Source organism: Phodopus roborovskii, unplaced genomic scaffold (assembly GCF_943737965.1).
Source record: "Phodopus roborovskii unplaced genomic scaffold, PHOROB, whole genome shotgun sequence".
NCBI lineage: Eukaryota > Metazoa > Chordata > Mammalia > Rodentia > Cricetidae > Phodopus > Phodopus roborovskii.
Window position 1 is genome coordinate 26,378 of NW_026125952.1, and position 144,179 is coordinate 170,556.

Genomic DNA, 144,179 nt, shown 5'->3' on the forward strand with positions numbered 1-144,179 from the left:
GAGGAAAGTAAACATCAACCTAACTAAATCATTTTATTTACAATGGTGACCTACAATAGTGGCTTGTAGGAGTAACCAACCACTATGTGATTGGATTTAAGTCCCATTCCATGAGATAGGAATCTTGATGGCATATAAGAAGACATGGTGCTGGAGATGAGAATCCTATATCCAGATCATCAGACAGCAGGAAGAGGAAGAGAGAAAGCCAACTGGGATTAACATGAGCTTCTAAAATCTCTAAGCCTACCCCAGTGACACACTTCCTCCAACAAGGCCACCCCTACTCTAACAAGGCCACAAATCCTAATCCTTTCAAATAATTCCACTCCCTGTGAGGCCATGAGGGCCATTTTCAAACCAACACAGAATCAATGCTTGACATTGCTTGGGTAAGAACTTGAGATTAGGTAGACCAGGGTCCAAGGGGAAAGCCAAATACTATTTTTCTGTTAAAGGAACACAGTAATAATGCGACTCCAGTGACATTTTGGTATACTCATATCTTACTCAGCTATCATTATACAAACTTCTTCCTGCAAGATACACAGAGACCCCACAGCTGAACAATGTGCAGAGAGTGAGAGGCTTTGGAATACTCAGTCCTAAATGGGATATCGCCATCAAGACTCTCCCCTCAGGGCTCAGGGAACTCTGAGGAAGCTAAAGAAGAAAGACTATAAGAGCCCATAAGTATGGAAAACACCAAGGAAACAATGTCTTCCTGACACAACAGGACTTATGCACCCATGAACTCACAGGGACTGTGTTAGCATACACAGAGTCTGCACAGGTTCATGGGTGAAATGGGTACAAGCCCCCATCCCTAACTAAGAAGCTACCTGCAATTGATACCCACATTCACTGGGTAGACAAACCACACTTAATAGCATGCCTCATGCCCAGCAGTAGATGGCCAACACAAAACTAACTCAATGGTATTTTAGGAGATTATTTTTTGTCTCATAATGTTTTGTTTATACATCTTTTATCTTATTTGTCTTTTATATATATGTTATGGCTTCTGATTTGTGTTTTAATGGGTTTTGTTTTTGTATCTGTATGTATATGGTTTTTTATTGTTTTTTACTCCTTTTCTCTTTTGTTTTGTTTTTTTGTTTTTTGAGACAGGGTTTCTCTGTATTGCTTTGGGCCCTGTCCTGGAACTAGCTCTGTAGACCAGGCTGGCCTCAAACTCACAGAGATCCTCCTGCCTTTGCCTCTCAAGTGCTGGGATTAAAATCATGCACCACAAATACCCGGCTATTTTCATTCTTTTTAATCTTGTTTGTTTTCTAAAGAGAAAAAGATGTGGAATCAGACAGATGGAAGAGGTGGGGAGGAGATGGGATAGAAGAACCATGGTCAGAATATGTTGTACGAATTTTCAATTAAAAAAAAAAGAATTTCAGAGCTGCATTTCATTTTCTACTTTCATTCATTTCTTTTCATTATTAAACAGAGAGGAATTATTAGTACCACGTAAGTATGATTTTTTTCAGATCTCAAAATTAAACTAAGGAATCATCTAATCACAAACATGTTTTTGCATGAAAATAAATTGAGAACCTTGAATGGAAGAAAAATGGTGACAGGACACCTGGCCCTCTTCTGATTGTCAATGTGTTTCTACTGCTGCCATCTAGTGTTTTATCTGTCTTGCTTATTTTTAGGATTAACTTGCATTACTCTATCTTTGAATGCTACTCTAGGAATAAATGTGGATATTCTAATTTTTTTTGTCCAATGTTCTTCCTATCTCCCCGTATTTATGACCAAAGTGGAGATAATCATAACTGTAACTCCCATTTGTTAACTACTTTTATACATTTGTTAACTACTTCTACACATTTGCCACGCCCAATGATCTTATGACTAAAATTCTCTAAGTCAAATAATCACAGAACATGAGCACCAGAAAAGTTATTAAAGCACATGGAACAAAGTAGCACAAGTAAATCGATGGAAATAGAAGTGATCATTCTGCCTGAGGCAATCCAGGTCAAGAAAGACAAATGTCTCATATTTTCTATGTTTTATGAATGTTAGCTTTGAATGTTGAGGTGTTTGTGTTTTGTTAGGAATACCCATAGAGGTCAGGGCATTAGTAAGAAGTAATAGAGGTGGCCTTCAAGGGAGGGGAAATAGACTGTGGTGATATAAAGCTTTAAAGGGGAAGAATAATAGAATAGCAAGGGTCAAATATGGGGATGGATAACTAACACTAAAGACCTTTCAAAAATCTTGTGTGGAAAACTACTACTGTGGAAGCTTGCTAAAATATATACATATATAAAATAATCTAATTAATTAACCTATAATGGGACAACAATGCTTCTACTAGACACTACAGACTAACAAATAAAAAGCCCAGAGTTAAAAATGGGTTACCTCTTTTAGATCTCTCCAAATTATACAGGCTATTTATTGTAGATCTTGCCAAATATTGCAGGCTATTGCCAATGTTCTTGGTTGCCCTATCGTACTTTATACTAAGGCCATTTTTGCCAAAGGCATCGCATACTTAAGTCAAAGATCAATAAGAAATAAAGCTGTTACTCATCTGGAAGCTTCTCTCTTAATAACTGTGGTAGTTTGAATACGAATGGCTCCCATGAACTCTTGTGCTTTAGTGCTTGACCTATTGGGAGTGGCACTACTAGGATGTATGGCTGTATTGGAGGAAGTGTGTCACTATAGGGATGGGCTTTAAGGCCTCATATGCTCAAACTATACCCAGTGTGGTAGACAGTTCACTTCCTGTATCCTGAAGATCAAGTTTTAGAACTCCCAGCTCCTTCTCCAGCACCATGTCTGCCTTTTTTCTTCCATGTTTCCTGCCATAATGATAATGAACTAAACCTGTGAAACTATAAGCCAGCCTCAAATAAATGTTTTCTTTATAAAGTTCTCATATCATGGTGTTTATTTATTTTCATTTTCACAACAATAGAAACCCTAGCTAATGCAATGGCTAGCTTTCATAGTGCTGGGAGTTATTAATGCATGTTGTCAGAAAAGAAAAGTAATCATCAGTCTTACCAAGCTGTGAGCTCCACAAGCTACAGTAATGAACAGCCTAGCAAGATACAGCCATTGGTGAGAAAAAAAATAACACCAATATTATGGTAGTAACCAATCACTTTCTAATCAAATTTAAGGCCTGTTTCATGAGATGAAACTCATGCCTGGCATCATTCATGGGTCAAGAACCTGAAGTGTGGTAAGTAATAGGCCCTAGGAAAGAACCTACTACTATTATTCTGCTAAATTGACATAATGTTAAGCCAACTTGTAAAAACAAAAAAAAATAGCATTATACCCATAGATAAACACATTATCTCAGCACTAATAAAAGAAGCTTCTTTATGCAGTAGATGGTAATTAACAAAGAATGGAGGAACTATGGGAAATTAATAGCTACTGGGAGAGAGTCGGTTTTCTTTCAGAATGTGACCCTGGTAAGTTGGTCACACTCCAATGGAAGACCACACATCCAAGAGTAAGTTGGCAGCACAAATTGAATTTGGTTTTATTTTTTTTAAAGAGGACACAAAATATTGGGTGTTGGAACCTTAGAAAAGCTTTGGATTTTTTTTTTTCAGAATCCATGTGACTACTGCTGGAATGGCAGGATAAAAGCCCTTTCTACACACATGAACCTTCCTCTGCTTCCCTGTGTCCTTGTTTTGAGTGGCCCACAAAGCTCTCTGTGGGCCTTGCAAAAAGAAACTGGATTCTGAAGCTACTCAAGCTCATGGGAGAGCAAGGAAGAAAATGATGAAAGTGCTGGCTGGGGGAGGGGGGCCGCAGGTGATGCTATGCAGTAGAAGGGTCATCTAAACACATAAGGTCCTGGGTTCCATCCTCTAAGCTGCAACAGCAGCCATTGAGAAAAAACAAAAACAAAAACAAAACAAAAGAGCATAGTCTGCCTCAGCATTGTAATTTTCAAGATGCTAGACAAGTTGCTTCCAGTAACTGATAGAGGAAAAGAAGTATCAGCCTTCACAGGTGGGAGAAGAAGCTTGACAGTTCTTTTGAATGTCATTGCCAGGTAATAATACCTACCATTTCTGCCTGGCATCTCTCTCCTTTGCCCTGCCTTCATGTCTGCTTTTGTTTCTGGCCCATCATGCCCTAGGAGCCCCTGCTTTTGTTTTCACTTTCTAGTTGTTGTGACCAAAGCTGGTTAAGGGAAAAGAGCATCCCGTGTTCTCTAGATTATGGGTACAAGTGGTAAATTATTCACCCTGAGTGCTTATTATGCTTACTTACAGATTATGAACTTGAGAATGAAGGGTCAATGGGAATTCTTATTTGAGAGGTTTCTTTGAATGGTGGATCTTGCAGTCACAAGTTAAGATTAGAAATTCATTAAGGTCACAGGGTATTAAAGAGTCATAATGGTAAGAGTAAATACTCCAAACAGGCTCTCCCTTCTTCAAGGTCCCAATTGGGAAGGAAAGGATACAGGGACCCATGCTTGCAGCGGTAAAGAAGCAGATAAATCTGTAGAAGCTCTCGAGAGGGGGTCAAAGAGACCCAGATGATGATCTTCTCTTGTCTTACATGTGGGTATTCCTCAGCATAGGTTCCCTTAAATTGTCCTTTCCTGTTGATATTTCTTTGATTCGTGGGCCTTAAGAAGGAAGGCCTGGCATCTTACCACAGGGAATGGGCTCCAACAAGCTAGCTCATGGACTGGGATTAATTATATCATGGTCTTACTGCCTCTGAGAATGGCATTTCATCCTAAGGAATGGGCTCCAAGAAGCTAGCTCATGTAACAGGTTTGTGTTGTGGTCCTACTTCCAGGGGACCCTCTGACAGTCCAAGCTCACAACTATCTTCCACATATGGAGGAGGGCCTAGTTCAGTTCCCTGGAGTCTTCACAGTTGTAGGTCTAGAGACCATGAGTTTCCACAAGCTTGGTTCAGATGTTTCTGTAGATTTCTCCATCATGATCTTGACCTCCCTTGTTCATACGTTCCCTCCTCCCTCTCTTAGCCTGGATTCCTGGAACTCCACCTGGTGCTTGGTTGTGGATCTCTGTGTCTGGTACCATCAGTTACTGGATAAGGGCTCTATGATGATAGTTGGGGTATTCATCAATCTGATTACAGGGGAAGGCCAGTTCAGGCATCCAGTCTACTGTTACTCATAGTCTTAGTTGAGGTCCTCCTTGTGGATTCTTGGGAGTTACCCTAACAACAGGTTTCTCCCTAAGCCTGCAGTGTCTCTCTCTATTAAGATATCTCTTTCATTGCTCCTGCACTGCATCCCTCCCCGACTAGGCCATCTTATTTCCTCCTGCCCCAACCTATTATATAAGACTACATTGAATCCTTATGGGGACCCTTACACATGAGAAGGAGTGAGTGGACTGTGCATGTGAGGGGAGGTGAGGGAGGATGGGAGGAGGCAAGAGGTGTGGAAATAAGGATGGAGGGAAGAACTATGGTTGGAATGTAAAATGAATTTTTTTTAAATGGGAAAAAAAGAAGGAACGTCTGATTGATTTTTTTGCACATGAACCTTGCCTAAATAAAAAAATAAAAAAATGGCCTCTAGTATGAAATGTGTAAAACAAAACAAAACAACCAACCAACAAAAAAAAATGGTAGAGTAAGAAGTCTCCACAGCTGTGAACAGACTCTGGAACGGTCTGAGAGCTTGAAGGACTAGTTTTGTGATGGGGGAAGCTTATGAGGCTGTTGCAGGTCCCTGTATTTCCTAAGCACTTCACAGTTTCTACCAAGTGCGTTAATGAAGAAAACACTTTCAGAGCTTGACAGATGATTCAGCCATTAAAAGCTAGCCTCACAATCAAAACATCAATATAACACATTCAGAGAAGCCCAAGAATGTTAGATGTAGAAGACTGACATGTTCTGATCATCTGGGGTGTTTTTTTCTTTTCATAAATCTCATTTCCCATTTAAAGAGGGGAGGTAGCATCTAGTTTCACTGCTCCCTATTCATAACCCCATTATCCTGCCTCTGTCCTAGTCACTATGGCCAGAAGACCCTTGATGCTCAGAAGATACTTATCCTGGGGGCCAAGAGTGACCTTGTAGATAGCCTCCAATTGCATAATGGACCCTGATGGTTCTTAAGATGATGACCACACTACAGGCTATTGCCATTGCTCTTGGTTACCAACCAGAACTTGATGGTAAGACACTATTGCCAAAGACACAAAACATGTGCACCATAGAGCATGAAGAAAGCTTCATTCCCACTGGCTAGGTTTCATAATGACCGAAGTTGCTATGCATACCACCAGGAAAGAAAGGTTATCATCAATCTTACCCAGCTGGGAATGCTACAAGCTATAGTCATGAAAGCCTGGAAAGATATGTTCACTGGTATAATAGTGACAGCATACCATTATTATGAGAGTAACCAACAACTTTATGATTGGAATTAAGGTCTGCTCCACAAGATGGAACTCATCCCTGGCACCCTTAATGGGACCAAGAACCTAAGCCTATGTAAGTAATAAGCCCTAGGCGAGAACTCAATACTATTATTCTGATAAATGGATATTGTATTAGCCTAAGGAATTGTGTTTATATCCATAGATGAACGCATTTCCCAACCACAATCAGAAAATCTTATTATTGCAGCAGATGACAATTAACACAAAGACCCACAATTGGTTAATATGCAGAGAACAGTATAGCATAGCACTTAGCACTAAATAGGATACCATCTCTTCCCAAAGCTCAGGGATCATTTTAGAATAGGTATCGTGGTAAAATAAGGATCAGGATAAACAAATAGGCCAAATAGATGTTTATTCAGGGAGAAATAACTTACAACCTAGACAGATGAACACCAGGAAATTCCACCCGATGCTCTCCTGTCAGAGTCCCGCCAAGAAGAGAGCTTTTCCGGGCTCTTCCTCAGACTTCCTTCCACAGGTCGCATCCGCCCATGGCTCCACCCCCAATGGGCGTGGTCAGTGCCACAGAATGACTATCTCACTACAAATAGGGAACAGAAATTTTTCTTATTTTTTTTTAATTTAAATTAGAAACAATCTTATTTTACATATCAACCCCAGTTTTCTCTCCCTCCTCTCCTTCCATGCCCCCCACCAACCCTCCATCCTGCCCCCCATCCACTCCTATTTGTTTTTTTTCTTTTTCTTTTTTCTTTTTCTTTTTTCTTTTCTTTTTTTTTTTCTTTTCTTTTTTCTTTTATTTTTAATAAGACATGTTTCCTCTGTGTAGCCCTGGCTGTCCTAGAACTTACTCTGCAGACCAGACTGGCCTCAAATTCAAAGATTCACCTGCTTCTGCCTTCAAGTGTTGGAATTAAAGGCATGTGCTACCACTGCCTGGCTTTGGAACAGAAAATGTAAGAGCCAGAGGCAGTGGATGAATACAGAGAAACACTGTTTTTGGATACAACAAGGCAATTGCACATATGAATTCAGAACAGTTGTTACAACATGCACAAGACCTCCACAAAATCAAAGCAGACAAAATCCTAATATGGAAGGGGTGGTGGTCAGGGAGTCCCAACTCCTGCTACAGAACTTTTATAATTGATGGCCCCTGGGAAGAGGGAGAGTCAGTCTTCTGCAAAGATGCAGCCCCTGAGAAGCTACTCATGCTTCAGTAAGTAGTTGGCTGTATATATTCATGTACATTTTGGCAGTAATAAGTAGACTTCATGAGTTTGAGAAAAACATGAGAAATTTCAGGAGAATAATTGTGATGAAAATAGAGGAGGAGTTGGAGGGGAGGGATTTGTGGGATGAACTTGATGGAATACATTATACATATGTATATGATTATTAGACTTATAAAATAACAAGATTGGGCATATTAGTATATATGGGGGACACTTCTTTATCTAGTCATCCAATATCTACAACCCACTTTCCATAAAAAATCCTAGGTAATCACCCAACCCTGGACTACTGTGCCCTTGAGACCACAATAGATTTTGTCACCAATAATGGTCTCACTGGGGCTAACTTGCATTGCTCATCCATTCTCAGTTCCAAAATGTAGTAGGACTATATTCTAGGCTTATGCTTGTAATTCTAAAGTCAGATCCCTGGTTCTGACAGGTTCTCATCCAGCATTGTGGCTATTGGCTTTCCATCTGTCACATCTAGCCATTGAAAGGACCCAACACAGGGAGATAATCTGTTCTCAACATACTGCTTTCAAGGGGAAAATGGACATGGAATAAACTGGGGGACATTGGACACCCATACAGCAGGCTTTCAAAACATTTTCATCTGCTCTGTCTTATCATTTATGTCTTCTTTGAACTATTGGTCAGGCTTCAAAGTTTTCCAGACTCTTGCTAGCATGGCATTTGGCTTTCTGATTGTTTTTTCCCCTTGGAATAGCAGACTGGCATGAATCTTGCTACATTTCTCTTTGGGTGACCCAGATGTTCTTCCCTTCTTGATCAGTTTTACGTTTTATGACCCATACTTACATGCTCATCTAAATCATCTAGATCCACAAATCATCTCTTACATCATAAAGATGTCATCCAACCTTGGGGTTCATCAAAGTGACTATAGACCAACACCAGTCCTGAGATTCATACTGAATTTGTTTCTTATCTGGTTTGTGAACAGGACCCTATGTGACCCAGTAAATTGAGCATCATAGCCTGTTTATGATTCCCATCCCTCACATCCATCAGAAATTATAATATGTTCTTTAGTCCATCAGCCATTTGGAAAGCATCTACATACTTGCATGGCAGCCCCCATTTATCAGAGAGTCATTTCACCCCATACCATGAGGAATACAGCCACCCTGAGATTCCTTTGAATGACATTGCATTTTTAGATGGCAATGGCATATTGCACTTTAAGATTGCTTAGCCTCTGTTGCAAATTTTATCATTAATCACAGGAAGCATTAACAACTTCCTGTGATGTTGTTAACCCTCCAGAGGTTACATCAGCAGTAGCAACTGTTGAGACAAGAGTCTCCATTCAGCTGGGCTTCTTGAAAGTTGTGCAAGGAGGAATAGTTTTATGGTCCCTGTCATTGGTGATGAGACAGAATATGAACTGTCATCTGTGAGAGGTTGGAGTGTCTCTATGACAATCCTGATATTGTTATCTTCCTTGCTGATATTCCTCCTTGCTGTAGTGACAGCTGATACTCCCTGTGACAAATGATAAAACATGCAACCACTCTTCCCCTATTAATCTTTGGTTTGCTTGGTCCCTGTTCATGCGCTTAACTTTCTATGTGACTTCTCTCAGAGAAATATGAACAAATATGTTTTCACCCTAGATGGCACACCAATAGACTAAAGAAGCAATTTCATCTAAGTTTAGCTTAGTTACCAGCGTTTTATTGAGGTTACTTGCCAGGGCATGAGTGACTCAAATGCACGTGGATCACTGAAAAGCCCACCCCAGCATGAATGAAGCTTCATGGGAGCTGCATCCCTGGAGCTTCTTGCATAATTTGCAGGCAGCTCAACTGATTGGAGCATTTTGTCTCCTCACCAGTTGTTACTGCTGATGTAGTCTTCTGGCTGTTGTTAATCAAGGGTCAGAAGCATCCTGAGCCTTATTTCATTTACTTCCTGGAGGGAGGAAGGTTTCAATTAAGAGAAAAGAGCTCCACAACAAAGAACACAATAGTCACATAGACGGATGTTTTTGTTTTTCTTTCCACATTGGTATCTTTTCCTTTTTTAAAACTAATTTTCCATGTTAAAAATCTCTGGTGCAATGTTAAATAGAAATAGTGAGCATTGAAATCGTACTTTAGGGACTGCCTGCTTGTAAATCACTCAACATTTCACAGCTAAGTATGATGTTAGCTATGGGGTTTTCAAGTGCCAGCTACCAGCTTGAGGGATTTTCCTTTTATTTGTTGCAAGCTTTTAGTGTACATGGGATTGCATTTCATTAAATGTTTTTCTTGGATCTATTGGTATGAACATGTCATTTTCATTAAATTTTATTAATATGTTATGTTGATTTTTAGACTTACATAAACTTTCTTTTGATGGAAGTAGAGGAAATTTGTCAGGCAGTTAGACCTCTATAACCAGCAGCTCTGCTTCTTGTCTTTGACAAGCGGTTCTAATCTGGCCAGAAGTGTCATTGGTCCTGTGTGTAGTTCTGTCCTGGCCAGAAGCCAGAAGTGCATCTGCTACATGCATTTTTTTCCTTCCTTAGCATAGCAACCTAATGAGGACAGCTGCTGGAAGCTATGCATGATATCAAATACTTCATTGGTCCTCAGAGGTATGCATGAGAACCACACTCCAGTCGAAGCCCCTCACAGGCAACCCTCTCTTGGGATGCCTGTCATACAGTAGCTTGCTTGCTTTCTTTCTGCAATTAATCCTTCCTCTAAAAGCCTTTACTCTATAGTAAAATTCCTTTTAATACTGCTGTCAAAAAATTCATTTCTCAAGTTCACAAGATAAAGAACGCAGAGTCACTCAGTGGCAGTTTTGATGACCATGGACATCTGGCACTTAAGCCTGAGTTCCGGACACCTGAGATGAGGAAGTCTATTGTTCTCAAAGGCAACCACTTTGCCCACATCACTCTGAGGACAAGTCTTATTTGTATATAGCTTTTTACATTATTAGATCTGGATTGTCTGTACTTTGGGGGACTTTTGTACCTATATTTAGAAAGAATATTATTTTGTAGTTTTCTTGTGATGTTTTATCAGATTCAGTGTAATACAGGCTTCACAGAATTAGTTGGATTTTTTAAATTTTCTGCAACAGTTTGCCAAAGATCAGTGTTGAATTTCCTTGAAAAATTCACCAATGATAATGATATATTGGACTGGAATTTTGTTTCTGGAAAACAAATTAAGGTGTGCATTTAATCTTTTTTACTTGTATAGGTCTATACAGTTTCTCTATTTTTAGTTTTGGCAGTTTGAGACTGCTTATGAACATGCCGTTCATGAATGTTATCTAACTGCATGCTGATTGTTTTACTCTGAATCTTGTCTGTCCCTAAATTTAAACTCAATGTCTAGCTTATATTCTCCTATCTGTATCAGAAGCTATAGCCTTTAGGAAGCAAAATTTAAGTGATATCAAAAGGATAGGTGATGGTGTTGGTTTCCTTACAAGAGACATCTCATCTTTGTCTTTGTGTCTCTCTCCAACTAGACACACATACGTCCAAGACAAGATTTAGGAGAAAGCAATCTAGTCAGTATTTTGATTTTTGATATCAAGTCTGTGCACAGTGAAAAAAAAAACTTATTTCAAATGTTCAAATTACCCAGTCTGTTCATTCCCTTTTGATATCTGTGAGATAGGTAAAGATATTTTGTTTTACATTGTTGATTTTAATAATTTTATTTTTCTCTTATTTTTCTCACTTATGTAGTGAAGATTGACTTAATTTTGTTGATATTTTTAGACTACTTTTTTATTTCAATGTATCCTTAGCAGTTTCCTAGTTTTCATTTCATTTTAGCTTGTCTCTTTAACTGTCCTTTTACTTGGACTTGCTTTATCTCTTAATTTTTGGAACATTTTCTTCTTATATATTTATAGTTTTAGACTTCTCTACTAATAGTTTTGAATCTTTAAGCCTACTTTTGCTTATTTAACTGTTCCCCTTTCTCCTTTGGTTGATGTTTGCATTCGCTTGCCATCTTTTTGTTTATATATTTGTATCTTTGGATTAAAAATTACCTCACATGCATGGCATATAATTGATTTTAAAAAGTCTTTTTAGATTCATTTTGTGCATGAGTGTTTTGCTTACTTGAATGTATCACCACATGTGTGCTTAATGCACTTGGAGGTCCCAGAACTGGAGTTACAGCTCGTTTTGATCCCACCATGTGGGTGTTGGGAACCAAACCGGGGTCATCTGAAAGAGCAACAAGTGCTCTTAACTGCTGAACCATCTCTCGAGTCCTTGTTTGTTTTGTAAGATTTTGTTTATTGATTGGGTTATCCATTCAAATTTGATGTTATTATTTACATGGATTAATTTCCCTCTGCCATGTTTATTTTCATTTTCATAACTTGTATAAATTTGTTCAAAGGTGACTGGCCTTTTAGATGATATGGGACAGCAACTCTATGCAGCAACACCTCCTTTCTAACCCTGAGACTAGATATTTTGTATTGTTATTTGCTTGGTTATATTTTTAGTAACTGGTTGGATTATTTTATTAAACGTTTTTCTCTAGCAGTTGTTAAAATAGGCTCATTTTTCTCCTGCACACAGTTCAGTCTGTGGTATGCCCACAATCCCCCCACCAACTCAGTTCTTCAACAGAGGTCTCTTCTACCTCTGGCTACACTTTAAAACCCATTCATTGCAGGAATAAGTTACACTTAAAATGAATCGGTAAAAACTGTGTTTTTATATGCCCTCCCCTATCCCAGCCTAGAAATCTACTCACTTTTCTCCACCCTCTCTTTGAGACGCCGTATATAAGTCAGCCTTTGTCTATAGTACAGACACAGGCCCAAAGTTCCACCATCCTTAAGATCACTTTTACTTCATGCACATACTATACTGCCTCTAGGATGAGGTTAGAGTCTTTTACAGACAGTTTCTCTGTGGTTTCTCCCCACCCGCAGGCAAAATCTGTGAGTCAAGGTTCTGGAATGTGAAACTTCTGAGTGAAAGACCCCACACACATACTTTCTGGGAGCTGAGCATTTAGCAGGGGCTGGGCAGTAGCTGAGGTTTTCTCATGGTATTTAAATATGTCAGGAGCTGGGGCAAGGGTTATCGGGGTCTGGCATCTGAGGCTGCAACAGGAAGACAGAATTTCAGTTTTTAAGCAGAGCACAAGGCCCAGGGGTATTGATATATCCGCCAATCAGGAAGGAACCTTCGTGTGTATAGGAGCTTAAATACCAGGTTTTCACTTCTGGTAATGAATTTTCATAGACTTTCTTGAATAGTTTTGCCTACTTTCTGTTTGTCCTTTGGACCATTTCTAGCATTTCTTAATGACTTCAAAAGTATTTCCCACAAGTTTTCTTGAGAAGGAAGTCATTGGCGCTCATGTTGCCATGTCAGTAGTCAATTTCTAATACCTTACATGTCTGAAACTGTATTTGATAAATTCCACAAAATGTGGAAGTCTCCCAAACTGTTCAGGGAGATTTACCTTCAAATCAGTTACTTTTACCAGGATATGGGGCTTAGCAAGCACCTGAGAATGAGGAACCTTTAAAAGCAGTTCACTTTAGAGATTAAGAAGATACATAAAGAACGAGTAAGGGAGTTCAAAGAACAGAACAGGGAGCCCCTAAGAAGTTAATCTTCAATTTCAACCTTGAACAGATAACAACAACCAGAACCAAGGAAAACAAGACTTGGCCAAAGCAACTAAGCAAATTTCTGAGTAGACAAGTCCATAGCCTTTGGTAAGATCCAAGTGGAAATCTTGGCATTTATTACCAGCAAGAACTTAGCAACTTTGCTTTCTTATGCAAGTTCTTCCATCTATAAATGGGGCTAATGATAATGGTTTCCTAATAAGATTTGACACTTTGGCAAGCCTATTACAAATAATACAATAATTCAGACATTAAAATACTACAGGTTACCACTAATAAATGTAAATACCCCATTTCCCATCCATTCCAGAGCAAAAATACAGAGACACTCAGGAGTGCCCCTGTTATCTCCAGTGATTTGGATCTGAGACTGCTGTTTGGGAACAAATTACATCCACTCAACACTGAAGATTTTAACTCTTTATTGCCCCCCCCAAACCTGCCAGCCTCTGTTCTGAGATAAATCTTAGCGAGAGAGACCTTAAGGTTTCTCCTTACTTTCCCTTTCCCCTTGCTTCTCCTAAGGTTAGGGGCACTAAGGGTTAGAAACTCTCCAAGAAATTCCACGCCTAGGGATGAGGATAGGCTGGGTACTCAAGGGAGAGGAACTTGTCACTCAGACAAATCTAAATATTCCTATATCCTAGCTTAATATTTTCTGTATCACTAAGAGCAAAGCAGAGGGAAATGAGAATTTCTTTTTACCAAGTTCTGGCAAAAATTGAAAAATAGCCATCTGATTCCACCTAATTGTTGAGAGGAAATCTAGGAACAAGCGTAGATGTTGCTAACATGGGCACTTCCATGTAAAGACACACTATGAGACATACAGGACAGAGCACAGGATGGTATCTAATTGCACTACAATGAGCAAATTTCTTAACTCCATTCTATTAATGCAAGCAAAGTTAAGTAATTAGTATAAATAGGCACAATAGAAATTGCTGTGGTCGAATATGAAAAGCTGTGGATTCCTTCCAGACTAATGTGGTTTGATCAAGCCAGACTGCCTGAAACAGCTGGACAAAGCAGCCTTACAAACTACAGCCAGGATTTCTGCATCTTCTTAGAATCCCCCATGACAGCGCCCCTTACCAGCAGCAAGTAGTTTGGAAAGAACGACGCCTAAATTCCCAAATATTGTCTATGTTTGTTTTCATTCAAATGGACTTGGTTATATAAAATAACCTACTTTGAGGGTGACAACAGACTGGAAATTACTTTCTATAAAGGAGTTAGAGAAAATTAATATGCTATTTTCTATTCTCCCCATATTTTTACTATCAAAATTTCATAAGCTGTCTGTTGGAAACAATACTTAACCTCCTTGGATGGGATAAGGACAAGTAGGTATTTAGAAGGGAAACTTTGGCACCATAAAATAACATATATTCTAACCAAATGCAACTGAAGCAGTCCTGTAGGATTTTCATACTCCATTGTTAAGTGGTGGCACACAATTTTAATCCCAGCAGAGGGGAAGGCAGAGGCAGGAGGACCTCCGAGAGTTTTAGGCAGCCTTGTCTACAGAGAGAATTTCACGATAGCCAGGGCTATGTGGAGAAATTCTATCTAAAAAACAAAACAAAAAACAATAAAAAAAATACATGGCAAAACCTCATGAGATTGAATTCAGCAAACATGAGTCCTAATCATAATTATTTGACAATTTCCCATGTAATCATACATATCAAGCCAAAATTGTTATGGGATTTGGTGGGCTGATTTACTTTATGTACATGCATAATCAAACCCTTACCAATTATCATATCACTGTGTTAAGTAGAAAAAGAAAACCAAATAAAGTACAGTATATAAAAAAGGAATAGTAATGTTTTCTTAATGAAAATAACCTTATTTGTCTTGGACAGTTTGGATTCTGCAACAAATTGTAAAATATGACACTATAAAGATAGGGGAGGCATTAAATAATGAGAAAAATCTGAGGTGGTCCAAGGCAGGGGAGGGGATCCTAATTAAGCCGAGAGGGTAGTAAATCATTTTGGCATTTTCTAAGAACTTTTATATGAAACACATATGACCTATTAGAAAATATGGGAGTCAACAGATAGTCTTTCTGATGATTTAGACTATATTTGAAGGACAAATTTTGTAAACTCTAGTGCTCTAATGCTCTTCTTAAAAATTACAGTGTTAAAAACACAGGCGGTAGAGATGAACAACAATCCTAGGATGGAACAGTGCAGTCTTTCTGCTGCCATTTCTTGTTACTAATACAAAGACTATAGGCTTCAAACTCCTCCTGGTAAATACTACATAGGGAAGATCACCACACAACTCCAGAGAAAGAATGTGACTTAGTCCCTGACAATTTTTCAGTTAACAATTAGAACTATGTGATAAAAGATTTAGTAACTAAAACTGTCAAGGGCAAGATATGAAATCAGACTAGATCAAATGACAGTTATGCTTTTTGTATACAAGGGTGGCTCTAGTTTATAACTTAACATATGGAAACAGTCCAGCACTACCAACACTTCATTACTGACATTTTAAATGAACAATACTCAAGGGTAACAAAATCTGTTAAAATGTCATTCTACAATTTGGGGGGTATATTTCATTCAAAATGGCATTTTGTAAAATGACAAACTAGAAATACCTTATGACAAATTTGCTTCCATGAGCTACTTAACAGAGTTCACAAAAGTCCTAGTACAAATTAACACACTACTCTACAAATTCTAGTTAGAATTTCAACAGGACAAAAGGAACCACACAACACCTCTAAGAATGAATAAAACTCATCATCAATTAATATTAGTAACCTGTATTAAATGATTTGAAATGTTTTTTATTTAAAATGTAAGAAAATTTATAAAATTGGAGACTCTAAGGGCACTGAGCAGGCAAGTCATTAAGTAGAACTTTACAAATTAATAAAAGCACATTAGCATCACAGAGAATTGAAAGTCCTTAGGATATGTTGAAAGACTAGTAAGATTAGTATGCTAACATCTAGTATGGTACTAGATGTTTATACTGTGCAGGTGAGAAGTAAATTTATTCAGTCAGTTACTACAGATGGCAAAGGAAAAGTTATTAAAAAGTTACAAAACGAGAAAAAATGTTACTCCAAAATGTTTTGGGACAATGACACCATGAAAATTTTATTTTATTTAATATATTTGGTCTACCAGCATTATGCATCATAAAAATGCCTTAAGTACGTATATAAAAAAAACTCGAGACAGTAAATGAAGTACATGAGCTTAAATATAGCACCAAAAGTTCCACGTAAAAATTAACTCACAAGCTCAATGTATTAGTTTCAATTTATTGTGTGCATTTCTGGAAAGAAGCTTTAAATAAGTGGTAAATAATATAGAGAGGGTAAAGAGCACTTCTCTCGATCTTCTCAATGAGGCAAACAATCTTTGAATACTTCAGTAAAGTTCTATCATAAAAATTCTTTAATTTTTCTATTTAAGAAATCTAGCAAGTGAAGTAAGAAAATACCGAGGCCTGCTAACAAAGAATTTTTAATGTAACATATTTACATTGTTTATAAAAGAGGTCTATTTTTAAGCAATCAAACAGCTAGACAAAAATAACAAGTATCCCCAGACCTCAATCAGGGTATTGTGAAAATGGGCTGTCAGTAAATGGACACACTGCCAGAAAAGAGGTGACTTATATTGAGTCATCTCATTTAATTCTAAAAACACGAAACAGACAGCCTACAAATGAACGATGCAGAGCAGCCTTTAGCCAGCTTATTTATCTTAAACTTGGTAGAATTCTTGACATTGGGAGAATACTTGTGGAGATAAATTAAAAGCCAAAGATGAGTGTTCCTGGTAAAAAGGTTCAGATCTTGGCTCACTTCCTTTCTCTCCCTCCTAGATTTACATCGAATCAAAGCACCATTTATAATAAATTCAAAGTTGATAGGCAATGTAACCCCAAAGAAAAAGCACTAGCTACCCATAGCTCAGCTGTGAAAATTTAACAATTTTTTTTTATTAGAAATCTATCCATCTCAGGAAGCCCTGCCAATCAATGAGCTTTGGAGGCTGCTGTGTAAGGCACCAAGCAGCCCACATTTTAAAGTGTTAACATCATACTGATTGCCTAAAGGTGGTCCAAAGAATATCAGCAAGAACTAGGAACATCTTTTCTTTCATAGGAAGGACATCAGTTTCTAAGATTAAAAAAACGATAGTAATAAAATATCGTATGACAACGACCCAATGATCACATGGTACAATCTCTAAAGCTGGGTAGTAGAAAGGTTAACTTCATATTTCTTATATTTCTTTGTCTTGTTAATTTATCTCTAATATGAGTTAAGGCATAAAGCAGCGAGAGTGCAACTGATTCCAAACAACTTGGAATTTTATTGTAAACATCCCATAAAGAATGGCAACAAATTAGTTCAGTATTTTTTCTTATTTTTTTTTTTTTTTTTTTTTTTTTTTTTTTTTTTTTTGTCTTTGAAGGTAATTGCTTATAATGACCGACAACTGCCAAACAAAACATCTTTTATAAACCAAGCCAGTTTTGTTCACCTTTTCCCCCACTGGATTTTAGTTTAATGGACATTCTGCCCACATACAGCATCATATCAACTATTAAATGAATGTTTTTCCATTGTAAAATTTATGGACACTAAGAACAAACATAAAGTACAGTTTTGTTAATACTGTGTAAAAGATTACAAAAGATAGGGATGATAAGTTACAGAACAAAGAAATAAATTACTGATTGCCATCACCACAGTATTGTTTAAAGAATTAACATTTGTAGAACTGCCTAATGTATATTTGGTGACATATGCAAAAACCATATTTTCCAACTGGATTTCTAGGTATTTCGATATGGGATTTTAAAATTACTAATGATGATCTCAATATGTATCAATAATTTTAATTTTTTTAGAAAATAATTACCATGCTTTTATATGTCTAAGTCCCATACTCTAGATGTAATTAAGATAGGTATAAGAATAAGAAAGGAGTATACATATAAATAAACACACCTTAACTCTAAACTGCAGGGCCTTTCTAGTGTACTTCTCTCATAAATGAATCAGAAATTTCCAGTCTGGTTGAAATATGCTACATTAAGTGCAGTCTTCATTGCAGAAAGAGAAGTGGAGATAAGAGCAAGCACGAGAGCAAAGATGACAAAAGAAATACTCAAGGATTAAGAGACTATATTAAGGAACAAATATCAAGAAACCTGAGTGCTATCCATGTTCCACAAAATACAGCACCATGAAAATATTTAACTTTATACTGGATTTTAACCGAAACTTTGTAAATGGGATAAATTAACACTTGGTGAAGAAACTTTGCTAAGAGGTGTAAAGTAAAATATTTCAGCATTAATTTTTAAAAAGATTTAAAACGATCTTACAATGTTTTCAGTAAAGCATTCATAAAGCCTTTTGCACCACAAAGATGTTGTGGAATTGTGGTTAGCATTTAAAATAAAGGACTTTAAATATCAAAAAGTCTTATTCCTTTCCCCAGAACTATTAATTTCAGATTTTCAAATGTTATTGTAATTGCTTAAATGACTGGGCATCAAAATGTAGTGAAAGTCACATGTTTTAAGACTCCTGTTTCAGGTAATGAAAACTGAACTGTAAAGGTAAGTACCAGTTGGCAAATGTGCATATAATGTGTATCATTACCACAAATTTACTAATTTCAAAAAATGCTCAAAATCGGTTTAGTAAAAAGAAGTGGTATTCACATCTTTCCTTTTCATCACTGTATTGTCTGATGACAATCTACCTTAAAATATCTGAAATCTAATAAAGATATATGAGAACTGAATGTGTGGAATAAAACTTGTGAATTTTACTCAATTGCTTTGCCTCTGGGTGAAACAAAACACTATATGGAAGAATTCTAGAATAAGCCTGATTTTGGGGGAGGGAAAGAGGAAAAAGGTAAAAGGCCAAATTAAGAGTAGAGGGGCAGAATCAGTTATCTAAAAGACATAATGACATGGAAGATTAAGCATTAATAAATGCACAAGCTGAGCTCTAAAGAGGCAAATAATTGGTAGACATGGTCCTCCATATAAAATACTCTCTTTTTTAATGTCTGGGATAAAGAAGGTCAAACTGGAAAAAAAACTACATAATACAAGTACACAAACACTTATACAAGAACAAATTTAGTTATTAGGCTAGTAGGTTTGTGAGTGTTTTGGAGAGCATCCTATGGCTAAATGAGATACATACAGCAAGCCAAGGAAGAAACAAGATTCAATTTTATAAACATATACACATGCTAAGATCATAAAGTTCGGAATCCGAACATTAGCATTTATGAGAAATATTATAGCTTACTGATTATTCAGATATAGCATAGGATTAACATTATACATGTGTCTGCTCTCATGGGCCTAAATAGAACAGTGATCTTCATTTGCAGAATTCTTAACTCAATCCCTACTTTCTTTGCTATTGCTGAACCCAGATCTTATTTAGGTTTAAAAGATCTCTAGAAACCTGAAATGACATAGTATTCAATATGATACAAATTATGATGCATTTTGCAGGAAGTGGTGTTAAAAAAAAAACTAAAATATAAACTGAGCAAACGGGGAAGTCCAGATTAAAAAAGTAAAAATTTCCCAGACTTTTATTTTCACACTTATGAAAATAATTTGCATGCAAACAGAAAATTATCTGTTTGTTTTATAATAAAGGATAACTATGTTCACCTAACATACCCTGGTGACTAACTCTTTAAATTCTAAGAACTGAAGTCAACATCACAGCAAAGTGCTGTTACTAGTATTTCACAGTATTTCACTACATATAAAATATGCGTAAAAATGTCTTTAGCCTTATAATGCTAATTATGTAAGCCTAGAAAATCTTGACATCTGGGGAATAAATGTGGCATTCTTATTTTTCAAAATAAATTATAAATAAAGCTCCAGACAGCTAACATCACACAAATGGTAATTCTCCTACATTTCAAGAGGTCAGCTCTTCATAGAAGAATGTCAACAAAAATTTCACACTAAAATGGTACACATGATACATATTTGGGTATATCCAGGAATTTAAGCAACTATATTATGTTGGTTGTTGGAGGACAAAATGTTCCTGACTCCAGGAAAACATAGGCACAATTAGTCTAAATGCCCAAGAGATGAATAACTGAAAAAGTATGTTTTAGCAAAAATCAAAAGTAGACTCTCAAAATGAGTTGTAACCAGAAATAGTTTTGGTATAGTGAAGATAAACAACAACAACAATAACAACAAAACATCAGCCTGGTCTGCTCTCTAGCAACAGACATTAGTGCCATTAACAGGTCATTATACTTTCTTAAAGCCTGAACATCATTTCTACTGCAAGTGAAAATTGCTTAAGGGTATTGTTCAAGAATAGCCCTCCAACCCACCAAAAAACCAAGTTATGTGTGCACTCCTTCCTCAGCACTTAACAGATTTTCAGATGCATGAAATGATTGAAAGCATAAGACAAACATGTCAGCTTAAGAAGTATCCTGGACTAGCAGGTGTACATTAAGAAAATGTTTTGTCACACAAATCTGATCTAAGTGCAACAGAATTGCTGTTACAAAATCAGAGATCAATTGTTATCCCTTCCAGTTCAAGAATTTAAATATCTAACCAAGGAGCGCAACTGAGATGTCAAAGTTGAGGAAAACAATTGATCTTGGAACTGAAGCTCTTATGGAACCATGTGCACTCTATTGCTGTAAACAGGACTATAAATGATTTTACAGATTTCTTCTCAACTATAAAATAAATGACTCAAAATGTCTGTTTGCAGTGCAACGAGGCTCTTTTCTGAAAGTCTAGAACAGAAGAACCCTTTGGAATGAGAACAAAAGAACCCATTAAAGTTGATTCCAAGCATTAGCTAGCAAAAACAGTCCAACTCAAGTTAGGTGCTTTGTTATCCTTTAAGGTTCAAATGAAAACCAGTCACTCACAGCTGTTAAATAATAAGTGGTTGCAGAGATAGATGAGTAGTAGAGCAAGTCTACTTATATAAATATGTTCTACAAAAGCCCAGAGCATATAATACTTAGGAAATTTTGTTACATCTATGGATTTGAGAGCCAATATGATTATTGAAAATTCTCAGCTTATAACTTAGGAGTATTCATCCCTACCAAGCTTGTTCTATTTCTCCTTAGTAACAAGTAACAACATCTATTTTCCTTAGCATTTCCAGTAGTTGTAGTTAATAGAGGTAGCTGAGCTACTGTTCAAAGAAGTTATTCTTTGTGGATGAGGATTTTTTTCAAATGCTTAAGTTACTATTAAGCTATACAAGTTTCTATTAATGCAATAAAATACAACAGGAAAAGAAAAATGGATGCAAGAAACTTTTGCATTTGGCACCTTGTCTAGATTGATACCTCAAGTATTCTCTTTTAATAAAGTTAATGCACACATCAGGACACACCACAAAGATTTGCTACATATTTACAAGGCACCAACCCTTTCTCACCTTAAACGTGAATTTAAGCAAATCAATGAAAAGCATATCAAGATACCCCCCCACCCTACCCCAAAACTGCAGTATAAATATATACTTCAGTTCAGTACAGTTCGTGAAAGTTTGGCCTGGGAAGAGTAAAATAATCCAGATCGTTCTTACAATATAGAAACTGTAAACATTTAATAGCTGCCTTTAGGATTGGTGTATTGTGCAAAAGTTATTATTACTGGGTATAGGAATCAAAATGGCAAAAACAAACTATATAAAACTCTGTAAGAAGGTGCTATACTTCTGTGATACAAAAGCAAAGAGGGATATCTTATTGAGATAAAAATGTCATGCTACTCTTAAGAAGCAGAATGCTCCTTTAATGTAGTAAATCTGTAGTGTGTCTGTGGTGTGTCTGTGATGTGTGTGTGTGTGTGTGTGTGTGTGTGTATGTGTGTGTGTGTGCACTTGTGTGCGCATCTCCACGCATGTGTTGTGCACAAATGTATATGTGTGGGCAGAATTTCTTTTAATTTAAGGCCTAATGAATAAGGCTTGTTTGAACAAATGAAGTGTGGAGATTAAAAGTCTTGAAACAAATGTATACTGGCATAATGGAAAAGCACCAATGTGAAAGGAAGCAGAAGTCCCCACACAACTTGCTTTGTAGATTTTCTGGTAAATTCCCTGCAGTAGAAGGCCATTGATTTTATTTTTAAAAATTATTCTAAATTCATTAACTGTTAATAATTCCATCCCATGAGATGGCTAACCCTGGCTTTTTCGGTCATTTTACGTACTCTGCCTGATCTGGATGTACCAAGATTCAGAGGATCCTCAGTGGACACAAAATTGTCATTATCTGAATCATCATTATATAAAACAGTCCTCCTGCCTTGGTTTCTTGTTTTAATCCGAGGAAGTCTACTGAAACGTCCTGAAAACATCGTATCAAATTCATCATCTGCAACACGTGCTCTTTTGGCTCTGGTGGCTCCTCTAGAGGCACCTCTTCCTCCTCTCCCTCGGCCTCTCCCTCTACCTCCACCTCCACCTCTTCCTCTACCCCCTCGTCCCCTGCCACCTCTTCCTCTGCCTCCTCTACTCCATCTACCCCATCTTCCCCATCTGCCTCTTCCTCCTGTGCCTCTCGTCTTCCAGTTTCTTTTTCCATTGGCATGCTGTTTTCTGAGTTTTCTTTTAGGTCTGGTTTGTATGAATTTGCTATAGTCATGATCTCCATCTACATAATCTTGATCTGTTCTGGAAGTAGATTCAGAGTCAGAGTCAGAGCCACAGGTACTTTCTGAACTTAAACTGGATCCTAACTCTCCACTCTCTGAGGAGGATAAATGTGCTTTTTCTTTTGTTTCTTTCATCTCTTTTTCTTCTCCTCCCATGCTTTCGTCCTCTTCTGATGCACTGAGTAGCTTTCTTTTGGCTCCTGTTCGGGGCTCTCTCCCATCACCATTTGTAAGAGGCCCATCAACAGAGTGATCTAAAGTAAAATAAATGATTTTTAAAAGTTATGTCTTGACATTGTTAAGATACATCCAGACTCAAAAATCAAAATAATCTATTAAAATATTAGTGCCCAAAACTGATCGGATAAAATCAAAGGTGTTGGAATAGATACTTAGATCTAATTGAAGTGAAATCTAAAGTTTTGATTTTTGTTCCATGGCTTCTTTTGAAGTAAAAAACAAACAAAAACAAAAACCTGAAGGATTGTTAGGCTAACTAAACAGAAATTTTATCATAAACTTAAGGAGAATTATAAGGAATCAAATACTTAGCAATTATCAGGAGATTGGAACTTGATGATGAATGAGACAATAATATACCATAATTCATATACTACTCTGGACAGTTTGGATGAAAACAATGTGAATAAATAATGAATGTACTTTTAAGTAGAGATGAATGCTAAAGAATGAAAACAAGAACAAAAAAATATTTGACTGTTTTGGGGTACTATTTAGAACAATGACATGTCACTTAGCATGTAATATTGAAATAAATACTTAATGAAGTTAAATGGGTGAAAATTTGAGCACCAGAGAAAGAACTAAGAAAATCCAGTTTAGCCAGGATGGATGGTAGAAGATGATTAGAGAAAGACAACATCCGATTTACATTTAAAAAAAACTTTACTGGTATTATATAGAGTACAGATTGTAGAGGTGGTTAGGACAGCAGTGGAGATCAGCTGAAAGACCTCTGCAGTCAGTAGTCTAGGTAAGACATAATGAAGTGTCAGGAAGTGATACCTAATCTATTAGAATATTTCCCCCTAGAAGGTCCACCAGAATCAATCTTTTATTTCAAAGGCGGAAACAATGAGATCTGCTGAGGGGGTTTCAATGTCAAATACTAAGAACAAAATTGTATCTCCTAAACTTTATTGTCTGGGAAATAGGCAAAAATATTGGCTAACTTGAAAAAACACTGAATATTGACCAAGTTTGGGCAGTGTTCTGAGAAAAAGTCAAGTTTTCTAGTTTTAGATGCCAGAAATCTTAGAAAAGACATGAAAAGGCAAACAGGGATTAAGAGGATATTTCATTGGAAATATGCTTAGCATGATGCATGAAAACCTGGGTTAAGCTCCTGATACGCACTTGCATGTGTATTACATAAGCATACCAAAAAAGATAAAATCATGTAGTCATACAAGCTGGATCTCATAAGATTATGGCACTAGAGAGAGAATTCTAGAAATTGTTGGTTTATGGAGAGAAAATAAAGGGAAAGAGACTGCATGAGGAAAGCAAGCTATGTTATCCTAACATTTAAAGATAAAATTCCTACATTGAGATCCTAACTCCCAAAGTGACTTCAGTTGGAGATAGAGTCTTTTATGAAGTAATGAAAGTTAATCAATACCTAAGTGTTACTGAAAAAGGAAGAGACTCAGAAGTTTCTAAGTTTCTCTCTATCTCTCCACATCCCCCCACCCCCCAAACACACACAGCTGGGGGTGGGGGCAGCAACAGAGAAACACACAGAAAGACAGAAATATAGAGACAGACAAATGGGCTACAAGGGACACAACTTAAATGTGGTATTTTATAAGCCTAAGGAAAATAAAGTTCTTGTTAAATAACAAACTCTATGAACCTTGATTGATTTCTTGGACTTGGAGCCTCCAGAATCATGGGAGAATGAAAGTCTGTTGTTTAAGCTGCTCACACTGGGATCTTGTTATGGCTGTCTAAAGTGACTAATACACTCAGCTAGAGACTAAGCTGGTGTCACAAAAACAGGAGATAAGATATCTCAGTAGTATTAAAGAGTTACAGAGGAACTGGAAAGATGGTAAACAGGGCTTGCTGGTCTTGCAGAGTTCAGTTCCCAACACCCACATGGGTAGCTTAAAACTGCCTGTCTCCAGCTCCAGGGAATCTGATCCTGTCTTCTGGCCTCTGTGGCACTGCACTAATATGCACAAACCCACAATCAGACACAAACATAGACAAACACAAAATTTAAAAGATGTACAGAATTAACAAGGCTTTACAACTATGTGAATGTGGAAGGTAAATGGAGAGTTAAAAATTACTGAGTAGGACATGGTGCATGCCAGAATGCTAAAGAAACTGAGGTGAGCTTAGACTACATAGTAAGAACACACCTTCAAAAACAAGAGATTTAAGTCAAATGCAAAGGATGACCTTGAGACAAAGATAATGAATATGAATGAAACTTATTTTTAGGAAGCACCTGGAAATGAGACTGGGGGAATGAATGGATGTTTACATTTATATATTTACAGAGCCACTAGCATCAAGAAGACTGGTTTAAACTGAAAATGCTTTTAATGCCTTTAATCCCAGCACTCAGCAGGCAGAAACAGGCAACCTGGTCTACACAGTGACTTCCACGTCATCTAAGAACTACACAGTGAGACTATGGCCTGCAAAAAAAAAAAAAAAAAAAAAAACAAAAACAAACAAACAAAAAACAAACAAACAAAAAAACCCACAATGACTGGCTTAGTCAACATATTTATTAGAATTCTTTATTTGCAAAAGACAAACATCAAGTGAGCTAAAGAAAAAATATCATAGAAAACTGCAAATAAAACTCAGAACAATCAGAGCAAAGCAAAAGTACTATATAAGAATATCAGTAAAGTCTGTAAGTAAGCCAGAAAATAGGGCTTAGAGAGGAGGCAGAAACAGTGTTTAGTGACACAGAGATCAAGAAGTCGGGGACTAAGGAAAGGAACACTGATTGGGCAGTCTACGCTACTGGTGATTTAGGGAGAAGAGCTTTTTTGAGAGTGCCTTTGAGATTGCCTGGCACAGAAACTAGGCTAAAAAGGATAAAGGGTCCTGGATGGAAGAGGCAGGAAATATGAGTTACTCTGTCTATAATCTTTTCCCATGAAGAACTGTGAGGAAGTCTGCAGCATAAGTATGAACAATGCAACAGAATCAGAGAGAAGAAAATTACAAAGCGGGAAATATAAAAGCACATATTAAATTAATAAGCTTCAATTAGCTCAGATCAACTACAACATGTTTCAATATTTTTCATATAACCAATAATATACTTATGGTCTAGTTTAGATCATCTAGTGATAATAAAACAATACATAAGAAAATTAGTATTAACTAAAATGTGTATGAATTCAAATGGTATTCCAGTAACACATTTGTAAAAACAAATCAGATATATGAACCTGGAATTTTCTTTGAGCATGCTCAATGTGCATACAGGACTCTGTATAAGAGCTTCTGGATAACAGTAAACTTCAAGTGGCATACAAGACAGGTAAATATGAACATGAATTTGGTCAATGATTTATGTAAGCACAATTTTTTCTTCAAATATAGTTACTAGAATAGCCTGTAAAAAGACCTTTTAAAACATGACTTTTGAATCTTTTTCTTATTGACATGGCTTAGTATATGAAAAATTCTAAATGTTTCTAACAGTCTGGTTCTTATGCACTTGGGAGAATTTGTCATTATTTTTTCCTCTTATTTATTTCCTTTTATATTTTGTTCAAAAGTAGTTACTAGACATCTGTTTCTAATTGTGGTTATAAAATTCCATTTGACTTAATTTGGCTATACTACAATTCTTATTAAGTACTAAGACATACAATTCTTATTAAGTACTAAGACATACTAGTTGTTTTATCCTAATACATCAGATTTTAAAATATCTCATCATCCATCATAAGAAAACAGAGAATAAGATACCTCTCCAATATTCAATTCCCTACCTTGTTTAGCTGGTAAAACTTTATTACGAAATGATTTGGTTTTCCCTGGGTCATGGCTATTTCCACTTCGGCTATTTCCACTGAAACTTGATGGAGAAAATGGTCCATCTCCTTCATCATCAAGTAGATATAGTGAAACACCTTCAGCAGCATCTGAAACTTGCATTTAAAAAAGATTGTAATGTCAGTATAATTTCACTTTTTATATACTGCTTTTAAAACTGTACCTGCACTACTTTATATAAAATTAAAAGTTGCTTTACAACTGGTAGCACACGTATATTCCCAACTTTCTGGGGACTCAGCTAGGAGGACAGTGACTTTGAGATCTATCATGGTTACTTAGCAAGACCCTAAAGCCCACCTCCCAAAGTAAATGTGAATATTTTACAAGAAAATAAATTATTTATCATCACGAAACTTTCGATCACAAAATGTAAACAAAACAAACAAAAATACCCAAGGAAATACCCCTATCAGTTTTAATCTGCAACTCATACACTGACTGCTATATTGAACAAATTCTTGTAATATTGTAGATAGTAAAAATCTTATAGAACTTTCAAAGGAACAATTAGATTTATCTAGTTAGGTGGTGTTAAAAAGAGATGGCTCAGCATTTAAGAAAATTGTTAATCCTTCCATAGGATCTAGGGTAGATTCCCAGCACCCACATGGCAGCTCACAACCATCTGTAATTCCAGTTTTAGGGGATCAGATACTCTCTTTCTGGTCTCTGCGTGTATCAAGCATATACATGGTGCTCAAACACACATGTAGGCAAACTACTTATAAAAAACACAAACTGAAATTTTAAATAATGATCTTGAAAAATCACATAGTTAAACAAAGAAACCAAGTAACATTATCTCTTAGGAGGGCCATATAGCTATCAAGTAGAATAGTGCTTAAAATGCAATTTTTCTAAATCGAAATTTATTGCTGTTTGCTCTATAAACAGTGATACCACCTCGATATCCTTTAATCACCATCCAACTGTAGAACACAAAACTGCAGATATACTTACCAGGAGAAGAAAAAGGAGAACTAGTCCTGGCATAAGACACTGAGGTATTCTGGTCATTTTTAGGCTGTAGCTTCATTTGCTTCTGTTTCCCTTTTGGACTATAAACCAAAAAAATATAGAATTATGCTCACTTTTTCTCAGTCATTCAAAATGATAAATAACATTACATAAAATTCATACGGTAACCAAAAAGAAAACTGCCTAAAATTCAAGGGCAATGTCTAAAATAGGTGATATGACAATGTTAAACTTCAACCATTTAATAAAAGAAAAAAAAAGATAAAAATTTAAAGGCATAGTAAGATGGACATAAACAGTGCTTTGGGTTAGAAACTACTCCTTTCTATGGGAATAAGAATTCTTGAGTCTTTTGAGAGAGCCAGAATTTATTCATAAACTCTTGCACACACAGAACGCTTTAAGACATAAAGTGCTATGTCGATGTAATATACCTAGGAGCCCTGCTGCTAGATAATGAGCTGCTGCTGCTCCGCAGGCGCTTTCTGTACCGTGGCCTTCTCCTCTTCTGACTTTGGATTGCTGACTTATATTCAGAGATGATATTTTTAATGTGATTTTCAAATAAGGCAGACAATCTCAGCGTCATGCTATAGACCTGTAAAGGTAAAAAGCACAGCTGGGTTTTAGCAATTACTTTAGTTAGAGGCAAAGTATGAACATATTTGGACCATTATAAAAATCATTCCAGATGAAAAACACACACTATCTATTTGAAAACTTCTTGAGGAATTACGATGTCATTTTCATTTATTAAAAAATAATGAAACGTAAAAAGATAATGTGTAGTGCTGTGAAAAACAGGAACAATTCCTCATATATTTTAAGAGAGAATTTTCACTGAACCAATATTCTAAAAGACAATTTAAAATATGTATCATAAAACTTTAAAGAAATACCTATCCTTTGTCTAATGATTTTACCTCTGGGAATCTGTTGTAAGAAACCATCAGGGGACTGTACACACATGATAAACAAGCTCTGTGATATTAAAGGCATTAGCTATAGTCATTGTTCATATAAAGTGGAAAATTATTTTTTAAAACTTCAAATTTTCTAGCAACATTATACTAGTAAAACACAAAACCAATACAACCCTAATAAACCATGAAATGATCAGATCAAAGAATATCATAAAAAAAACTTATTTTAAACAAACAAAATATAGATCAGATCATCTCTTAAGCCTCATTAGAGAAAATTCCTCTTTGCAGCAATGACATTTAACATCAAGCCCCACAATTGGTCAATGTGCAGAAAACAAAAGGTAAAGTGTTCAGCCCAATCAGACTTTCATATCTCACCCCAAGGCTCAGGGATCTTCACAGAAGAGAGAGTAGAAAGAATATAAGAGCCAGAGGCTATGAATGACTTCAAGGAAACAGTGTTTTTTAGACAAGCAGGACAGATGCAAATATGAACCCACAGAGAATGTGAAAGCATGCACAAGACCTGAACAAGGTCCAGACAGACAAAATCCCAGCTTACAGGGCAGGAAGGTTGATATGTAATCCTAACCACTAGCTGAGGACCTATAGCATTTAATGGATGCTGGGAGTGGGAAAGTCATTTTCTTTAATGATGTGACCCCCCCACTGGTTGGCTGACCAGAACAAGGTCTCACACACTCCAGAACAAACCCTAATTGCAAGACCGTCTGGGTAACACAAACTGGCTTGATGAGAAATGAATTAGAAGAAAAAAGTAATGTCAAATTTGGGTGTGAAGGGATGGGAGTTTGACAGGGTAATAAGTGACTATGTATGAAATTCAAGTAATTAATAAAAATTACTTTAAAGTCATAATACATATGTAACAAAGACTTGAAATATGAAACCTAATGTTTTAAAAGCATATGAATCATAAGTACTAGTGTAGATAGGCCTAGAAGTAAACACATTAATATTAAGTATAAATAAAATGTAATAAAGTCTGATTTTTAAAATATTTTTCTATATTTTTTCAAACTTTTTATAGAGACTGCATTACTCTAAAAATTATGATGAAAAGGAAAAAGCAAATGTAAAAAAAAATTATGCCTAGAGAAATTGGTAAATATTTACTGTATATAAAGAAGTTGAAGCAGGTAGATGTACACCTATCATGTAACTAATCTGACAGTTAATTGGACACTAGTGACTCAAAAAGGTAAATATTACTGTTACTATTTCTTGTTCTCAGGATATTTTCACTTTTGACAATACATAGGGAAATATTTAATGTAAGTATGAATAAAATTGTAACTTCCAGACAGGATTCAATATTTGTGATAGTAATGGGAATCTGCATATTAAGAGCTAATTAAAACACTTACTATAAATTAATATTGTGAGCTACCTTTATATTTATCAGTTCATTTACTGGAGATTTGAGTATTTAAATTATTAACTTTCCATTCTTTGTCTTTTCTTTGGCAGATGTAATTATCATTAAAGAATAAAGAAGAGTTAGATAAGAGAAAGAAAAAGCTGGTTAATTTTAGAATGATTATTCTAAAAGTATATTTACATATGCCTTGAAAAAAATCCAGAATTCAGAAAAGATACTGAGAGTGAATCCTCAGTAACTGTGTCAAAATAATAGAATGTACTTGTTTACAAATCTTAAAAGCTGTGCAAGGAAAACTGCCTGAAATACATAACTGCCCATTTAATATTAGTTTCATACCCTTGACTTTTTATTAGAAGTATAAGCTTTGGAGTTGCTGAATATTTGGCGAACATCTTTATAAAATTCCAGAGGACTATCATAATTTCCTGATTCCAAAGTTTCTTTCACAGTGCTGAAGTCCATAGGTGTGTCTATAACATCTTGATAATCCTACAAATGATAATGTGTTACATTTAAATACTCAAATTGCAAAACAATTCTAAATAAAATAGCACTGAGAATTACATTACCCACTGATGCAAGTTATCTTGACACAAACACTACTTTTATGTCTACCAACTACTTATTCCCACTCCCAAACCAATTTCTTTTTAGATTTCTGAAAAGAATGAGTTTAAAGAGTTAGAAGAGAAAAGTCAAAGTCGCTGGCTAGAGCTGCTGATACCTTGCCAAGTTATCTAATGACAGCGAAGAGATTATTCGGGTATAATTGAATAGTTCCACTCCACAAACTAACTACATTATTTCCAAGATTCTGAGTTATGACATTTCACATAAGCTGTCTTTAGTTGAAGTCAAAGTTAAGTGGTCCATGCTCTTCTCTGTCTCTATATGCAGTGGAAGCTGGCTTGAAATACCTTATTCTCCCCCCTCAGCCTCCCGGATACTAGGGTTATGCCTCTGCATAATCACATTTGCCTCCCTTTTGATTCTTTAATCAATGTGATTTTTCATTTCATCTAAAGTTTTCAGTCTCACCGATTCAAAGCTTAGTTTGATTTTAATTAGGAGAAAGAAAAAAAAAATACATTTTTAACTTAAATCGTTCAGGCTAGTTAAGTTTTTCTTAGGGAATCATATTGGATAGTATCTGAAATAGATTTGTCTTTCCTACTACCCTGAACACACAAGTTTGAGTAAAATACACAAATATTTAGTAACTCACTCTACTTAGAATATTAAGAAATAAAACCACCATATTGTTCATCTAATAATAAAGTAAAAAGAGGAAAAAGTGGCAGAAAAAAGGTATAGGAGAAAATGTCTTTCCAAAGTGTAAAAGAAAAAAAAACATAATTGCTTTAAATAGATTTTCTTAAATTATAAAAACACCAAAAGTATATTCCAACAGATTATGCCTTAAAAAGCACTAATAGCTTCATAAGGAATAATGTTGGAACATGGATAAAAAGACAAAATGTCAAATTACTCAGCTGACTATTTAAGGAAACCAAAGTGGGGGAATTATCATCTGTGATACAGACATAACAGTACATTGAGTGTCCTCAGCTTTGCTGCATGGCTTTCTTTCTATATCTCCAAATAAACAACTATATGATGTCATGAAGAACAACTATGCAACACATGCTGATTCAAAAACAAAAATTAAAAAATTAAAATGATCAAAAAAAATTAAACAAAGGTATAAAAAGAAACTAAGTTGAATTGAAAGGCAAATTGAGCAAATTGCACAAAATTTGCATACAGCATGAAAACTTTCAAATGAGACACCACAAAAACAGCCTAAGCCTACCTCAGAATGAGATGGATCTTGTCTATCTGGAAGAGCAGATGCTGAGGGTTCTGGGTCTTCTTCTTGCTGTTGTTGAGCCTATTTGAATAAAGAACACAGACAATTACCACATCACCACTCCACAGTATCAAGACTTGCAATGAAACTGTGATTTAAGGCTCAAAAATCCACAAATAAAATGATATTTTACTTGAAAGAAGTCTATATTCACCATATTCTGTTTTGAAAAAGACAAGCCTAATATGTCCTCCTCAAAGTTCCTACAATAAATCAAACTTACTTGAAAGTAATATTGTTACTTATTTTTCTTTTAAGAAATACACACTATATTCTCAAGTGTCTAAAGTTTATGGAGTTGTTATGTATGTATAAAAAGAATCCTAACTACAGGGTAGAGTAGTGTATGTCTTTAATCCTAGCATTTGGGAAGCTAAAGCTGGAAGAAAAGAAACACAATGTCAGATTATGACACAGTAGTCCCATTCCAGCCTGGAGTATATAGTTAGACCCTGTTTTAAAAGTAAAAATTAATTCTATAATCAAAACTGTCATATTGTTATCATGGTTGAAAACTAATTTGGCATATGAATTATTTTATGTGGCCACATTGATAACAAATTTATTGTAAATTAAGCGGGTCTGACATATTATTACTATGTCTATAGTGTATAAAAGTGTAATTACATATTATTAGACTATCCTAAACAAAGTATGAAAGAAAATGGTTTCTTGTAGTGAGATAGTCCTTCTGTGGCACTGACCGCGCCCATTGGGGGTGGAGCCTTGGGCGGAAGTGACCTGTGGAAGGAGGTTGGAGGAAGAGCCAGGAAAAGCTCGCTCTCTTGCTGGCGTGACCCGGACAGGAGAGCATAGGGTGGAAGTTCCTGGTGTTCATCTGTCTAGGTTGTAAGTTATTTCTCCCTGAATAAACATCTATTCGGCCTATTTGTTTATCCTGTTTATCCTGATCCTTATTTAACCGCAATATCTGGTGTCAGAAGCGGGATTAGGATTTTCATGGGACCTGGGTTTCACCCAGGCGGCAGACGCCGCTCCCCTCCCGCACCTTCCCCAAGGGGCAGGGTCCCTTGCCTAACCAGGTGGACTCACCACAGCTTTGGGACAGATCTTTGCCGCCAAAGAAGACCTGAGAAGGCACTCACCACTTCTCATTTTTTGCCCATTCCCGCATTCGCGCAGAGCTGCTCCCGCCCTGCTTTTGCGTTTTCCCGCCCTTAGTCTTGTGGTCCCAGCAATTCCACAAGTCTCCTTTTAACAAAATTTCGCTTGCCATAGTTTGTTAAGAGCTATTCTACATGGACCGGAATCAGAAGGATCATCTGCTGCTGGGTGATATTTGGCGGTACACTTTGGGCAGAACCAGGATCAGACGGACCTCGGTGGCGGGCGGAAAAAAACGTACTCCTTACAGTTTCTTGTTAGTTTTCTTTTAGATGGAGTCTCACTATGCAGTCCTGGCAAGACTGGATCTCTGTGAAGTCTAGGCTACCCTCAAATTCCCAGTTACCCACCAGCCTCTGCCTGGGATTAAAGGCATGTTCCACCATATCCAGCTGATTCAAATTTCTTTTAGAAACTATATAACTTCCATACTAAGTCCATAAGAAATATTTTAAAAAGTTATGACTAAAAGTAAAGAATTGGGGAAATTGATCATAAATAGATACTAGCTCGGATAAATAATGAGAAATCCTGTTGGCAGTCATTTAAGCAATGGTATGCTTACTGGGAAAGACTGAGGATCTGCTGGCTGTCGAAATGGCTCTGAATCTTCACGTTCATAAATGAGGCTCAGTAGTTCTTGACATTGTTTTTTCCAAGCATCAGGATTACACTTGGAAGACTGTCTTCTGCCTCGGCATTTGACCTACAAATTTAACAAAATTAATTTTTCCTTAACTAATCCTTGATTTTCTCAAAAAAGTCTAATATTATCAAAGTCAAACTCTAACCAGTCGAGCTAACATACCCATCATTCTAATGGAAGTCACCTACTTAAGACAAAACAGCTACTATTTAGTTTTTAATTTATCATACTTTCTGGGGGAAAAAAAACCAAAGCGAATGACAACAGTTCTAGTATTCTGATTTTTCTTTTAAGACAATCTAAACTGCAAATAACGTACAGACAAGTAAATGTTTCCCCACTCACCTTGATTTCAAATGCTGGCCTTTGGCCAGTATTTGGGAGCCTGAACTGTTTCTTGAATTGTAAAGACTGTTTATTTAAACAGTATAAACAACATAATCTATGCAGACAAGCCACTAGTACAATTCTTGGTAACCGAGTCACTAATCACATACATGTTTTTCTGTTTACATTGATGTAAGTAGAGTGTGCTGTATGGTCCCTCATAGGAGAGAGAGAACATTGGGAACCTGTATGGTTTCATCCAGCCCTTGTTGTCTTTTTTTTCTGGGATTGGGCTATATATCCTGACCCACTGCTGTAATAAAACTAAATCACGTCTAATCTATGTATTTGCTTCCAAGAGTTCCACTCAGGAAACCCGGAAATGTTTTGTTCTCAGCAAGGCACACATTTACTTACCCTTCTTCCAGATGAAGTTCCAGGACCATCTGAATCTAAATCAACCATTTCTGTATCCTAAATTTAAAGAGGAAAGTGAGAGACACTAAGTTAACTTTAGAAGTGTTACAAAGTAAATGCACGCTAACAAGTAAATGGCAAGATAATGACAGTTAACATTTCTTCATTGGAGCAAGAAGCAGAGCAAATGTAGGAGGGCAATTCACCTGACACTTTGGCAATATGTTGTGTACAGGTTAGAAAATACACTGGGAGAAGAATTTGAAAGGCTTTTTCTTTAAACTAGGATAGGAAATGAGGAAAAGGGTGAACTTCCTTGTCAGGTAAGTATGAGTGTTAAAAAAAAAAAAAAAACCTTATCCTATGTGACTCATTCATTTAATATACCATAATTATGGAATACTCCCAATTAAACATTACTATTTCAAGAATTAGTACATTTTCCCCAGGGAAATATAAATTTGTCCTTATATCAGAGAGATAAGTTTATCAACACAAAGTCAAGAACAAGGCACCACCGGTGAAGGGCAAAACAACTACACAACATACAGGAGAAATGTGATCAGGACTTATTGATATTCCTTTCCAATAAAATCAAGCTGTTAAAACATTGCCTCCAATTTCTAATCTAAACAAAAGAGTTTAAGTTTGTGAAGAAATTCTTATGTAATCAAATCCTAAATGAAAATATATTTATATTAATGATTAGAAAAAAATAAAGAAAAAAAATTTTCTTGGATTTTTAATAAGTTAATGTCTTACTGCTGTATTACATTTTCCATATTATTTGTATAAATATCATTTAGGTATATTAAAATACATGATCTGATAGAAATAATTTTCAGCAGTAAAGTGTCACTTGAGATTACCATTTTAAAGACTAATGATGCAAACAAAATGGTGTGGGATAATTTTTTTGTATACTATAAAGGTGTGTCTCTGCTTAAGGTACCTTCTGATACCTTAATAAAGAGTTGAATAGGCAGGAGAGAATATGCAAGACTTCTGGGCAGAGACAGGAACTCAGAGTTAGAATCTGGCACTGCAGGAGGCAGGAGACACTAGAGACACATGGAGGGAATCAGACATATGAATGGAGGAGAGGTAAAGAGCCACTTGGCAGAACAGAGATTAATAGAAATGGGTTAAAGTTATAAGAGCTAGTTGGGAACAAGCCAAGCTTTCACAATTAATAATAAGTCTCTGGTATCATTATTTGGGAGCTGGCAGTCCAAAGAAAGTCTGACAAAAAAAAGTAACTACAACAAAATAAACATGAAAAATATCTTATGGCCCTCCAACAGGATCTAGCATATTTGAATTTTTTATTTTATCTCTGGGATGAACTGTTTTCTACTAAACACTGTGAATTAGACAGAGGTACATGAAAGTCTTGCTAAGAGTATTAATTACACTTCATTCCAAAAGGACTGACTGGGTTTAAAACTTCCGAAAAGGAATGCCATAGCAACCCCATGCATCTAACAAACATTTAGACATTCAAATGCATAATTTAAAGATCTTTTCCTATTTTACATATTATTAAAATAAAATCATCCCTAAAATTAGCATGAACTAAACAGCTTTTTTTTTTCTTTTTTTTTTTTCAAGACAGAGTCTCTGTGTAGCCAAGACTGTCCTGGAACTCTCTCTGTAAACCAAGCTGGCCTTGAAACTCAGAGATCCATCTGCTTCTGCCTCCTGGGTGTTGGGATCATAGGCATGCACCACCTACACCTGGCTCTAACTAAACACTCTTAAAATATTGAATGCAAAGAAAAAGACAAAAAACACACAAGAAACTAAGCAAATAAAATAAAATGCTGAGTACTTTGTCTCATTTTCTGAGGGCTAGAAATCTGTTGATTATATAAATGCACCAAGTTTCAAGGGATGACCTATCTCTGACAATACCTTGTCTACAGCACATCATTAAGTTTTTGGTATATACCAGCTGAACACAGGTAAAATGAGGTTAATATATAAGATTCAGATATTCAGCTACCTCCCTAAAATTTTCACTATTCATAACCAATTATAGTATTCATTAACACTTACTGTGCCCCCAATACCATAATGGAAATACAGTCACAATTATCAAGATGTGATCCTTACCTCCTCTGCATCACTGCTGTTCAGTTCTTCTGCTTTGATTTTATTGTAAGTATCCAAAATATCAGTACAGCTCTGATCCCTAAGAAACAGGATAAGTAAGGCAAAATACATTCCAATACTTAAAAAATAGAATGGTAGTCTCTGTAGTAGGTAACACTTCTTACCCAATAAATCGAAGTAAGACATCAGTCACAATCTTGGCTGCTTTAACAATAGGACTATCTGGCTCATTGAAAGTCCTAGCATTATGCTCAATATAGCGTACCTCCCACATTAATGCTGATATTCTCCTATGAAATAAAAACATCCTGTTAGTTTTGGCCTGATACATTTTAATTAAATGCCTAGAATGTGCATTATTAGACTACTAGGCACTTTATCATACTATGTCAAAGGTATTTCAATACATGGATGTAGCACATATATATTGTGTGACTTATTCATGCTTAAAACATCAGATGGGCCAGTGAATAACCTTAAAATCTGACCTTGACACTCAGGATCCCACAGTAGAAGCAGAGAACCAACTCCTGAAAGTTGTGCTCTGACTTCCGTATGTATACAGTCCCACAGGTGTGTCACCCCCCCACACACACATATATAAAAAGCAACCCAAAAGTGCATGGACAAATCAAAAATCATGTGTAGTTTAAGTGAAAGGTCAAAGAAAGTAGGAAGGGAGGGAGGGAGAGACAGGAGAAAGGAAGAAAGGAAACCATAGTGTGGAAAACTGCACATTTTCATCTAGTTATGTTTGATATATATTATCAAATGAAATGATAACTATTTTATAAAATACACCCATTTTATAGTACCAGAGGCAAACTAAGAAGTTCATGAAATAGTGTAGGTAGTGTAAAGTGGACATGGCTGAACAAAGGAATAAGAACTGACCTCCAAAGCCCATTTATAACAATTTTTCTCCTAAGCTAAAATAAACAACAAATAATTTGGTCTATTTATGTACTAGCAATTGAATTTTGCCACTGTTTAATTCCCCAAGGAGGATTTTCAATATGCTGCATTATCACTGTGGCGTCTTGATCATGATACATTAGATTACTACCCAATCTGCCTTTAGTAAACTAAATTTACTGTAGTTTATCTTTGTTTCCATATAAATTTTTAGTCTGCAAGTGTGGTAAAATGTAAGGAACTTTGGAGCATGTTTTTGGAAGATTATATCAGACATCAAAATCATCCTTAAAAGGCATGAGAAACATAAAACTATGACTTCTATAATAAATTCTAAAACAAAACAAACCTGTAAAAGCGATTTTCAAGTCTTTGTCTGATGGTATTGAGGTCAGTTGGATAAGCAACTACAGTACAGTACAAGGGGTAGGCACTGAGATCCACTGGAACAGCAAACGGGCTGGCAAAATCTACAAAAATCACCAAAAATTTAAAAACCAGCTATTAAAGAGACCAACATTTCTTGTTAGTGAATATTCACATATAAAAAAGAACGAAGGACAATATATTAAATTTTTATGAAAATAATTCTTCAATTATATAAATTATTGTCACTTTTTCTTTGGACAAAGTATCTTTGCATCATGCAGGATATATTGGTTCAAATTAGATAAAATGAAACAAAATTAAATGAGAAATGTGCCAAATTTTCATTTTTGTCTTTCCTGAATAAATTCCAAACTTCTCCAGTGATATATTTTAGTAAATATAGCTATTTATGTGAGTAAAATATATTACTCACCCACTGTCTTTACCAAGGAAGCCCTCCAAAGTCAGGCTCAGGAACTAGCTAGAGAGCCAAAATGACTCAAGAAAGAAACAGAGACTTACATGCCTGCCTTTACTATTACCCCCCAGAGTGATGAGATAGTTGATCAGTAATTACTTTAGCCAAACATAAAAAAAACTTGAACATTAAACTAAAATCACTGTGCCTGTTGAATTAAAGGTAAAGTATACTGTGATAAACTATGTTTCTCTGTGCAGCATTTAAAAAGTCTGCTGGCTTTCCAAGCTCCCCATTCTTTTCCTAGTATTTTTTCACATTCACCATACCCAGGGAAAGAAGGTGGTTGATGCCCTGAATAACTCGTTCACATTCCTCATCTCTGGAATGAGCCCCCCACTCTCCTTCCTGGGGTTTATATAACAAAGCAGTCAGTTCTTCCTGGGACACAGGAACACCAGCACCAACTTCATCTGGAAAAGCAGCTAGGTACAAGAAAAATCCAAAACAATTAGTGTCCAACATCAGACTACTGTCAACTTGCATTTCTAAAAATTGTCATTAATTTTTAAAGGTATATTTACTTCCTTCAGGAATTGGCTCCATATCCCAGGGGCTCATCTTTTCTCTTTCATTATTGTCCCAGCTATCAACAAAAGAAGAAGATGCAAATCAGATTCCCAAGCATTTCCTTTCATGTAGTAACATAATTTGCATGATTTCTTGAGGGTGAAATTTAGAAAAAAAAGCACCATAGTATTCATGATAGTACAACTCTGCTTATATAAAGACAGTAATAAACCACTGACATTGAAAACATGCTACACCTATATAAAGTTAAGAAGGCAGAAGAAGCCCACTCTTTCACAGTAGATTTTTTTCTTTGCTGATGCTGTCCATCAAGAAGATATCTAAAATTAATCCATTGAAAAGAATACAATGATCTATTTGTAAAACAAGTTTTACGAGAAAAAAGTTGATATAAAGAGACAGTATTTATCAGAGTTACAAACAAGCTATACTTACTGAACACTGTAACACTGGAAAGAGCTATCAGGATATTCTGGCTGAAAAGGCTGCTGACTTTCCACAGTTCCAAACCACCAGGCGTCATCTATTATACTGCGGAATCTATCCCCTGTAATGAATTTTTAAAAATTTAAACAGCTCTATTACCACTCAAATTATTACATAGTTTTAAATGCAGAAGTAGCTTGTATTTAGCGTTATCAAACACAATTATGGTAAATTCTATAAACCTGACATAGTAAGAGATTAGAAATTGTATACTATAATAAAACAACAATTAAAATATAATATAATAAAAGTTTATGATGTGGTTTCTCTTAAAGTACTCTATTGTATGATATTCACCCTTTCTTTCTGGGATTATATGAGCTTGTACACTGAGATGAACTGAGGTGAATAATATATGCCTTACATAATCGGTACTTGAATTTACGCACTATAATATACAAAACAGTTGGAAGACACAGCTGAGAATAAAAGGTAAGTCAAGTATGTTTGCTGGAAAACTGACATCCCAGGTAAGAAGGAGTATGATCATGTGAGAATGTATTATATTATTCAGACTGAGGAACAAATAATTATGAGTTATTACTGTTGATATTTTCCATTTTATAGCTGCAAACTACTGGACATAGGCAAGTAAAACCACCTAATGTGAAATGAGGTACAAGGGTAAACTGCTAGTAATTATCACACAATATGTATAAAGTTACTTAAAATTATATTTAATTTTTTGGTTGCCTTATAAATTTTACTTCTTTGTTCAGTTAAATCTTGAACTAATTTCCTTTTGTTTAAATCAATATTGTATTTCTAGCTTAGTAACTATAAGTGACAATTTACTTATTCTTACCAATCTGCCAGTTTCTTTCTTTGGCTTCATTATAAAACTGATGTAACACGAGGAAATCAATAACATCTGGCATGTCATGATACCTATACAGAAAATAAAGCACAGTAGCATCTAATGCTGTAATATAGTAGTATTTATCACTCGCTCCATTTCCAAGGATAAATATTTGACATAGAGGTCATTAAGCAAAGTTTTGTAAACTCCATGGTCTGCAGAAATGTCTTTACTTACTATAAAGATATTAACAGAGGCTTTAAAAATTTTAAATGGAGACCATCAAAAATTTAAAAAGTGGATCACCAGGTGTGGTGACACACATCATTAACCTTGGCACTTGGGAAGCCGTGGCAGGTGGATCACTTTGAAGGCTGGCCAGGGCAACAAAGTGCGATCCCACCTCAAAAAATATGGATTGACATTTTTTTTCATTCTCTTCAATTTTATATTTAAATCCCATGAGTAGTCATATACTTACTTGCCCTATTATTACTCACAAAACAACATCAACTAAGCATACTCTTAAATGTTGGTTTTTTATTCCTTGCAATTCTAAGGAAAGCATTGGCAGTTCAGCATGTTCATTTTACACAAACAGACTAAGTACCTTGCTTTGATTAGGGATCAGTTCACCCATTTGCATCACACATTAGACATAGCAAGAAACCAAAACCTACTCAAATCTATAATTCTACACCACAGTACTTCCCCTCCCATTGTTTTTGAGCTCTGAATTGAATATTAAATACACTAGTAACAATTGGCATTAAAATTCATACAAACAAACCACAGAATGAGAAACAGCTACTTACTTAATGGAAAAAGACTCTCCAGTCATTTTGCCTGAAATGGGGTCCAAAAATGCAAGTTTCAAGCAGCATAGTGTAGGTGGTCCAACCTCATACTTGATTCCTACAATCTTAACAAATTCTTGCTCCTATTTGTGGAAAAACCAATACATTACTTGTCTGTAAATGACTGCCTTTTATTAATAGATTTCATTTCTACCTGAATAACTTAAGAATTAACTGAATACTTAAGTGTTATTTAGTATCTACAATAGCAGCAGTATAGATCCTGAATGTCTATCATTTTTACTTAAAGATACTTTACTTCATTTTTCATTATAATCTAATTATACCAGTTTCCCCCTTCTTCTTCCCTCAGCCCCTCTCAAGTCCCTCCCACTCTAAAACTGCTGGCCTCTTTCTTTATTAATGTTATATATAAACAAATATATACATATATACATACAAATATAACACTATAACTTGTTGAATCAAAAACATCATGTGAATATTCATTAAATGATAGGAACTACATTAAGTTAAAGGTAGTCACTTGAATGTTAACAGTAAGGCCAGTGAAAAGACAAGATATCATTTAACTCCCACATGCATACCGTAGCAGATGAATATCTGCACAAACATGCACATGCATATGGTACCCCATACAAATATAACAAAAACAGATGGGCAGTGGTATCCCATGCCTTTGATCCCAGAACTCAGGAGGCAGAGGTAGGCGAATCTCTGCTAGTTCGAGGCCAGCCTGGTCTACAGAGCAAGTTCCAGGACAGCCAGGGAAACCTTGTCTTGAAACAAAAACAAAAAACAATACTAAACAGACTGATGTTTAAGAAAGGGCTATGAAGAAGCCTAACTAGCAAAATCTTTCAGGAAGTTTTCTAGAATTTATGAACTGAAGTAATACCCTTAGTTCTATAGGTCATGGGTACACATCAGTCAGATATTCTTAAAAAGCAAACTCCTGACATTTCTAGGAGATGCTCACAATGTCCCCTGTTCCTCTGGCTCTTAGAATCTTTCCATCCCCCTCTTTCTCAATGACTCCAGAGCCTCGGAGCAAGAATCGTGTTGTAGATGTATCATTTGGGACTAAGTTCCTCAACTTTGCATTTTAGACAACAATAGAAATGTTAACTTGGAAAGGGGAAAGTTAAACCCTGGAAAAGAACTACAGGCAATGCCTGAATGCCAAGAGTGGGAGAGACAGTCTTTTCCAGGGAAGAGCACACCAATTATATGCACAAAATATACCTCCCTGAAACATACACATATAAGTAACATACAAACAGAGCAAATTTTATTTACAAGCACACACACACACACACATTCACAGCAATTAAACAAAAAGGGGTCATGAATTTGAACGAGAGTAAGGGGGTACATAGCAGGGTTTGACAGGGAGAGAACAGGAAATGGTGTAATTATATTATAAACTCAAAATATTAAAAAAAAATCAAACTTCTCAATGTCTAGTTTAAAAAAAAATCACTTACCCTATTAGCAAAATTAGTAAATAAGCATGCAGATTTATATATACATGTGATTGAAAGGACAGACTTTTTGAGACAAAGTATTGTGTCACAATCTTACAGTTTACTACTGATCACATTTAAGAAGTAAAATCCACAAAAAAAAAAAAAAAAAAAACCCAAAACCCCCCACAATCTTCCTGGATACAGTAACTTGCTTAAAGTTATAATCAACATATAGAAGACAGTAACTTGCTTAAAGTTATAATCAACATATAGAAGAGCTAGGGCTGAAATTCAGGTTTCACTCCAACCTCATATGTCATATACATACTACCACTGAATAATTTTCTAGAACCATGGAGCTGTGATTAGAAATAAGACATTATAAATCCTATCCATTCCCTCAGTCCTGAAAGAGTACTCAATTCTCATTGATTCTAAACAGATGAACAGGCAGTAAAGAAGAAAATACGAAGATGACTTGATAAGGTATTTTAACACCTTAAAACAATAATGTTTTATCTACAAATGTCTAAATGTCTACTTGATGTCTAAATGTCTACTTGAATATCCAGATTTTTCTCTTTCATCTTAAGATAAACAAATAACTCTTCAGTTTCAGTAAATCTGCCCTTTGTTTTTCAGGGGGAAAAAAGAAGCAAAACTCAAATAGAAATACATACTTATGCCTGCCTGTACATATTTTATGTATGAGAAGGAATAAATTCATATTAACTGACATAAAATTTGTCAACAGAAATAGCCATATCTATTTTACTTGATTTTTTAAAGCATTGTGGGTATTACATCAAAAGAGATGATCCCAAAGAATACAATTCTCTAAGCTTCTTTTTCTTTATGATATTTAACCTATATCAAAACTAGCAGAACCTTGAGAATGCCTGTAGTACACACAGTTTACCCAAATATGTACACAATTGTTTAGGGAAAATATTCAAACTAGAGAATGTCTACTTTTCTGTAGTTGAGGAATGGTAAAAACACAAGGACCTGAAGCTTACAGAAAAGTAGGGCTAATAAGATAACACATAGCCTAAAAATTGTTTAAAGGTTTATTTTATGTGTATGACTGTTTTGTTTGCAAGTATGTACGTGTACCATGTGAGTGCCTGCTGCTTATAGAGGACAGAAGAGAACATCAGATCCCCTAGAACTGTAGTTACTAATGGTTATGAACCATCATGTGGGTGCTGGGAACTGAATTCAGGTCCTCAGCAAAAGCTCTCTGCCACTGTGCCATCTCTCTAGCCTCATAAAAATTTTAAATATTGTTACAATGTGTTTATTTTGATACTGAGTTTCACACAATAGCCTCCTCGGCTGGTTTGGAATTCACCATGTAGTATATGCTGGCTTCATTTACCAGCAATTTCCCTTCAGCTTCCAAATAACTGGGATTATAAGTATGAATCACCATAGCCTAACATACAAATTTTAAGAAATATACATTATCCATTCTATAAAATACCATGCATCAATTAATTTTGGAAATACACTACCACCCAAACCACACTACGAAACCAGGAAAATAGAAGCCTAAGGGAACTTTATCACCAAACTCTTTTGATTGTATTCATGTCCATTGGGAAAACTCACCCTGAGATCCATTTTGTTCCATGGCTGTTTTTGTAAATTAACACTATATATTTTTGATTTCCTCACAGCTCTCACATAAGCTTCATGTCCTTGCCTAAAATAAATAAGCTGAAAAAGAAAACAATGTATTATATACACTCATATTTATTTTAACCCTGCAGTTCCCCCATGCATATTGTCTAAACATCTTCCCCCATTTACATAAAATAATTTCAATTTTAAAACTTTTCCTGATCATATGATATTCATTCAGCACTTGTGTCTACCTAATCCCATGGCAAGCTTCACATTGCATAAATAATATATACAGTCTTTTGCTCCCAAGCAGCTGCAAGAGTCAGCTGAAGAAAAGAGAAGGGAGAGGAAAGGGCAATAGAATACTTGTGACATTAAAGTGGAAGGGTACAAAGGAGAGCCGGGGCAGGAAGATGTAGGTGATGAAGAGTGAGGGAATCAACCATAACAAAGTATTCATGAAAGTGCCACCAGGAAAACTATTACATTCAACAATAGTTTAATTGTAGATATCTAGAATGCTACTTATAAGCTTAGACAATTCTTTGAAATGCAACCAGTTTTGTGTACACCTATGGTGATATTTTTTTTCTTCAGTGTGAAGCCACCTGGGAAAATGACTGCAAACAAAATTTAAATGAAGCAATTTTTAGGACAAATTGAAAGTGTTCTGTTGCAAGAGTTCACATCAGCACTAGCTGAGCACAGAAGAAAATGAATTTAAGTGTTTGGTAAGAAATGCCAATTTCTTCAAAGATAATATTTACTACTATTTTCTACATTTCTTGAGGAAAGTTTCTTTTCCTCAGTGGGTCCAGAGTGTTGACAGATATAAACAAATAGAATAAGGTAACAAAAATAACATATAATGAGAGTCTAAACAACACAATGAAATATGAGCAAGATAACCCTCCTCCTCTATCCCAAAGAATTTAATTTCCCATCTTTAGCTGAGCCCTGTAGACCAGTTCTCAAACACGAGAGATGCTATGAATTTTGAAAGTTCTATACCAGTATCATGTGATTCTGACATCTAATTATATGTAAATTTGGGCACCTTGCTTACCTTTCTAATCCTATCACCTCATCTGAAAATGGACACACTATGATATGACTCAAATACTGCATACCATATAGCATTGGCCAAACTTTAGTAACAGCTTATTCTTCCTACTTGTTCTTATGTAAACGACTATGCTTCACACACAATACACTAAACAATCATCATAGCATTCCTGTAAGACAGAACTACTACTCAGTTTAGCTTTAGAAATACATGCATTGAGGTTTATGGAAAAGACAAAAATGTATGTCCCAACCCCAAATGCTATCAAGTGAGCACAAAAGTGAAGCATCGGACTGTGAACACAGCATTGTGATTAATTCAGGTATGTTGCTAACATTACTATCTGAGAATAAAGAAACCCTAGGTTCCCTTTAGGCCCCTTGGTCTTGCTGCCACAGTGGCTGCACTTAATACGGCAAGTTCTTCCCTTCTCCTTGTCAATAATGAAATGTTCCTGAGTTTTCAGTTCTCCGTTCTCTAATGGAGGGGTTGGTTTTGCATTGAACATACACATAAACACACATATGTGACTGTGACCTTATTTGGAAACATTGTATTTGTAGAAACAACCAATTTAAGAGTACTTGAGCTCATAGCAGGAGTATATACACACTAAAAGCCTGTCCAGATAAGAAGGTAGAAAGTGGGATGCAGAGAGATCCTTGGAGGGAAGATTGCCATATGAAGGTAGGAGAGAAATGGACATAATGTTGGGGAACACCAAGGATTCTGAGAACCCCCAAAAGCTATGGGAAGTGGGGAAGAATTTGGCCTTAAAAGATTTGGGAGAGAGGACACAGTTCTGCCAATGCCACATTGTAATATTTTTACATTTCAAAATGGTTTGAGAGAATAAATTCCTATTATATGAAGCCAAAAATGTATGTACATACTCTTCAAATAAAAAAAACCTACATAGAGAGCCAGATGGGAGCAGCCCACGCCTTTAATCCCAGCACTCAGGAGGCAGAGGCAGATAGATCTCTGTGAGTTAATGGTCAGCCTGGTCTACAGAGAGTGCCAGTTCCAGAACACTCAGGGTTACACAGAGAAACCATGTCTGGAAAAAAGAAACAAAAAGGCATAAAACCAAACCAAAACAACCCTACAATTATTATATATTTATTTTAATATTCAACATTGACAAAATAAGCACAAGGTACTAGATACTATCATAAGGTATTAAAATGTAATATTTTCCTATAAGGAAAAGTAGTATAACACTCTCTCTCTCTCTCTCTCTCTCTCTCTCTCCATGTAGGTATGATATCTCATTTAGAAACAAGTATAGGTAAACCCAAACTTGGCATTTGAGTTAGACCTTTAAGAAGGAGCATTTTGAAGAGAAATCATTTATCAGTAGGCTTATTCTAAGCAAAATAACAAGGGCTTAATAGCTAGACTAAGCAGTAAGTAGCGCTGTAATTAAGAAACTGATTACATGAACAGTACATTTATGACTTTATGAGCTCTTTAAAAACCATTCTCAAATAGCTACTCAACTGTTGGATTCACTGCAATACTTTCTCCATTCCCCCAAAGAATTGTCATAGCCTAATATATAATCTTGAATAAAGCATAAGGAAAGTGATTCCATCAGGGAATGAACTGACAGAAGTAGTCATCAAGTGTAGAGAAGGGTCTCATCCGGCTTTAAAAGAACACAGAAGCTTATTTTGTTCTGTGAAGTCCTCTAAAATTAATCCAACTTCACCACAGACCTCCTAAGACTCAAAATAGCCATTAAATATAATTATGATTTCAGATATATCAAAAATTTTAAGGCTTTTTAATTTTTTATAATACAGCATTAATCATCAGAAGCTTATGGGCATAGTAATATATGTAAACAAGCAATAACCAAAAGTCCAATATATCTAAAAGAAACATTTTTAATAATCTCTATACAAAATAAGCAAAGGATAGCTTATTCATAGTGTTATTGATAGGTATCTCTACTAAAAGATCTCTTTAAGAGAAAATTGGGCCAAATTTGTATTTGGTCTCATTTAAAACCTATTTAATTGTCTTTTTTCTGTCTTTTATTGAAATGACAATTTCATATTTCTATTATTAATTCTGAATTCAAAATGGTGTGTAGTGGTTGAGATTACAATATAATGATACAACTGTCTAGAATGTATCAACCCTGGGTTCAGTCCCCAGCACATACACAAGAAAGGTTCAAATATTTGGTCAATCAATATATCAGACAAAACAGATATTTCAAGGTAACCGTACTTTCACTGAGATGCTGAAAGTTTCAACTGGGTAATATTTTCCTAGATTTTTTATGCCTAATTATAAATGTGTATTTACATTTATTCAATCACAGATCCAGTAACTATCTTTTAGCACAGGTATCCAAGCTTTTGACCTTGGAATGTAATATATACAAATGTGTTGGATCGCTTTCATAAGTATTCTTGGTTGGACATACCTGCTTTAGCATATTTTATCAGGCTCAATTTTTTAAACAAATTAGTTATTGAGTGAGGACTCAAAAGTACCACTCAATTCAACAAAGTTACAATTAAAAATCAAGTGTTTCCATAAATTTAGAAATCATAAATAAACTTAACTTTGTTAACTTAGCATCTCTTATGTTGACTATATTATAAAAGACATATACAAAAATGCAAAATTAATTATATTGAGTCACATTCTTCAAGAAATACTCAATTGAGCAAAGAAACAAGATAGTGTATATTTAACCACAACAAAAGTTAACAGTATGAATTTTCTGGAGCTGGCAAAATGGTTCAGTCATTAAAATCACTTGTTGTACAAGTTGTGTGATTGGAGTTTAATTCCTGGGATCCATGTAAAAAAGAAGAAATGATTCCATAGAGCTGTCCTCTGACCTCCAATTGTGATCTGCAGCATATGTGCTCCCCTCAAGTATGCACAAATACTCAAAACCACTTCAGATACCAAGATTGAATAATGCTAATTGTTCTTTTGTTTGTTGTTTGTTTTGATTTCTTGAAACGGCATTTTTTGTGTATGTAACAGTCCTGAGTCCTGACTGTCCGGTAACTAGCTCTGTGGACCAGGCTGGCCTCAAACTCAGAGATACACGTGCCTCTCTGCCTCCCTAGTACTCGGATTAAAGGCAAGCACCACCACTGCCTGGCAATGTTAACTGTTTCTTTCTTTTAAAAGGGGAAATTTCTGTTATTGTTGGTTTATTTTACTTTATGTGCCTGCATGATTGTGTACCATGTGCATGTCTGGTGCCCAAAAACACCAGAAGAGGGCAATTGATTCTTTGGAACTGGAGTCACAAACAGTTGTGACCTGCTATGTGGATTCTGGGAATCAAACCTAGGCCTTCTGAAAAAACAGTCTGCTATTTAACTGCGGAGCCATCTCTCAAGCTCAATACTGTCCTTGAAGCAAAGGGGTTTTTATTGGGCAATGAGTACCTCATCTCCCATCTGTGGGACAAATGGAGAACGCCGTGGTATGGTATCCAAGATCCATTGAGGGGCAAACCATTCTTCATTGGGTTCGCCTGCCATAGAAACAAGTCCCCCTTTCTAAAAACAAAACAAAGAAAAAATGACAGTATTTATATCAATAATTCAGAAGTGTAAACTCATAAATAGTAATATGAAAAGGTAAGAAAATTATTTAAAATATCATGTTTAATGCATAGTAAAATACATAATTTTAAATATATACTATAGGAACTACATATTTTATAGCAAAAAAAATCAAGTAGTTCATTTTTGGATTGTAGATAATAGCTTGACACTAAATTAGCATCTAAAATTAGCACATTTTTCTCTTCATGTATCTAGACAATATCAGTTCAAAAATAGTAACACAATAGTGTCTATTATGAATATAAGAGGGATAAGATGCTACAGTTCCATAATCCCAGATATAATTAGCAAATTGTGACAGGAGAATTTTAAGTTCAAGGACAGCCTGGCCAACTTGAGATTATTCTATCCTATGATATAGGCATGTATATAGGGATACAAATTTATAATTGTGTATGACAAGAATAATTATTGTACAATATAATGGCTTATTATAGAACTTTGCAACATTTTAACTAGCAATTGTCACTATTCTAGGTTAATAACATATAATGGTGTCATTAAACTGCTAGCTTTGATAACAAGAAATTAAAATTCCAAGTCTATTAAAATTATATTTAATTGGCTTTATTAAATTATTAAATATTCAAATATTTGAGGCAAAAAAGAAAAGCAAGGCAAAAATAAACAATTTATAAGTTACAAACCTTCTTTCTAGTCTGTTTAGGTTTCTTCTGCCTATCTTCTAATGACTTCAAATTTTCATCTTCAGAGCTGCTGTATATTTTCTGTGTTGCCTGTCTAGTTTGTCTTTTAGGAGGCTGCAAATTTATGCCAGCATCTGCTGTCCAATCAGAATATTCACTTGATGAATCACTGTAAATAAGTGAAAGTTATAATGGAAAAGTGATCATTTTGTTATCAAAAATCACTTAAATAACAAGGACTGAAAAAAATAATACAGGATTTTGATCACTATTTGAATTCAATGAAATGTTTCTTGAACAAAGATACTTAATTTATTATAACAGGATTTAAAATCCTTGTTGGAAACACAAAACTGCCTAAAAATAAACATGAATCATATGGCTAAAATGATGAAAGAGATAAATTTAAAACTGAAATGAAAGCTCCATGCCTTTAATCCCAGAGGCATCTTGGTCTACAGGCCATCTTGATCTACATAGTGAGTTCTAGGACAGCCAGAGTTACATAATAATACTCTATCTGAAAAGACCAAAACTTGATATAATTATATAAAGTTTCAAAGAAGTACAATCATAAATTTAACAAGAAGCTTATTTTACAGATAAAGGAAACAAAACCTCTACAATTGTATCCACAGAATGTACGGAGTTATGAGGAAATAAATTGTACATAGGCTTCAAACTCAAAACATTTTCTATTACATCATACTATTTTATTGATGGTCTTAAATTCCTACAAAACCATAATTTCATATCAAATGTTGAAAAACCTGGGGTCAATTAAAACTACCTGGAAGAACTTTCACTTTGCCACTCAATAACAGGGTCTTCTACAGAAGCATCACTTGTGCCAACAGTTTCATCTTCCTATAGGAAAAAGACAGCAATTCAGAGATATGATTAGTATTAGCTACTGCAACATACAAAAATGCCATCTAACTTATAACTTTATTACTTCATCAAACATTCCAGTTAAAATGTGCATAATTATTTTTCTACATAGATCTCAAATTTAAAAACAAACTACTAGGTATTTTACATGGTCTGCGATTATACTGTTTATTGATATAAATCATTTTATTTCTTTAGAAAAACTGTTTACACTTCAAAATACTTATTTATAGCCTTCTTAAATGCTGAAAGATGGATGGTTTTAAAAATATTGTACGTGAGTAATTCTTTTCAGGTCAAGATATTCATGGAGAAAAAGGGAAATAATATTTTAAGAACAGTGAAGAACACAAAAAAGTACTATATAATGTCAATATGCAATAAAACTCTCATTATGCACCTAAAAGAATAGAACTGTTAAAAGAACAATGGGCTTGGGAACAGAAGAACAAGAAGAGAAGAATTGCTATACTTTGTTCATTGTCATGATGAAGATAGGTCTGAGATAAATCAACACTCAGTGACCTCCAAAATAGGTAGTCAGCAATAAAATAAAACAAAATAAAATAGATATACAAGCCAATTACAGATTGAATCAGTCCTGGGACTATCTGCCTTATTTCTATTATTTATGTTTCATTTTTCCCCATTTCTAGAATGATATCCTTTTGCTATGTCATGTCACTGTCACAAAGACAAACTTTTGCTCTTGTCAAGATGGTATCTTAGGTAGAAATCATGAAAGACAACCAAAATGGCTAAATCTAAATGGGATACCCAAACTTGTATAAGTGCCTTATTAATGAGTAAAGGTCTTCATCTTCTATCCATGTGATTTTCAAAAGTAAATATGAATGAATTGGACAAAGGAGAAAACAACAAAGAAAGTTACACTGGATAAATTATAACAGCTCTAACCTCTGAGGAGCTGTCTGAATCTTCCTGTACACCTGAATTTTGAGATGATGCCTGTGAATTATGCTCTATGTTGGACCGTGTTAGATAAGTATGCTGACGCTTGCGCTGGGTCCTCCTTAAAGACCGTCCACAGCTGGGCTGATAGTCATTCTAAAAAGAGAAGGAAAACATTATTTTAAAAGAAAGCATAATATACAACTGAACAGTGAATAGCTAGGTTGCAGGAATTTTCCCATTTAGTATTTAAACATGACACATTATTCACAATTATCATAGGAGGATTAAACATCCATATCATATTTAATGTAACTCTTAAATGTACTTTCATTTCTTTACAAGAAAGTCTGTTAATGCATTAACATGACAAATTAGACTTAATCATTTATTGTCCTTTCATTCCAGATTAGTATTTTTAAGAGTCTGAGGGTTTATTAAAGATCTTTAGAATCAATTTAACACTGCTTTATATGGTTGTCCACTCTTGTAATCCCAGCACTTGGGAAACCAAAGCACAAGGACTACAATATGTTCAAGGCCACCGAGGGCTAAGGAGTGACACCCTGACTCAAAAAAATACCAAAATTACCTGCATTTATTTTACATTTTATTTATATGGGTGTTTTTCATCCATGCATGTTTACACATCATATGCATGCTTTGTGCCAATGGAGGCCAGAAAAGAGCATTAGTTCCCCTACAATTGGAGTTACAGATTGTGAGCCACCTGGCATGGGCACAAGGAATCGAACTTGCGCACAATATAAGAGCAACCAATGTTCTTTTTGAGCCATCTCTCTGGCCCCAGAAAAATAATTTTAAGAATATATTTAACACATCTTTCTTGTAGAAAAATACCAGGAGAGAATCAATAGACATAAAATAAACTTTAGGTTATATAAGAATAGAAGGTGACAGACTCAAAGTAATTCACATACAAAAAGTAATATTCAAATCAGATATTGTGGAACATACTTATAATCCCAAAACCTGCGAGTGGAGGGTAGAGTTAGAAGAAGATGTGTTCCCGAGTCCAAGGTCATCTTCAACTACATATAGTACTCAAGGCAAACCTGGGCTATATGATACACATTCTCAAAAACAGTAACAACAAAAACAGTACAATTCCAGCCAGTGGAAGAGCCCTGCATCATATGCTGTCATCTTTAACCTTGAGCACGGGTCTGCAGTAAGGTCAGCAAACTATTTGGAGAGGGTCAGAATGTCTGGCTTTCTAGGTCAGATAATTTCTATTCTAACTATTCAACTCTGTCTTTATATGCCATATACAACAACTAAAGTCAAGCTATAATTCGTCTGTGGCTGTGCTTCAATAAAATATAATTAACTAAAATAAACAAGATTTCATAGATGAGCTTGTCAACCTCTCGTCTAATGGATCTAGAATTTGTTTTACATTGTGACTAATGATCAATAGTTACAGTTGTACTTAACCATATGAAAATAATATTTTTATACATATACAATAAAAGATAAGTTTTAATTTTTCTGTTAATAACCATGCACGTGTATGTATGTGTGTATGTGTGTATATGAATCTGAGGTTTAAAAATTAGGATCCCTTTAAGCAGATACCAACTTAAATATCTTCTTGATAGATAAGTGTTTCCTTTCAAATAACTTATTTGCAAACATTAGATTCCAAAGCACTGAAAAAGAAAACTTACTCTTTGGATAGGATAAGATGGCTTTTTCTTCTTTTCAACAGAATAAAGACTAATTTCTAGGTCACCTTTTGCATTTCGACATTCTTCTTGCACCCTAATAAAATATTGCAAGTCAAAATAACAAAATGAATCCAACAGTTTAAACATCAAATCTGAAAACTAAACAATTTAAAAATATAAAATTTATCTTTGTAATCTTTTTAGCTATATATCTCAGTGGCAATGTTCTGCAGTCACCAACACTACCCAGTCCCATTAGTTTTCCATCATTCCCAAGATAAACTGTGACCATTAAGCAGTTACGTCTCATTTCTCCATTCCTATAGGCTCTGAAAACTTGATACTTGCTATAATGCCCATGAATTTGCCTGCTATAAGTACTGTATGTTAAGTGGAGTTATTTGTCTATTTGTGTTTGTCTTCTTTCACCTGGCAAGATAGTTTCAAATTCCATTCATGTTTCAGCAGTTATCAGAATGGCTTTTTTTGTGGACTAATAAAATACCATGGTGTGACTTTATCATATTTGTTTTTCTATTTATTTACTGATTGACATTTGATTTGTTTCCACCACTTGATCACTTGAATAACTTTCCAATGAATATTAGTGTGCTTTATCATTTACTTTTACGTAGGGAATTCTTCTAATTTTTCTCTATTGCACCAGTTGCAACTCATAAAATTAGCTGTCTTTTTTTTTTCTTGATTTCTACTTATACCAGAAAGCAGAGGGGAAACATGGAAATTAAACATATTTTGGTACTTTTGGGTTATCTGTTAAAAATACTTGGTTAGGTGGTATGATTAAGATGAATTTTATATGTTCTCTCTAGTAGTTCATATATAAAATACATACATAATATGTATATATATCCTATTTCCAGTTGTAATTAATTAAATAGTTGGTATTATAATAAAAGGTAATTTTACAAGAATGGTGATTCTAGATTTGAAATTATGCCAATGAAATACTTTCGCCAATGAAGACTATTTAAATGACATTTTTAAGCACATCTACACAGCATACTCATACTTCCACAATACTTCGCTGATGACCTTTCCTTGGAGCCACTGTTTACTACACAGTCAATATGCCACTCATGTTAACATATAATCTATTATGAGATGATAACCAGACACATTGGCACTAATGCATCATCACATTTTCAGTATTTCTCAAAGCATTTATCAAAAGCTGAGCATATTTACATTTGTTACAAAATTAACTATTTAGAATTAGTTAATATGGAAGATCTAATATATGACCAACTTTATTAGAATATTTCAGTTACTAGGCTAACTTAAAATAATTCACTTATAAATATACAGTTTGAATTTTCTTATGGAGGTTACCATATCAACTTAGGTTACCATATCAACTTACCTACTAACTCCATTATTTAGTTCATTTACCACCACTCTTCTGCTCCAGGCCATGAGATCTCGTTCAGTGGCCATCTGGCTCCTAGGAGCATTGTTATGCATTTGCCGAACACCTTCAATTTGACCACTACGTCGAAGCCCAATATTTGGGGAAGACGGTATGTCCATATTTGGACTACTCAAAGCTAAATAAACCAAAAGCAAGGAAAAACACAATTTTCTAAACAACAATACCAGTGTTGGCAATTAGAGGTTGAAATAAAGCAACAGTTTCAAAGACATGGTGTTTGGGGCTGCCCTACGATGTACAAGGCCCTAGATTTGATCCCTAGCACCAAAAATCAGAGAGGAGGGGGGAAAATGAAAGAGACTTCTGGAAATATGAAAATAACTGTTAATCATGCTCTACACTTTTCTGTGCCATCTTCATGTTTCTGTACTGATATAAATAAAAGAAATACTCAATAAATGTTGAAATTTGGTATAGTTCTTTTCATTTATTCAAAGCACTGTTTATCAGAAATCTACTACATACAAAATACAGTGTTCGGATAGGATTTGAAAGATTCATGTATGTGTTAAAAATTGTTCATGTTTCATCTTTAAAATCTAAGTTCTACCCATCTTTGTTTACTTAATTAGGCTATTTCTCAGAAAACTAAGTGTAGAGATGCACCTCTGTAATTCTAACTCTTAGGAGACTGAGCTAGATTATGAGTTGTAGGCTACCCTAGGCTACAGAATATAATCATTGCTAAAAATAATGCTGCAAGTAAAACAAAAAACTTTCAAAACAAACACATTGAAAATACAAGCAGGCTGTGGGGAGATAGCCAAGTTAGGAAAGAGCTTGTCATGTAGGCAAGGGGTATAGGCCTATAAATTCTGGTCCTTGGGAGAGTAAGATATAATGGCTCCAACTTCAAGGCCACTGTGGACAATGTAACAATACTTAATCACAAAAATATAGTTCAGTGGTGAATTTCCTACATAAGAAAGACATTGAATTCAATCCCTAGCACTAAGGAAAAAAAATACCTTGATGGACTGAGGTGGATCACACCTTTAATCCCAGCACTTGGGAGGCAGAGGCAGAGAGATCTCTGTGAGTTCAAGGTCGGTTTGGTCTATCTACAAAGTGAGTTCTGGGACAGGCAGAGCTATATAGAGAAACTATGTCCTTTTAAATTAAAATTCAAATTTCTTGAAAAATTAAAATTTAAACATTTCAATATATAGACACAGTACTCTCAGGCACAAAGGCACATTTCATGGTATGTGAAGGAAGATGTACAATAAATGATAGTCATGTTGGAGGGAGCAAGATGGATCAGCAGGTAAAGGTGCTTGTTCTCACTCCTGATGATCTGAATTCTAGCCCATGGAAACACACATATACACATATAAACACACATGGACAGTAAAATGAGAAAAAATTTTAGAGAATAATCATTGCTAAAAAGTAATTAATTATATAATAGCTTCTATTGGTATTAAGACTTAGCTGCTGTATAAATCTAGTTAGGAGTCTATCTGCACTCCCTAAGAGATGGCCAGACTGTTTTCTACTAGCCTATTTCATTCATTCAAAATCATAGGGTTAGATATGCTATTTTCCTTTCAACAAGAAGGGCCAATCACTGGAATGGCACTTTCTAAACTTAACGTAGTTGAAGTTTAAAAACTTCATAGGTTGGTTTCCTAACAAAAGGGCCAGACTTATTCCAACACTTCATTTCTAGAAACAAAAGGACAGATTTCAAATGAACTGAGTCAGGAGGACTATTATAATTAAATACACTACCTATATTTGTTAGAAGCTAAATCATTTTAGTTATAAATGATAACAATGAGATAGATCATGCTACTTCAGAACACCTGATATTAGAAGCTATAAATTAATAAAAATGCTTTCGCATTACTCATGGTATAAGTGAAATATGATTTTATACTTTCCACAAATATACAACTACTTACCACCATTAACAGAATATGATCTATTAATTGGAAAATTTGGAACATCTCCTTCATTAATTAATCTGAGATCTTGTTCTCTCTGTAACTCTCTGATTATTCCATCAAGAATGCTTTCTTCTTGGTCATTGGTTTGCTGCCCAATTACCTGTTCTACCACTTCACCGTCACCTTAATGTGATCAAAGAGAGAAAGTCAGATAAATTCATTATGTTTTAGTATACTTTAATATGATAAAAAGTGAGCTTATCTTGTGGGAGAAGTAATTAGAAATAATTTAAGATGGAAAATAAATTATACATGAAACAATATTTTATGGGAATTTTTAAAAATATAGTTAATGATTCAGCATTTGTACTTGATTTAACCAATAGTCTTAAATTGGACATTGTTATCAAGGCATTTTAAAGAATAATTATAATGTTAAAGTTAAATAATCCTGGCTAGAGAAATGGCTCAGTGGTTAAGGGAATTGGCGGCGTTCAATTTCCAGCACCCAAATGGCAGTTTACAACTGTCTGTATTTCCTATTTCAGGAGATTCAACATCTTCATACAGACATGCATGCAGGCAAAACACCAGTGTATAGAAAATAAAAATAAATAATAAAGCGAAATAATCCATTTTAAAACGTGTTTTCTAAAGATTAAAAAAAAAATCAAGAATTAGAGATCTGAGTAAGGTTTTTTTTTTTTTTTTTTTTGCACATTGGGTCCTTTTTACACTGTAATTCAGTTTGCCCTGGAACTCACTATATAGTCTTGAATGGCCTTGAGCTCATGGCAATCTTTCTGCCTTGGCCTTCTGAGTACTGGGATAACAGGTGTGAGCTACCATGCCTGGCCCAAGTCATTTATAAACAAGCTTAGTCACAGCTACTAGAATATTGCCTACCTTTCTTTTATGAAAATTTCATTATGAAAACAGTTAGAAATACGGTCTTTTAAATAAGTATTCCTATTTACAATAGAAAATTGCTTTTATGATAAACTCAAAATCAATGTTTATTTCTGAGTGAAAATTTTAACTTTTATCTTTCTTAATGTATCATGACCTGTTTTTCACCTTGCCCTGTATCTATCAAATGCTATTTGATAGAGAAATGAAGTAATTAGTTCTTGTAAAAAAATAAATATGCTACATTAAGTTTGTATTTAGATAGTTTCAGTCTAACATTATATTTATTATTCACATTTTTTCTCTTGGTTAATATTAAATTATCAGAGTAACCAAATACTAGCACATTACTCTATAAATTTTTATTTCATTTTAAATTATGAAGGACAATTCAAGCATCAACTTCCTAGCAAAGAAAGAAAATGCAGAAGCCAGGTGTAGTGGTCCATGCCTGAAATCCCAACACTAAGAAGGCTAAGTAAGACAGGAGAAATTTGAATTTTGAACCAACCATGGGATACACATAGTGAGTTACTCTTTTAAAACAAAATATTAAGAAAGAAAAGAAATTCTATTTGCAAACCTGTAATTTACTTTTCTATTAGTAAATAAAAATTATTAATTACCAAACAAGTGCAAAGGCATTCTATGGAAGATGAAGTAGAAAAGACAGTATACACTGTCTGAAATATCTATCTAAAGAAACACACTCTTCTTTTTTTGGGTTCATTAACTGACTTTCAAAATAAACTACCCAAGTATAATCAATATAATTTTTTTTTACCAATTAAGCTTAATATAGTAAAGTTAGTAAGTTTAATCATTACCAGAAGTCACTACACAGAACAAGGTCATACATATGGTAATAGTTTCCCCTGTGGTAGGTCAACAAATTACCTCTTGGGCATGTTACTGTTTGTCCTAAACCAGTTACTTTTGCACAGCAGAGCTACCAACAGATGATGAAAATCTACTCTGATAAACTGAAACATACAATTAAGATCTTAATAAAAATAGTATATAATTCATGTCATAACCTACTTCAGAAATTAGTAAGAAACATATATATCTGCAACATTTTAAATTTGCTTCAGGAGATAGCATACCATTAGCCACATATCCCAACTGTGGAATAAGCTGTTCATCTTTACAATTTTCCCGTCCTGGTACCAGCCGTTGAAATTTTGTAGGATGGGGATTTCCATCGACATCCACCAAGAACGGGGGAGGCATGAGGTGAGGTGCTTGCTGAGTTTGCTCATCCAATACATAATTATTTGCATCTCTGATAAGTGGTCGATAATCAGTGTGGAAGAACATCTGATCTGGAATCTTTGTGACAGACAGATATTTAGTGTTTACCATACCAGAGAATGTATAGTCCGGGCCCCTATTTTCATCCCTACAGCACATAAACACAGTGTTTATATTCTCTCATGGTTCTGTGTTGTCATATGTCCCTCTGGGAGAAACAAATAACCTAGATAATTGTTTTCTTATCCATAAAATTCTATGATTTGCATTATTTTAGGAACCTTTTAATATATTTCCTTAATCAGGATAAGAAATATGGTAACAGTCTATCATAAGTTGTATATTTTGATTTAACTTATAACAAGCACACAAACCTATAACTTGAGTTCTTATTTTTATTCAAGCAAGAATAAATGAAGCATGATAAGCATGATGAGAGCAATGAACATCAAACAAATCAACACTACTAAAAGCTATTAAGCTAGGCTACTTGATGGCGATGTCTCTTCCCACTATAAAATTCCAATCTCCCTAGATTCATAGTTTATAAAACACAAAGAAAAGTTGGGTGTGGTGCAGCACTTGGGAGATAGAAGAGGGTCGCAGTAAGTTTGATGCCAGCTTTTTAGCAGAAAAACTAAAAGATGTGGATGGAGGATTACACATATGAAGTAACAAAATTTGACAAAAACAAGATAAACTATTTAAAGAGATGCATAACAGGCAACAAGTTTGAAAACAATCATAAAAACCTCCCACCTTAAAAAGAAACCAGAAAAAATTCCTGAATTCTACCAGCCCACCAAGGAAGGATTAACATCAATGCTTCTCAAGTAATTACAGAAAAAGGAAAGAATGCTACTGAACTCTGTTTACAAAGCCACCAGATAAAGATAAAACAAAATTATACACTAGTATCCCCAATGAACACAGAAGCAAAAATAGGATATTTGCAAACCAAATTCATGTTACTCAGCACGACCAAGCTAGCTTTAATTCAGAAGAGATGATTCAACATACATACATCAATAAATCTATCACATAAATAGACTAAAGGATAGAAACCATATGATCATCTCATTTCATTCTGAAAGGATTCCGAAAAATTCCAGTATGACAAAAGTACTAAAGAATCAAAGAAGCAACATGTCTTGGGGGCTGAACAAACAGAACAGCAGTAAAGAGTTTACACTCCTCTTCAGGAGGACCCAAGTCCATTTCCTGGTGCATATAGACAGTTCACAACTGCCAGCAACTTCAGCTCCAGGGAGATCCAATGCCAGCTTCTATCCTCCACAGGCACTGTACTCGTGACCACACCCACACAGACACGCAAATAAACACAATAAAAATAAATCCTTTTCAAGAAGAAGTACGGGCTGGACAGGTGGCTCAGCAGTTCAGAGCATTGGTTGTTCTATCAGAGGACTTGAGTTCAGTCCCTAGTACCCACATGATGACACACAACCATTTATAACTTCAGTTTTGGGGGAACTTTTTCTGGTCTCCATTGGCATGCATGTGATGTACAAACATACATACATATAAAGTTCCCATACACACAAAATATATGAATAAATTTCAAAAAGTATAACACATAAACTTAATAAAAGAAAAATGTGAAGCTTATAGCCATATAAGGTAAAATAGGTAAATAGGTAAATAGCTAAATAGGTAAAACTCAAAAGTATTTTCAGCAAGATTCTGAATAATCAGGCCTATTTTCTTCACTTTCATTCAATACAGTGCCTGAAGTCTTAGACGATTAAGACACGAAACAGCTATAAAGGTGAAACAAACAGAAAATGAAAAAAAAAATCAAAGTCTCTTTATTTTCAGATAATAAAACTACATACACAAGAAGCTCTAAAGACTTTTATTAGCCACATGGGGCTAATAAAAGAGATGGCTCAGCAGTTAATAGCACCTGTTTGCAGAGGACTGAATTCAAGTCCTAACTTCCACATGTTGGCTCACAACCATCTGTAACTCCAGTTCCAAGGTACCCTCTTCTGATTTTTGAGGGCACCAGGCATGCATATGGTGCACAAATATACATGCAAGCAAAACATCCAAACACATAAAGTAAATAAATCTAAAAACATTTTTTAAAAGACTTCTGTAGAAAAACTAAATCTGATAGAGCAAAGTGGAAGGATACAAAATTAACAGAAAACAACCTATAGCCTTTCTTTAAACTGATGACAAACACACTAAATAAGAAATCAAGAAAACAATTCCACTCATATTAGCCTCAGAAAAACCTCAAATACCTTGTGATAAACCTAACCAAGGAAGATGAAAAATCTGTATGCTGAAAATTTCAAAGCACAGAAGAAAAATGTTTACTCTTGCATACACGGGCCCTAGATTTCATATAGATACAAAAAGCAATCAGTAAATTTGACATGAATAAAGGAGTGAAACTATCTGGTGAGACTAATGTGAGAGCAGAGAAAAGAGCAGGGAAGGACATATGCCCAATATATAATATATACTTGTACGAAAATTTCCTTATGCAGCACAAAATCAATTTTGAATGGCACAATCCCAAAATACTATGTGCAGCAAAAATTATATATACTAACCTTTTCATAGTATTTACTGCATCCAAAGCCAAATAGCAACAAATGCCCATGAGAATCTGTACAGGCAAAATGGTTTCCATCTGGCGAGAATTTACAATCAAACACTGCCCCGTGACCTTGGCCTTCAATCTGAAATTCAGGAGTCTTGAGTCATTTTAAGAGTGCTTTTCAAATATTAAGTAGGCAATAGCTTATCCTTGCTATTCACTTGAATTCTGTGATGATCAACATTCCAATGTACTCTCTGGCTTCTGTAGCCAGAACTCTAGAGTAAACAGTAAATCTCTGAAATATATATGTAAATGTAAGTTTTGGACTATGAAACTCATATAGTTGAGGTGTATATCAGAGACAGACTCACGATTTGGTTTTTTTTCTTTGTATTCCTAAATTAAAATTACAGTTGAAACATTGGTCTTTCAGCATTTTAGCTTACATTTTAAATCCAATTGTAAGAAATTGGATTGAACAATTTGGTTTAGATGTACAAATCAGAATCTGAAAAAATGTTAGCACCAAGTTAAGTAGTCATGCTGCAAGATCTAACTCTAAGCCCTTGAGTCATTCTGTGAATTATTTTACAGACTTAAACATAGACAACAAGCTTCTCCTGTGCCCTAGACAACTGGATTATCAAAAAAGCAAAGTGAGATTGAATATGAACTTTATAAACACAGGTTTCTTACCATATTAAAGTAATTTCGAATTTTGGTCCCTCGGTCAAGGTCCCAAATAAAAATGTTCCCATCATGACCTGCTGAAAGTATTATCCTTTGATCAAATGGATGTGCTTCTAGAACAAATACTTCATCGTCATGTCCCTGTGATGAAAATCAATATTAGAAATGAAAAGCAGCACCAGATGTCTGGCTTATTTGTCCAAAAGATCTTGAGCACTACAAGTCTAATTGAGACGAATTAATGCATACCAACTGAATAGGATCGACTCATGGGTACTTCATAAATAAATATTTTAGTTAGAAGTCCTAATGCACAAATGCTGATTTTATAAACCTGATGTCTTAGATAATAGACACAGAAAGATAAGGCTCACTAACCACTGAAATGTAATTTGGAGATGTAGGAATTCAATAATTTTTTAAAAGCCACAGAAAATACAAGAAGCAGGGTATGATGGCATATGTACTTCTGTCAAGGCAGGCAATCAGAGACCTCAGTTGGCTATAAAGCTAGTTTTGAAGCCAGTCAGAATACAAGATAGAATCTCAAAGTAAAATAAAGGTTAGAGGACAAAGAATGGAAAATTCAACTGAATCCTTCACTATCATCCACTCCTACCACCATGGAAAAAGACGTAGACTTGTTTCTATCTAACATTCTCATCATGGTATTTGTGGTCTTAGAACTGACAGGTCCAATCTAAACCATAAAGTGAAACCTTACCTCAAAAAAATGCTAGCCCTTCCTCCATAATGAGATTGATGACTACCTTAAATGCCATCATAGAGCCCTTATCCACTTGCTAACGGGAACAAAAGCAGACACCCACAGCTAAACACTGAGCCAAACTCCTGGAATCCAGTTGCAGAGAGGGAGGAGTGATGAGCAAAGGGGTCAAGACCATCTTGGGGAAACCCACAGAAACAGCTGACCTGAGCAAGTGGGAGCTCACTACTCCAGACTGACAGTTAGAAAACTTACATAAGACCAAACCAGGCCCCCTGAATGTGGGTGTTAGTTGGGGGGCCTGGGAAGTCTATGGGACCTCTAGCAGTAGAACCAGTATTTATCCCTACTGCACAAAATTTGGGAGCACATTCCCTATGGAGGGATACTTTCTCAGTCTAGATACACAGGGGAGGGTCTAGGTCCTGTGCCAAATGATGTGACAGACTTTGATGATCCCCCATAGAAGGCCTCACCCGCCCTGGGGAGTTGATAGGGATGGGATGGGGAGTTGGTGAGAGGCAGGGGAGGACAACAGGGACAGGGAACTGGAATTGGTATGGAAAATAAAATTGGTTTTAACTTAAATTAAAAAAAAAACAAAAATAAAAGTAAAATAAAAAAATAGCTGCAAACTGGTCCAAAATATAAATTGCTAAGATGAATAGATAAAATTCCATTACAGAAAGCACCATTAATAACTTGCAGACAACCAAAAATCTCCCGTGTCTACCAAAAATGTTCTTTCTATTTTGTAATTAAGAACTACTACTATTTTTCAATTTCCTAAAATAATATTCAATAAACCATAACTTGATATTGGTAATTCAAAGGGTAATGACATATTAAATCAGATCAAATCAAATCAGATATTACCACACCAGATCTGATCACTATTAGAAGTTTACATTGGTACATCTTGCACGTTTCATAATCAGTCCTTCTTTGATGAAAAGGTATTCTTTTTTTAATAAACTACAAGAAGAATATACTGCTTAATTTTCCATCAATTTCTAAAACCTCATTCAGAATCTTTCACACAGCAGATGTTCAGGAGGCACTGTTTGAATGGAACAGCTTTCTGTCCTACCAAGACCCTACTTTAACCTGTTATGGTGGAAATAAAAGCACTATATCAAATGAAGGGCTTGGATTTTAGATCGATTGGTAGAGTGCATGCCTAGCATCACACGCCCTGCAGAAAACCACTTATGGGATGGCACATGTCTAGAATACCAGGACTTGGGAAATGGAATCAGGAAGAACAGGAAGTTCAAGGTCATCATTGGCTAAATAGAAAATTCAAGGCTAGCCTGGGCTACATGAAACAAAGAAAGACAGAAAAAGAAAATTAAGTAGCTTTGGCTGTTACAAAGACTAATTCTGTCAGTAAAATCCAGTAAAACAGATGACCTATGAGTCAGCCCATAAGAAAAGTATCATTAACAAGACTTTTAGATAGTTATGAAGATGGAATTTTACATTGATTTTTTTTAAATTAACAGCTACAACTCTTAAAGCTGTGAATTTACAGATATGAATGCTCCATGTCTAACTCAGTAACTACCAGCCATCTGTGGTTATTAAGCATCTGAAGTACAGGTACTACAACTTGATATGTTTAATATGAAGATTTTGCAAGCAACATGAAATGTAAAATGTTTCATTAACAATTCCTGTATTAATTTCATGTTGAAATGATAGTATTTTGGATATATTCAGTATATTAGTGAAATTAGTTTCTTCTTTTTAATTTTAGCTACAAACATATATATCATTTTTTTTTTGGTTTGGAGTTTTTATTCAAATCAATACTTTCAATTTAAGAGTAAAGGAAAAAATACGTTAGTTTTTTTTTTTTTTTTTACTTGTATTTGTTTATTAATTATATGGCTGGTGATGACACACACATGATTTTCCTATGTAGCTCAGGATAGATTCCAATCTGTGGAGCTTCTCCACCTCAGCATCCTATGTGTTGTGATTACATCGGGGAAGATTACCACAATTAGTAGTTAGCAAGACAAAGTAGTAAGAAAGTGTACTGTTTCGAGTCTGATCACTGCAAGTTAATACTACTACATTATAGCTATATGACATTCACTTGGAAGTGCCTCAGTAAAATGCTTATGAATTGGTAACTAATGCAAAGAGAAGGGAAACAGACATTAACCCATAACATGTTGAACCAACAAACAACCCACCCACATGAATTCTGCTTAATCCTACAGCAATAGCAGCATTTTACTATGAGAAATATACTTAAAATTTAAAAAAAGCATTAGCTTTTCTCCTACTTCTTCCTTTTACCTCTACTTTTTATATAAACTGATTATTGAAGATAGAAAATGTAGGATATAACTGCAAAGTAATAAAATAAATCCTATACCTTGTAAATACTAATTACTGTATACTTGAAGACATACTAACATTGAGAAATGAATAAATACCAGAATTAAAAATAATCTTAAAAAAATATAATTCATAGCTGTCGGTCCAGAGTGTGTGAAGGACTATGAGCCCAGGTTCTTTGTCTCTGTGGGTTACCCTGCCATGACACTGACACCCCCAACCCCTCATATAATCCTTTCTCCCTCTGTTAATAGGATTCTGGGGTTTCCCTTGCACCAGGTTTCTACCTGACCCCAAAATGCCCCCCATTCGATACTCTCCCCTCTATCCACTGCCCAACCCAATCCCTCATATTCCTATCCCCACAAGTCCCCAGTCTATCCAGGAATTTTTCATGTACTTGCCTTTCCCAGGGAAATCCATGTGTCCCTGTCGCTCTTTGGGACCTCCTTGTTATCTAGCCTCTCTGCAGCTGTGGATTATCTTTTACATATGTATGACAGTGGTGTAATTTGACCAATTTGTTTGACTCCTAGTAGTGGTATCAGGGCCTATTCCTAATGCTTGGGATGGCTTTTGGGAACCCATTCATCATACTGGGTTGCCTTGTCCGGCCTTAATACAAAGGGAGGTGTTTAGTCCTACCACAACTTGATGTTTAGTCCTATCTGGCAAAGAAAATATTTTCCAAAGACTAGAATGTCATAGAAAGGAAAGTAAAACCTCAATTTATTGTTCCTAGAATAATGTACTTTGACCTTTTTTGTTCCTTTGGGAGACAAGGTCTCACTATACTGCCCAGACTGGTCTCAAACTCCTAGGTTCAAGTAGTCTTCATACCTCAACTTCCTAAGTGATGGACCTACAACACACCACTGTACTAGGTTTAAATTGTTTCTTTTCCTGGTAAAAAGTATAATACTTACAGATAAAGTATGAAGAAGCTGCCCTGTGACAGAATTCCAAACTTTCAAAAGGAAATTGTTCACTGCAGTAATGACAGTGGTGTCATAACGATCCCAAGCCACCATAGTCACCTTCAGTTTAGTGACTTTGTCTTCTGCAGATGTCAAATTATTCCTGAAGCAAAAATTTGAAATATTCATATCTTGCATATTTTAACAAAGGTAAACACAATACAACAAACTGTGACAAATTTTTTTGGCAGATGCAAACAATTATATATAAGAATTAAGGTTATTCATAAAAAAAAAAACTGTATCCCATCATAGAAAACTATCCGTAAATTGATGACAGTGAAGGCTAAAAGATATGGTCATAAATAGTCGTGGTTAGCTTTCTGTCAACTGGACACAAGCGTGAGTCATGTGGGAAGATGGAAGTTCCATTGGAAAAATACCTCTATTAGGTCTTTAGGTAAGACTGTAGGTCATTTCCTTGACTAACCATTGATGTGGGAGGGCCTAGGACACTATGGGCAGTACCACCTTTGGGCAGATGGCCCTAGGTAAGAAAGCAGGCTGAGCAAGCAATGAAGAGGAAGCCTAAGAAAGTAGTGTTTGCCATGGCTTCTGCTTCAATTCCTGACTCCAGGTTTTTGCCTTGAGTTCTTCAATGATGGAAAATGACCTGGGAGTTGTAAGATGAAATATGTGCTTTCCTCTCCAAGCTGCTTTTAGCTATGATATTTAATCACAGCAAAAGAAACCAAACTAATATAATAGTTACTTGGAAGCATAAAAAAGTGAGACCAGTAATACTGTTTATCTTAATGAAATTCACATTATGTTGGCTGTGAAACAATATAAAAATGTGCAATGGTCATATTAGCCCTTAAATATTACTCTTAAAAATAATAGGCTTTGCAGTGAAACCCTGTCATGAAAAAAAGGCTTTGTAAACAAGTATCAGGAAATTTATTTACTTAAATGACTATGACATTAATAATATCTGTCTATGTCAATAATGTCAGTTTAATCTAATAAGGTAGTCAATTTAAAGGTCAAACATAAAGAAATTGAATTATTTCAAAGAGACTGACATACCTTCTAATAAGCAGTAAGCTGATGAAAGCAGATACTGATTAAATGCATATATAATGCTGAGTATAGATGCTAACAATATGAAACATAAGGAAGTCCTCAGTAATTAGAGCGAAAGGTAAACTTATAGTATTCAGCAATACCCTAGGCAGTCAACAGCAAAGGAACAGTTGCAAAGAGACTGTATAAAAGGGTAAATTTAATGCCTAATAATTCATTTCAAACTCCTTACTAATATAAAAAATTACATGCATTACTAAGTATAGTATGGTGCAAAAGACGATATGCCTTGGGAGACCCCCTGCAATACCCACTATGCATTCTTACCCACTCATTTTGGTAGCCATATCTAGCACTATACTCTTCCATTCTTGTTGTTGATATTGCCATATTCTTGCTGTTCCATCTCTACTTCCACTAACAAATCTTAAACTGGAAAAAAGAAGTTCAAATAACCTTGTTATTTCTTTCCAAAGCATATCACAGCTTCAAGACCATAAAATGAAAAACGTTCATATGCTACTGGGATATGTACAACAGTACACTGATTTTAGGAAATGGTCTGGCAGTTCCTAAAATGCTAACCATAAAGTTACCTTTCGACCCAGTAATCCTATTCTAGGGACATATGCACCCAAAGAAATGAAAACATTAGTCCACATAAAATATGTACATAAAGATTCATGGAACACTTAATAATCCCCAAAGCAAAAACAAATGAAATGCTTACTGGTGGGTAAATATGTCATTCATATAACAGACTATTATTCAATAATAAAAACTGATGCATGTTATAAATTTGGGTCAATACTGAATATACAAGTAAGTTTAACAACAAAGTTGCCCAGTGCTGGGAAAGAGGGATGATAAATTTGAGGATTTATAGCTAAAGGGAATGAGCATGCTATAAGTTAAAGAACATGTTTTTTTCAAAGATTAACAATGAAGATTGAACTACACTACAAACATAAGAAACTTTTATTATGAGCTATCTTTAATAATGCATTTGTTCACAAGTTTGATATTAGATTTTTTTTCTAATCTTACAGATGTGCATTTAAACCGGATATGTTTGCATGTCTGTGGAACTCAAGATGAGGCAGGAGGATCACAAGTTCAAGGCCAGCATAAGTTATATACTAAGTGACTATATGAAAATAATAAAAACCCATTGAACATATATATTGACCCATTTCCCCCTTAGGAAACAAAATCCCACCATATAAACTATTGTTCAAAACTGTATTTTATAGATCATAATCTATATTTACAATTATAAAACTATCATTTCAGTGAGTGTTCAACTACATGATCATAACAAAATTTACTTTATGAAGCTCATATTGATAATTACAGGATGTTATCATTTGAAAGAAAATGGGCCCCAAATGAAGTGACACTATAAGGAGGTGTGGCCATGTTGGAGTAGGTGTGGACTTGATAGAGGAAGTGTGTTATTGTGGCGGTGGCTTTGAGATCTCCTATATGCTCAAGATATCCCACCCTCAGTCTCACAGACAACTTCCTGTTGCCTTCAAGATGCAGGACTCCGTCTACTTCCTGCTGCCTGCATATCAACATGTACCAGCTCCTTTTCCAGCATCATGTCTGCCTCCCCGCCATGCTACTTGCCACCATGACAAATGGACTAAACATCTGAAACTTAGCCACCACCTCAATTTAAATGTTTCTGTTTTAAAGGTTGCCATGGTCATGGTCTCTCTTCATAGCAATAGAAACCCTAACTAAGACATATTTTTATTTTACAACTTTAAACTTAATGCTACTAAGAACATCACTATCTGTACACTCTTGTATATTGTACTGAGTAATAATTGGTACATTTTTAAAGGCTCATGTGTACTGCCAAATTATTTCCCTATATTTTGAAAAAAATAGGAATACCAAGAAAAGTTGTAAGAAAGGATAAATTTATAATACTTGATACACTGAGTAGTAAATTTTTAATTATCTTGTAACTTTTAAAAGAAAATTTCGGTTAGTTATTTTTAATTTGTATTTTCCTTACTAATAGAATTGGATGGTTTTTCAATAGGAATTGCTTATTTTTATACTAATAAGAGAAATGAGTACAAAGAATTAAGAATGAGCAAAGATTCACCTATGATTCTCCCTTAGAGAAACTAAATGTTAGCATTTTTATTTTTCATATGCATGCATTCATATTTCACATGTAACGTATGTTTTACATTTTTAGATTAATATAAGCCTTTTATATATTGACTGCATTTTTTGAACACTTAGTAACATTTTTGAAATACTCATTTACAAATAGACAATAAATTAAAATTTCAGGATCTTTCAGTAAGAAAAAATAGTAATATGGGTTCAGGAGAGATGAGTCAATGATTAAGAACACATGCTGTTCATATTGTCCCAGCACCCATGTCAGGTAATTCATAACTTTAAATGCAGGAGATCTGACCCTCTCTGTGGGCAACTGTGCAATTGTACTCAGGTTATCATACCACCCATTTGGAAACAGAGAGATAGAGATGGAAGACAGAGAGAGAGAGAGAGAGAGAGAGAGAGAGAGAGAGAGAGAGAGAGAGAGAGAGAGAGATGCAAGCAGACACACAGAAGGAAAGAATAAAACAAAAAATAAGTGCTAGAGAGATGACTCAGCAGTTAACTTGTAGAAGGCCCAGCACCATGTCAAGAGGCTCACAACCTCCAGATAACTCTAGCTCCAGAGGGCCTGATCCCTATAGCCTCCTTAGGCACCTACACTTACTCATGCATGCACGCACGCTTGCGCACGCACGCACACGCACGCACACGCGCGCGCGCACACACACACACACACACACACACACACACACACACAATTAAAAATAAAACTAAGCTAGGTGGTGGTGCACATGTTTTTAAACCCAGCACTCAGGAGGCAGAGGCAAGCAGATCTTTGTGAGTTGGAGGCCAGCCTGATCTACAGAGCTAGTTCAAGGACAGCCAAAGCTGTTACACAGAGAAACCCTGTCTTGAAAAAAAAAGGTAAAAATAAATCTAAATCGTAAAATATTAACAACTCATAAGAGCCTGAAGGGATGGCTCAGCACTTAGAGTCCTTGCTGCTCTTCTAGAGGACCTGACCTGTGATTAGCTCTTGGCACCTATGTCACGTGGCCTATATCTGCTTTTAACTCTAGCTCTGGGGGATCCAAGCCACTCTTCATATTTATGCAGGCACCCACATATATGTGGTTAACACACACACATACACACAGAGACAAGCACACACACATAAATAAGAATAAACTTAAAAGTCCCTTAAGAATGGCAATATGGTTAAGTAATTAACTTCATTTTACAATTCTATCATTCTTAATTCAGATTAACTATGGACTATTATTATTTGCTTGTATAGTTCACTAGTCAAAATTAATGTTTATAATTATTCACCATTCAAAAGTACTTAGAAATATTAATCGTCACACACAGAGCTGTCATATGGGCATATAGATAAAAATGTGTGCTAACTTTGCATCAAATTTTAGACCACCATAGACTATTACATCATGGAGTCAGATATTTTAGAGGGTTCACAGCTATTTGTATATAAGGTCTGACTTTACAGAGATAAGGAATGTATCTTATGAGCAAAAGAGACCAGTGACACAAATGTTCAGAGAATGACAAAAATTAAAATCTGTAGCCCTCAGGAAAGGCTCCAAGTAGCACATGAACCGTTAAAGCGAGATGACACATAGATAAGAAAGAATCAGGAGGGAGAAAAAGGAAGGGAAAGAGATAGAAAAGAAAGGTAAAAAGTGATGAAGAGAAGAGAGATAGGACATGAAGGAGGAAAAAGGAAATAAGGTAGAATGTAGGGAATGACATTTATTACTAGGAAGTATGTGAGGGAAAGTGTAAGTGAAGTAATGGATGAGATAATATGAAAATATGGAATAGTAAAAATGTATAAAGCAACTAGGAAAAATGTACAGATTCACATAAAAAAGAAGATAGCTAAGTAAGCTGTTCAGAATTTGGAAATGTCATGTTGACATTTAGAATTTATTCCAGAGCAACAAAAGAGAAAATGCTAAAAAAGAATCTGAATAGAACAAATGTTTCCTTGTTAGAGACATAGTAATAAAATAACAGAATTCTTGACTAAGTTAGGTAGCAAAAGAAAACAGAAAAAGCAAAGTAAACAAGAAAGAACTTGGGAAGACGAAGAGCTGACAGACTATGATCACCACTGAGTTAAAAATTCCAAATTCCAAAGAGAGATAAATCTATACAGGAGGACAGACATGAACTTTGAACCTAAGTGACTGAACAAAATAGCTATTTTCTGCCTCATACATGTATGTGTATGGTAAGAAGGACTTTGAGCTATGGTGTCTAAAGTTATCTCCCAGTAATAGCAAGCAGCATCAGTACAACCTGCTCCTGTTGCCAAAGACTATACAAAATAATCTCCCTAACCACAAATGTGTCTTTTAGATTTTATCTTTAAAATTAGCCAATAATTCAAGTAACCAAAATCATCTTTAAAAAAAAAAAAAAAAAAAAAACCTTTGGCAGTTAGTGAAATTGGGGCACATTAAGGAATCTCCAGAACTACAGAATGTGGGGTAGGATACAAACTCATTTCTAAGTGCTATGCCGTAACTGTAAACTGAGCTAAAATACCCCAACTTTGGGGAAGGTGATGTTAATACTGACGTTTACTCTAGAAAAGGATTTCTAGGTGAGTTTCCTGAGAAGTCAATGTCTGGATGACAACTACATTGGTTTGAAAGGAATAATAATAATAATAAAAATACCACCAAATATTTCTTTATAACAAATATGTACTCCATAATTACCTGTCTCCATTGTTACAGAACTGAACAGCAACAACTTTGTCCTAAAACACAGAACAGAATTTTCATAAAAATGAACTTATGTGGAAAAACAGAGTATCCTTCCCCTTAATTTATACTCCAAAACTTTACACAGTAGATTCTATTTAAATATGATTTTCAATCCTAAGAAAAACATTTTGCTTAAAAAGACAAATCATGGAAGCCTCTAACAATGTACAAAGTAACTAAGTTAGTGTCATTTTTAATCAAATGAGACATAAACAAATCTGCTTGTAAAACCTATCAAGAGATGCATAGTCCCGAATGGGTATCACCATATTACACCCCTCCCAGGACAACACAGTAAAAGAAGAAGCCACATAAAGACAACTGAGGTTAATGAAATTTCCCAATTGTTTTCTTTGTATAACTTCAGAAAACTATTTATTTACTTCTGTTTACCACATGTTTTTTAAACATTAAGCTGAATTTTATAACTCTTTTCACTTTAACAACGAAGCTAAAATGTATCCTCACACACCATACTAATTTTCAGTCTCTAGTTGTCAAACTACACTTGAACTTCACTTCTAATAAAACAAGGACAAAGCCTTCATACTCAATTATTTTAATTTTTAAAAGTTACTAACCAATCTATATATCCACATATTATTGACTTATATTGTTTTGTGGGATATGGTAGAGATCAGAAAAGACAAGAAAGGGAGATATAAAAAATAAGGCAATAGAAACAAGTTTCTTATTTTGTTCTTACCGTGTGTGATTCTAATTCAGCAATTTTCTCCGGTATCTCAGAACCCAAATAGTATATTCTAATAACATGGTCAGTGCTACCTGTTGTAATGAACATACCACCTAGCAGATGAAAAACAAAACAAGACAAAACTTCTTTTAGTTTTATTTAAAACTTGTATTAGCAACAAGCCTTCAAGAAACACAAAATTGTCTTACAAATACTGATGTCATACTAATATTTCAAAGAAAAATAAAATTCAAGAAAAATAAAAGAATTGTGCCAATGAACAACTACAGTTCTAGCTACTTACTAGGGAGACTAAAGCAAAAAGATCATCAGCTTAAAGTTGGCCAGGGTTTCAGAGTGACTCCACAGCCAGCCTGGGCAATTGACTGAAAACTTGCACCCAAGTAAGTGAGGGCCAATGAGACAGCTTCTTTGTACATTAAGATGCCTATTGCCAAGACCTGTGGATCTGAGTTCAATTCTCAAAACCCACATAGTAGAGGGAGAAAACTGACTCCTAAATGCTGGACTCTGACCTATCCAAATGTGCCATGGTACACACACATATACAATAAATAAATAAATGTTACAAATTAAAGACCTCTGGCTGGGTATGCTGGTTCATGCCTTTAATCCCAGTACTTTGGAGGCAGAGACAGGTGGATTTCTGTGAGTTGGAGGCCAGCCTGGTCTAGAAGGTAAGTTTCAGGACAGCCAGACCTGTACACAAATAAACCTTGTCTCAGGGGAGGAAAAAAAAGATCTGAAGGATTAAAAGGTTAAAAAAAAAAATCAGTCAATCAATAAATAAAAAAGTAAAAACAAAGATAGAAGATTGTGGGTCTAGTTCAGTGGCTGAATGCTTGCCTAGTGTGTTCAAGGCCCAAGGTCCAATACTCATTGCCATAAGAGACAAATACAGAGAAAAACAGAAAAGGAAAAAAAAAAAAAGACAGATGTATTTAGGACAAATGTAACCAAGACCCAACAAAATGGATCAATTATACATTAAACACAGGCTCATTGATTAAAAACAATAAAGTTCAAAACTCTGAAGAATTAACTCTCTATTTTATATAAAAATACTTTATCAAAACTCTAAAAATATTTACACTTACAATTATCCCACAACTGTGTACACTTTCTGTAAAGTTAAGCTAGGAATTTTCGTTAATGGGTATTTGGGCTGGGGACTGTCTATTCTTTGACAAATAAAACCAGCATTATATAACATGTATTAAATTAAATTAAGACCAACTATTACTAGGTGCTAAATAATCAAACTGGTTCATGTAGCATATAACACATGGTTTGCAACTTTGGTAGGTTTAACTTTCAAGCACACATACTTTTTCTTCATAAAAAAACTAAATCAATCTTTTATGCATGCATGATTTTAAGTACTAAAAGCATTAAATTTGATACATACCAGAACTGAAAGATGAACAAGATATCTGAACTCCAGGTCTGGATCTCTCAGTAAATTTTACTGGGCGATCTCTAAAGAATAAAATAAATGTTTTTGATTCTATCAGGCACATCTAATGGACAAAAATCTTAGCACACTGATGAATATTGATCTACTTAGAATCAATATTACTTTTAAAAAGCTAAGGGAAAGTCTCCAATACAGCTATTATCATATTTTCCGTTACACGTTTATAAATACAATTTATGATATCAGATGTTGACAATAGTTTTTAGAAACATACTGCTTCTATATAATCCTATTATTATAAAATGTTCAACTATATCTTACCACACTTTCCATATGAATTTCACAGGCTTAATATTGATTTTATTAAAAAATTTATTTTAAAATCTCTGAACACTGACTTGATAGATTTTTTTGACCCCTCCTGGAAGGCATCACCCTCCGTGTGGAGCGGGGGGATGGGATGGGAGTGTGGTCAGGGGGCATGGCAGGGAGGGAGAGAGGGATGAAGGGGGAAATGGGATCCATATGTAAAATAAGAAAAAAAAATAAATATCTGTAAACATAAAAATAAGGATGTCTATAAATGCACACAGGGGTATATATACATGTACATACTTCAATAATTGAACTGCTACATCACTAAGTTAATAGAGATATACAAATTGAGTTTTCACAAAATTTCTAAAATTTATTTAAACTTACCTAAACTTCATTGTTTTTACATGCCATTGCCAGAAACAAATTGTTCCATCAGCACCAGTGGAAGTGAGGTATCTAGTTGTGCCTTTAGTCGATGGACAAAACTTAAAAAGAATTCAAATAAAATATAAGTTCTCCTGTCCAAACTATTTTGTACAAATATAACATGTAAATAAAACATTTAAGAATTCCAGTATCAGTCCAGTGAAATGGCTGAGTGAGTAAATGCATTTGCCAAAATTCCTGAGACCCTGAGTTTGAGTTACAGAATCCATACAGTTGCCCAGACCTTCACACATGTGCTGTAGCATGCATACCTGAAGCTCACATGCACACAGAAATAACATACACCAAATGTGAGAAGAATTTCAGTATCAGGATTTTTGTTCCTTAAATGCTATAGATAAATGGATACTTAGCAACATTTCTAGAATAGCAAAACCTACAGAAAATAACAATTGAGGGGCTGGAGAAATGATGGCTTAGCAGTTAATGCTTGCTACTTTTCCACAGTACCCACATTGGGTGTTTCATGATGTAACAATAAATAAAGAAGAGGTCACAAATTTGAGAGGGTCACACAGGAAGGGGTGGAGGGAGGGGTGAAAATGATGTAAATACAGTACTCATGCGTTAAATTCTAAAAGATTAATTAAATTAAATCAATAAAAAGACAGCAAGAAGACAAGACTGTTAGTAGACTAAAGAAATGATAAAGTCTGGGATGGTCTTCTTGAGAAGATCTGCACAGAGTACTTGCAAAGTGAGGGGACAAATCATATGAGTATTTAGGGAAGACTACTCCAGAAATAGAAAATTGTAGGAGAAAAATCAGCTGAGCATAGTATGTAGGAAGCTGAGGCTAGAGAAAGATGAGGGGAGGAGGAAGATCAGAAGAATGGAAAGGAGGAGAAGGAAAAAAAGAAGAAGGCAGAAACCAGCAGCTAAAACAGAGTGAAAATGAAAAGCAAATTAATAGTAGATGAGGTCAAGGGAAGCCTAGAGTCTGACAATATATATATAGGCTTACAGTAGATATAGTCCTGTGGATCACAGGTTTGTTGCCTCTGACCTGGAAAACAGAAGCTATCAAGGTACTGAGTACTAGGGACATGACTAAACTGCTATTTTACAAACTTCTGGTTACCATGTCTGGAGTAGGACAAGGGAGAAATCAGAACAGGAAAATTGTTGAGAAGTCTGTTTCAATAATCTTAGCCACAGATATTTATTAGTGGCTTGAAACAGCATAGGTGACAGATTAGATAAAGGGAACAGGAAGAAGACAAACATTAATTAAAATCATGAAATCACCATATGTTCAGATGGTACTATAGTTAGGATGTTGTATGTCTCCATAAAGGTCCACCTATTAAAGGTTTGGTCTACAAAGTAGGTTATTAAATAGGATGGAACCTTTCTGAGGAGGGACATCAGAGAAATCTAGAGATTATTGAGGGTATGCCTTCAAGGGATTGTACCCACCTCCAAAGTGTTTATGGGATTTCCTGCAGGGTGATTTAAGCTTTTACAAACACATGCCTCTGCTATGATTCATTTTTTTTATTCCAGCAGACTTCTGCCTTTATTATTTATGGTATGAAGTCATATGTACAAGGGGTAGTTGCAGAGCTTGCATTAAGCCATTCCAACATATACATACACATACACATACACATACACACATACACACATACACACATACACACATACATAAATACATACATACATACATACATACATACATACATACATATATATATATATATATATATATATATATATATGCCAAATAAGCCCTCTTTAGTTGTAAGAAATGTTTGAGGTATTTTATTCATGACAAAAAAAATTACTTAAACAGATGAGGAAAATTTGTTGGGATTAAATTTGAGGAAGAAAAATGAAATTTTGAGTTTGAGATAACTGGTAGACATTCATGTAATGATGCTAAACACACAGTTGAATAGGGAAAAACATAGCTATAAAATGGGTCCAATAGGTAGACATGAGTTATCAGTTTAATAGGCATATAGACAAAATTCAAAGGTCAAATGGTGTCATTGACGGCAGGTGTGAGATTTTTCAAGGTCCAAGGCGCTCTCTCTCTCTCTCTCTCTCAAAACAATCCACATAATCATCTTAACTAATCAAAATTTTAATTAAAATTTTTCATTCAATACAAAATGAGCACATTTTCTGCTAGACCCTTTAATGTTATGTTATTAAATATGTTATTAAAATAGCACATGATAAATATAAGTAATGACTTCTTACAGAACTATTATCCACATGTAAAAGTTTAAAGATTTCTTGTTTTTTTTTTTTTTCTTGACAAAACATAATAGTAAAACTTCAGCTTAGTTTTGTTAAGTGCAATGGCTTTTAAGATATCAAGGACTTTTACTACCCAAGGTCTAGTCAAAATACTATATGAACAACATATTTTATATCAAATACCAAAAAGAAACAAAAAACTCACTAAAACTAAGAATATAAAAGTTTCTTCCTAATATTAAAACTACATGTACATACAACACACATTCTAAATATGGTACACATCATGAATTATAAATATTAACACAGCATTCATACTACTACCCGTGTATATCCTCATTAACAGGTACAGTGTGCAAGCACTGTAATCAGGCATTTTACATGTAAAATCTCTTCACATATATACAAAAATAAATATGTTCCCTCATGTTGGATTTGAAGTGCCTTCTCCATTATGGTGGCCGTTTTTATTTATTTCTATAGGCACAGGTTAATATAAAAAGGAAAAATATATTTCTCAGTAGAAGCAAAACAAAGCTCTATGAGAGCATTTTTCTGTTGTCATTCTTTGTGTTCTTAACCATGTAGTATCTACCCATGTAATATACAATACATTCATAATACAAATAAGAAAAGCCTCAGCTTTATTAATATTCCAGAGATCATATCATCATTCTCACCTGTATGGAAGTAATAGAAGCTGAATGTCCCTGAAGGACAGCAACTGGTGCACAAGTTCGAAGACACCATACTCTCACAACTTTATCACAGCTGCCTGCAGCAATGAGAGTATTTTCATAGTTAACAGCCATGTCTGAAATCTCAGCAGAGTGCCCTCGCAGTGTAGCCAAGAGGCGTCCATCATCTGTAGCCCAGATTTTCACCAAACAGTCATCTGAACCCTGCAGTAACACAAAAGACAGAAGATTTATAATGAAGCAGAAACTTGTCATTTACAGCCTGAAGGAAAGTAAAGATTTTATTAAGGAAAACTATGTGCCCCCAGTACCAAATATAAGGGTTGTATTATCTACACTAACAGTGGCATTTGTGACAGTCTTCAAAACCAGTAATCCTTAAAAAAATTTTTTTTGAATATTTTATGCATATACTTAAATGGTTAGTTATTAAGCATTTCTGCCATTGCTTCTTTCTATAAGCCTAGCAGCCTCTGGCTTCATTGTTTTAATAATTTTTTCTGAAAATATTTCGAAATGTAAGTCTATAATCTACATTGATTTGTCTGGAAACCCGAGGCCATTAAGAATCCCTAGTGGAAATCTTTGTTGCATTTTCCTTTAAGAATTCCAAATGAGTTTTAAATATAGTAAAATGAATTCTATTATAACATGGTAAAGTAATTAACCTATTTATTAAAAGAAGACATGCACCATTATTATATCATCATACTTAGAGACATAAGTCATCAGCAGAAAAGTCTATAATACAACCTAAGTTATAATTTCTTGAAACAAAGTACTTCCTGTGTTGAAGGCTATAAATAGAAAATTGAAATTGTGCCACTTCTCTCACCTCTTGTTACTAGTAATGAAGCAATCACATCAATATTTTTAGACATTATTATGCTATAGTTTTTACTCAAAAGCAAAGAAAGTGACTTAATAAAACTTAAAATTGAGATTTTAAAAATAACCAACACTAAAATCAAAGAAATATATAAAATGCAACTGCAATCCTCATCAATGTATAATTCAACTATTTAATATTGAAGGTGATGTAATTATTAAAACCAAATTTGGAGCAATTACACATGGAAATGCCTTTTAATAAATTCCCATTTAACAGAATAAAACGGAGTATATTTGTTTCATATAAATTAACCATCTTGAGTTTATATAGACTTATGAAGACATAATTTTTAATTAAATTTCTCAAAAGATACTGGATATCATAGCTCACTATTCATTTATATAAAATGAGAAAATATTTACAATAGACACGCCTTTTTCTTACAATAAGTCCAAACAGAATAAATTATTTATAAAGTAAAATACAATGGATGGCATGAAGTCTTGCTTCAGTTGTAAGTTTAAAATGTTACATATCAAATATTTAACTTACTGTGAAAATTCGCCTCCCAGTTCGATCAAAAGCTACACAGTAGACAGACGATAAGTGCCCCAGAATTCTCTTATGCATCTTGATATGCTGGTAAGCAGATGAGGGGAAAACATGGCTGAAGCGACTACATCCGGTTAACTGCCTGGCTGAGGTGATATTCACTGCGAATAAATTGAAACAGAAGAATGAATCTTAAAGCCTAAAAGTGAGACTTACTTTATGAAATTATGACTATTAAAATAAGACAAAATAGGGGGTTATTAGGTACTTTAATATACCTACTAAGAAAGAATCAGCACCAGTGTTGTTTCCTTTTTTGTTACAATGCTGTATAGTATCATTTTATATATATATAAACAAAATGCCATTTAGGACTATCGGTTTTCCCTTTCTGGATTGTAACTGTACAGTCTCTTCCCACAGTTTATTAACACTGGACTTTTGAGGCTATATCTCTCTTTCTCATACACACACATGCACACACATACACACAAAATAAATAAAAATAGGTATGTATAATTTTAAAAATTGCCACGATTGTAACATAACCTGAACAGTTCAACAAATACCACCTACATTCTGTTTACTTGTAAATAAGAGAGCTTGTTTCTAATGTAAGGATTTACAACCACCCATTTTTCTTGTGAAATCTTTCCAATCTTGTTTTACACACTGAAAATACTAAGGAAGCCACATGTATTTTGATCATAATATCGAATCTCTGCATGTTAAAAGTCACTATAAGGCAAAAAAAAAGCATCTTAGCACACTGCAAAAACTGTGTGATACAAACAGTAACAATTCTATCTTTAAATACAGCAAAATCAAAGCAAACGTTTAGTTCTTGCTAGATTAGTATAATTAGAACCACACCACAAAAGAGGTATAAAATCTTTTAGTGGCTTAGTATATAAATAGTTATGAAGTCTACCTTTCAGGAAAAGGTACAACTACTGGCCACTTTAAACTGGCAAAATGACAAAAATATGAATTATGAATGCCATAATCAGAAAATTTCGAAAGCAAATCATTAGACCATATTAGAAATCTAAGCACTTATATATTGCCAAGACAATGAATGAATAATGGTTAAAAATATAAATGACAGAAAATTCATAAGAACAAATTCTAGGTAAGAAGATTTCTTTTTAGTAGCCATTCCCTATCTAGCCAAACAGAAATTTCTAAACGTCTAAGACAAGAGTGAGTAGGCATACCCGTTCTCTAGTCAAATATTTCTTAATGCTTTGAATTTCTTCAATCAACAACCACTTTTGCCTTCCTTTTCCTTTCCTTTCATTTTATGCAGGTACATGGAGGAAAAGTTTTGTTGTTTCAATGTATGACATTTCAACTAGGGAACAGCTGACACTTTGGTCTGAATATTTCTTTGTTACAGTGGTGGATCTGTCCATTGTAGGATGTTTTAGCAGCAACCTTGGCCTCTACCCACTGGATGCTAAAAGCATTACCAGCCCTGAATGTGACAAGCAAAAACAGTTCCCTACATTGCTAAATATGATTTGGCGGTGGGAGAAACACCTTCATAGAAAAATCACTTCTTGCAGGATAAAATCAACCAACAAAAAATTAAGAGCAGGAAGAATAAAAAAAAGTGAAAACTTGGAGGAAAAGGTACAGCTAGAAAAAAAATTCCAACCAATGAACACGGATTTCTTTCCATTTATTTACTCGGTCTTTGCAGTTCTTAATCATAGAGAACTTTCATTTTCTTAGTTAAGTTTATTCCTAAATATCCTATTGATATTGTAAATGGCATTGTTTTCATAATTTCTCTTTTAACTAGTTTATCATTAGGGTATAAAAACACCAGATTTTCATGTTTTGCTTTTGTAAACTGAGAACGTGACTGAAATCAGTTTCAAATGTTTTGGGGGACAATCTTTTGGGTTTTCTCTGTGTAACATTATATCATCAACAAAAATGTCATTTTTCTTTCATAAATAGATGTGCTATTTGTTTTTACTTTTCCAATTGATTTGACAAGAATATACAGTATTAAGCCAGACAGAAGTAGATATAGAAGGCATCCTTGTTTAATTCCTGATCCTAGATGAAAAACCACACTTTTCACTAAAGAGTGTGCTACCTATGGGCTTGAAATATATGACTTTTACAGCACTGGGATATGTATTTGTACACGTATTAGTAATTTTATTTCCAATGAATGATGAATTTGGTCAAATTATTTTCTGTATGGTTAGTGAAGAACATATCTAATACATGTCCTTTCATTTTATCAATTGCTATATTATGCTCAATAATTTGCCTGTACTGATACATCATTGCATCATGGAAACAAATTAAATTTGATTATGTTTTATGATATTTCGGTGTGCTATGGAGTTAGGGTTGCAAACATTTTGTTTGATTTTTTGTTAACTATGTCCATCAGGGATACTTGCAGTGGCTTTCATCTTATTATCAAGGTAATGACGGACTAATAAAGTGGTTGAAAGTATTGCCTCCTTCAATTTTCAGAATTAAATTAGTCCCTCTTTAACAGCTTGGTAGAATTCAGCAACACAGTTTTTAGGAGGCTTTTATATATTACTTAAGTCTCTTGTTACAATTTGCTCAGACTTTCTGCTCCTTCATGATTAATTTTGTTCATTTTTTGTTGTTATTGCCTGTCCTGGAACTTATTCTATAGACCAGGCTGGCCTCAAACTCAGAGATTCATCTGCTTCTGCTTCCCAAGTGCTAGGATTAAAAGCATGCACCACCACCAAGCTCCTGTAGGCTGTATATTTTGATAACTCTTTGTTTCTTCTAGACTAATTTTTGCTACATAGTTGCTCACTGTAGACTATCCAATTTGTTGATATATAGCTGTATCTTATGAATTTTGTATTTCTGTGTTATGAGTTTTAATTATTCTCAACTATTTTGAATCTCTTCCTTTTTATAAAATTAGCCTAACGAAGGCCTTGGTCATAGCTTTTCAAACATTAACTTTTAACTTTTAACATGCCAAACATTGGCCCATTAACATTCTATCATGGAAGAAGAGGGACTCATGAGATCCTACCCCTCCCTCAGGAGCTACTGGCAGGTAAAGGTTGCAAGGGGAGAAGTTACTTTCTTCAATGATCTAGGCATGACACTTTTCATGCTCCTGTAAATACTGCCTCCCCATGCTCATATAATCAACCCTAAATTAACTCAGCAAGTCACAAAACAAAAGTCAAAAAACACTGGACAAAACATGAAAATAGGAGAAGGACTTGTTGCAAAGGCAGAATGCCAAAAATGCATTATTCCATATAATACATATGGATGAAATAATCAAGGAATAGAAAACTTTCAGGCATGAGCCATCATTATTAACATGATCTTTTGCATTTTCTTTGTAGCCATTTGTTTTTGCTTTTTGTTTTTTGTTTTATGTTTTTGTTTTTTTGTTTTTGTCTATTTCTGTTCTTCATTATTTCCTTTCTTCTGAGAAATATAGGGTTCCTTTAGTCTTATTTCAGTTCACTGGTGTTTCAATATAGAAATGGTTCTTTTGTATACACATGTATTGCCATAATCTATTCTCTGGACTATATTTGCAGCATATGGTAAGTTTGGTATGATTCCTCCACATACAGATGGAATATTTCTCATACAAAAATACTTATAAAAATAAATGTTTACAATTACAGATTGGAGGGTTGGGTTATATGCATAGAAACTATGAAATATCCTGGGGATGAGACTTAAGCTTTACAAAAAATTTAATTTTTTGGAAACACTTTATGCATACGCTGAATATTTTATACAATATTTTTAGTGGTGCTGCATTCATTTTTCTCTTCCTAGAATTTTTAATTTAAAGTCTATTCTGTCTAACATATGCAGTTACTCCTATTTCTGTTTACTTTCCCATTTGAATGTAATATATTTTTGACTACATATCTCATTAGAGGTATAGTGATTTACCTGTATGCAGTATAAAGTTGAGTTTTATGCAGTCAACCACTTGATAACATCTCCAAAGTTAATTTATAGAATCAAGTCAATCACTATCAGAATTCTCATAGAAGTAGGAAATAATCCTAAATCCAAATGGAACTACAAAATTTCCCAATAGTCCAAGGATTTTAGTACAGAAAGAGCAAACCATAAACCATCATATTATTTCTTTACAAAATACATTATAAAGCGACAGCGAACAAAATAGCATGGTTCTATCATAAAAGCAATATAATGACCAACACAAAAGAATAGGATATCCAATAATAAGGATTTAAAATAAATTGACAATAAGTGTCCAAAACACAAACAATGGCAAAAAGATGAATGCATCATTAAATACTGTTAGGGAAACAGTACCCACATGCAAATATCCACATGCAAAACAATGACATCGGATATATCACATACAAAAAAATGAACTCAACATGGGTCAATGACTTATATGTAAGTATACAAAACATACTTTGTACAGCATTCCAAAAAAATACACATAACAAAAAATTAAGAAAAAATGAGATTACATCAAGCTAAAAACTCTATAGAACTTAACAGCAGAATAAAGAGATTAACCACAGGTTAAGAGAAAGAATGTGCAAATCACTTATCTGATAAAATGCTGTATCCAAATCACATAAGGATTACAAAGAATACAAAGAACTTAACAAAACACTGAAAATGGGCAATGAACCTGAAAAGATATTTCTCAAATGAACATGAAAAAAGCAGCAACAGGAAAGCAAATGCAGGGTTGTAGGATAAAGGTGCTTGCTTCCAAGCTTGAGGACCTGAGTTCAATCACCCAAATCTACACATTAAAAAGAAAGCACTAAATCTGAAAATCATCCTTTGATTGATACACCTTGTGAAAACACACACACACACACACACACACACACACACACAAGATAAATGTTAATAATACATGTTAAGTGTGCGAATACTATATATATATATATATATATATATATATATATATATATATATATACATACACTATTCAGAGTAGTATAGAGATTCCTCAAAAAATTGAAGTACCATATAATCATTTGCATGCTTGCCCACTGGCTTGTTTCCATTTGTCCTGTCTATTTTGGCTTTATAAAGATTATCTCCCATAACTTTAGTAAGGTAGGCCTTTCCAAAAGCTAGATACTCATATATCATTTCTTGTTGACTGAGAAAATAATAATGCTTATTTCTATATCTTATATTTTTAGACATATTCACCTATTTCCTGATAAATAATCTATAGGCTTTTAAGTACTGTTGAACTAATCTCATAAATTAAGAGTACTAAATCATCTTTAATCATCTTTAAAGTCACAGGAAAATGTCATAATTTGAAGTCTACAATAATACACGTATATCAGACTATTAATAGAGTATTTTACATGCTTAAGTCCCTCTTTAGGCAGCTGAGGATCAAACCCAGACCTATTCCTAGCCCTAGTCCTTAAATTTTGTCTTTGTGTGTGGTAGGCAGGGCAGAGTGTCTCATAGTCCAGAGTAGATGGAAACTTGCTTTATAAGTGAGGCTGTCTAGAAATGCTCATCCTACCGCTTCTTCTACCGTATTCTAGGAATACAGACATGTACCACCAAGCCAAGTATACTTAAGGCCTCAAGAATAGCAGGCAAATAAACATTCCATCAACTGAGTCAACACCTACCTAGCACCTCACTTTCTTTTCTCCCAAAGTTATTATTTGATATATTATAATCTAATTTAATAAAGTTTAAACTTAACTGACTTGATTTAGTCTTTGTGTGTGTATGTGTGGAGGGTGAGGTATTAAGGATTGAAATTAGGGCCTCATTTGTTATAGGCCAGCACTGTACCACTTGAGTTATATATCACAACTGCCTTTGTTTCACAATTTATGTTTGAACAAGATTTCAATACAGTGCTTTGAACTCACTGTGTGCCCCAGGAGGCCTTGAACTTGCCAATTATTTACCATACCCTCCAAATACCTAGGATTACAACAGGCTTATGCCACCCTATGGCTCACTGAATTATTATAATATGAGATTGGGTTGGAGATACAGCTCAGTTGGTAGAGTTCTTGCCTAGCATACAAGAAGTTCTGGGTTCAATTTCTAATACCAAATAAAACCAGACATATTAACACATGTCTGTGATCTTAGCATTTAGGAGGTAAAAGCAGTTGGATCACGGAACAAGGTCATCCTTTGTTACATGAGTTCAAGTCCAGCCTGGGGTATATCAAACCCAGTTTGGTTAAGAACAAAAGAGAATATGATTCTGTTCTTGTTTTACTACTTGCTTCAGAATATATCTGTAAGCAATCTATCTTGCCATTTTGTAAACAAAATTACCAAAAGACTATTAAAATTCTAATGTTAGAGAACAAGTTTATCTACTTTAGAACATATTTACATTGTGGGGCAGTATGTGCTAATTTACTCTCAAGTTAAATGTTAATGCGTAATAGTATACATTAGTTATTAATGGGTAACAAAGAAAATATAAAACTTGGAAGCACAATGACAACAAATCAAAATCAGTTTTATTGTAAGGCTGTTATTCGAAGGATACTTTAGTAGTACACCAGCTTATTCCTACAACACTTTAACCTGTTCTCCTAAATCAATCACATCAAAACACCTAGGTTACTAAGTAAGAAGAAATAGAAGGATCACGGAAAATGCCACAAATACTTCAAAGTACAGGCTCATCTACTATCCTTATATACGAAAGCTAGAATAATCTTAGATTCTCTAATTGTCATGAAGCCTATGCTGAAACACACTGAAAATTATATAATAGGTAAGGACACAATGTTTAAAATTGAAAAGCAGTGTCAGTCATAAAATATTTGTCACTCTAGATTAAATTTTAATTTGTTCTGTTTGCTTGAGTTGGAATGGTATTTTATTTCATATCTCAGGTTGAACTGAACATGCAGCAATCTTCCTGTCTAAGCCTTTGGAGTACCAGGATTACAGTGTGTACTTCACACTTGGTTAGTATATTTTATATACTAATAAAATTGGAATTATACGTTTTAGATATGTTTTCTTATTTATTAATATATTGAAAAACAGTTCATTTCTGGACGACTAAATTTATAAAGCACACCTAAAGGTCATTTTACTGAAAGCACAGACTGAATATGATTCAAGCATATGAAGAAATATTTGCCTGCAGGTACAATTAGAAATGCAGTATTATTCTCACTTGCTATAGGCTTAGACGTTTTCATTGGAATCTGTATTTAAATGTGACTTGGGTTGTGATCTTTAAGTCTAAACATAGGAAATAAAGAAGACTAAGAATATGTAAGAAAATTCAAACCAACATCAGTGTGGGTTCTAAGAAGCTTATCCCAGTTTCTGAAACTCTAGGGAGTAGTTTAAAAGACATGTTTTGACTTTCTGTTAGAACTAGTACAGATTATAAAACTCTACTACAGTTTGAAAGGACTTTAAAGACTAATTTTCAGAAAAAAAAACAAAATTTAAAAAAAGATTAATTTTCAGTCCATTTTAAATATAGCAAAAACCAAGTTTCGGGTTAGCATAACAAGTTTGCCAAAGTCAAATATGATAAAGTGACAATGAATAGACATGAACATGTGCCAAATGTTCTTTCTCCTATACTATAAATGTCTCTTATTACCTTAGATTTAACTATAATATCAATGCCTACTACATACCAAATAAAAGACACTGTTGAATCAAAAGTAGTAAACTCCTGCCCCTATTTTCTGGCCATCAAAGTTTTGTTGAATATGAAGAGAAAAATGATATGGGGTACATGTTTATGTAGGGTTAAGAATTTATAATGGCCACACACAGTAAAGTAGGAAAGTCACATATCATAGCAAGTAGATTTATTGTTGGCAGAAATGTTTCTGGCTTTACTGATTCAACTCGTTTGGTATAAGTATGGAGTGAAAAGGAAACAAAATGGAAAACAATTAAGTTTTCTTTACCTAAGAAATAGAAAAAAAATAGGCATTATACTACCAATCTAAGAATTAAAACAGGGTTTGTAGACTTTCTAGCACAACAGGTATTTACATTGCATCTTAGTTCCTTCTCTGTAGCTGTGATAAATTATTGGAACAAAACAAACTTGGGGGGGAGCCCAAATGGTGTATTTCCGCTCACAGTTCAAGGAACAGACCATCATTGAGGAAGATGGAAAAAAGCAGACAACACAATGAATGAATGCAAGCCAGGAATCCCACCTCAAGGAATGGTACCACCTACAATTATCACACATCTTCCACCTCAATTAACATAACCAAGTAACCACCTACAAACACGCCTGAGGCCCATCTCCCAGGTGGCTCTAGATTTTGTGAAGTTAGCAATTAACACTGATTGTCCTATAATGGCCCATTTCCTCTTCCCCTTGCCTCCCAGGAAGTCTCTGCTCTCCCAAATTCCAGAATGCAATGGTGTGAAAGAAGGAATTTAACACTACACATACACAGCATATAAAGTTTACTCATATTTCAAATGGGGGAGCTGTTCCAGGAACCATTATAAATACCAACTCTGTGGATTTCAAGTTCCTTATATAAAATAACAATAAACTCTGTAATGCTTAGGGAATATTAATAACAAGAGCCTATACAAGAACAACAGAGATATATTTTATTCCAATACTTTCAATCTCTTTGGGGTGAATCCAAAATGGTATCACATGACAAATAAACAAAAAATAAGAGACTCAGATGTCCGCTTCACTGGAACACCAGCTTTAAAAATACAAAGGTGGTTGATTCAAAAAAATAGAAATAGCAGTTATAGTATCTACTATTCTGACTAGTCCACCATCAAATATTGGTATCTTATTCTCAAACTGTTCAAATTTTGAAAGGGAAAAAAATGCTTCCACCAAGAAACACAATGGGACTACAAGTTAAGACTGCTACACAGAAACTTTGTGACCACACTGCCTATAAATAAACAGGCAAAAGAAAGTAACTGGCTCTGCAACCTTAACCAGATGAAACTGTGGAAAGGAAGCAGTCAAACATATGTGTGGAATACAGGAGGTCCTGGAAGATGTATTTTTGAATATTAATTTTTCAAAAATGCAAACATCAGGCACTAGATCTGTCCATGTTTCAGACACACATAAAAATAAATCTTTAGAAAAAGAAAACAAAATAAAATGGATCAATAATCAGACAAACTTAATGAGACAGAACCAACAAAAGAAAATCAAGTACAAATTAGTCATCTGAAAAAAAATATACTCAGCAAAATTTAAAGCAAAACAAGCAGAGCATGGTGGCACACACTTTTAATCCCAGCACCCAGGAGGCAGAGGCAGGTGATCTCTGTGAGTTAAGAGGCCAGTCTGGTCTAGAGTGAGTTCCAGAACAACTAGAGCTGTTAAAAAGAGAAAGCCTGTCTCGGAGGGGGGAAAAAGGTCATCAATAGTAAGATAGACCAAGACAGGAAAATTTAATTATGCTTGAAGGCAGACTATTTTAAAGACAGAGCTGGCTGGGGCTGGAGAGATGGCTCAGCAGTTAAGAGCTCTGGCTATTTTTTCAGCTAGCCCAGGTTTGATTCCCAGCACCCACATGGAGACTCACAAACACCCATGATTCCAGTTCCAGGGGATCCAACACACTCTAGGCACCAAACACACATATGATAGGCAAACAGGCATACATTCAAGAAAATACTCAGACACAAAAGAAAATAAACATTTTAAAGAATAAAAACAGTGGTTATAGAAAAGGTATAAAACAAGTTCCAAAACACACACAATTAGAATTACTTTAAATATTTAGAATATAAGTAACAAACACATATATCAAGGTGTGTGCCACCACCACCCAGCTTAATAGTGTATTTTTTAAGACATAGAGTATGCCTTTAGTTCTAGTACTCGGGAGGCAGAGGCAGGCATATTTTTGAGTTCAAGCTCAGACTTGCCTGCAGAGTGAGTTCCAGGACAGCCAGGGCTACACAGAGAAACCCTCTGTTGAAAACTAAAACAAGCAAACAAACAAAACTAAACAACAAGAGACCATAGAGTGACTAGTGGAATAAAAAAACCAAGATAGAAGCTGAGTGTGGTAGTAGGAAATTACAAGCTTGGTTATTCAGCAGGTAATACAGAAGCATCACTTGAACTTACATGCCTGAGAACAGCCTGGTCAGTATAGCCAAATTCTATCTTTAAATATCAATTTCATTGAAAAATAAGCTGCTACGGAGAAATTTACTTTCACACTGATGGTACGCAGAGACTGAAAGTAGAAAGGATAAACTAATATTTCCCACTGAAATGAGATTCAGGAGGAAGGAATACTCATTTAAAATAAAATACTCTTCAAGTGAAAAGGAGTAAAAAAAAAATGATAAAAGCATTATGTAGGGTAAAGAGATCAATTAAACAACAGGAAATAATTCTAAATATGTATTGGCCAACATCAAAACATACAAATATATTAACCAAAACCAACATTAATATGGAATGGTAGACTAATCAACACCTAAATAAGTAGAAATATCTCTAACAAGCAACCCACTGTTGCATCTTAAAGAAACAGAAAAATGAGAAAATAATTAAAATAACCAGAAAGAAATAGTAAAAAGATGAGAGAAAATTCACATTAAATATATTAGAAAGACCACACACACACAACAAAATGTTTCTTCAAAATGACAGACAAACCCTTAACTACCCTTAAAGAAAGAGTCACGTATAATCAGAGATAAAAAGGGTCACATTACAACTGACTCCACGGCTTTAAAAACAATTAGAAATCATGAAAAAAAAATGCATCAGCAAACATGATAGCCTTGAAAAAATGAACAAATTTATACAAACATGTTTCTATACTGAATTGTGAGGAAATCAAAAACCTTAGTGACTCATCAATAGATAATAAAACTGAAGTAATAAGTCTCCAGTCAAAGAAATTTTCAGAACCAGCAAGTTTGTTGATTTAAAGAACAATCAAATCCATTGTTTTTGTGATATGTCCAAGAAAATTGAAAAAGAATTCTTCCAAGTGCATTCTAGGAGCCCAGTATCACTTGATATCAGAATAAGATGGCATTAGGAAGATTAAGGAGTTCCTGGGCTTACTGAGTCTCCAAAGCTTTTCTCAAAACAAAACAACAGATAAGACAAGCATACAACAAAACAGAAACTGAATATAGTTGGGGTTACTAGGCAGCAGAGTATCAGAGCAATTGCCAGCATATACCAGGCCCTGGGGTTTGATTCAAAAATAACACAAGGGGAAAAACAAAACTTGTTTTCCAAAAAGAAAACTGCAGGTCTGGATGAAGACACCTGAATGAAAATCAATGAAAACGACCTTACCAAAATATCAGCAAACCAAAGCACAAACAAATGCAACACAAAAATCATGATTATTTCAATAGAAACAGAAATTAATGAATTCAATATTCCTCCAAGATAAAATACTGAACAAAGTAAGTATAGAAGGAATAGCCCTTATTAATAAAGGCTGTTTAGGATACCCAAAGCAAAAGTATTACTTACATGCTGAAAAGGGAATAGCCAAAAGTTTTCACTCTAAAATGTGTAACTCCTTTGGTTATTGTCTTCACCAGAACAATCAAGCAAGAGGAAGAACTAAGTCAGATATAGTGGCTCACAAAAGATGTTGAGAAAGGAAGACAGTAGTTTGAGGCCAGCATGAGCTACAGAGCAAATTACAGGTTAGCCTGAGCTACTGAGTGAGAACTTATCTCAAACCATTAGAAACTAAAATCTGTAAGAACAAATCAACCAGTTAAGCAAAGTTGCAGGATGAAAATAAACATGCAAAAATAAGTAAATTATAATAGCAAATTATCTTGGAGTGCACTACCAAAATAATCTTTAGTTTTTTGAGTTTTACTTTTTTCAGTTCTAATATAGATAATAGAACTCTTTTAAAAGGTGGAGGGTGTATAAAAAAAAAATCAAGAAACCTATCTTATTTATAATAACTACAAAAATTCTTATAAGTAAATTTTAATAGACCAACAAAGGATGTCTTCAGTGAAAATTATAAAACACTAAAAAGAATCTAAATAAGACTCAGAACTGCAAATATGTCTTACAGATATTCTAAATGTCCATAGTAAACAATCTTTAAATAAAATCTTCATTAAATAATTTTACAATCTTTTTAGGACTAGATGAAAATCACACAATTGTATGAAGCCATGAACCCTAAATAATCAAACACATCTTCAATAAGAGGAAACAAGTGTGATTTCAAAATACAACCCAAAGCTGTAGTATTCAAAACAACACAGTATTGGCATAAATATAGGCACACAGAATAGCATAAGACAATAGTGAGCATTGCCATGTGTAAAGTTTTTTTTTTACCCTAAAATTACAGGAAATAAAGGCAAGTTACAATAGACCAAATTATCTCAAATTTAATTAGTTTCTACACAACAAAAACAAATAACAGACAAAAACAACCTACTGCATAGGAAGAAATATTTAAAAACTATTCATATGACACAGGAATGATAGACATCCAAAAACTCAACAGAAAACAAATGAACACAACAGAAAAATATGCAACAGACCTTTCTGAAAAGATGACAAGCATGTGGTTAAAATATATATAACAAAACTGATAATATCATAAATCATTGAAAGGCAAATCATATAATCACCTTACCCCAGTTAGAATGGCTGTTATTGGGTCTGATAGATAAATCAGCAGTATACTGTTTGCTATGCAAACCTGATGACCTGAGTCCAATGCCCCAACCCATCGAAAAAGACTAGACGTGATGTGGTGGTACATATCTGTAATCCCAACACTTCTTCAGTGAGATGGGAGGCATGCCTGCCTAGCATGCTCAGGCCCTGGGTTTCACATCCAACATCACAATGAAGGAAGAACTTTTTCTGGCTGCAGGCAAAAGTCTAACTATTACACATTGCCTTGACTAATTTGTACTGTCCTTTCAGCTCATTTCTGAAATGCTGTAATCAGCTCAGGAAGGAGATTCACCGGGGGAAGGGAAACGTGTTTCCCTTGGGGATACTCAGACCGCTCACCTTGGAGCCTAGGAATATACGTCTGGTGAGTTTGCTTAGGAACAATATTGTCTTGCCATCTTCCCCATTATAGTAAAGCCTCCACCCACCAAAGTATCTAAGAACCTTAAAAAAAACTGATAACACATGCTGATGAATTTAGAGAAAGGTGAAGTATTCTATACTGCTGGTGGAGGTGTCAATTAGTATAGCCTTTAGAGAAAACAGTATAGAAAATTTCTCAAAAACTTAAAAATTTCCTTACATAATATACAGCCAATGAAAATAAAGTCAACATATAGAAGGAACATCTATACAACATATTTATTGTCCTATTTACAAAAGACAAGAAACAAGCTATCAGCTGATGAACAGATAAAGAAAATGTGGCACATGTGCACAATTATATTATTAAGCCAAATGAAATCCTGTCATCGAAGCAAATACAGACATACAACTACTGCCTAACACCATTCATGTGGTGTTATAAAATTATTAAATATAATTATATATTTATTATATAAATTATTATTAATATAAAAATTATTAAAGGAGCCAGGAGTGGTGGCACACACCTTTAGTCCCAGTACTCAAGAAATAGAGACAGACACATCTCTGGGTTTGAGGCCAGTCTGATCTATGTAGTAAGTTCCACACTAGCCAAGAGCTACATAGTTAAGACAGCTACAGTTAAAGAAGAAAATATTTTGAGAGTTATAGAGTAGGTTCAGCAGGTATAAGCACTTGCTGCACAGGCCTGGTGAGCTCAGTTCAGTCCTCAGAACCTAAGAAACACAGCATACAATGACTCACAGCTGTAATCCCAGCATTCCTATGGCAAGACAGAACGCGCAGACAGGAGAATGCAGGTAAGCTAGCAGGCCAGCTAACCTGGAGTCCAGCAAGCAACAGAATCAAAGAGACTCTTCCTCAACAAGAGTTCAATCCCTAGGACCCACATAGTGGAAAGAAAACTGACTCCTCCAAGTCATCTTACCTCCACCTGTACATCATAGTATATAGTGCACACACACTAAACAAATGTACAACATAGGGGGAAGATAGTAAACTAGCATGTGAAAAGCCCCGAAGTTAGTAACAGCCACAAAAATAAAACTGCATCCATACCAAATACGAACAAATGGTTTCACTGTCATCATTCCCTAACAATAATTGCAATAGCATTTAAATTTTAAGAACTATTAATTATCTAAAGCAGTTTTAAATATATGGAACAATGTATATAAGCTAAATTCAAAAAAAATGCATGTTTATTATGTTACTTTTTACAGTGCTGGCAAGTAAACGCAGGGTCTTACATGCAGAAGTAAAGCTCTCTATCCCTAAATTATAACCAAAGCACCTGTGTCATACAAGGACCTTGAGCATCCATTAATTTAGGCATCATAAGAGGATGGTCTTAGAAACAATCCTCCATGATACTAAGTGACTGCTTTATAAGCTTAGCTATTGACACAGCTCAGGGTTAGGGTTAAGTAGAAGAGGTGGGCCTATTATAACGACAACATAAAGAGCTCTTGTGGAGATGAAATGCTTCATCAATAGTAGAAGTAGGCATGTATGTGATATAAGTGTTGAGAACTTTAATGTGTTTACACATACATAAACAAGTACAAAGGAAGCCATTTGACTTTACCACAGGCAATCTCTTCAGTTAAGACTAAACTCTTAGATTACTATATTGATGTCCTTTGCCTTTAGCTTCTCCAATTTCAGAAACATCGATATCCTACTTAACCTTGGAGGCTGTCTAAAATCACTTCCCTTTTCAAAAAAATCTAATAACTTCAAGGAGATAGAGGGGATATGAAAAAAGAAAAAGAAAAAAAAAAGGAAGAAGTCAAAGTTTACTTCTGTAGTTGCAGTTTAGACTAGATATATAAAAGGCCCTAAAAAGTCTACCAAATATATGCTAAACCTAGTAAACACATTAAGTAAAGTAGCTAGATACAAAACTAACACACAAAAATCAGTAGCCTTCACTGGACATTAGTGGCCCATGCCTTTAAACCCATCACTCAGGAGATAGAGGCAGGTGGATCTCTGTTTGCTCGAGGCCAGCCTGGTCTACAAAGCTAGTTCCAGGACAGGCTCCAAAGCCACAGAGAAACCCTGTCTCAAAAAAAAAAAAAAAACCACAATCAGTAGTCTTCATATAAAAATGAAAATCACAGTGAGAAAAAAATAAAGGAAATAATACCATCCACAATAGCAGTAAAAACATAAAACTTAGAATAAATCTAATCAAAGAACTATAAGTCACTGAGAAGAGAAACTGAAGAAGATATCAATCTGTTGTGATTTAAATAAATGTTTTTCAGCAGTTCCCATCTGGTGGCTAATTAAGAGACTGTGTAACCTTCAGGATGTTGAGCCTCAGTGGAGGAAGTGGGTCACTGCTTTGGAATTTTATACCCCACCCCTCCTGTCCTCCCTCCATTCTCTCCTTGATTCACAGGGGTGTGAAAACTCTCAGCCACATGCTTCCATGCCTTCATCTCCATAAAGGACTATATCTGATGAAAACCATGAGCCAAACTAAACCCCCCTTTCCTTATGCTACTTTCTTTCAGGGTACTTGGTCACATCAATGAGAAAAATGATTAACACAACATAATTATGAATTACACTTGCATAACACTTTAAAGTTCAAAATGTGGTTCCAAAACATCTCTTTTGAGTATGCAGTAATCCTGGTTGACCTGAAAGCAAGTATTTTCTTCATTTTTAAGAAGGAAATTAGGAAATATGAAATGTTACCTGGTACCAGAGTCAAAAAATGGTGAACCCTATACGTAACCCAGGTTCCCTGATTTCAGTGCAATAGTCTTTCCACTTTTTCTGAAGCTTCCTGTTTAACAACATTACAGAATATATAACTACTAAAGTCTAAAATAAAAGGACATATATTAACAATAAAAAGTCTAATATATATATATATATATATATATATATATATATATATATATATTAACTCCGTCTGCCACTTAACACAATCAGCAGAGATTCTGGCTTCTATCAGAAATCTCAACAAGACCCAGTGAGTACAAAGAATATTCCACAAAGACCACTTCAGAGCTGCTAAACCACTAACTAGTTTATTCATTTACTATTATAGTAAAAATGAAGATCATATTAAAAAATGAAGATCATATTAAAACTTTTTCCCACAAGTGCAGAATCTTGAATTGTCAACTACAAATATTTCTAGCCCTCTCCCCAAAGATTTTCAACTCCACAGGTTAAGAACACCCCGAAGAGTCGCCAAGTAACATTAATAACAAATCATGATCTGCAGGTCCTGTTCTTTAAAAGATTTTTAAGACTCTGTTTTAAAACAGACAAAAACTATCCAGGACTGAAAGAGTCAATCAGTGAGGAGTGAAAAAATAAAACAAAAAGCCCTAAAATTAATCAAACATGGGAGAGCAGACATAGATAAAGCCAGCTGCAAATTTAATAGGAAACATTGCTTTTCCCAAGGTTATATAGCAGTTTTAAAATATCATTAATGAATTTCCAGCTCACTCCTTGACCATTACTGTTTTCTAACCAATGATATGCCCAGACTCATTTGCCATTTTTACTTACTCCAAGAGAGAAATATCTAACTCTTAAACTGCCTTTGCTTAATAAAAAAAGCCCAATCCCTAGATAATTCTCCCTATTCCTAATTTGCCTCAGAAATGGCCGGCAATCTAGAACTGATCTGGCTTCCTTTAAACCCTCCTAAGAATTCCTTAGTTTAAGCCAAAAGTTATAAAGCTGTTTCCATCCCTCAGAGACCTTCTGTGGTTCAATGAGCTGTCTCCCTCATTCTGTGAAATGATAAATCTGATTTTGTCAGATTATAGGCTAATGCTTGCCTTTACTGAGTATACTTTAAATAGGAAGCTTAATTGAATTACCCTATATAATCTGCAGTGTAGTAATGACAAAGCCCCTGCCCTGAATCAAACTTCTGAGCTTAAAACAAAACTGTAAGAAAGAAGGCTAACTCACTAAATTTTGATAGGTATTAGTCTGATAAATATGATAATGATAAATGTTCTGATCCGTTAATAGTAAGAAATATGGGACTCAAGCAAAGCCAGGTAAATTTTATTTTATCTGGGAGAAAGCATATTATCAAACTAGTCCCAAAATCACATAAAATCAGATGTGTACAAAGTGGTGATAACATCTGATTTTTTTTCACAAGATTCAGATAACTCGTGAGTCATTTCATCTGTCCTTGACAAAATGACAATACGTTCTATATATTGGTCATGAAATCCTACTGTAGTTTTCTAATTTTTAAATATTTTAAAATAATATAAAAATGGAATGCTTCTAATTTTCTTAAATGACATTGAAACACAAACCATTTTTTTCTGTTTTATAAAAAAGTCACTAGGCTAATGCTCATTTTATTTTAATTAGAAAAGAGTACATATTTGCAACTTGGAAGTACAACTGTGATTATAAATGCAAAAGGATAGTAACCAACTAAGAAACTGGCCCTGTTAAAACCCCTGGAAAGGCTGGTGAGATATCTTAGCAAAGGCACTTCTCACCAAGCCTGACTCATTCACTGAATCCAGTGCCAGGGACCCATATGGCGGGAGTGATTCTCCTCCATATGTGCCCCATGGTGTGGACATGTGTGGGTATAGGTGGGTGCACACACTCATACAAGAATCATCACAACCTCCAAGTACTCTGGGCTACAAAGTGAGGTCTGTGTCAAAAAGTTGTTTCAAAAGGGAAAACAACACACACACACACACACACACACACAGAACCATTCTGGAAATAGTACAACAAGTGTGTAACATATATAAAGCCCCAAGTGCCATCTGAAGCACTGTAAAAAAACAAAGAAAACACGTAAAATTCAGCATCTGCTGCATATATGCAAAGGAATGTAGAAAGCCTGAATAAGGTTTTTTTTGAGAAACACTTTAATAACAAGACAAATTAATATCCACTAAATTTGAAAGGTACCAGAAAAGGAATGAAAATAAATTTGAATAAAAGCTAGAAAGTCTAGTAAATACATAAAACTGCAGAATAATTTCTTTCATCGATTTAATGTTACTATGAATCAAATTATGCCTGTAAAGCCTTAATCATCCACACATTTGGTTATTGCTTAGTAATAAACTGAGTTACAAAAACAAAACAAACAAAAAGTAATACCTAATCACCTTTTCCAGTTCTCCTCAGCCTTTCTGTCAGAAGCTCTGCAGTTACTTAAATGCAAGATAAGTGGAGCTATAAACATTATAATTTTTGGTTTGTTTTGAGACAGGGTCACTAGGCTAGCCTTTAACTCAGAAATCTTCCTGCCTCTGCCTCTGCCTCTGTAGTACCAAAATTAAAAGCCTGCCCCACCACAGACATCTTGCATTTGCATATTTGTTCTTATATTTTTAATCCTCCTCTAAACTTTTCAAACTGATTCGGTTATTGAACCCAGAAATATTGGATACACCATTCTCCAATTTAATAAATTTAAAACTTGTTTTACAACCTCCTTTGTTAAACTATAGTTATATTTCTGTAAAGTACTTGATTGAATGTATAGTACAAAAAAAGGAATTAAAATATTTGATACATCTATAAGAAAAAAGTTGTTAAGATTAGGCTTAAGGGTAGCCGTTGAAAGCTAGACTCACAACCAAAAACATAAGAATAGACGTAAACAAAGAAACCATATTCATTATGTTATATGATGAAAAAGAACATAATATATATTTTTTAAAGATATTAAAATTTTCAGTTTGTATATAGGAATATACATGTATGTACACATACACAAGATAACAAATTTAAGAAGTATATGGAAGGATTGAGGGAAGAAAAAAAGGGAAATGGAAATGGTATAATACTATAATTTCAAAATATAAAAATAAAAAGGTACTAAAATGACTAATCCTAATATTTCTGCAATACTGATTCCAGAAATGTATGCAAAGGGCAAGAAATTCAGCTGTATAAACAATGCATTTAAAACGGTTGTTTCAGTTTCCATGTGGCAGTAATTACAGCACTTCCATCCACTTAATATTTAGTAAGCACTCAATGTAGCACATACAAAAGACTGAGTTTATATTTCAGTTGTAATTACTTGCAGGTGTGACAAACAGCTCTTCCTCCTCTCCAGATACATAAAAGGACTTTAGAAGCAACTTAACTAAATGCACAATTATCTAAGTACAAACAGCAGTAAATGGAGGGAGGCAACCAACAATGAACAAAGTCTGGCAAAAATAAAAAAATAAATAAAAATAAAATGACGCAAAGACAAGAGAAAGGACCTACTGAGGAAGAATGATGAATATTATTTAAAGAACCTCGGTCATCTACTCAAGATGAAAACAGTTTAGCTGAGAGTCCTTTCTTCAAATTTACATTTGTATGTTAAAAAGAGGCAGATTTCCCACCTCCAAGTAAATTCTGGCATTAACTATGACACATGCAATGTCCAGTAAGTCAAGAGACAATCAATGCTAAATGGAAGCCTATATCAATTTGTAAATAATAATTTGGCTTTAGAATTAATGCAAGCCTCCTAAGGTATACACAATATAAATTAAAGGCATGCTATATAAATTACAGCATCTGTCTGTAAGTTAATTGGACTGGAGACAAAAGTAAACAAATTTAAAAATAGAATCTTAATGCATCACACCTTTGACTCAGCCTAGACATACAAAAGCATGTGCATTTCTTCTTAGGGAATAGTGTCTGTATGTAACTAAAAGAGTTAAGTCACACCCTTGCCCTTCTAAGAGAAACTGTATGACAATTGTTTTGATATGAAAATAGGAGAATTTCTAACTTTTTGCCATGATGGATAATAATTACTAGTTCTTGAAAGTCACACTGAACTTTTAATATCACTTCCCTAATGGCAAACTAGCTCAGCAGCAGACCTGCATTTGCACAAAATTTTAGTCTTAACTACCAGTTCCCATAACAAATATTAACCTTTAAAAGGATGAGGATATAACATTTAGTGAAAATAGGGTAAGACTCCCAAGCAATACCACGAATATTGCATATGTCCCAGTATTTACTTAAGTATTTATAGTGTTTGAAGTTAGCTTAAATTTCTTCCTAATTTAATTTTGGCACAATGAAAACCCAATTGTATTAGACATGCATCCAGCTAATAGCACAACTAGAGTGTAAATAAAAATGCAAATCTTATAGGCATTTTTTTACAGTTTCATTTGCATGTGTTTTTCTGTCTGCATGTCTGTGCAACATGTGCATACATGGTAGCTGTGGAGGTCAGAGAAAGATGTTGGATCCCCTGAAACTGGAGTTATAATGGTTGTGAACCACAATGTGGCTTCCTAGCTCAAGTCTTCTGCATGTACAGCAGGTACTCTTAACCACCATCTCTCCAGCCCCTGCAGTCACAGTGTGTTTTCTCTAGAGAAATTTAGAAATACCCCCTTCATCAAGGTATCCACACATATATTTAAAGTGAGATATTAGCATGGAGAATGGTATCTGGGAATTAATTCCTAAATTCCTGCAAAAGGCTCCCTCACCTCCATTTCACTGAAATGTTAAGCATCATTACTGAATAATGATGCACAAAGGATAGGAACACTGCAATAAACAGTTTAACATAGTGTAGAATACAGGTGAGGTCAGAATTTTATTTTTAATTTGTTTATATGTATATATTTATGTGTTTTTCTACATGTACATCTGTACACCATATGCATGGCTTGATTTCTACAGAGGCCAGAAGATGATGTCAAATCCCCTGAAACTTAAGCCATTATGTGAGTACTATGAACTGAAGCCCTGGTTCCTTAGAAGAACAGCAAGTATTCTTAAGCACTGAGCCATCTCCAGTCCTCAAACATTCTGGTAAGCCTATAATCTCACCACTCTGGAGGTGGAAATAAGAGATCCAAGGGTTCAAGGTTGCCCTACTACATTTGTAAGTTTTATATTTTTAATGCAAAAAAATGTTTCACTCCTCATAGTTTGATCTCTAAAGACCATATCACATTAATTCTTTAATATTTTCATAAAACATATTTTATCACATTCTTTTTTAAAATGAAAGTTTTTCAGGAGTGTTTTGCTAAATCGATGCAAATTTGACCTTGTGGGCTGGAGAAATGTCTCAAGGAACTGAACACTGCTGTAAAACTTTCTTTCTTCCTTTTTTTTTTTTTTTGTTGTTTTTGTTTTTTGAGACAGGGTTTCTCAGTAGGTTTTGGAGACTCTCCTGGAGCTCTCTTTGAAGAGTAGGCTGGCCTGGAACTCAGAGATCCACCTGCCTCTGTCTCCCAAATGCTGGGATTAAAGGTGTATGCCACCACCCAGGTAATTCATTTTTAAAAAGAGTATAATAAAATAAATTATCTGAATTCTCAAAGGATTAAAAATGTAAAATAATTAGCAAGCACAAAGTCCTGGATTCAATTTGAAGCACCCCATAAAGCCAATCATGTTGGGAGACAGCTATAATTCTAGCCAATAGGATGGAAACAGGAGAATTGGGTCAGGAGCAGAAATCATTGTCTGCTACACAATGAGTAAATGCCTAGTCTGGACTACATAAGACCCTACATCAAAAAATGCAACCCAATGGGAATATAGCTTAGTAATAAAGTACTTGCTTAAAATATGTGTACATAAATTACTGTTGAAATTCCAAACAAAATTAAGAGGGATATATCCATTTTTTATTTTAAAACCTCTTTAAAGTAGGAATAGAACTAGTAACAACTTCAAATTGATTCAATAAAAACATCCATGATGATACTTAGCACTGAAGATTGCCTAGTTTTAATGTTAAAACAAGGAACAAAGCAAAGACTTCCAGTCCATCCTTACTACTTCAACCATTACATAATTGAAGAAAGAAATTTCAAGGGAAAAAAGATAACAGTAAATCTGTTTTTCTGTGTTGACATAATCACCCACGCAAGCAATTTCAAAGTATATTTTTAAAACTCACCAAATTTAGTAAATAAATATCACAAAGTCTGTATAAAAATAACTGGAAACGTAGTATATATGACCTAACAATAAATAAAATCCAGCTGGGTGATGGTGGTGCACGCCTTTAATCCCAGCACTGGGGAGCCAGAGGCAGGAAGATTTCTGTGAGTTCAAGGCCAGCCTGGTCTACAAAGCGACCTCCAGGACAGGCTCCAAAGTTACAGAAAACCCGTGTCTCAAAAAAAAAAAAAAAAACAATAAATAAACAGCTGAAATCTTGCCAAAATTGAGCCATGTATTCAATGGTATTTGAAGGAAAATCCCATAGCTTATTTGTAGCATTCAACAGTGATTTATAAAGTTTATATAAGGGCTAAGGATGAGAAATGTTGATACAATTTTGAAATTCTTTTGATCTTGTGTTAGACAACAATTTCTTAGATACGACACAAATTACCATACTTTAAAAAAAAAAACCAAAAACCTAATGAGCAGGGAGACAGAGACAGGCAGATCTCTGTGAATTCAAGGCCAGCCTAGTCTACAGAACAAGTTCCAGAACAGCCAGGAATACACAGAGAGAAACCCTACCCAAATAATAATAATAATAATAATAATAATAATAAAAGAATTTAAAGCCTGGCATGGTGTCACATACCACCACTAATCCTAGCACTCAGAATGTAGAGAGCTACATGTATCTTTGAATGCAAATAAGCATAAGAAAAAAAAATATTCCTCAATTAAATTCACAAATTACAAATAAAAATACTGGTATATAAACTATCCCTGACAAAGTGAAAAAAAATAGAATCAGCAACACAAATCAATTAAGACTTAACCCAGTTGCCTACTCTGCCAAGTAACATCCAGGCTATGAAAATAAGTATTGTTATTGATGCACGTCTAAGTAACCAATTTCTCATATATAAAGTTTTAGGCTTAATCAATGATTTTGTCTAATCATCTTTTGAAATAATCTCTACCCTCAATTTGCTTCACCTCTAAAGGTTAATAAGTTCTACTAACTTACGTTCATAAACCAGGCATGGTAGCATAAGTCTGTAATCCCAGCATTTGAGAGGTGAAAACAAAAGGATTACCATAAAGCTACCCTGGGTATGAGACCTTGTCTCATAAAGCCAAAAGCTAACCAGCAGCTGGGCAAGGTGGTGTACACCTTAATCCAAACATTTAGAAGACAAAGGCAGGCCGATCTCTGCTGCCAGTCAGGGATATATAATGAGACCTTGTCTAATTTTTTTTTTTAAGCCAACAACAAAATGTGTTCTTTGTATTTTAAATATATCCATTCAAATTTTAAGGCACAGTGTATAAGCACTAGCAACTATGGAAAAATGTGTCATTTTTATGGAAGCCAAATGAGATTCTAGCACCTTGGTTTACAAGCACTTGGGAAATCCTAGTTCTAATCAAAATGGTTTTTAGACTGAGACCTAGTAACTAGTAATTCTTCAAAATAATTTGGTCAGAGATGTCCCAAGAATAACTAAGGACATCTGAATTTCTATAAACTGGAACTGAAATTGGTGATATTTTGTCCTAAAAAATAGAACAAGAAGCTGGGCCATGGTGGGGCACACCTTCAATTCCAGCACTTGGGAGGCAGAGGCAGGTAGATCTCTGTGAGTTTGAGGCTGGCCTGGTCCACAGAGTGAGTTCCAGGACAGCCAAGCCTGTTACACTGAGAAACCCTGACTCAAAAAACAAGTAGTGCGTGCTTGCTTCGGCAGCACATATACTAAAAAAAGCAAATAGTGCACGGTGTAGTGGTTCGTGCCTATAATTCCAAGACTCAAAAGACAGGTTAAAGGACTGCCTGGTTACATAGTGAATTCCAATCCAGTATGGGAAACAGCAAGACAAAACAACAATAAATAGAAAGGTGACTGATATGAAATACATAATACCATCATTATAAACTTGGCCAAGAAATATAAACAGAACATACATTTGTTTCCTCCTGAAAGCTATCTTTAAACAATTCCCTATAAAACTTTATGGAAACTCAATAAAGAGACATAGAAATAGAAAACCATATGGCTAAAACCACCCATACTATATGTTCAAAAATGTTTTTGAGGCAGGGTACCACTATTATCTCAACATTTGTGAAGAGCAAGCAGAAGTGATCAGAAGTTCAAGATCACCCTCGGCTACAGTGAATTGGAGGTTAGCCTAAACTACATGACAACCTATCTCAAAAGCAAACCAAGTTCACCTTTTACAAAATGACATTGGCTTTAGGTATAAAATGACTTTAAATACTATAACCCCGAGGGAGGCCCATGAGATGGCTCAGAGTGTAAAAGCACCCAAGGCTAGGCATGCTGACCTGAGATTGACACCTGAGACCCAGATGGTAGAAGAAATCCAAAGTCTACAAGTTGTTTTCTGACCTCCTAACTTGTGGGCTCACAGATACACATTTGCAAACACACACAGGAACAGGCACAATTGTGGCACACACAAATAAATACAATGTTATTTTTAATGTATATGGTCCCATTAAGAAATTTTGCAGGAGAGAAAACTTAGTGGTTGTGAGTGCTTGCTCTTCCAGAGGACTACAATTCAGTTTCCAGCACCTATATGGCTCACAACTACTTATAGCTTTATCTCTTCAGGATCCAACACTCCCTTCAGGCCTCCTGGAGCCTCTTAAGGCATACAGTATATGCATGCAGACACATGCCTACACACACACACACACACACAAATACATAAAAAAAAATCATTCTTCAAAAAAATTAACTAAGAATGTAAACAGTTTATTTATACTTAAAATTCAATCATAGTGCCTACTTTTGGCTATTAAAAGAGTTCCAGAATGAATCAAGTCCAGGACAGCCAGAGCTGTTAGAGAATCCCTGTCAAAAACAAAAAAGAATCAAAAATATATTTATAACTCACCCACATTTGGAGGTTTCACATAATTTACAGGTAGTTCTGGAGGTCTGCCTCTGTGTAGAGCTGCAAATGCAGACCCATTCCATAGTGTACTCTTACAGTCTATATTTTTAAAAAAAAAAAACCCAAAAACAAAACCAGTTAGTTAAAGAAAATACAAACAAACATTTTTCCAATCTCAACACAAAAGGACTTGATTTTACACATTTAGAAATTAACTTGTAGCCAGGTGGTGGCAAAGACAAGTAAGTTCCAGGACAGCCAGAGTTGAGAAACCCTGTCCCAAAACCAAAAGAAAAAAAAAACAAAAACAAAACAAAAAAACAAAGAAGAAAGAAATGCACTTGTACATTTAAAAAAATTATTAAAATCCAGAAAGTACACACAAACTAAAAAAAAAAATTATTTTTAAAGGCATGTGAATATTTGTTTCAAACTACACTGATCTCTGAATCTTTCTCTGTAACTATGTTAAATATCTAAAAATATCCTTACCTTTAGCATCCCGTAACAGAGACTGCCGACCAACACCTAGTAATGTCTGTACCCCAGGAACGCTCTGAGGGATCTCCTTATCTAATAAAGGACCAATCCTCTCACAAATTTTAAGGAGGTAGTCTGGAGGAATGTGTGCATTGGCTGCCACCTAAAAACCATAAATAAAACACAAGAAAAAAAAAACTTAGTTCTTAGGTACCAACTTAGTTCATCACAGAGCAAAAGTATTTAATACTTGAGCCAATTTTTAAGAAACAGGCCCGCAAAGAATTGGTGGCACACGCCTTTAATCCCAGCATTCCAGAGGCAGAGGCAGGTGGATCTCTGAGTTCAAGGCTAGCCTGGTCTACAGAGTTAGTTCCAGGATAGGCTCTCAAGCAATACAGACAAACCCTGTCTCGAAATACAAAACAAAAACAAAGCAACAACAACAAAAACCTAACACACACACACTTAAAAATATTTAAAATAAACCACTTAAAAAGAAATACACAATAAGCATAGTATATTTAAATGTTGCCACAGCATTCACATATCACAAACCTTTACTACTCTTTTTTTTGCGAGGGGGGTGGCTTTTTCAACAGGGTTTCTCTGTGTAACAGCCCTAGCTGTCCTGGAACAGGGCTCTGTAGACCAGGCTGGCCTCAAACTCACAGAAACCTGCTTGCCTCTGCCTCCCAAGTGTGCCACCAACGCCTGGCTATTCTACAGATCTTTATTAAATCAGTTCAACAATTTTCTATGAAATGAGGTACAAAATAGCAAACATGATTATATCAAACATAAAAACCAAGTTATGTGTAAATTCTCTGACTTCATTTATTAAGCACTGAGAATTACCTGGTTAAGAAAAGAATCAAGAATCTAAGGCAGAGGCAGGCAGATCTCTATTCTGTGAGTTCTTGGCCAATCTGTCCTACATAGCAAGTTGCAGGCCCACATAGCAAGTTCCAGACCCTCTCTGGATACACAGTGAGATCTTATCTCAAAGAAAAAAGAAAATATCTGAACTACTAGTGCCTAGCAAAGAGGCACATGCCTAAAATTCCAGCACTCTGAGGCTGATGCAAGAGGATTACAAAAAGTTAAAAGTCAACATGCTCTACATACTGAGTTGCAGGCCAGCCTGAGCTACATAACAAGACTCTTCTTTCTCAGAAGTAAAGTGCTAACAGGTGTGTCAACACACCTAGCAATTTGGGTCAATTCTCTTTGTAAACTTTTGCTAAAATTAAGTATAATCTACTAAAATGGGTAGAAGCTAGCTAATGATCATGATGCTTGGAAATAATGTGTCAGGTTTGTATTTAGAAAATACTTTGTACTATTGTTCACATCTTCAGTGTGCTTTAACAAGCACATACTTCATTAAAATATGCAAATAATATTAAAATCAAAGGACCAGATGATTCAATCTAAAAATATTATCTCTAGAAACCAATATCCTAAAATCCCAGGGCATGCTAATTACCGTTCACATTAGCTTATTTAATAAATATGCCACATGTAAATACATACAGTATCTGAAAGGGAAAAGAGCTTTATGGTACTATTTACATACATACAAATTATGCAAATTTTCCAATACTCTTGGACAAACTGAGTTCCTCATAGCAAGTAAATCTTATACGGGATGTCTTTCTTGGCAAATATTTTTTGGCCCTTGACCAACTTAACAGTTATTTATACTTGTTATAAAACCCTAAATAAGCCAGGTAGTGGTGACTCACACGTTTAATCCTAGCACTTGGGAGGCAGAGGCAAGTGAGTCTCTGTAAGTTCAAGGACAATGGTCTACAGATTGAGTTCCAGGACAGTCATAGCTACACAGACACCCCCAGAAAAAAAAATCTCACATAACTGCCCTAGAGGTTCAGTACACCTAGAGACACATGATGTCCTGCCCGAACCCCCTCCAAAAGATTCCACTGTCCTAAGAGAAGCAACAGTCTCTATGGAGAAAACAAACAGAAGTAAATCAAAACTCTGAATACAGAGATCTAAAGAAACAAAAACAGTACGGCAATGGTGTATACACCTTTAATTACAGCACTCAGGAAGCAGGTTCAGGCAAATCTCTGAGTTCCAGGCCAGCCTGGTCTATGGAGGATGGCCCAGGACTACAGAGAAATGCTGTCTGGAAAAACCCAAAACAAACAAGCAAAAAGGACCCAGCAAAAAAAGTGTGTAAAAATTTTTCCCTAGAGGTAAGAGCTGTCTCTTAAGTGGTCTCTAATTAATAATTTAGGTTTAAATTAATAATTTAAAGTCAGGATTGAATCACAAACTCAGATCTTAAATCTTTGTCAACTTTTATAGAAAAAAAATGATTTTTCAAATTATGTAAGAAATGTTACTGAATATGAAGAGGGATAGTTGTGCAGAAATGGAAATAGAAACAGGTTCTCTAATCAAAACATTTTTTCTGCCATTTTTTTTTGTTTGTTTTCTGTTTTTTGTTTTGTTTTTGTTTTCTTCCAGACAGGGTTTCTCTGTGTAACAGCCCTGACAGTCCTGGAATTTGCTTTGCAGACCAGATCCACCTGCCTCTGCCACCTAAGTGATGGGATTAAAGGTGAGCCACCAGGTCTGGCTCCAGAACACTCATTAGCCACACAGGTTACAAGGAGTTAAGACTCCCTTTGTAAATGTTAATCAGCATTAATAGTAGTTTTTGTTTTCTTTCCACCAGTTTAAAGATTGCCCCAGGAAAAAGAAACCACAAACAACCCTCCTTGGGTCAAGCATTCTTTAGGTTTCAGCACTTCAAGAAGTGCTAAAAGTGGCTGGACTTGGGACTCCTTTAATCCTGAGGCAGAGGCAGAGGCAGAGATATCTTGCTGAGTTCCAGGCCAGTCTGGTCTACACAGCAAGTTCCAGAACAGCCAGAGCTACAATTTAACATAGTCTAAAAACAACAAACAAAAGAGGGGAAGGAAGCTTGCTAAAAGGGCGATAAACCTGAATGTAGATAAAAATCAAGTTAAGTCTTTATTCTAGAAGTTGCTCAGTAAAGAAGGTACTGAGTAAACTCAGTAACAATTTAAATAATCTGTATGTGAGTGTGTGTGTTAAATTGCTATTTGTTACCAAAAAGTTTCCTAAGTAATCAGAGAACAACTAAAAACCAAAATCACACAAGTCATACTACCAGTCATGTAGTATAATGTGAAAAACATGACAAAGATGGTTTCAGGCAAGCTGTAAAGATGGCTCAGTGGGTAACATGCCTGCCACACAAACATGAGGACCGTAGTTGGGATCATCAGCATGCATGTCATGGCAACATGGACTTGTAATCCAAGACTTGATGAAATGGATACAAGAGAATCCCTGGAGGTTTCTGACCAGCTCGTGTAATTGAATTAAAATTGTAGATTCAGTGAGGTACTGTCTCAAAAAATAAGGTGTATAGCGTGAATATTACCAAAATACTTTGTTTAGATGAATGAAATTATAAAGATATATAAAAGATAGTCTATTAAAATAATAAGGAATGCCAAGAGTGGGGGAAGAAACAGTCTTGCCTAGGGAAGAGCACAGCAATTGGTTATCCAATACTAAATGGTCACCCCTAAAAATATACATACAATTAATATACAGACTAAGCAGGTTATATTTAGGAATATGTGTATACAAATATGTATATTTATGTAGCAACAATTAATTGAAAAAGAGATCAGGCATTTGAAAGAGAAAAAGAAGGGGTATATAGGAGGGTTTGGAGGGAAAAAAGGGAAGGGAAAATGAGGTAGTTATAAACTAAAAATAAAAGAAAAAACTAAAACTTTATTCTGGTGCTAACTAAAAAGTAAAGAAAAAAAACAGAGCAACTGAAGATAGATACCCCATCAACCTCTGGTCTCCACATGTACAGAAAACACACATAAATACACTCACACACACATGCACACACACAAACACACATCTCCCCTATTTCTCTCACACAGAAAGACTACGATGACTTCAAGACAAAATTTTGTAAGCAGAATTCATGAAATCTAAAATTTTACCTCCCTATCATCTACTGTCTTCACTTACAAAGCTGCCTCACTTGTACTGAGATACCAGTTTTTCCAGAATTATCAAATAAATCACCAGAAAAATGTTAATTACTATCGTGGATTTCCTCCAGCTAAATCTAGTTAAGTGATAAAAAGAAATCTATTTAGGTGAGCAACAATGTGCACGCAGTTCTAGTAAGTCAAAAGTAACAACTGACTATCCTACCATATCAATTAGTGTGGTGACACTGCACAGTATTGGGTTTGAAGAGCACGTGCTTTGGGTTTCATTCTATTCTTTGTAACTGTGACTGTATGTCACAGAGCAGATTTTAAATCACATTTAAATTTCTTCCATGCTTACACATAATTATTATACCAGCACTTAAAAATTAGTCTGCTAGTCTAGTAGCCCGTTTAAGCTATTGTTAGCAACTAGACAAAAGGTAAGAAAAGAATATAGGTATGTCTGGAATGCTAATATATTGTCTTAAAGTAGTTGTTATGAATCAAATGACAAATATGAAAACACTCTTAATAGGGCTATGGCTATGGCTTGGTTATAGTGTTTGCTTTGTTTAGTTTAATCCCCAATATCACCAAAAAGTATTAATAGCTGAAATTCTTAGAATGGATATCAATTATCTTCATAAATACATATACTCTTGTTAGAGACAATACTGAACATGTAATCTTTTCTGAACATATAACTTTGATAAATTCATTTTAATATTATCATGACTTCGTTATTCTATATATTAAACAAGGGTAATACAACCTATGCAATTCTAATACAATTGCTAACTAGTGCTTTCAATATCATGGATGAAAAATGCGAATGAATGAGGGGGATGCAGAAAAGGGAAAAGGTACATAATATAAAACATTAAATGAAAAAGCAATGTTACATAGTTTATCTGAAATATATATAGTCAAACATAAAAAAATTCTCTGCACATAAAAATTTTAAATGTATATATAAAAGGTCTTGGAAGGTAGCTTATGCACAAGACTCTTGGTTCCATCCCGTGTGTGTGTGTGTGTGTGTGTGTGTGTGTGTGTGTGTGTGTTTATGAAAATGTAGCCAGGCACATGGTAGCACATGCCTGCTGGGAACACTGCAGAAAAAGGAAAATAAGTGTGAAGCTACAACAGTATCACAAATTCTACACAGAAACTCACAAACTCAAGGCTTTGTGTAAAAATACCAAAACTAACCAACTAAATAAATATTGATGAGGTGGGTCATACCTGTAATCCCAGCATTTCTAAGGCTGAAGCAGGGGGCTGCTTTGAGTTTTAGGCAAGGCTAGACTAATAATGAACTCCAGATTAGCCTACACAACAGTATGTGACCCTGTCTCAAACAAGCTAACAAAACAGAAATATATGACAGAATAAAATCAAGTAATCAAGCCCATGTAAACAGATACATGTATTAACAATAATTTTAAAGAGCAACTGTTAAGGGTTAAGCAAGCCTTAGTACTAATTTAAAAAGTCCATTTAAATCAACTCAGGACTTCTGGAGAGTGATCTTCAATATATGGGGAAGAAAGTAACAAAAAAAAAAAAATCTAATTATACAAAAAATTTAGTGAAAAAAAATGAATGCAACTCAAATGAGCAACTGGAAATTGAGAACATAATCTAAAATGCAACTAAATGTTCTTCTTACCACTACAAGGATAGCTATACTCAAATAACACTAGTACTGTCAGAAAAATATAAAGCAGAAAATGGACAATGAATCTAATTCTGGAAAAACTTGTATTTACAACTTAAGAAAAGAACTAGTAAACTGGCTGGCTTTAAAATTATGTGGTGAGGATGGGCAGTGGTGGCACATGCCTTTAATTCCAGGCAGAGACAGACAGATCTTTGTGAGTTCCAGGCCAGCCTGGTCTACAGAGCCCTGTTCAAGGACAGGCTACAAAAGCTACAGAGAAACCCTGCATCGAAAAACCAAAAAACTTTACTCGATTTTCTACCATGTGAGTCTTTAAAATATACTTTTCCTTTTAAGTTTTCTTTCGCCATTTCCTCAAAAATGACCTATTGGCACACAGATTTGTAAACTGGAAAAGGGAAAAATGTAAAAAAAAAAAAAAAAAAAAAAAAAAAAAAACATTGTCTATACACCTAGATATTAAAACTATTTTCAAACATGAATCAGTAGTTACTTGCTAACACATGTATTAGTGAATAGTTTTATGTTCTGTGGCACAAGTAAGACTTATATAAAACAACGACAATATAAAACTTCTGACCAAAAATTAAAAGTAGTAAGAGGTGTAGTCAGCTGAGAAATTATAACCTTTATCAGTACACGTGGCTTTTTTTAATTTCCAAAACATTAAGAAAAAACAGTAGATTCTGCAATAATTAACACGCCTTCACTCTTGCAATACACAAAAAATTATCGAAATGAATACCACAGCAATTTATGTTTTCTTATTACGAGAAAATTTTAAATAATGTTTGTTTTATTTATTCTACTATCCTTCCAACTTTTTTCCACTTTGTCTGAATTTTTTCTCATTTTAATCTTATTTGCAGGAAAGAAAGCTGAATTTAGTTTTTATCATCACTCCTTATTTAGCATACAATTCTACATCTGTGACTAACAGAAACTCCTTCCCAAATTATAAAGTATCATCTTTTTGTCTCAGTGCAGAGCAGAAGGTGCACTTACATTACAAATTATATTTGCAGGAGATAATAGTCAATCCAATAGCTTTGGTTCTTAACTAAAGTATATTCTGTTTTTCTAAAAATGCCCATTGTTGTTTCCTAATCTCCAACCATGTTCACCTATCCCAAAAGGTCACAATCCATACTTTTGATTTAGTGAAAACATACTTGTACAAATGCAATTTAATGATGAATTAATGAGCTATTTTCTAAGATCTGAAATATACAACAATGTTTTTATTCAGTAGTCCATTATCTAAAGACCGCAAATCTTGGAATTCACTAAGTGGTCCTTAGTATCTTATTTGTGTCCTTTTCCTCAGTTCCGAGTCCGCTCCCCTTCTGATCCCCTTCTCCCCTCCCCTCTAAAAAGAAAAAAAAGAAAAGAAAGAAAGAAAAAGGAGGAAAAAGGAGAGAGAGCGAGAGGGGAAAAAAAAAAACACCCAAGCCTGGCCTCAGTTCCCGTATTTCAAGCCAGGACCAACCAGAAACCAGTTTTCTTCCACTAATCCGGAACTCCGGGCTGTTACCAACGCCGTCATTGGCCAGCGTCAGTCCTTGGTACGTGCCCCAAGATAACCCCCTGGTTTCTGTCCCTTCTCCCCCTACAATGGGCCTTCTCCGATGTTTGTAACATAGTCATAATCCACAACACAGCACCTCTGATAACCAACTCACATTCCTGAAAGTTTTCGGGTGAAAATAAGCAAGTCTGGAGGAGGGCAAGGTACCCTTTGGAACACGCTGGGAGGGGGAAGGGGCAGTCGTTCGAACACCAAACAGCAGGCTCAGGGAGCCTTGCGGGCTGAAGGGTCAGGGGCGGGTTGGGGGCACAAGGTGGGGAGGGAGTGGAGAAAAGAGTTGGACTAAGTTGAAATGAAAAGTTTACTAACCAGATCCTCGAAGCTTCTTCGGTGCTCTTTCCCCTCCCAGTCTAAGCGCCGCGGAATCAGCTGGGGGCCAGAGGAAAAGAAAAGGTGGGGGGGGGGTGAAGGAAAAGCCTCTGCTCTCCATCAGCAGAACCCAGCCCGGAGCCCAGTCCTAGACCCTTTAGCATTATTATTTCTCCAGTCCCTACTGCTATTGCCGCCGTGCCGGGGATGGGGGGTGGGGGGACCGGCCAAAGGGAAGGAAATCATGAAAAAACACCTCCCGCAGGAATAAAAGGCAAAGAGTTAAGACCCCTGCGTTGTCCGCCCCTTCTGAGAAAGAACCCGACTCACCCCAAGTGACAACAGCCCAGAGTGTCCAGCTCGAAGGCTCTCTCCGGGCCCCTGCCCTCGGCCCCTGACCTACCTTACCCTTCTTCTAGTTTCTCCCCAGCCCTCCCCAGCCCTTCCCAAAGGGGGTCCTTACCTGATGCTCCTCGAGCTCTTGCACTAGCACCTGAGGAAGAGGGAAACACGGGTGTGAGGAGCAGATTGGGGCGCCAACCCATTCCTCCCTCCCCACTTCCAACACAGCCGCTGACTGTAGGACTAATCGAGGCCGGCCTTTCCCTCACCCTCCACTGCACTGCTCACCCGGTGCCTCAATTTCCCCATTGGGACCATTTCCCAACACTCCCAGATATCCTTCTCCCTCTCACCTGAGCGGATTTGTTACAGGGTCCGGACTGCAAGAACCTAGCGATCAGGTAATACAGCTCTAAAGAAGGGGTGGGGGGTGAGGGGAGATGTTGAGAGAGAGGCAAGGAAGAGAGATATAAGCTTTAAAAAAAAATTCTGACAGCCGTCGCGCAAAGCCCCCGTCCCTCTAGCCCCCGGCTCAGCTACCCACCGGCTTCGATCTGGGTAGGTGCCGCCGCCATCCTTTTCCCGAGGGGGTTTGGGGGCTTCTCTCCGGAGGGCTGGCGGGGGCGGGTGGGGGTGCTGCCTCTATTGTGATGAAGCCCCCATGCTTGGGAGTCCCGCCGCTTCCGCCGCACTCCTCGTCCCAGTTTCGGTCTCTCTCGGATTCATCGCATCACGTTTCGACCCATAGATATTCTAGCCCAAGAGCTGAGGAGGCGGAGGAGGAAGGAGAGCAAGAGAGAAGGAGAGGGAGGAGCCGAAGTCGCTGAGGGGTGGGCGGGGGCAAAAGGGGTGGAGTCATGGGAAGGGGGGAAAGGGGAGGGAGCAGCTTGCAGCGCTCAAGGCTCGCCGCCAGAGGCACTAAGAGCTCCTGCCGCCTAAGCTGGCCTGAGGTTTCCTAGTTACTGCCCAGGGAAGGAGGAAGAGGTGCTAAACGCAGGCAGACGCTCTGGCAACCTCTGTAAAACTCTGTGGTGGCGTCCCTTAGCTCTGGAGTTGCTTACCCTTCCTGTGAGAACGATCGGACCCTTTCCGGTGAGGGAAGCTTTCATGAGAAACTTGTGAGGGACTAACTTGACCTAACTAACAACCTTAGGTCACGAAAGGATTTAATTTGTTTGCCCCGTCTCTACCCCAAAGAAACGACGCTAGCCACTAAAAAAGTGTTGTGTTCAAGGAAGGAACATTTCACCAAATGAAAGTGCTGTACTTAAATTTTGACCGGAGTATGGAGATAATATTCTTGTAGAAAACCACTTAAAGTATCCCCCTTGATTCTGACAAGTATTGCACAAGAAATTTACACTTTAACCACGAAGCCATTTCCACCTTTTGAAATGTGCAATGTATTTTCTCCATTCCTGTAGGTTAAGTTTGAACTCTGTTTTGAAACACCGAGAAAACATTTTTAAAAGTTCTTAAATTTCCATTGCAATTTGGATAGAAATGGATGGTTTCTTTAGTTTTGTAATATTTTCTGACATGTTCTCACTATTTATGAGACTCACCTGGAATTCAGTGACAATCCTCTTTCCTTCATTCTCTGGGGCTCAAATCACAGGCATAAGTCACAAACTTGTTTTCTACAGGTTTGAGACTACAATTATTTTAATGTGTAGTCTCCACTCTTAGCACAGAATTGACTCTTGGTGATGGGTTAGTTAAATCATCACTGATCAAAAGGAATTGTATAATAATTGACACAGATGGAGTAAACTGGTTCACTTACCCACTTCCTTTTAACATTCTGTTCTCATTGTATGCTTTGAAATCAGGAAAAACAAACTGAATTGTATACACTATTTACATTTGAAAATACTCAAATATGAAGGTCATCTAAATTTATGGCTAAAGAGAGAACTTGGTCTTCTGATATAGAAAGCTCAGCCAGTAGTACCACAGTGGGCCTAGAATTCCATTACATTAACATAAACTAGTATATCCTCGATAACTCTTTCTGCCCATTTCTTTCATTCAGAAATTAATAATAATATAAGGTAATTGTGAAATGCTACGTTTATCTTTGGTATGATCATTATTTGAAAAGGCAGATAAAAGAAATAAAAAACTTCAGAAAATCATTGTAGGGGGTTTACTGAAACAGTAATAATTTTTATAGTTCAATATAATATAACTAACAGTTAACTTTTACCAAGTCATTATCACATATGTTACCTGCTGCCATTCATTTAATTCTTACAGTGACCTAGGAGACAGGTTATTTTTCTTCATTATACAGATAATTAAAATGACTACTATTTTACTTTAGAGTACTCATATTTTATTATTTGTATTCCTCATATGTAAAATATAAGAATAAATAATGCTTGCCATATTTATTTAACTTACAGAATTTCTGTAGAAGTTATGTGAGAATATATTTGTGTTCTATTCCAAAAGGTATGTGACATGATTAACCCTGTACTCACTTAACTATTGATTTGGATGTCATTAAGAGACAAAACCCCCCAAATTTACAGATGTTTAAGGTAAGAAATTACTTTTTGTAACAATTATTTTTAAATGTTTATTTCTTGTGTATATGGGGGGATGTCACCTGGAAATAATTATTTTCATAGGAATTTGAAGTGATAATGGATTAGGAGTAAAGGAAATAAATATGAGCTTGTGTGATCTGGTACACCTGTAATCTCAACCCTACGGTGCCTGAGGCAGAAGGATCCTCAGTCCAGAAGAAGACTGAAGGGGGCTGGAGAGAGCTATTTCCATTCGTTTCAGGCATAGACTACCCAATGAACACTTCAGGAAGCTAAATTTCTTGGCATTGCTTCTAATGTTTTCAATTGACAAAGTGAACTGACAAAAGGAAAGCTATTTAAAGGCATAAACCCATTTCCACAGAACAGTCAGTAAGGATGAGTTTTGGAGATGATAATCAAGAAACAAATGAACTAGGACAAATTTTCTAAAGTAGGTAAGAAGGAAATTTTTGAAATGATTTTTTCCCACAAAAAGTGTTCATTGTTCAGAACTAATGTTAATTAATAGACACTTTGAAATATTTTATTACACAGGATCACCAGTCTTAAACCTGTGGCAATTTTTTTCTTACCCCTGCCCTGTGTGTTTATACATGTGCAGGTCAGAAAACAACCTGTGGGAATTGGTTTTCTCTCCCCCATTATGTGCATCCCAGTACTGAATCTGTAGATTATCAAGCTTGGCAGCAAGTGCATTTACCCACTGAGCCAAGTGGCTATCCTTCTTTATATTTATTTCAAAGTTTTCATTAGGAGAGGAGGCAAATTTTCATCTGTTACAGTAAAAATGGATTAATGTAGAAAAATGTGAAATGTTGCCAGGCAGTGTGTTTTCATAATCCTTGCACTTGAGAATTTGAGGTAGGAGGATTAAGAGTTCAACACCATCTTTGGCTACCCAGTGATTGTGAGACCAACCTGCCCGCATGGAAATACCACAGGGAGAAAGAAAGAAAGAAAGAAAGAAAGAAAGAAAGAAAGAAAGAAAGAAAGAAAGAAAGAAAGAAGAAAAGAAAAAAAAAACTAATTCACTTGGCAAATGGCTCAGTTGGTAAAGGTGCTTGCCACCAAGCCTGGCAATCGGAGTTCAGTCCCCAGGACCCACATAATGAAGGAGAGAACAGACTGGCTCAAGTTGTTCTCTGACTTCCATACTCTTGCACCCACTCACACACAAACACACTAACTAAATGTTTTTTAAAAATCTTAATAATAAAGGCTTACTTGGTAGATGCATTAGTTTTCTGGGGCTACCATAATACCTTCTAATCCAGAGGGTTTAAGCGAGCAGAGAGTTGTTCTTTTGCACATGAGAGCCAGAAATGTAAAAATCAGCCTGTGTCAAGGTTCATGCTCATTCTCAACTCTCTGGGAGAGAATCCCTTTTTTTTTCCTTCCTTCCTTCCTTCCTTCCTTCCTTCCTTCCTTCCTTCCTTTCTTTCTTTCATTCTTTCTTTCTTTCTTTTTTTGTGACAGGGTTTGGCTTTGGAGCCAGTCCAGGGAACTCACTGTGTAGTGGTCTAGAACTCATACAGATTTGCCAGTCTCTTCCTCCCAAGTGCTGCGATTAAGGGTGTATGCTGCCACTGCCCGGCTTTTTTGTTTATTTGTTTGTTTATTTTTGTTTTTGTTTTCAAGACAGGTTTTCCTTGCATAGACCTGGCTGTCTTGGTATAGGAACACTGTATAGCATAGGAACACTCTGTATACTAGGCTGGCCTCCAAATCAGAGATCTGGCTGCTTCTGCCTGCCTCTGCCTCCCAGTGCTGGGATTAAAGGCACGTATCACCCCCGCCACCACCCAGCTGTCATCTTTATTTTTATTTATTTTTTATTTACACCTTTAAAGAGGTATTTACTTATTATGGATACAGTGTTCTGTTTGCCTGCCTGCCCGAAAAGGGCACCAGATCTCATTGTAGATTGTTGGGAGCCTCTGAGTGGTTTCTGGGAATTGAACTGAGGACCTCTGGAAGAGCAGCCAGTGGTCTTAACTTCTGAGCTGTTTCTCCATGAAACATAGATATGGCTCAGTTGGTAGATTTCTCAGTTAGCATGCAAAATAATAACTAAAATTTAAAATTCACCAAAAGGACAATCACAAATTAGAACAAGTAAAGCAAAATATTAATTATTGATCTATAACAATGGTTTCAACTTATGGGTCCTGATATCTTTGCAGAGGTTGCATATCAGATATTTACATTACAATTCAAAACCAGCCAAGTTACAGTTATGAAGTAGTTGTGTGATCACCATAACATGAGGAACTGTATTAAAAGTTTGCAACATTAGGAAGGTTAGGAACCACTGATCTAAAGACTAATAGAGATGATGAACTCTGGAAAATAAAAATAACAATGCAAATCAAAGAGGAAAAAATGGAAAGTGATCTCAGAAAAAAAAATTAGACATTTACCAACAAACACACACACACTGTTAGAGAGTGAGAGAAAACATAATGAAATATTTTGAAGAGACAATGCAACAATATTATATTAGAAGACTTTGTTTAAAAATCAGCTTATACTAAAGGTAGAGGCATGAGGATCTCTATGAGTTCGAGGCCAGCCTGGTCTAAAAAGCTACACAGAGACACCCTAAGTGAATAAATAAATGAAAAAAAGAGATAAAAAATAAACTTATACACACAGGAAACTCAGTGAATTACAAATATAAACATTTAATAGTGTCCACTAGCATATTGAAAATAAAAAAGCCAATGTCTTGAAAACAACTGCTTCACTAATCATAGAAACTTACGATATAATTTCTTATTAAAAGCAACAGAGACAGCTGGGCGTTGGTGGTTCACACCTTTAATCCCAGCACTTGGGAGGCAGAGGCAAGTGGATCTACAAGAGATAGTTCCAGGGCAGCCTTTAAAACCACAGAGAAACCCTGTCTAAAAAAAAAAAAAACCAACAACAACAGAGGTCTGACAATAGCACTGCATATATATTGTAACAGCTAACGTATTGTAACAGCTAACTTTAAAAACAAAGGTGAAATGCAGATGTTTCCAGAGAAATAACAACTGAAACAGTTATTAGCAGATCCACATTACAAGAAACACTAAAAGAAGTTATCTTCCCAGGTGAAAAACAACAGAATCTTGACAGCAGAATAGTTTCCTCTATTATTCATGAAGAGTAAATTCCAGCACCTGAGTGGATATTTAAAATCAATTCCTATACAGACTATGCTCTTCCTATCCACAGATACACAGGTTATTTCAGTTTATTTGCCTTTTTATTTTGAGACAAAATCTTCCTTTAAGGCAAGGTTCAAAATTCAGTCATTTCTCTGCCACCAGTTGAGTTCTAGAATTATAGGCATGTTCCACCTTGAGATACAAATTTAATGTCTTCTCAAAACAAGGCACTTAACACACACCATAGCAGAAACTTTTTCCCATCAGAAATATGATAGCAAAATATCACAAATTTCTTGAAGATAAATATAAAATGCTTTGTTTCCTTCTCTTTCTCCTAACTCCTTCTCTTTCAGTACTGTAAATTAAATCTAAATCCAAGCTCCTCCAAATACTAGGCAAGTACTTTAGTATTGATCTATATCTCTGTAGTTTGTTTTTGTTTTGTTTTTGCTGTTGTTTGATACAAAGTGTCACTAAGTTGCCTATGTAGACCATGAACTGCCAGGGTGTTTTGTTGTTTGTTTTTATCCAGGGCTGGTTTTGAATTCACTAGGTACCTGAAGGTGACCTTGAACTGCTAAGTTTACTGCCTGTACTTTCCAAATGCTGAGCATACACGGAGACCACATGGGGAGACCACATGGGGAGACCGGTGCATTTGGCAAGCTTTGGAATTCCAATCTTCTACCTTAGATTCTGTAGTAGCTAAGATTACAAGCTTGCACCAACAGGCCCAGCTACAGGATTCTTTTTTTTTTTTTTTTTTTTTTTTTTTTTTTTGCATGACTTTTATTTATTTATTTTTATTAACGTGTAGAGTTCAGAGGAAAACTTTACAAAGTAAGTTCTCTTTCTACTACATTGTGGAAGAATCAAATTCAGACCAGGAAATTGTGGCACATTCCTTTAATCCCAGCACTTGGGAGGCAGAGACAGGTGTATGTCTATGTGTCCAAGGCCAGCCTGGTCTACAGAGTGATTTCCAGGAAAGCCAGGGCTACACACAGAGAAAGCCTGTTTTGGAAAAACAAAAGAATCAAATTCAGGTCAGACGTGTAGAACAAGTGCTTTTACTTCATCAGCCGTAGTTAGCTGATTTAAGGAGTTCTGCTTCTTTTAATAGTGGAGTATTACCTCGAAGAGAAGCAGAAAATTATATTACTTTCAGGGACACAAATGAAAATAGAGAGAGAAAGTATCATATTAAGCAAAATGTTCCAGACACTCCTGGAATCTAGTTGCAGAGAGAAAGGAGTGATGAGCAAAGGGGTCAAGACCAGGCAGGAGAAACCCATAGAAACAGCTGACCTGAACAAGGGAGAGCTTATGGACCCCAGACTGATAGCTGGGAAACCAACATAGGATCCACCCGATTCCCTAAATGTGGGTGTTAGTTAGGAAGACTGGGTAGTCTATGGGGCCTCTGGTAATGGATCAGTATTTATCCCTAGTATAGGAATGGACTTTGGGAGCCCATTCCACATAAAGGGATACTCTCTCAGCCTAGACACATAGGGGAGGGCCTGGGCCCTGTCCCTAATGATATGAAACTTTGAAGATGGCCCATGGAAGGCCTCACTCTTCCTGGGGAGCAGAAAGGAGATAGGATGGAGGTTGGTGGGGGGTAACAGGGGAAGCCTGGAAGGTGTGGAAACTGGGATTGAAATGTAAAACAAGCTTGTTTCAAATTTAAATTTAAAAAAATTGTGATCCTTAATGAGGCAGCTATACACTGTCAGCCAGAAACATCATTCTGAGATCATGAAGCAAAATAAATACTTCTACCTTTATAAAAGAAATAAAGGGCCAGGTGTGGTGATACATGCCTTTAATCCCAGCACTCTGGAAGCCAAGAAAGTCGGATCTCTCTGAGTTTGAGGCCAACCTGGTCCACATTTAAAATTCCAGGTCAGTCATGGTTACATGGTGAGAATCCTGTCTTGAGAGTGAGACAGAGACAGACAGACAGACAGAGAGAGAGAGAGAGAGAGAGAGAGAGAGAGCCCAATGAAAAGGAGAAAATAGTTGTAAATTATATGTACTAAGGATCTACCTACCAGAGTACATAAACCACACAAATTTACATCAGTCCTCATTAGGATGCAAATCGAAACCACAATATGACCATACCTTCCTTATAAACAGTAGGGTGGATATAAAAACTAGTGGTGAGTATGTAGAGTTACTGGTACTTTTTATTTATTTGTTTGTTTGTCTGTTTATTGGGGTTTTTTGAGACAGGGTTTCTCTGTGTAGTTTTGGAACTTGTCTTGGAACTCTGTAGACCAGGTTGGTGGCCTCACATTCATAGAGATCAGCAGGCCTTTGCTTCCCAAATGCTGGCATTAAAGGCATGCACTACCACTGCCTGCTGAGTTATTGGTACTCTTATACAGTGCTTGTGGAAACAGTTTGGTACTTCCTCAAAAACTTAAAAATTGTCACTATATATTCCAAAGAATGGAAAAATAGTACAATAAAAGTTGTATACAAGAGGCAGGCAGATCTCTGAGTTCAAGACTAATTTGGTCTACAAAGGGAGTTTCTGAAAAGCCAGGGCTACACAGAGAAACCCTGTCTCAAAAAACTTGAAAAAAAAAAAAACCTTAAGTATTATAGATGGGCAGTAGTGGAGCACACTTTTAATCCCAGCACTGGAGAAGCATAAGCTGGTGAAACTGTGAGTTCAAGGTACAGAGTCAGTTCCAGGATGGCCAGGGCTATGCAGAGAGACCCAATATCAAGAAATGTACATAAAAGTTCATAGCATCAAAAACAACAGCAAAAGATGATGTTGCCATGGCATATGTTGTAATGTCAGCATTTAGGACATGGAGGCAAGAGAATCATTTCAGTGCTCAGCTCAGCTACACAGATAATTCAAGGCCAGCCTGGATTCCAGGGTGAAAAAACCCAATTCACAATATTATTTATAAAAGCTTCGTAATAGAAAAATCACAGTGCCCATCAATTTATGAATGAATAAACAGATATGCTATACTTATCAAAGTGAGTATTCTAACATAAAAAGGAACAAAGTAATGGCATGTTCTCTCTGTTCCTGGATAGACAGATCTTGAAAATACTATGGTGAATGAAAGAAGCTAATCAGAAAAGAGACCACATATAGTGTGACTACATGAAATGTAAAAAACAGGTGTTTCATTGATCTAGGGAAGCGGAGCAGGGGAATGTGCTTGCATGTATTATATTTCTGAGAGGAGTATCACTGAAGTATTCTACAACTAGATTGTGGGAATGGTTGAACAACTTTGTAAATACATAGAAAACCATCTCAGTAAACATTTTTATTAGTGTGTGGGTGCTGTGGGTATGCATATGTATAGATGTGGGTACCCTGATCCACGTGTGGAGGTCAGAGGACAGCTTTGTGGAGTCAGTTCTTCCTTTCACCTTTACATGGATTCCAGAGATCAAAGAAAGTCAGATCACCCAGCTTGTGTGGCAAGCCTTTTTTTACCTATCTTCTGGACCATCTTGCTGGTCTCAAATTCACATTTTAAAACAGTAAACTTTGAGGTGGAGATGTAGCTCAATAGTTAAAATACTTCTCTACCTTTCAAAAGGCCATGAATTCGTTACCCAGTCATGAACTTTATGGTATGTAAATTATGTCTCAAGTGGGGTCTTAAAAATATGTGGTGCTTTGAATAAAGACAAACTAATAAAATCAGATTTTCTTTAAAATTAATTTAAAAGGTGTTTGGTTAATAAATTTAATTATGATCGTAGTATGTTCTTAACATTTTTTCCTAGTAGAGCTGTAATTGAATATTTGAGAACCAAATAGTATTCTATTTGTTTCTTTTAACCTTGGCTTGCACTTTTCTCCTTCATTTCCTTACACATTTTCAAATTGGTACTTGCAAAGAAGACAGTAAAGGGTTAGGATATATGTCAGTGTTAAGGGCCTTGGTCATCATATGCTGAACTCTTGATTTAATCATCATACATATAAAATTTATTAAGCATCATAATACTTGTAGAAAAATGTCACTGCTTGTATGCTTTATAATTGCTTTAACTTAATATTCTACATTTGAATTTTCTCCTCCTCCTTGTTTTATTAAAAAGGTATCATTTATCACACGAGGTATTAATTTTTGTCTGTTTTTCTTTATTTTAAAAGTTTCTTAGAGACAGGCCTCACTATGTAGCCCTAGCTAGCCTGGAAATCTCTGTATAAACTAGACTAGTTCCTAATGCATGGAGATCTGCCTGTCTTTCCCTCCCAAGCAGGTTATTAGTTTTTCCTTCAACTTACTTACTTTTAAAAATTCTACTAATTTTAATATTCCTTTCAGTAGTGAGTATGTAAAAATTCTATATCATAAGGCATCATATAGCTATATCTATCTGTCATCTATTATTTTCTTTTGAAACTATTTGGTTGCATGAAAATATGTTTAGTACTTGTTTATTAATTATTTATTTTATCTGTGAATTGTCAGAATTGCTGACGACCGTCTTATCAATTTGTAATATATAGAAATACATGATTATAAATCCATTTTATGCATGCTTCTACAAGGGTATTTCAAATTCTATTTTTCTCTTTGCTATTTGATTATTGTTAATTTATTATTTTTGAGACAGGATTTGCAACTTAAGGGCTGGTCTCTTAGTCACCATTCTTGTGTCTAGGCCCTTAAGTACTGAGACTACTGACATTACTAATAATGCTTAGCTTGTTTTGAAAATAGAATTTTTTGTATATAATATTGGAGAGTTTACAGCCAATCTTCCCCATTTTTCTTTTGATTCATTTTCCCTTTGTGATGGCTAATCTTGGTTGTCACCCTGTTAGCTTGTTTTTTTTTTTTTATCCTTTCCTTGGGAAAAAATTATATAGTGTTGTTACACAACTAAACACTCACAGATTAAGGATTTATACATTAATATTAAAATTTAAAACTATGACTTTAATGGACTGTGTGTGCGTGTGTGTGCTTATGTGTGTACAAGTATAAATGAATGCCTGTGGAAGCCAGAGATTGACATCAAGTGTCTTCTCTGTCACTCTCCTTTTTATTTATTTATTTATACATTCATTCATTCATTCATTTCTTTTTATTGCTTTAGAGCCTGCCCTGAAACTAGCTCTGTAGACCAGACTGGCCTCGAACTCCCAAGTCCATCTGCCTCTGCCTCTGGAGTGCTGGTATTAAAGGTGTACACCACCAACACCCAGCTTTTATTTATTTTCTTAATTAGCATTTTTTAAAATTTTCCAAATTCATGGCCTCTTTTTCTTTAATTGTTGTTTTGTACATATATAGAGAGAAATTATATGTGTGTGTGTCTGTGTGTGTATGTATACAGTATTTACTTAAATGCAACCTACTTAGTCTGTATAATTTTATGTATAGCGTTTCAAAGTTACTACTTGGTATTTTTTATTTATCTTTTTTGAAATGGGGTCTCTCATAGAAACTGCAGCTCACAAGTTTGGCTAGACAGACAGGACAATGAGTTCCTGGGATCTGACTGTTACTACCCACCTCTATCCCTGATGTGCACCACCACACCTGGCTTTTATATGGGTACTGAGGATCAAACAGAGGTCTTCATGCTTGAGTAGTGAGCTTTTTACCTACTGAGCCATCTCCCTACCCCCTTGTTTACTATACAAACAGAACCAGTGTTGGTAAATTCATATTCATATCCAAATAAATTGGCCACCTTGATTTTGATTAATCAATCTTATGTGATTCTGCCTTACACACACACACACACACACACACACACACACACACACTGTTGAATCTTTGCATTGCTTTATATCTATAAAACACAGGCTTATACTACCAATGTGTTATAGAAATTTTAACGTTCAAAATATTATGGAATTCTGTATTATATGGCATTAATTATTCTGTACATACCAAGTCATGAAAAAAAATCCCATAGTGAATTCTAAGGAATTCTGGTTAATCATTCAATACATGCCATAATCCATCTTTGGCTCAGCTTTCTAATTAATGAATACTGTACTGTAGTTAACTTTAAAGTTCATCAAAGTCAACATTGCTTATTCAGTTTAGTTTTGTTTGAGACATGGACTCATCATGTATCTCATCCCAAATTAATATGCAATACACCATAGCTCAGGTAGGCCTTAAATTTATAGCAGTCCTCTTGCCTCAGCTTCCCAAGACCTAGGATTAGAGGTACAGAAATCACCACACCCAAGTTGTTTTGTATTTTTAAACACTGTAGTTGAAGTCACCTGTTCCTCAATACCCACTCTTTCTTTAAAATACAAACTAAAATGCTCAATGAATGTCTGATGTGCATTTCTTACCTGAATAAGCGAGCTTTCCACTCCAGCTAACATGAAAGTGCATTTTTATTGCTGTCCTTTGAAATTCGGTGAGCTCACTACTAGTTCTACTTCTCTCAAAACAGCTCTTTCTCAGCATGATAGAATAAAACTGTGAGATTCAGAAAAAAAAAAAAAAACATTGTTCTAATCTTGGTTCTTTCATTGACTGTGACTCTAGGGGGAAATCACACAATTGTTTAGAGCTTTTATAAAGAGTCTATACAATGGATGGATTTGTTCTACATCTAAAATTCTATGACTATAATTTCTATTTCTGTGTTATCTTCAATTTCAAATATCAATATCTATTCAATACAGATGCAAGTATTATGTCTCCAATTTTCTTCAAGTCACAAATATTCATCTAACACATCCCTATTCCTTTTGGATCTCAGTTCTTCTAGATACTTTCTTTTTCTCCTTTGTAAGTTGTTTTGTGGAGTCTCTGGTTCTTTGGTGACAAAATATACTTTGTCTTAAAATCTGTTTTTCACTGAGCAGTGTCTTGCTCTTGCTCTCACATGGAGGCACCCGGTTCTCTTTCTCACTGAACACGTGACTTGTAAATCCTGCAAAACCACTTGGATTCCTCACAATCCAGCTTCTGCAGCATGGACAGTAGTCCTGGAGAAGTCACATGTGGCCTCCCACATATCTAATCCTGTAACCTTAGGCAGTGCCTACCTCCAGCATCTTCCTTTGATCTCACACCCCCTATTCCCTTCAGATATATAAGTGAGATACCTCCCATTCCATCAAACAACCCTTAGGCACCCACCCTAGGGGGTGATTCTGTGATAAGATTACCTTGGTGCACTTTAGCAAGATCTTGATTTCAGTCCTGGACTGTGGTGAAATAGCGATTGTCTTTCTTGGGTGCCTTTGTGCTATTTCTTCATTCTTGAAAAGTTTTCTTACTTATTTCTTGCCAATCCTTTATTATTCCCCTTTTTTCATACGGAACATTTTATTCTGTGCTGGCTATTGTATGTAGAGTCATGTACATGCTAGGCAACCACTTTACCAGAACATTCTTTTCCTTCTACTCATTATGTAGTTTCTATTTCTAAATTTAAACTATATTGATACAGATATGTCTACTTCTTTTCAGATTAATTCACCCCTTAACTGTGCAATCAAACAACTCTCTGTACTGCTACTGAAAAAATAAAGTATGTCATTCAACAACTTCCCTCCTGCTTTTGTTGCTGGGGAAAAAAAAATAAACTCCTTGAAACTGCCCCCACACACACAAATTTCAATGTTACTTCAATGCTTTGTTCAATTTTCAGAATCTCTAAATGTTCTTTATATGTTTCTTCATCTCCACTTTCTACTCCCACTGTTTAACCTGTGTTACTAAAGTGTGAATATTTTCAACTTTAGAGTTTCTGTTTTTCTTCTCTAGGTAATTCATATTCTATTGGCTTTAGCTCCCTTCTTTGATCAAATTAAATCCAATTTATATTTGCAGTTGTAATACCACTTCTAAACTTAGTTCTATACTGTCCTTTTGTTTAGGTTATTTTTATTATTTTTAATATTTGTATGTTTATGTGTCTATACATGTGTATATGCACATGTGTGAAGTGTCCCCAGATGTTGGATGTCACTAGAACTGGCGTTACAGGTGGCTGTGATCTGCCAGATATGGGTACTGGGAGCTAAACTCAGGTCTTACGAAAGAGCAGTAAGTACTCTTAATTACTGACTCATCTATCCAGCCCCCATCCTTTTAGGAGGTTGTTTGAGACAGGATTTTTCTGTGCTTTGGGGTCTGTCCTGGAGCTTGCTCTGTAGACCAGGCTGGCCTCGAACTCACAAAGATCCACTTGCCTCTGCCTCCTGAGTGCCACCACTTCTCGGCCCCATCATTCTTTTTTATTATTATTTCAACACTTACTGAATACTTACTATAGCCAAGCAGGGTGATAAGGAAATAAAAAAGTGAACAAAACAAATCTTGTATATGGCAAACTTAATGATAATTTTTTAAAAAATATTGTACAGTATGGTAAGTGGTGTAGTTGAAGTAAATTATATTATGAGAGCATAAAAACTAACAATCTAATTTTGCAGGAGGGCATGGAGTACATCCCGAAGAATGTAAAATTTAAATATAGACTTGAAGCCTTGATGGATGAATAGGAGTTAACCAACTGAAGATAAATGGAATGGAATGGGAGGACAAGCTTGAAAAGATAGTTCCAGACAAAAGGAGTCAACATGTACACAGGCCTACAAGTCACAGAGAACATGGTGTTTTGGGGAAACTACACTTATTTCAGATCATAAAGTTCCAGATCAGTTAGCCAGAGTTAAGAAAAAGGTGATAAAATAGAACTTGAGGCAAGAGCTCCAAAGTTTTCATGTTTTAGTCATTTTTACTAAAAAAAAAAAAAAAAAAAAAAAAAAAAAAAATAGATTCTGATGATGGTTTCCTCTCTCTAAACTCCTCCCTGATCTTCTGTTCTTTGCTGCCCTCCCAACTCCATACCTTTCTTTCTCTCTTACAAAAAACTAACAAGCAAAACACAAACAGAAAAAAACAAAAAAAAATCCACCCCAAATCATACACACACACGCGCACACAAAAAAACAAAACAAAAAAAAAATCCACCCCAAATCATACATACACACGTGCACACACACACACACAAAACCAACCAACTCCCCCAGAAAGTCAGAAACCAAAATATACAAGTAAAAGTCAGTGAAAAAACTTCGCAAACAAAGCTATATGAGGCAAAATGTCTATGAAAATGTCTTGAATTCATTTTTGTGTTAGCTAAAAACTCCTGGGCGTGGAGCTTACCTTGAAATATGGTTAATATCCCCAGTGAGAGTCCATTTGAGAAAACTAAACTTTCCTTTCCAAGTGGGTACCAGTTGCAGATAGCTTCTAGGTTAGGGATGGGAGCTCATGTCCGCTCGCCTTTCTCAGTGTTCAGATCCTGTGTAACTTGAACCTGTGTGGTCCCTTAACATGCTGATATAGTCTATGACTTCATATATCTTGTTGTGTCTAGAGGACACTGTTTCCTTGTAGTCATCCATGCCGCCCCTGCCACACACACACCCTCTTACAATCTTTTTTTTATATATATATAATTTTTTATTTAATTTTATATAACAAAGTCCAATTAAATGAAAACAAACATTTATACACAATATTTGGGAATCTGGGCGTCGTTCTTTCCAAACTACTTCCTGCTGATAAGGGGCGCTGTCATGGGGGATTCTAAGAAGATGCAGATATCCTAGCTGTAGTCTGTAGGGCTGTTTTGTCCAGCTGTTTGGAATGTAGGATCAGCTTGTACTCTGTTTCAGGCGGTCTGGCATGATCAAATCACATTAGTCTGGAAGGAATCCACATCTTTTCATTTTCTGTGGAAACAAAAATAGAAATCCTTTTCCCCAGTAACTTGTTCTTCAACTTAAATTTTGGAGTCAAAGCGTTTTTTTTTTTTTTTTAATTTATTATTTTACATGTCGATCCCAGTTCCCTCTCCCTCCCTCCCTCCCATCCCCCTCTTAAAATCTTTCCACCTCCTCTTCCACATACCTCCTTGAGTCCCCAGAGGAGGGGTTTGAAGAAGACATCCATCCATCACCTACTGCAAGAAGAAGCTTCTCTTATGATGGCTGAGTGAGGCATTTTCTGTAGGTATAGAAGAATGTGATTTTGGAGTCATATATATACAATTTTTCTTATTTTACATATCAATCCCAGTTCCCTCTCCCATATTGCTATGTTTCTTTAACAGAAGTTTTTGGTTTCTTTTTAACTATTCCTTCAACCTCAAATTTACTATTTAGGAGTTAGAAATAGAGTGAATAAAAACACAGTTGGAACTGAGTTCAAGACCAGCCTGAACATGGTACAAACATATAGCAAACAAAATAAAACATAGCCCTACCATCACATACTTCAATAGTATTCCTTTCTTTATAGTTCTTAACTTCTAATCACTTGCTTTTTATGCCACTTTGTAAATCATATTGTTTTCTAATTTATTTTCACAATTTATTTTATTTTTAATTATATATGTGTCATGTGTGGGTATATGCATATGAATTTCGGTTCCTAGGTAGGCCAGAATATCCCTTGGAGATAGAAATGCAAACAATTTTGAGCTATCCAACGTGGGTTCTGGGAATTGAACTCAGGTCCTTCTGCAAGTGTGGTGTAGTGGTTTGAATAAAAAATTACTCCTATAAGCTTGTACGGATTGCCGCTATTAGCAAGTGTAGCCTTGTTGGAGTAGATGTAGCCTTGTTAGAGGAAGTGTGCCATTGTCTGGAATGTTTGACTTTGTGCTATATAAACTGGACATGCAGGACTCACAGAAAAGTGACTGTCAAACTGCCAATATAAAAAGACAGTTTAAAGTTTCCTGCGTTGCTGAAGAGTCAGCTAGACACACTATGGCCTATGGGCAGAAGATGGAAGATTACAAAAGAACTTCAGGTGACTGAGAAGGCAAGATGTCTCTGTCATTTCTAGAGTTTATAGACTATCCTTCTGTGGTCTTTGAAGGAGTTGAAAACAAATAGTTATGGTTATAGTTTTCCTTAGTTAGGTTTAAAGATAAGATACATATAGGACTTTAGATTCACAAATATAGGATAGATGATAGAATAGTTTCCTTTAATCTTGCTAAATGTTAATGGACTAAATATTGTTAACTGTGATTCTTATTGGATTCTTATTGGATTCTTATATATTTTGCTGTGTTAAGGTTAAACCCCTTCTTTTTATTTAAACAGAAAAGAGGAGATGATGGGAGATGTCATTCTGTATATGTTTCTCATACTGGTTAATAATAAAGCACTGTTGGCCAATAGGAAAGGAAGATAGGAGGGACTAGGAGACAAGGAGGAAATAGGAAGCAGGAAGGAGGAGTCAAGATGGAGAGTCTGGAGAGAGCTGGACGCCAGCCGCCTCCCCGGTAAGAGAAGGCCATGTGAAAATACATAGATCAGCAGAAATGGGTTCATAATTAAAGGCAGAGCTAGCCGATAAGAAACAAGTAACCGGGCCAACAGTATTGTACCAAATACAAAGTCTCTGTGTATTATTTGGGGCTGGCGGCATGGCGGCGGGACAAGACCAGCGGCAGCGGGCAGAAAAACCGTACTCGTTACAGTGGGTGGGCTTCTAGGTTTCAGAATTTTATGGTTAGGGTCACCACAACATGAAGAATTGTATTAAAGGTCACAGCATTAGGAAGTTTGAGAACCACTTTTCTATAAGAACAACATGTGCTGAGCCATCTCTGCAGACCACTTATTAGATTTATTTAGCCATACACTATTGTAAATTGTACACTAATTAAAATTCACATATTAAAATATTTATTCAGTACTTTCAGTTGACAGATGTTGTAAACAAGATAGAGGTAAACAGGATAGATGGGATTTTTTAGTTTTAGGTTTGTGATGTAGTAGAGGCCCCTGAATACGTTGTCGTTTCAGATTACACCTATGGTCTTATGCATGCAAGATGAGCTTTTTCAGTGAGACTGTAAGCTCTTTCAGGTACACAGTGGAACCTGAAGCTTTATAATATGCTTGCTTCTATTTAGAATAACAAGAAATGGGGGAAATCAAGGTGAGCCAGTAGGAAGACTGAGATACCAACAAATGTTCCTGTTCTGTGAACACATTTTGAAGGAAATGGGATACTTATCTAGGACATAATATATATTTTGATCTGTAATACTTATCAGAAGAATGCTTATGTTTGTCAATGGTTTATCAATACAAATATGTGATATGCTTATTAAGTAAACACATACTTGACATTTCCTGACAAACTATAACTTTTGTATATGAATCCAGAGCTTCTCATCACTACTCACATTCTGGGCCACATAATTCTCATAATTCTCTGTTGTTTGTATATATGTTGGATAGGAGCTATTGTATGCATAAGAGAATGTTTTGTAGCATCTGAATCCTCTTTCCACTAGATGGGAAGCAAAACTGTACCCAGCTTGAGGTTAATAATGTCTTAGTGTACTTACGCCATTTGTTAAACTCATGCAATTGGTAGTTGTGATGATTGAGAGAAAATGTTCCCCAAAGGGAGTGGCACTATTAGGAGGTGTAGCCTTGTTAAAGTAGGTATGGCCTTATTGGAGGAAGTGTGTCACTGTGGGGGGCAGGGCAGGGCAAGATTTGAGGTCTCTTTTCCCCAGGCAATGCAGTGTGACACTCAGAAATTTCCTGTTGCCTTCTGATCAAGTTGCCTGCACATTGCCATGCCCCTTGACATATGATAATGATTGAACTTCTGAAATATAAGCTGCCACCTCAATTAAATGTTTTCTTTATAACAGTTGCTATGGTCATAGTGTCTGTTCACAGCAATTGAAACTCTAACCAAGACAGTGATTATATATGGATTTCAAATTTATTCTGATATCAAAATCATTTTTTTTTGTTTTTTTTTCAAGACAGGGTTTCTCTGTGAGTTTGGAGACTGTCCTGGAACTAGCTCTTGAAGACCAGGCTGGTCTCAAACTCAAAGAGATCCTCCTGCCTCTGCCTCCCAAGTGCTGGGATTAAAGGTGAGCGCCACCAACGCCAGTCCCAAAATCATTTTCTATTAGTCACACCAACTTACCTTTCTTTCATATCAATACTTCTTCAAGAGGAATCAGTTATAAAGCAAATTGTATTACTAGCAAGATGTACTGTGTCAAAAAACTTCCCATTCTTTGGTTAAACTGTTAGAAACTTCACTTTATGAACCAAAATTTTACTTTTTCACCTTTATTTTATGGGAAAATGTGGGGAAAGAGGACAGGGAGTGTATGCCATGTCACATCTGTGGAAGTTAGAGGACATTTGCAAGTCAGTTCTGTTCTTCCATAGTGTGTGTCCCAGAGACTGAACTCTGAACACCAAATTTGATGATAAACATCTTTACATGATGGCCATCTCACCAACCAAACCATCAACCCACTTTTTATGTTAATGATATAACTTTCCCGGAATTAATCAGTTCCTGAACACAAATATGTTGCTAAACTAATCACAAGTTGATTAAGGTATAATCTACCTTGTGCTACCAGCATTAAGGAGGCTGAGGAAGGACAGTTGCCCCAAATTCACAGAAGAGATCGATTTCTCTTACCTGCAGATAAGCCAGTGAAGTTAAGAGGATAAACATATAGTGACTATGTAGTTAACATCTCAGGTTTTAGTGACCTTGCTGATCTCTTTCATAGTCAAAATAAAGTCTGTTTTCATGAAACAACCTAAAGGATCATGTTCTAGCATAACGCCAATTCCGACAAACACAAGAGTCCAGAGATTTAACTCCTGATTCTATCATTTATATAACAACACTAAGAAAGTTATTTCTGTACTTTGCCTCATGTTCCCTTCCTAATAATGCAGGTAGCATAACCCAGGATTTCTAAGGCCCTTTACAGTTCTGATATTGTACAGAGATATGTACTGTAGAAAACCCCTTGGGAAGAATAAAAACAAAAGCTGAGCATAGCAGCATATACCTATAAGCATAGCATTAGGAGATTAATGCAGCCGGATCAGGAGCTCAACTCATACTCCATTACACAGTTAAAGGTTAGCATGGGCTACATGAGACCATTTATTTAAAAAAGAAAAAAGTTAAACTTTGTATAATGTATTATTAAGGCTCCATTTTTTATATTCATGAGGTTTGCTAAAGATCATTCTTAGGGCCAGCTACATACTAGGTAGACACATTGCCAACTCAATTTGTTGCTTTATGCAAAGATTAATTGGTATTTGAATAAGAAAAGAGCTTCAAAACTACATATAATCCTGCAACTTGTTCTTTGAGGATGGTTATTTAATGTTTGTTGTTGTTGTTGTTGTTGTTGTTGTTTGTTTCTTTTTGAGGCACAGTTTCACAATGTAACACAGGCTAACCTGGAACCCACTATATAGCCCAACCTGGCCTAGAAGTTGTGATCTTTCTGCATCCTTTCCTAAGAGCTGGGATTATAGTCATTATACATTATACCTGGCTGATTGTTTCTAATTTAATTTTTATCTCACTTCTCTTTTTTTCTTAGGAATTTTTCTTATATTTCCTCTAGATGGTGCTCCATAATAAAAAATCATTTTGTAATCTAGAAGCTATCAAAAATATATTGAGGCAAGAGATACACCCACTGTATTCCAAAATCCACATTATACTTCATTTATATCATAACATATGATACTAATATGAAACAATTATATTTCCTACATTTTACACGGTTATTTAATATAGCACAAACCACCATCTGTATGGACTAGTACATCTGTTACACTGTGTACCAATTCCATTTCTCATGACCCTTTATATAGCCATTAATGGAATTATACAGCTGTTAATGGGAATTAGAAATACAGCACCCTATTGAACTGCTATGTGATATGTTTCACCCATAGAATAAAGGTTTTAAGATCATGGAACATTTTAAAGGAGATGTGGTGGTTTGAATAGGAATGATCCCCATGGACTCATGTGTTTGAATACTTGACCTATAAGGAGTGGTACTATTAGGAAATATGACCTTGTTAGAGGAAGTGTGTCACTAGTGTGACCTTGTTGGAGGAAGTGTGTCACTGTGGCAGCAGGCTTTGAGGTCTCGTATTCTCAAGCTATGATAATTGGAACATAGTTTGCTTAATGTTGCCTGTGGATCAAGATGTAGAACTCTCAGCTACTTCTCCAGCACCATGTCTACCTGCACACCACCATGCTTCCCACCAAGATGATAACAGGCTAAACCTCTGAAACTGTAAGCCAGACACAATTAGGTGTTTTCTAAGAGTTGCCGTGGTCAGGTTTCTCAGAAAATTGGGAATTATTGTACCTCAAGACCCAGCAATGCCATTCTTGGCCATATACCCCAAGGATGCTCAATCATAACACAAGCACACTTTTTCAACAATGTTCATAGCAGCATTATTGGTAATAGCCAGAACCTGGAGACAACCTAGATGCTCTTCAAATGAAGAATGGATAAAGAAAATGTGGTAATTTACATAATGGAGTATTACTTAGCTGTAAGAAACAATGTTATCATGAAATTTGAAGACAAATGGATGGAACTAGAAAAAAAATCCTGAGTGAGGTAACCCAGATTCAGAAAGAAAAGCATGTTATGTACCCACTCGTAAGTGAATATTAGATGTAAAGCAAAGGATAATCAGACAACAATCCACAGTTCCAGAGAAGCTAGGTAATAAGGAGGCCCCTAAGGGGGACCCATGGATCGCTCTGGGAGGGGAAATTGGATAACATCTACAGGGTAATCTGGGGGTGAAAGAGGCAGTAAAGGGAAGGGGAGTGGGGGGTGAAAACATGAGGAAATGGCATGGTTGAGGGGGGAAGGGACAGAGTAGAGCAACGAAAGAGATATCTTAAAAAAGAGATCCACTATGGGATTAGGGGGAAACCTGGTGCCAGGGTAACTCCCAAGAATCCACAAAGAGGACCCCAACTAAGACTCCTAGAAGTAGTAGAGAGGATGCCTGAACTGGCCTATCCTTGTAATCAGATTGGTGAATATCCCACCTATCATCATAGACCCTTCATCCAGTTAATTGATGGAACCAGATGCAGAGATCCACAACCAAGCACCAGGCCAAGCTCTAGGAATCCAGTCAAACAGAGGGAGGAGGGAACAAATGAGCAAGGGAAGTCAAGATCATGATGGAGAAATCAAGCTTGTGGAAACTCATGAACTATATACCAAAACTTTGGAGACTCCAGAGGACTGACCTAGGTCCTCTCTATATGGGAGACAGTTGTGTAGCTTGAACTATCTGAGGGGCCTTTGGCAGTAGGACAGGTATCTAACCCTGGTACATGAGATAGCTTGATGGAGCCCATTCCCTATGGTGGGATCCCATGCTCAGCCTTAATGCATGGGAGAGAGGCTTGGTCCTGCCCCAATTTAATATTCCAGACTTTGTTGACTCATCATGGGATCCCTTACCCATGAGGAGGAGTGGAGGGGAGGTTGGGGGGAGGTGAAGAGGGTGAGAGGAGGGGTGAGAGGGAGAACTGAGGTTGGAATGTAAAATGAAGTTTAAAAATTAATAAATTACAAAATATAATATAAAAAAGAATTGTCATGTTATAGTGTCTCTTCACAACAATAGAAGGAGGGAGGAGGAAGGAGGGAGAGAAAGGCAGTTTTCTTTAGGGATAAGGTTACCATGCTTCAGTGGATGGCCTCACATTTGTGAATATATGAGCAGAACAAGTTGGATGGGGTGAGTTAGGAGTATGAAGATAGAAGAGGGATCTGGGAGGAGTTAAGGGCAGAAGTGAAGAGAAAGCTAATCAAATACATTGTGTGCATGTTTGAAATGCTTAATTAATATCAGTATATTTTAGAATAAATAATTCTACAGAAAAGTGTGGAACACCTAGAGTTATATTTTATTTGTAATTCCAAAGAAGCATTATGAATATTATAAAGATAAAAAAGTATATTATATACTTTATTATTATAACATTTTATTAAATCAAAATATTAAAACTTCAATTTAAACACCAGATATACTCTATAATGACTTGACTTTTAATAAAAGCAGTAAACAAAGTTGAATCAATTGTAATAATTTTACTGCGGCATTTAATCTCTTTGTTATGGTTTGTATTTTAAATGCCCCCCCAAGTCTCTTGAGTTGAAAGCTTAGTCTCCATCTGGGAAGTGGTATAAACTTTTGAATAAGGGGCCCAGGCTATTGAAGGCATGGTCTTGTAAGAACTAAAATCCTTTTCTGTGATTTCTCTTAGGTATTTAGTACAGCAAAGGAAAGTAGACTATCATATTCTTTATTCTTTATTACCTCATTTTATAGTCGTCTTAAGGAACGGACTACATCTACAAGTCTAGTCTCCTACCATAGCTCTGCTTCCTACCATAATTCTGAAGGGCAGTGATAACATTTTTTTGATATTTCACATTTTCAAATTAAATAACAATTTTAAAGACAAGATGTGCTGTCTCTGGATGCTGTTCATGTGTGTGTGTATGTGTGTGTGTGTGCGTTTCTGTGTGTGTGTTCATGCACACACATATATGCACTGTCAAGAGTTTTATGGTAATAGAGGTCAAACCCAGGGAGCTTCATATGCTAAGCATATGTTCTACAGCTGAATACATCCATAGTCCGACTTTTGGTTTTTTTAGTATGCATTCTATCCTGTCAGATCTTGAAGCTAGTTGCCGTTTTAAAATAATTACTTACCCAGTAAATATTTCAATGCAGCCAACATTGGTTATTTTGTTTTTTCTTTGCACCAGCTGTTATTCTTGAGAATTTTTGAAGTAATTAATTTTTAAAAAACACAGAGTCCCATGTACCTCATAGTTGGCATGGAACTTCGATATGTAGCCAGTGACAATCATGAATTCCTAATCTTCTTGCTTCACCTCTCAAGTACTGCAATTAATAGGACACATCACTGGGCCTGACAACATAATTTTTTGGTCATGATCTTGTGTATCTTAAAGCAGCTGTCAAGTTACTGTGTAGTTGAGGATGGACCTTTAATTTCTAATCATATTCCTTTTTTCACTTCACCAGTGATAGGATTGCAGGCATGCACTACCACATTGCCTAGTTTATCCAGTGCTAGGGAATGAAACTAGAGCTTCATGTATAGATACATCTATACCAATTAAACCATCTCACCTGCCGCATGAAATTCTTTTGGATCTTCTTTATCCAACACAGAGATTATTTCTCTCCTTTCCTCCTCTCCCCTCCCCTCTCCTCCCCTCCTCTCTTCTCCTCTTCCTTCCCTCTGTCCTTCATTCCTTTCCTGTTTGTTTGTTTATTTTTGAGATGAACTTCTTTGTGTAGCCCCGGCTGTTCTGGAACTCTCTCTGAACCCTCTCCATAGATCAAGCTAGCTTTGAACTCAGAGATCCAACTGCCTCTATCTCCCGAATGCTGAGATAAAATATGTGTACCTGTTGTGTGATATTTGTTTGTGTTCTGACAAATAAAATTTGTCTGGACATCAGAGGGCATAGCGAACTACTAGGTAACCATAGAAGTTGGGAAGTGATGGCAGAGACAGGAAGTGATAAGGTGGGGTGGAGACAGGACATCAAGCCCTTTTGTATGCAGGAACGAGAAGGTAGGAAATAATTGGCAGCTTCTCCCTCTTTTTGATCTTCCAGGTTTTTACCCCATATCTGACTCCCAGGATTTTTTTTTATTAAGATTAATTCAAGTAATGCTTCATATACCTGCACCACCTGGCAAGAGATGGTATTTCCAAAGCCATCTTCTTGTTGGAATTCATGTTTCATATACAATAAAAATATTTCATAGTGTAGATTTAGATACATAGAGTTTTTTAAAAACTGGTTCAATAATATTTATCCTTTCTTTGTTGATAAAAGGTCAAGATTCCCTCTAATATCCAAAACAAAAATGTTTAAAAATAATAATAAAAATAAATATCCTCCTGAATAAGGTAACCCAGTCACAAAAAGAGGAACATAGTATGTACTCACTCATATATGGATTTTAAACCTAGAGCAAAGGATCACCAACCTATAATTCATACCACCAGAGGAACTAGGATACGAGGTGTATTCTAAGAGATTCATATAAAGTCCCTCACAGAACTGGGAAGGGACAAGTCCCCCAGAGCACAGGGGAAGTGGGGGGGGCAGCCAATGGACAGAGAAGTAGGAGAAAACGAGGGGGAGGAAAGGAAAACACGTGCAACCAGGAAGATGACAGGAGAGAGAGAGAGAATAAAAGAGGGAGCCAATATTGGTTTGAAGATAAAACAGAACACAAAGAAAGGTCTAGAGAACTACAAGATTGCCTCCAACTGACAATTTGAGCTTCCGTGGAAAGGCTACCATAAATGCCCTTCCCGGAGAGTGAGATCAACAACTAACTTATCCATGGAGCCCTCAACTAATGCCTGTTGGAAACAGGAGCAAACACCCATATATAAACACTGAGTTGAACTAGATCCCAGATGCAGATTGAGAGGACAAGACCAGGCTGCAGAAACACATAGAGACAGCTTACCTGAACAAGGAGGAACTAACAGGCCACCAGACTGATAGCTGGGAAGCCAGCATGGGACTGACTCAGGAAGGACTGAGCAGTCTAAGGGACCTCAGACAGTCGAGCCAGGGTGTATCCCTGGTGCACAAAAGCACCTTGCAAATACATCCCCCATGGAGGGATAACAGCCTTAACCTAGAGACAGGAGAGAAGCCCTAGTCCCTGCTTCACATGATCTGTCAGATGTACATGACCCCAACTGGATGGCATTCCCCTACATATGGAATTGGGGTGGGGGGATGGGAGGGGAGGGTGGTTAGGGTGCATGTGAGAGGGCAGAGAGGGTAAAAGGGAGGGAGGGAGGCAGGGAGAGGGAACTGGGATCGACATGTAAAATAATAAATTAAATAAAAAAATGCTTTGACTCCAAAATTTAAGTTCAAGGACAAGTTACTGGGGAAAAGGATTTCTATTTTTGATTCCACAGAAAATGAAAAGGTGTGGATTCTTTCCTGACTAATGTGGTTTGATCAAGCCAGACTGCCTGAAACAGAGTACCAAGTGATCCTACATTCAAAACAGTTGGACAAAGCAGAGTTACAGACTACAGCCAGGATTTCTGCATCTTAGAATCCCCCATGACAGTGCCCCTTACCAGCAGGAAGTAGTTTGGAAAGAACGATGCCCAAATTCCCAAATATTGTCTACAAATATTTGTTTTCATTTAAATGGACTTGGTTATATAAAATAAATAAATCAATCAATAAACAATAAATATCCTGGATATTCCTGAACATCTAGAAATTTGATGTTGCTTAGCCAAACAGCTGGAGAGTTGGATGAGTTCTTCAAATCCTAAACAGATGCTTCTCAGATACCCAGAAATTGCCTGGCTGGGTAGGGAAACACATGCCTGTCATTTTTGTACTCCAGAAGCTGAAAGGAATCCAAGGTCAACCTAGGCTATGTAATGAATTCTAAGCAAGGCAAGGCTACACAGAGAGACACGATCTCATTAAAACAGTAGCAGCAATAATAAAGTCATAATCTGAAGCTGATTAGTTTTAAAATTTTTAGGCAGGCTTGTCTTAGTACACTTGGCTCTACTTCAATTTCAGATTGAAAAGTCTAAATCAGAGTGATTCAAAAGATATTTATTTCTTTTTTTAATTTAAAAACTATACACAATTTCATATATGAGTACTGTGCTTACAGCATTTTCATCCTCCAACTCCTCCTGTGTCCCTCCCACACAAATTCATGACCTCTTCTTCAATTGTGTAACTATAATACATATGTGTACACAATACAGCTTGCTAAGTACATTTGTACACAATACAGCTTGCTGAGTACATTTGGTGGTGGTGGTGGTAGTGGTGTGTGTGTGTGTGTGTGTGTGTGTGTGTGTGTGTATGTGTGTGAGAATGTGTAAGACCATGTGAAATTGAATAGCTTATCAGAGGGCTCATCCCTGGAGAAGACTGGTTTTTCCTCTCTCAGCAGCCACAAATTACGTGTAGTTATTCATCAAGGCATAGTGTCTTGTGAGATTTCTTCAGTGCAATGACAATTTGTGTTGTACTGTGCTGGTATTGTTTAGCTGACCACATTGTTGAGATTTCATAGGTGTAGTTTCCCTTTCATATATGGAAGATGATACGTCACAGCTGACATCCTGGCCCTCTGCCTTGTATAGTCTTTCTGCTTCTACTATATTCCCTGAGGCTTAGGAATAAGGGATGTGTGAATCTCTGCATTTTGACCAATTGTGGATTTCTGCAGTGCTCTGTAATGGGGATTTTGTTAGTCACTGAATGTTAGAGATAATATTGCCACTCTATGTTTTGTAACTTCAGTAAAATTCTATTAATATGTTATATAACACAAACATTGTAGATATATATTTATTTAAATAGGAAAATAATGTTTCCCCGTGGATTTTTCAAACTTTCTTAATACCATTTATTTTTCTTTTCCTCTCTCTCCCTGTGTGTTGTCTCCTCTCACCACTTAAAGCCTGTCCATTTCCCTCATTTTCCCCATATAGCACCTATGTCCTACTCTTGCTCTTTTTGTAGGTACTTCTCCCCATTCTATCTCTGTAGTGTCTTATTGCTTTCCTGGTTTCTGCAGTTACTACAGGTTATCTAATTGCATCTAAAACTTAGGAGCTAGACTACACAAACAATATAGATCATGCAACGTGTCTTTCTGGGTCTGGGTTATCCCACTCAGTGTGATATTTTCTAGTTGTCTCTCTTTACCTGAAAATTTCGTTGATTTAATTTTCTTTTATAAATGATTAGAATTTCAGTGTATAAATGTACCATATTTTCATTATGTATTCATCACTTAAAGGACATTCATGCTGATTCCATTTGCTAGCTATTATGAATAAAATAGCACTGAACATGGCTAAGTAAGTACTGTGGAGTAGAATGTCTTGTCCTTTGAGAATATGCCAAAGAGTGGTAAAGCTGGGTCATATGGTAAACCTATGTTTAGTTTTTTTTGTTTGTTTGTTAGAATTCTCCCATACTGATTTCCATAGTGGTTTCTCTAGTTTGTAATTCCAACAGTAAATGAGGGGTTTCCCCTTCCCCTAATCCTCACCAGCTGTTGTCAGTTATCACTGTTTTCTTATTCTTATCTGTTCTCAGTGGGGTAAGATAAAATCTCAAAGTAGTTTTAATATGCACTTATCTAGTTGCTAAGGATTTTGGTCACATTTAGAGATACTTGCTAATCATTTTTAATTCTTCTAATAGAACTCTTTGTTCAGATCCATACATCATTTTTAGTTGGATCATTTGTTTTCCTGACCAGTTTTCAAGTTCTTTATCACATACATTGCTGGCAAAGATTATTTTCTACTTGGTAGGCTTCCTCTTCACTCAATTGTTTCCTTTACTATATAGGTTTATAGTTTTGTGAGTTCCCATTTGTCAATTGTTGGCCTTAATTCCTGAGCTAACTGTGTCTTATTTAGAAAGGCTTTCTTGTTGCTCTATCTTATAGGGTATGGACTATGTTTCTCTTTAGCAGTTTCAGCATTTCAGATTTCATAATGAGGGCATTGGGCCATTTGGAGTTTACTTTTGTGCAGGTTGACAGATTCCAGTCTAATTTCATTCTTCTATAGATAGACATCCAGTTTTCCTAGGATCATTTCCTGAAGATGCATTCTTTTCTCCAACATGTATGTTTGGCATCTTTGTCAAATATCAGATGGTTGTAATTTTTGCATATTCATATCTGAGGCTCCCATTTTTCCTTGATGTATATGTCTGTTTTTGTGCAAGTGTCAGTATATCTTGAAATCTAGTATGGCATTCTCTCCAGCATTAGCCAATTGGTAGAACTGTTTGGGAAGGGTTACAAGGTGTCTCTTTGTTGGAGGACAGGATCTGGATTTTTAAAATTTAAATTAGAAACAAGCTTGTTTTAAATGTCAATGCCAGTTCCCTCTCCCTCCCCTCCTTCCCTGCCCCCTAGTAACCCCCTATCCCATTCTTTTTTGCTCCCCAGGGATGGTGAAAACTTCCATGGGGGATCTTCAAAGTCTATCATATTATTTGGAGCAGGGCCTAGGCCCTCCCAAAAGTGTCTAGGCTGAGAGAGTATCCCTCTATGTGGAATGGGCTCCCAATGTTCATTCTTATATTAGGGATAAATACTGATCCACTACCAGAGGCCCCATAGATTGTCCAGATGGCCTAACTGACACCCACATTCAGAGGGTATGGGTCAGTCCTATGCTGGTTTCCCAGCTATCAGACTGGAGTCCATGAGCTCCCCCTTGTTCAGGTCAGTTGTTTCTGTGGGTTTCTCCAGCCTGGTCTTGACCCCTTTTCTCATTATTCCTCCCTCTCTACAACTGGATTCCAGGAGTTCAGCTCAGTGTTTGGCTGTGGGTGTCTGCTTCTGCTTCCATCAGCTACTAGATGAAGGCTCTAGGATGTAAAGTAGTCATCAGTCTCATCATAGGGGAAGGGCATTTAAGGTAGCCTGTCCATTATTGCTTAGATTCTTAGTTGGTGTCATATTTCTACTTTTCCTTAGTGCCAGATTTCTCTTTGCACCTATAATGGCTCCACTATTATGGTATCTCTTTTCTTGCTCTCCTATATTCTTCCCCAGACTCAATCTTCCTGCTCCCTCATATCTTCTTCTCCCCTTCTCTTTCTCCTAACTCCCTCTCTCCTCCACCCCATGCTCCCAATTTGCTTAGGAGATCTTTTCCCTTCCCCCTTCTCCAGGGAACCATGTATGTCTCTCTTAGGGTCCTCCTTGTTTCCTAGCTTCTCTGGTGGTGTAGATTGTAGGCTGGTGCAGGATAAAGATTTAAGTTCTCAGCTATTACTCTAGGGCCACGCCTACCTGCTGCATTGCTCTCCATCATGATCATCCTGGACTCTAACCATGTGGAATTTTCCATGTAACCCATGTAGGTCTCAAACTTGGAGGCCCTCTGCCTCAGCATTCAGGGTAGCTAGGATTGCAGAGAATTATGTACAGCCTTCTTTTGTGTAGGAGCAACAGGGATAAATGGAAGGGAAGAAATACAGAGGACATTATTAAAATTGGCCAGATAAGGGATGATCAATGATAGCAGTACTAATGAACAGAAATATGACCTATGATTGACTTTTTAAATATAATGTAACTTTAATTGTGATGTAACTAATTTGAAAATTATCATTCTTACAGATGTATTATGTTGTCTTACTTTTTTTCAGAATTTTTAAGGAAAAGCTAGATGAACATGAAGAGAAAAGTCAGCAAAGGAGAATGGAACATGTATTGATGTCAGAGCAAATTTCTTCTACAATTTTTTTCAAGAAGACCACTTCTGGTTTAAGTCAACCTGTTCTGTTTCAAAAATTTGCATTCTTTATTTTACAAAACAGAACACATTTTTCTATTGGCTTAACACCTTTTAAGGCTATTCAGAAATTGCCAGTTGTTTCTCATGTATTCCTTCATGATTGTAATCACAGAGATCCCACAATCTCTCCAAAATTCTAATAACCCTATGATTACTTAGAATAAAATTGTTGTCATCATATTGTATTCCCAGAGATTTTTTTAACCTTTTTGATGTACAAGACATATGGCATAATATTACTTTCTTAGCCATTTTTAAAAATGTTATTGTATGTGTATAGGTGTCTATGATGGCACCCAAATAGATGCCATTAGATCCCCTAGGACTGGAGTTACAGATGGTTGTTACCTGCCAGATAGATGCTGGGAATTGAACACAGGTCCTCTGGAAGAACAAACCATGGTCTTAATCTGAGTCATTTCTCCAGGCCTTTTTTTTTTTTTTTTTTTTTTCGAGTCTGTCCTGGAACTAGAGCTTGTAGACCAGGCTGGTCTAGAACTCACAGAGATCTGCCTGCCTCTACCTCCCAAGTGCTGGGATTAAAGGCATGTGCCACCACCACCCAGGCCAGACCTCTTAATATTTTTTAAGTGTAGGAATATTAAGCATATTCACATTGTTGTGAAATGATTCTATAGAATGTTTTTGTCTTAAAAATTTGAATCTCTATACAGAATATACAATTCTCCTTTAATCTTTACATCTAGGTGGTAGAAATTATCATTCTAACTTTCTTTCTATAAATTTCCCTACTTTAGATCTCCCATAAAATGGAATGATACGTGGTTTAACTTTCTGTGACTGCCTTATTTCCCTTAACATAATACTCTCAAGGTTCATCCATGTTAAAATATTTGAAAGGATTTTCTCTTTTCTTTTAAAAGATGAGTAATATGGCATTGGACACATATATCTCACTGACATGTGAGTGGCCTCCCTACATAGTGCTTTCATGGCCTGTAGATGTGAAAAGTCTCTGTCCAATACCCTGCTTTCTCCATCTACTACAAGAAGAATGTTCTTTGATGATTTATGAGAACTGCACTTATCTGTGGTTATGAAGATAAATTTTTAGAATACACTTAGAAATTGTATTGGTTTAGGAAAGGAGGTTCTTTTGTTCTTTTGCAGGGTCCATAATCCCTGGGTACCTATTGGATGGGCCTTAAGTCCAATTAGATAGCTGTTTGTTGCCCCAAGACATAAGTGCCACTATTGTATCAATCAGGCATTTTGCCATCCTAACCATTGTTGTGACTTACCATTGCTGTGGTTTTATATCTTAGTAGGCCTATTGATTGCTTTTCTCCTCTGATAGTTTGCATAGAATCTTTGGATACTATGAAAGTTAGTCCTCAGGGAAGAGGTTTCCAAGACAGTTCCATTTCAGCTACTCCAAGTCTTAGTACAAAGTGTGTGATATTTACAGCCTTGGAGAATTACCTTGAACTTCTGTTAGGAAACCAAGGGGAATAGTGATAGCCTGTATTTTTTGAGAGTCTCTTGGATGCCTCTGACTAAGATCTCAAAGGGAGATTTCAATGTCTGTCACTGGAGGGTTATTTTTTTTTTTTAATTATCTAATGTATGGCCTTTGGGGGAAGTATTATCACCTTGTGTGCCATAACTCAATTTAATCCATGTATGTGCTTTAAAGTAGCATCCACAACTAGTCAAAATATAGAGACAAGTGACCTTGGGATGCCACCATGCATCCTCTAT

At 35.7% G+C, this 144,179-nt stretch overlaps 1 protein-coding gene across 2 annotated transcripts; it reads right to left on the reverse strand.

Annotated features, from left to right (window-relative positions):
• Positions 1 to 16,417: 16,417 nt before the first annotated feature.
• On the reverse strand, positions 16,418 to 113,241 carry Brwd3 (bromodomain and WD repeat domain containing 3). Of its 2 annotated transcripts, XM_051179136.1 has the most exons (41): positions 113,005 to 113,240; positions 112,814 to 112,872; positions 112,582 to 112,611; positions 112,119 to 112,178; positions 104,522 to 104,672; positions 104,030 to 104,128; positions 79,111 to 79,271; positions 77,709 to 77,930; positions 74,758 to 74,858; positions 74,047 to 74,117; positions 72,630 to 72,730; positions 71,876 to 71,916; positions 67,365 to 67,469; positions 65,961 to 66,114; positions 61,962 to 62,096; positions 61,276 to 61,404; positions 58,540 to 58,765; positions 56,540 to 56,707; positions 54,564 to 54,747; positions 53,180 to 53,273; positions 51,495 to 51,644; positions 50,476 to 50,552; positions 49,686 to 49,854; positions 48,856 to 48,969; positions 44,347 to 44,454; positions 41,261 to 41,385; positions 40,452 to 40,534; positions 39,596 to 39,707; positions 39,154 to 39,215; positions 38,899 to 39,054; positions 38,132 to 38,252; positions 37,032 to 37,157; positions 36,868 to 36,946; positions 34,753 to 34,809; positions 33,928 to 34,068; positions 32,181 to 32,258; positions 30,704 to 30,856; positions 28,471 to 28,634; positions 28,019 to 28,116; positions 26,992 to 27,150; positions 16,418 to 23,253 (listed from the first exon to the last, which is right to left on the reverse strand). In XM_051179136.1, the coding sequence occupies exons 1-41, from the start codon at positions 113,033 to 113,035 to the stop codon at positions 22,499 to 22,501; spliced, it is 5,409 nt and encodes a 1,802-aa protein (XP_051035093.1). In that variant the 5' UTR covers positions 113,036 to 113,240; the 3' UTR covers positions 16,418 to 22,498. The 2 variants fall into 2 exon arrangements, with proteins under 2 accessions (XP_051035093.1, XP_051035094.1); XM_051179137.1 differs by lacking the exon at positions 30,704 to 30,856 and having other exon boundaries at positions 113,005 to 113,241.
• Positions 113,242 to 144,179: the final 30,938 nt, after the last annotated feature.

Bases quoted from the DNA above. Each gene is read 5' to 3' on its own strand.
- Brwd3 (XM_051179136.1), bottom strand. From the start codon at position 113,035: ATGGCGGCGGCACCTACCCAGATCGAAGCCG. The intron at 54,748-56,539 runs GTAAGTAGTTGT...TGGTTTATTTAG, and splicing joins ATCATATTCTGTTAATGGTG to CTTTGAGTAGTCCAAATATG. The intron at 39,708-40,451 runs GTAAGAATAAGT...AATTCATTACAG, and splicing joins AGAAAGAAACTGGCAGATTG to GGGATAGATTCCGCAGTATA.